Source organism: Dromiciops gliroides, chromosome 4, assembly GCF_019393635.1.
Source record: "Dromiciops gliroides isolate mDroGli1 chromosome 4, mDroGli1.pri, whole genome shotgun sequence".
In the NCBI taxonomy this organism is placed as follows: domain Eukaryota; kingdom Metazoa; phylum Chordata; class Mammalia; order Microbiotheria; family Microbiotheriidae; genus Dromiciops; species Dromiciops gliroides.
Window position 1 is genome coordinate 239,731,296 of NC_057864.1, and position 131,769 is coordinate 239,863,064.

At 40.7% G+C, this 131,769-nt stretch overlaps 5 protein-coding genes and 1 pseudogene across 8 annotated transcripts; 3 read left to right on the plus strand and 3 right to left on the minus strand.

Annotated features, from left to right (window-relative positions):
* The first annotated feature begins 34,734 nt into the window (after window positions 1–34,734).
* On the plus strand, window positions 34,735–40,682 carry RNF39 (ring finger protein 39). Its single transcript, XM_044002495.1, has 4 exons — window positions 34,735–35,598; window positions 37,762–37,784; window positions 38,093–38,184; window positions 39,413–40,682. Exons 1-4 carry the CDS (start codon window positions 35,230–35,232, stop codon window positions 39,988–39,990), a joined length of 1,062 nt encoding a protein of 353 aa, XP_043858430.1. The 5' UTR covers window positions 34,735–35,229; the 3' UTR covers window positions 39,991–40,682.
* Window positions 40,683–40,798: 116 nt separating this feature from the next.
* Window positions 40,799–44,050, minus strand: PPP1R11 (protein phosphatase 1 regulatory inhibitor subunit 11). 2 transcript variants are annotated; one of them, XM_044002497.1, is made up of 3 exons: window positions 43,774–44,050; window positions 42,739–42,847; window positions 40,799–42,105 (listed from the first exon to the last, which is right to left on the minus strand). In XM_044002497.1, the coding sequence occupies exons 1-3, from the start codon at window positions 43,855–43,857 to the stop codon at window positions 41,903–41,905; spliced, it is 396 nt and encodes a 131-aa protein (XP_043858432.1). In that variant the 5' UTR covers window positions 43,858–44,050; the 3' UTR covers window positions 40,799–41,902. The 2 variants fall into 2 exon arrangements, with proteins under 2 accessions (XP_043858432.1, XP_043858433.1); XM_044002498.1 differs by having other exon boundaries at window positions 43,789–44,044.
* A 5,391-nt stretch (window positions 44,051–49,441) lies between these two features.
* On the minus strand, window positions 49,442–52,662 carry POLR1H (RNA polymerase I subunit H). 3 transcript variants are annotated; one of them, XM_044002501.1, is made up of 6 exons: window positions 52,564–52,662; window positions 52,243–52,387; window positions 51,909–52,012; window positions 50,909–51,018; window positions 50,417–50,484; window positions 49,442–49,671 (listed from the first exon to the last, which is right to left on the minus strand). In XM_044002501.1, exons 2-5 carry the CDS (start codon window positions 52,376–52,378, stop codon window positions 50,460–50,462), a joined length of 375 nt encoding a protein of 124 aa, XP_043858436.1. In that variant the 5' UTR covers window positions 52,379–52,387; window positions 52,564–52,662; the 3' UTR covers window positions 49,442–49,671; window positions 50,417–50,459. The 3 variants fall into 3 exon arrangements, with proteins under 3 accessions (XP_043858436.1, XP_043858437.1, XP_043858435.1); XM_044002502.1 differs by having other exon boundaries at window positions 49,442–49,655; window positions 52,524–52,658; XM_044002500.1 differs by having other exon boundaries at window positions 52,524–52,658.
* A 4,372-nt stretch (window positions 52,663–57,034) lies between these two features.
* LOC122754932 lies at window positions 57,035–66,117 on the plus strand. The gene is made up of 6 exons (XM_044003361.1): window positions 57,035–57,267; window positions 58,939–59,014; window positions 59,549–59,743; window positions 59,945–60,238; window positions 65,493–65,563; window positions 66,078–66,117. The coding sequence occupies exons 1-6, from the start codon at window positions 57,035–57,037 to the stop codon at window positions 66,115–66,117; spliced, it is 909 nt and encodes a 302-aa protein (XP_043859296.1).
* Window positions 66,118–77,082: 10,965 nt separating this feature from the next.
* MOG (myelin oligodendrocyte glycoprotein) lies at window positions 77,083–105,449 on the minus strand. Its single transcript, XM_044002496.1, has 8 exons — window positions 105,255–105,449; window positions 103,913–104,260; window positions 88,535–88,648; window positions 87,380–87,400; window positions 86,690–86,710; window positions 84,691–84,807; window positions 84,119–84,139; window positions 77,083–81,712 (listed from the first exon to the last, which is right to left on the minus strand). The coding sequence occupies exons 1-8, from the start codon at window positions 105,334–105,336 to the stop codon at window positions 81,699–81,701; spliced, it is 738 nt and encodes a 245-aa protein (XP_043858431.1). The 5' UTR covers window positions 105,337–105,449; the 3' UTR covers window positions 77,083–81,698.
* Window positions 105,450–128,641: 23,192 nt separating this feature from the next.
* LOC122754933 lies at window positions 128,642–129,299 on the plus strand (annotated as a pseudogene).
* Window positions 129,300–131,769: the final 2,470 nt, after the last annotated feature.

The following is a 131,769-nucleotide window of genomic DNA, read 5'->3' on the forward strand; positions in this document are numbered from 1 at the left end:
CTCCCCAAAGAGATCATAAAAGAGGGAAAAGAACTCACATGTACAAAAATATTTATAGCTGCTCTTTTTGTAGTGGCAAGGAATTGGAAATTGAGGGGATGCCCATCAATTGGGGAATGACTGAATAAGTTGTGGTATATGAATATATATATATGAATATAATGGAATTGTAATGTGCTGTAAGAAACAATGAGCAGGAGGAGTTCAGAGAAAACTGTAAGTACTTGCATGAACTGATGATGAGTGAGATCAGCAGATCCAGAAGAACATTATACACAGTATCATCAACATTATGTGTTGATCAACTGTGATTGACTATATTCTTCTCACCAATCCAACGGTACAAGAAAGTTCCAAAGGACTCATGATAGAAAAGGGTCTCCAAATCCAAGAAAAAAAAAAGAAACTGTGGAATATGGATACTGATTGGACCATACCAAAAAATCACTAAAATAGATAAACTGTTGGTTAATATTAATATGATTAAAAAAGAGAGAAGAAAACCAAATTACTAGTACCAAAAATGAAAAGAGAGATTATAGCACTAAAGAAGATGAAATCAAAGCAAATATTAGGTGTTATTTTGTCCAATTATATGCTAATAAATTTGACAACTTAAGAGAAATGGAAGAATATTTACAAAAATACAAACTGCCTAGATTAGCAGAAAAGGAAATAAAATATCTGAATAGACTTATTTTAGAAAAAGAAATTGAACAGGCCATAAATGAGTCCCCTAAGAAAAAAGCACCAGGAGAAGGTGGAGCCAAAATGGCAAAGGAAAGGTAGTGACTCACCTGAGCTCTTCCTAAGACCCCTCCAAATACCTTAAAATAATACCATAATTCCTGGGGCAACAGAATTCACAAAAGGACAGGGTGAAATAATTTTTCAGCCAAAGACAACTTAATAGGTCAACAGGAAAGGTCTGTCACACCTGGGTGAGAGTGGAGTGCGGGTCCAGTGCATGCTGCACCAGTGCAGTCCCAGCCAGTGTAGACTCAGCCCCAAAAACCAAGAGCAGTCCTTAGGAGCCACTGAATCAGCAGTGACAGTGACTGCTTCTGAAACTCTTAGACCACAGATGGTAAGGGGGTAGAACAATTGGCCAGAAGGAGATTACAGGCATCTCTTTGCTAGCACTGAGGTAGGACTCTGTTGCTTTGCCCATACTTGGATCCAGGTCACAGTCCTGGGTGGCAGTCCCAGGGTGGGGAGGAGCACTAGCACACCAGAGCTTTTGGCCACAGTACAGTGGGGACTCTCCTCACAGTTCCAGGGCAGAAATCAGGCTTGTGGTCACTCACAGACCAGAGCACAGGCCAGGAGAGTAGTAAATACACCTCTTCTTAGATCATACGATCTTGGAAGAACTGAAAACTTACAGGTCCCTAGAAGTATCTCTGAAAATGGCTGCACAAACCCCCTGAAGTTTGGAACAGTGTACCTTCCAACCTGGAAGCAGAGCCCTACTTTAACAAAGAGTTAAAAGTCAAGAAATAAGCTAGGGAAATGAGCATATTGATAGAAAAAGAAATTCTGACCATATAAAGTTACTATGGTGGCAAGGAAGATCAAAACACACCCTAAGAAGAAGATAACAAAGCCTCTAAGAAAAATATGAATTGGTTTCAGGCCATGGAAGGGCTCAAAAAGGACTTTGAAAATAAAGTAAGAGAGGTAGAGGAAAAAATGGGAAGAGAAATAAGAACGATTCAAGAAAATTATGGGAAAAAAGGTCAACAGCTTGATAAAGGAGACACAAAGAAATACTTAAGAAAATCACACCTTAAAATCTCCTTTTAAAGTACTATATAAATGTAGTTTAGTATTTAAAAAACCTGGACTTACATGAGCTGATACAAAGTGAAATGTACTGTATACAAAATAACAGAAATTTAAATAAGATGATCTGCTCTGAATGGCTTATTTATTTTCAGCAATGCAATGATCCAAGACAACTCTGAAGGACTTATGAAAAATACAATCCACCTACAGAGAAAGAACTGATGGTATCTGAATACGGATGGAGGTAAGTTTTGTGGTTCCTTTTTCTAAAGTTTTTTGTCTGCTATGTTTTGCATGACTGTACATGTATATTTATATTGAATTGCTTGAGTTTTTAAGGGGAGATAGGGAGGAAGGAAGAGAATTTGGAACACAAAGTCAATCGACGTTACAATTTGTTTTTACATGTAAGGTGGGGGGCAGCTAGGTGGCACAGTGGATAGAGCACTGGCCCTGGAGTCAGGAGTACCTGAGTTCAAATCCAGCCTCAGACACTTAACACTTACTAGCTGTGTGACCCTGGGCAAGTCACTTAACCCCAATTGCCTCACTAAAAAACAAACAAACAAAAAAACCATGTAAGGCGGGGAAAATTCTAAACAAATGAATAAATAAATAAAGTAAAAATTAAAAAAAAACACCTTAAAAGCAAAGCAAAGGAAAGAACACCTTAAAAACAGACTAGGCCAAATGGTAAAAGTGGTACAAAAAGCCAATGAGGAAAAGACTTCCTTGAAAAGCCAATTAGCCAAATGGAAAAGGAGGTACAAAAGCTCACTGAAGAAAATAACTCCTTAAAAATTAGTCTTGAGCAAATGGAAGCTAATGACTTTATGAAAAAAAAAAAGCACGAGGATCAGATGGATTTATAAGTGAATTCTATCAAACATTTAAAGACCAACTAATTCCAATATTAAATAAATTGTTTGGAATAATAGGAAAAGAAAGGGTCCTCCCAAACTCCTTTTATGAAGCATATATGATATTGATATCTAAACCAGGAAAAGTAAAAACAGAGAAAGAAAATTATAAATCAATTTCATTAATAAATATGGATGCAAAAATCCTAAATAAAATACTAGCTAAAAGATTATAGCAATATATTATAAGGATAATACATTATGATTAAGTGGGTTTCATACCAGGAATGCAGGGATGGTTTAACATAAGGAAAACTATTAACATAATTGATTATATAAATAATAAAAGAAATAAAAATCATATGATAATATTAGTAGATGCAGTGAAAGCATTTGATAAAGTACAACACTCATTTCTATTAAAAATACTTGAAAGTATAGGCATAAATGGACTTTTCCTCAAAGTGATATGAAGGATTTACCTAAAACCATCAACAAGCATTATCTGTAATGGGGATAAGCTAGAAACCTTCCCAGTAAAATCAGGTGTGGAACAAGGATGCCCACCGTCACCAGTATTATTTAATATTATATTGAAAATCCTAGCAATAGCAATAAGAGAATAGAAAGAAATAGAAGGAATCAGAATAGGGAATGAGGTAATAACATTGTTTCTTTTTGCAGATGATATGATGATATACTTGGAAAATCCTAAAGACTCAACTAACAAGTTAATTGAAATAATTAATAATTTCAGCAAAGTAGCAGGATATAAAGTAAACCCCCATAAATAATCAGCATTCCTATATATCACCAACAGGATCCTGCAGGAAGAGATAGCTCAAGATACCCCATTTAAAATAACTCTAGACAGTATAAAATACCTGGGAATATACCTACCAAAAGAAATCTAGTATCTATATGAATAAACCCATAAAAACTTTGTATGCAAATAAAATCGGGTTTAAATAAGTGGAAAAATAGTAATTGTTCATGGGTAGGCAGGACCAGCATAATAAAAATGACAATTTTACACAAATTAATCTATATATTCAATGCTTTCCCAAATAGATTGCCAAAAGAATATTTTACTGAGCTAGAAAAAATAATAACAAAATTCATTTGGAAGAACAAAAGGTCAAGAATATCAAAGGAACTAATGGAAAAAATGTAGTGTAAGGAGGTTTAGTAATACCAGATCTTAAACCATATTATAAGGCAGTAATTATCATAATATCTGGTACTGGTTAAGAAATAGAAAAGTAGATCAGTGGAACAAAGTAGGCATACAATATAGCAGCAAATGAATATAGTAACCTGGTGTTCGACAAGTGTAAAGACCTAAGTTTTGGGGATAAGAATTAATTTTTTGGTAAAAATTGTTGGGAAAACTGGAAAGCAGTCTGGCAGAAATTGGGCATAGACCAATATCTTACACCATTTACCAAGATAAGGTCAAAATGAATACATGACCTTCATATAAAGGGAGATATTACAAGCAAATTTGAAGAACAGGTAACAAATTACCTATCAGAGTTATGGGTAGGTGAGGAATTTATGAACAAACAAGAGATAGAGGGAAATGTAAGATGCAAAATGTATAATTTTTATTACATTAAATTAAAAAGCTTTCATACAAATAAAACAAATGTATCCAAGATGAGAATGAAAGCAGAAAACTGGGGACAAAATTTTATAGACTTCCTCAGATAAAGGTCTCATATCTCAAATGTATAAAGAACTTTGCCAAATCTATAGGAATGTGAGTCATTCCCCAATTGAAAAATGGTCAAAGGGTATGAACAGGCAATTTTCCAATGAAGAACTCAAAACAATTTATAGCCATATGAAAAAATCTTCTAAATCACTATTGACTAGAGAAATGTAAATTAAAACAAACTTGAGATATCATTTTACACCTATCAGATTGGCTAAAATGATAGAAGTGGAAAGTGACAAATGTTGGAGGGGATGTGGAAGAAATGGGATCTTGATTCATTTTTGGTGGATCTGTGAATTGATCCAACCATTTTGGAGAGAGATCTGGAATTAGGCCCAAAGACTTATTCAATTGCCTATACCCTTTGACCCAACAATACTACTCTTAGATCTGTTTCCCAAGATGGGTAGGGGAAAAAAGAAAAGAAGCTACATGTTTTAAACTATTTATAGCAGCCCTCTTTGTGGTGGCAAAGAACTGGAAATTTTAGGGATGCCCATAAATTGGGGAATGGCTAAACAAATTGTGGTATATATTCATGATGGAATATTATTCTGCTATAAGAAATGATGAGCTCAATGATTTTTAGAAAAGCATAGACAGACCTCCATGAAATAATGAAGAGCGAAATGAATAGAACCAGAATAGTATTGGTTGTCCCCCACCCCCCACCCCGGGGCAATGAGGGTTAAGTGACTTGCCCAAAGTCACACAGCTAGTAAGTGTCAAGTGTCTGAGGTTGGATTTGAACTCAGGTCCTCCTGAATCCAGGGTCAGTGGTCTATCCACTGTGCCACCTAGCTGCCCCCAACAGTATTGTTTTAAGAACAATTTGAGCAACCATGACTATTATAAACACTCAAATTTATTACAAAGATGCTATGAAGGAAGCCACTGTTCAAATCCAGAAAAAGAACTGACATATATATGTCTAATGGTAGCCATCTTAAAGTTTGGGGTGGGGGCAGGGAAGGAAAAATAATAAAGTTACATGATAACTGTTGTATATTTGAAAGGAATAACAAGTTATACATAATGGATCTGCAATTTCAGGTGCAATCCTGTTTTTTCTGTCCTTTGTTATGGAAATGCTTATTTTGTTTCTTAAATTCAGCATAAAACAAATAGAATTAAATTTGGAAAACAACATGCCACATCAATAGAAAGTTGTAGAGGTATAGTAAAAGATATAAACAAATAGAATGGATAATCCAGAGCCAACAACTTGGTGAGGTGGGTGATGAAAGTAGTAAATTCAATTTTACATGTGGATTAACTGAGGCTAAAAGAGATGAAACCTAAGATCACCACTACTATACTGACAAACAAAGCCAGAATTTGAATCCAGGTTCTCTGACTCCCAGTTCAGAGCATTTTGTCCCACACTGTGGATCATCTATAAAGCTTTGGCAATAGATCAAATTGCCATGGATGAGAGTGAAGAGAGGGACTATCAAAATCAGTGCCTTAGGGAATGCCTAGACCCAGGGAGCAAGAGCAAAACTGTCTAAGAAGTTAAGGAAAAAGTACTTGGGAGAGAAAAAGGACATCACCAGGAATATACTACATAGAGGTCAATTGGGAGAAGTATTTTAATTTGGTAATCAAGAGGACATTGTTGTCTTTGGATGCAGTTGTTTTGTTAGTGTGATAATGATAGAAGCCTTACTAAGAGGCTTAGGAGTGGGTGGTGAGGATATGGAGGCAACAAATGTATGTAGATAAAATGAGATAATGATCGTAAAGCAGTAGGCAAGTGCTATATAAATGTTAAATTATTGTTGTTGTTATTATTATAGTATTTATCGTTTTTACAACCCCTACCTTCATTTTGGGGGACTTCAATAAATACATTGCTGTCCCCTCAAAGGCTCTGGATCCCCCTTGAAATGAACTTCCTGAAAGTGCTTCCTTTCTGCTCATTGGCGTTAGCTGTGAAATTGTACCCAAAGAGCTTTTTCTTTGTGCCAGTCATGTAAGGCACCACATCATCATCTTTCACTTTTTTCTGGGCTGCTTGGGATCTTCAGACCACACCTGGTCAAGAAAAATCCTTCCACCTTCACCAAGAAGTCCTTTCCTTATTCTTCAGTGTTCCCTCCAAATGGAAATGTTCCAGGCTCCTCTCCCTCCTCCTCACCAATCCCATTGTCTTTTCCTTAAGTAAGAGTTGAGCTGGAGCAGTAGCTACAGAATAGGAGGAAGATCAATTCCTCTCTCATCTCCCTCTTTCAGCAACCCTGTTCTGTGACTCTTCCCCTGGACTACTTTCCCCCAGGTGGGGTTGCAGGTATGGGTTGACAAAAGACTGAGAGGGACAAGTTGCTAGGAATATTGTCTCCAGACTAAAGGTGGGAACAAACCACCATTCCCAGATGTTAGTATCCAGGAAAACCCTCATAATCCCCTGTTGTAGTTACAATTCTGGCTAGATTACCTGGTTCTCTTTTGAGGCTACAGGTTCACAAGACGCCCATTTTTTCCTATTTATTATTCTCTACTGCCTCCTTATGGTTCTTTTAAGTCACAACTGAGTCCATGAACCTACTGTGAACAATACACTGGGCTATGGGATCATAGATTTGCAGCCAGAATTAACCTCAGAATTTGCCTAGTCCCACCCCTTCATTTTACATTTAAGGAAACTGAGACTTGGAGAGGCAAGTTGCCCAAGATCACACAGGAAAGAGAGCTGGAATTCAAATCCAGGTCCTCTGACTCTAAATTCAGTATTTGGCTCCATTATGTTACTCCCACACAACTTCTGCTCCCTTTAGCATCCTTCTTATCCCCACCCCCAAAGCCAAACATGAGGAGATGAATTGGCATGCTGTAAGAGGAGCTCTGAAATGACAGAAAAGTCAGAATCCCAGAACTCAGAAAAGGGGGGGGGGGAGCAAGATTAGAGAGTTCTGTCCTTCCCCTACTCTCCTCCCTATTCTGTCTTTAGTTCTATCTCTAGCCTCTAGCATTTATCTGTCTCCATATTGGAGAATTATTCTGGTCTTAAAATTCCTTCTTATAGATGAATCCTAATATTCTTTGCTATAAGTCATATATAGTTTTTGGAGTAGGCAAATAAGAATCTAGTCTTCTAATTCCCATTCTGAATAATGGAGAGAATAGAGAGGAAGGAGGACTGAAATGACAATTAGCTATTAAGTGCCTTCTCTGTGCCCAGCCCTATGCTAAATGTGGAGGATACAAACATGAGAAAGAAAGGCAGTACCTGTCCTCAAAAAGCTTATAATCTAATTGGGTAATTACTCTGTGTGGGGGGATGGTAGAGTCCACTCCAAGGAGTGTAGCTCAGTGGAAAATAAAGAGCTGTTTGCCCAAGTGCCCTCTTTAAATGGATGCTTTGGGAGGGATTTTTCCTTGCATCCCTCTAATCAGTGGATACTGCTGAGGATAATGATGTACCAAAGAGAAAGTCTTGCTCCAAAAGTCCTATTAACTTAAGGCTCACCACTGTTATATTGACAAAAAGAATCAGGATTTGAACCCAGGATCTCTGATTCCCAGTTTAGGGCATTATGTCCCACATTGGGGATCATCTATAAATAAGAGATAATTAAAGTCACGGCAATGGATCCAGTTATCACGGGAGAGAACTTTACGGTTCATGCAATCCTTTCCTTGGAACACCCCACTTGTAGGTGGTGCCAGTATTATTAATCTCACTTTACTAGTGGGAAAACTGGAGGTGAGAGAGGTTAAATAATCTACTCAGTGATCAGAGCTATCATCTGGATGCAAGTCTTCTAATTCTAAGGCCAGTTTTCGTCCCATTCTACTGTCCTGCTTTTGAAAGAGGGTAGAAGGTCCCAGGAAAGGGAGCAGCTAGTCTCAGTCTCACTATGAATTCATAGTGAGTGAATTTTATCACACTTTGGGAAAAATCTCTTGGAAGAGAGTCAGTGTGGAGGGGAAGAGGAAGAGTGAAGGGAAAATGGGTTTCTGCCACAGCAAGAAAGACCAGATTTAGCTAGGATCATAGGAAGCCCTCTCCTGCCCCAGTAATATTAGCTTCACTAGTGAAGTAGGGGTATTGTCTGTAATGATCCTGTCTTGTCTCTTTTCCTTCTCCCTACGCCTTACTCTACAGCTTCTGTGACTTTGGACCTTGTGTAACCCTGGGATTTGCACTCCCCAGAATTCCCAGATCTCCAGATGTTTCCAAGGCTAAGGATGAACCCAAATACTTGCATCCATTCCACTGTGCCCTAGGCTGCCCTGGCATCTCAGCTGGAAGGTGGAGATGAAGGGGTCCAGTAATGACCTGGATATGACCTTAGAATCCCCACCAGGGGTTCCTGAACCTCATTCCTGAGTCAGGCTTCTTGGGACTCTGGGTATTGGGTTCTGAGTTCTGGCCTTTCACAGAACTCTCCCACAGCTCTGAGTGTGACGGCCATCTGCTTGGATCACAGGACTGGCAAGGTCATCTTTTACAATGGCAACACTGGCAGTCATATCTATACTTTCCTAGCGCCCTTTCCCAGTCAGGTTTCCTCCTTTTTACATCTCCTTTGTCCTGGAACTGAGCACATGCTAAAACCGTGAGAGAAACCCTGCTGCTCAGTCAAATCAAAGAGCTCCCCATTGGGATAATTTCTGAATGTTGTAGCTCTCGGGCTTGAAGCTAGACTACAGCATTAACTTTGTTCTACCCTCTAGGCCTCCTAGGCTTAGGCTAGACAGAGTCCAGCTCTCCTCCCTTCCCCACCTCCAGGATTTTTTTTTTTTCATGGCTCCTACTTTGTTCAGACAAAGCCTCTGAAGCTCAGCAAACCTCATGTGTGCTCACTTCTCTGGGGGATTTCCGGGGGCTACAATAAGGATAGAGGTTATCTTTCTATGCAAACATTTGTGTATACTTTCCACATTCCCTGATATTTTTCTTTATTGGGTTTTCTGTTTTCTAACTCCTGATACCTGGAGCCTAGTTCAGTCTGAGCCTGAGAGAGACAAACCCAGCTGTTCTCTGATTATCCCTACCACTCTAGGATTCTTTGGGAATTCCTGTTAGAACTAAGGATTCCTTTCCAGGCCACATTTTCCCATTTTTCTAGCTCTTAAATTTCAGGATTCAGTTCACTTAAAGATCCCTTGTATAAAACCATTTTGAAGATGCAGCAGCTGGTGGAATGGAAGTTTGATGTTTATGAGAATGATTGGGAAGTCCTTAAAGAATGGAACCAGCTAGGGGGATGGGCACAAGGATGTAAAGGGATGGAGGGAGTGAGATATTCATTGGAAGATATTACCCCTTTTCTGGGTCCTGCAACTCAAACACGAAGTTCATCCTAGGCCCAGAAAGGTGTCCCCTTCCACATTACCCTCAAAAATCTGTCTTGTATGGAGCAACTAGGTGGTGCAGTGGATAAAGCACTGGTCCTGGATTCAGGAGAACCTGAATTTAAATCTGGCTTCAGACACTTGACATGTACTTACTAGCTGTGTGACCCTGGGCAAGTCACTTAACCCCTATTACCCCACAAAAAAAAAAAATCTGTTGTATTGTGATCAAGCATGATTCATCAAAGTCATCCCCTAAAAAGGACAGCCCTTATTTCCAGGATTATCATGAGGATTTAGGGCAGTGTTTTAGGGAAGAGGAAGAACACAGGGACAAAAGAATACATGAGGGCCTGGAGGCTAGGAACTGAACAAGAAAATTCAGAGGAGGGGCTAGGCCCAAGGAGCATGTGCCTGATTTACAAAAAGATTCCAGGCTTCTTAACATTTTACTCACTGCCCTGGGGCAAACGTGTGAGTCTGGCTGAAGTGTGTGAAGGGGATAGAGAGGAAGCTCCAAAAGTTTTTACAGCAGCTTGTTAGTGTTCAGAGATTTTCAGATAAAAGGTGAAGTTCAGAGGCCAACTCATGGGCAGCCCAGCACGTGTCACTCCCATGGAAGGGCAGGACCAGCAGAGGGCTGAGGTGTTGAAGAGCAGGAATGTGCCAACACCCCAGAGCAGAGATTCCAGGAGTCAAGAGTCACACCCTGGCCTAGCTCCCCCTTCCAGTTCCTCCAGTCGACAGTTTGACGCCAACTTACATAAGGTTTCAGGCTGAACAGATAAGCTCATCAACTCCAACATTTAGCACAGTGCTTGGCACGTAGTAGGTGCTTAATAAGTGTTCATTGATTGGCTGGGGAAAGGGGTAAAGAAGACTTGGGTATCTCTGAAATTTCTTTCTCATCTACACACCCCATTTGGAACCTCCATCCCCTCCCCTAGCCTTATCCGCAAAGAAATGTGTGTGTGTGTGGGGGGGGAACCTCACAACTAAGTCCTCTATTAGAGGTATTTGGATAGAAAGCCTTTGAGTCAGGAAAATCCAGGTTCAAGTTCTGCCTCTGAAAACATACTGGCTGTGTCACCTTGGGCAACCACTTAATTCAACTCATTATCTTTATTTCCAAACCCTCCCCTCTTCCTTTTTTTGGGGGGGGGAGAGGGGCAGGGCAATGAGGGTTAAGTGACTTGTCCAGGGTCACACAGCTAGTAAGTGTCAAGTGTCTGGTGTCTGAGGTCGGATTTGAACTCAGGTCCTCCTGAATCCAGGGTGGGTGCTTTATTACACCACCTAGCTGCCATCTAGCTGCCCCCTCCCCTCTTTCTAATTTCCTTATTAACTGTAGGGGGTACCACCATCCTCCCAGTTACTCAGTCAAATCCTGACATTTTCACCTTCCAAACAACTCTCTCACCCATCCCTTTCTAGCCTCTGATACTCTGCCACCTTGATGCAGGCCATCATTTCCTCTTGCCTGGACTATTGCAATAACTTGCTGGTTGGTCTCCCTACCTCAAGTCTCTCTCTTCTTTAGTTCATTATCCATTCAACTATCAAACTGTTCTACCTAAAGCTCGAATCCAACTATGTCACCTCTTATTCATTCAAGTCCAGAGATTCCCTATTACTTCTTTTTTTTTTTTTCTAAGAACTTATTTACTTTTTTTTTTTTTTTTTTTTTTTTTTTTTTTTTACATTATGAGATAGTTTATTTTTTCCGTTACATGTAAAGATAGTTCTCAACTTTTGTTTATACATGCTTTACAATTTCAGATTTTTCTCCCTCCCTCCCTCCCCTCCCTCCCCCCTCCCCTAGACAGCAGGTAATCTGATATAGGTTATATCTATATATATCTATACATATAGATATATATATACACACACATATATATACACATAATAACATTAATCCTATTTCTGCATTAATCCTGTTACAAGAGAAAGAATCAGAGCAGTGATGCAAAACCTCAAAATAGAAAAAAAAAAACAACAGCACCCAAAACAAAAGAAATAATATGGTTCAATCAGCATCTATACTCCACAGTTCTTTCTTTCTTTTTTTTCTTGGATTTGGAGATCCTCTTCTATCATGAGTTCCCTGGAACTCTTCTGTACCATTGCATTGGTGAGAAGAATATAGTCCATCACAGTAGGTCAACACTCAATGTTGATGATACTGTGTACAATGTTCTTCTGGTTCTGCTCATCTCACTCATCATCAGCTCACGTAAGACCCTCCAGGTTTCTCTGAACTCTTCCTGCTCATCATTTCTTACAGCACAATAGTATTCCATTGTATTCATATACCACAACTTGTCCAGCCATTCCCCAATTGATGGGCACCCCCTCAACTTCCAATTCCTTGCTACCACGTAAAGAGCAGCTATAAATATTTTTGTACATGTGGGTCCCTTTCCCCCTTCCATGATTTCTTTGGGCAAAAGACCTAAAAGTGGGATTGCTGGGTCAAAGGGTATGCACAGCTTTATCGCCCTTTGGGCACCCTATTACTTCTAAGATCAAATAGAAAGTCTTCTGTTTGGATTTTAAAGCCTTTTGTATCCTGACTTCATCTTTCTTTTCCAGTGCTTTAATACCATACACCAAATTCAGAGCATTTTCACTAGCTGCCCTCTATGGACACTATTCTTTCTCATCTTTGCCTCCCAGCTTCCCAGGTTTCCTTTGAGTCTCAATTCAAGTCCCAACTTCTACAGGAAGCCCTTCTTAGTCCTCCTTAATCTTACCTCCTTCTCTCTGAGACTCCTCCAATTTAGTCTGAATATACTTGCTTGCATTGTTGCCTTTCCCATAGACTCTGAGTTCCTTCAGAGCATGGACGACTCTGCCTTTCTATATATCCTCCTTCCCTTCCACTTAGCAGAATGCCTATCACATAGTAGGCACTTAATAAATGCTTGTTGACTTAAATGAAGGACTTGGATAATCTGTAAGGTCTCTTCTAGTTCTACATATGTGATTCTTATAAAACTTTAAATCATTCCTGACTACCTTTCCCCTAAAGGGCTGCCTTGTAGAACAAAAGATTAAACTAAGATTATTGGAAGGTTTTCCAACAATGAAAAGGGTTAGGATGGGCAGGATGTTCCTGCTTTCTTACATATTGATGGAACTAAAAGAGATCTTTGGAAATCATCTCATCCAGCATCATTATTTTGCAAGTGAGGAAACCAAACCCCAAAGAGTGGTTTGACTTTTTTTTTTGGGGGGGGGGGCAGTTAAGTGACTTGCCCAGGGTCACACAACTAGCAAGTGTCAAATGTCTGAGGCCAGATTTGAACTCAGGTCCTCCTGAATCCAGGGCCAGTGCTTTATCCACTGCACAATCTAGCTGCTCCCCCCAAAGAGTGGATAAATGCTTTGTCCAAAGTCATACAGCTAGCTAATGCGGTAGCCAAGGTTAAACTCATCAGGCTCTTTATTCCTAGCGTTTTCTGTTTTTATTTTAAAACAATATAGTTATTCTTCAGCTTCTTCCTTTAGTCTTCTCCCTTCCCCAAAAGATGGAAGCTTGAGAGAAGTGGGAAAAATGGATTAGAAAGAAGAGACAAGTGAAAGGAATTAAGAGGATGAAAGAGGAAGGGCACAGAGAGGGGTTGGAGACAGAGAATGGAATTATCAGAGAAAGGGGATATGAGACCCTAGGATGGAGGGAAGAGTGGGGGGTGGGGTACAGATTATCAAGAGAAGAGAGGTGACTTTCAAGAAGAATGGGAAGTTGAGGAACTAGGAGAAATGATAGAATTTTGGGGCTCTCTAAAAGGGGAAAATAATAGTGATATTTTTCAAGGGGGCATCAGTACACTCCATGAACAAGGATGGGGTGAGGATAGGGCAGAACTCTCCCCATTTCAAAAGCTCTGAGCCAAGAGATTCTTTGGTACCCTTGTCCTCTGCTCCTGGACTTATGTGAAGTCCACTGAAGCGCTCTACTCAGCTCAGTAGCCTCTTCCTCCATGACAGTCCTAAATAAGGAAACTCATGCCCCAGGATTTCCTTGACAACTAACTACCCATGAGGTGGAATGATTATAAAAAGAAGACAATAGAAATAGCTCGTATCTAGATAGCACATTAATGTTTGCAAAGTACGCTTCCCCACAAAAACCCTGTGAATTAGTTTGTAAAGTAATATTAGCCCTTACTTTACTGAGACACAGAGAAACTAAGTAAACCATTTTTTCAGGGTCACACATTATTAGAATAAGAATCAAAGGCTGGGGGGCAGCTAGGTGGCGCAGTGGATAAAGCACCGGCCCTGGATTCAGGAGTACCTGAGTTCACATCCGGCCTCAGACACTTGACACTCACTAGCTGTGTGACCCTGGGCAAGTCACTTAACCCCCATTGCCCTGCAAAAAAAAAAAAAAAAAAAGAATCAAAGGCTGGAAGGCAGGTTGCAGGTCACTCCTCTCTATCCTGCCTCCTCAACTGCTCTCCTTTCTCAAATGTTCCCATTTCCCCTGTATTCCCCACCCACTCTTTATTTTTTAATCCCTACCACACTGCACCTTGTATTCTATTCAATCATGTAGATGCCATGTACTCATATTCCCATATTACACTGTAATATCCTCAAGGGCAGGAAGAATTTCATTTTCATCTTTGTCTCCTCCCTAGAAACTAGTACAGTGCTTTGCCCATAGTAGGCATGTAATAAATGTTTGCTGAATCCTGAACTCTTCTTGGTTCAGCTCATATGACTGGGAAGTCCCTAGGATCTTGGAGATGGGTCTACATTGATGAGATTGCGCTGGGGTTGCCATAAAGACCAAAGTTACCTTTAGGGCTGAGCTCAGGCTATCATTTTCCCTCAGCTTCAGTCTCCTAATATCCCTCAGAGTCCCTTGGGGAGAAGATTTAGGAGTTTGTTTTCCTGGTAGACTGTATTTATGTTTGTCCTCTCCATGTCATGTTGTTGTTTCAACAGTGACTCCCATCCATACCCCTTTGTGCCCTGGAGGGTACCTATTACATTCAAATTTTTATTTGTTTGGGGACACTTAATGAGGCTCTCCTCCTAGGAGCAGTGGGGTCAGACAGGTTGGGCTCCCTGAACCCCAAGGGCCTCATTGTCCTGGGGCCCAGGAAAAACTGTTTACTTAGTCTCCCTGTGTCTTGGTAAAGTGAGGGCTAATCCACTCTTGGCTGTGACATCACTCTTGCCTCCAGTTTCTGGGATTCAGTGACTCATTTCAGAACATCAACAGGATGTACAGAGAGTTAAAGTATCTTAACTGGAATGCTTTCCAGAGTTGTGGAGCTCTCTCTGCTTACTCTTCTCAGTATTTAAATTTTTAAAAAAGTTATTGTTCTCCCACTCCCTGTGCTTCTTTTACTCCTACTGCTTACAGTGGCTTTCCTTATCCTCCCCCATTTTTATTCTAATCCCACTGCTTTCTAAAGACTTTATTGTCCCTATTCAACATACTTTCACTCTACTCCCAGCTCCACTGAATTCTTTTTCCCCCTTCTTTAAGTGACTTGTCCAGGGTCATACAGGTAGTAGTAAGTGTCAAATGTCTGAGGTCAAATTTGAATTCAGGTCCTCCTGAATCCAGGGCTGGTGCTTTATCCACTGTGCCACCTAGCTGCCCCAGAACTCTTAAAAATCTGTCTTCGATTTCCAGTTTCTTTGTAGCTTTCTCTTACTTCTATTTAACGCCTTGAAAACCCTCACAATTTGATAAAAAGCCCAAAGCACAGCAGCTATTAACCTCTTACATTGCCTCATGATCATTTCATCCTTCAAAAAGTGGAAGTAAACAAGGAGGAAATCATTGTGGGTGGAAATGATGGGAACTTGAGAGGGAAGTGACTGTTCCCTCCTAGAATTTGTGATAGAGGAAAATTGGGCAAACTCTGACACGTACCCAGATTTGGGGAGAACAGATTTCAAAGAATTCAGAGAAAGAATGGATAGGATGTCATGAACTAAAATTCTGTAGAAGTCAGCTAAGGAGGGGCAGCTAGGTGGCACAGTGGACAAAGCCCTGGAAACACTTGACATTAGCTGTGTGACCCTGGACAAGTCACTTAACCCTCATTGCTCTGCAAAAAAAAAAAAAAAAGAAGCCAGCTAAGGAGGGATAGAAAAATTTCAAGAATGAAATTCTAAAGGCACAAAAGGAAACAATTCCATTGAGGAGGAAAAAATGATATTTGTCTGAAGAGACCAATGCGGATACCTAGAAAAACTCTAACCAATTAAAATTTTACTTTAAAAAATAATTTTTGTGTGCATTTATATTTGCCTTGATTTCCTCATCTGTAAAATGATGAAGTTGAACTAGATTATCTTTAAGATCCATTATAGCTTTAGGATTCTATAATTCTGCTATTGCCTCACTCCCCTTCTTCACAAATTTTATGCACATCTCTACCTTCTTCAATACCTGTTACTACTTTGTATCCTCCCTGCTCCTCCACCTAGTTACCCAGTCCCTTTCCGATGATACTTCCAAATTGCTTTCCAGAATGGTTGGATCATTTCTCAGCTCCACCAACAGCATATTTGTGTGCCTATACTGACGTTATTTTTTTTCAATCTCAAAAGTATTTTATTATTTTCCTGTTACATGTAAAGATAGTTTTCAACATTTATAAGATTTTGAGTTCCAAATTTTTCTCCTTCCCTCCCTTCCCCCCTCCCCAAGACAGACAGCAATCTGATATAGGTTATATATGTACAATCACATTAAAACTATTTCTGCATTAGTCATGTTGTGAAAGAAGAATCAAAACAAAAGGGAAGAACCTCAAGAAAGTAAAAGAAAAACAAAAACAAAGTAGAAACAGTATGGTTCAATCTGCATCCGGATTCCACTGTTCTTTTTTCTGGATGTGGAGAGCATTTTCCATTGTGAGTCCTTTGGAATTTCCTGACATTATTTTTATAGGACTGTGCCATATCCTTCTATTAATCCTGTTACCTGCCCTTGCTTCTATACACATCTTTTAAAAATCTAATTTGGTTTTGAAAGCCTTAATGACTCTGGTCAATGCAATGATTAAACCATGACTCCAGAAGACTGAAGATAAAATACTTCCTTAAGGAGGACTCACACCCTACCAGAGAGGTGATGAATACATACACACACACACACACACACACACACACACACACACACACACACACACACACATGCATGCATGTGTGCATACATACATATATACATACAGGGTTTTATTCTTTGTTTTTGTTGTTGTTATTCATTGTGTATGTGGTTGGGGGGTGGGAGAAGAAAGGAGTTATGGGTCCTTCACATTCATTACTTCCTCACAACCTTCGTCAAAAATTTTGGCAGCTACTTTATTCTCCATCACCTCCCAAACTACATTCTGATCAATCCTCCCTATACATACCACTCCTGCTTTAGACCTGAGGAGAGGAGCTAGATCAGGGGAGGGGTGTGGATGCTTCTCCCTCAGCCTCAGTTTCAAAGACGCTCACAAAGGTGCTTAGAGATCATTAGATAAAAAAGTAAGAGATGCCACACACTCTGGGTGGGGAGAGTCTTGGTTCAGAGGAGCCATAAATTCCCTGGCACCACTCAGATGTCTCTGCTGCCCTCTGCTTCAAGAGATGCAGGGCAGGGTAGGGTAGGTGGGTGTGGCAGAGAGGAACTGGAAGGATTATGTGGTTCCAGAGGATGCTGGAGGGAGAGGCTGCCAGGACTAATTGCCAAGCTGAGTGCCAGCAGCATGCCATCGATATTTGAGTGACAAGTCACGAGAGGAGAGGAAGGAAGCAAGGAAGGGAAGGAGGAGCAAATCATTCCCTAGAAAAGTCAGGCTCATATGATACAACTGTGCCCTTATTTAGACACTCTCTGGGGGTTTCACTCATCACTCAATCTGTGCCTCACTTTCTGTCTCTCATGATCATTCTTGATGACTCTGTCTCTCTTGGCCTCTTTGTCTTTATCTTTCCCTCTCTGCCTCTTCTCTCTTCAGTCATTCCATGTTTCTTCCTTTGCTTTTATCTCTGTTCTATTCTGTCTTTCTCTATCCCAGCTGTCAGTCAGCCAATAAACATCTAAAGCATCTATTATGTGGGGGAACTCTACTAAATGCTGACACAAAGAAAGGAAAAGAATCTGTTTTAAAGGGTTTACAGTCTAAAGAGGAAGACAACGTTCAAATAACTATGTATAAATAAGCTATCAAAGGACAAATTGGAAATAATGACCAGAAATAAGGCACTAGAAGTAAAGTAAAAGGTGAGATTTTAGCTGGGCCTTGAAGGAAGCCAGGAATGCTAGAAAATGGATGGGAAGGGAGAGCATTATAATGGGAAGGCTGGCTCACTGACCCCAGTTTGGCTGAGATCCTCAACAACTCTCCATCTCCCACATTTTGTCTTACCTTTTCATTTTTCCTCTATATTTTTTAACGTTAAAAGGTAAGGGCAAAGGGCAGCTAGGTGGCACAGTGGATAGAACACAAGCCCTGGAGTCAGGAGGATCTGAGTTCAAATCCGGCCTCAGACACTTGACACTTACTAGCTATGTGACCCTGGGCAAGTCACAACCCCAATTGCCTCACTAAAAAAAAAAGAAGAAAAAAAAAGAAAAGGTAAGGGTGGGGGCAGCTAGGTGGCACAGTGGATGAAGCATGGGCCCTGGATTCAGGAGGATCTTAGTTCAAGTCCAGCCTCAGACACATGACACTAGCAGTGTGACCCTGGGGGAGTCACTTAACCCTGATTGCCCCCCCCAAAAAAAAGAAAAGAAAAAGAAAAAAAAGAAAAGGTAAGGGTGAAAGAAAGGGGCCAGCAGCCACTCATCCTGGGCTACATGGGGAAGCTAGCTGGTACAGTGGATAGTGCATTGAACTTGAAGAGATAAAGACCTAAGCTCAACTTTGACCTCAGATACCTTACTAGCTATGACCCTGGGCAAGTCACTTAATTACTCTCAGCCTCAGTTTTCTTATCTGTAAAATGGAGATAATAATAGCACCTACCTCCCAGGATTGTTGTGAGGGTAAAATGAAATAATAATTGTAAAAGGCTTAGCACAGTGCCTGACACTTAGTTCGTGCTATATAAATGTTAGCTATTATTATTATCATTGAAATTGTGCTTTGTAAATCTTAAAGCACTATAAAATGCTAATTATTATTAGAGTACTGGGTTGGTCATCAGCTTTGTAGGTTCAAGAACTCCATTAACTCATGATATCCACACAAGATTTACTGAAATGGCGGTGCTAAGTGGACAGAATATTCATATTACAGAGAGACAGAGGCAGCATGGCATAGCATAACCTCTCATAGATAATGTATGACTTTCCCTGTGTGACCCAGGGAAAGCCATTTAACTTCTTGGTGCCTGTAGGCAACTCTCTAAATCTTTAATTTTCAAAGAAATTGCCTACCTTCATTGGTATAGGGAGTTTCTTCATCTGGAAATTCTTTGTATCAGTGAAATAAGAAGTCCAGTCCCTATTCTCCAGAGCATATTCTTTCTGTGCTGCAGGTGGTTAGAAGGCGTTTTGGTTAGTCTAGAGTTAGAACAAAGTGATTATAGAACTGAAATCTAAATCATAGAATATTTGAAAGAGCTCTTGGAGATCATTTTGAATCTCCTCATTTTATTAAAACAGAGACCCAAAGAAGTTAATGACTTACCCAATATCATAAATTAAGTAGCAGGGCTGAGATTTGATCCCATGTCTTTAGACTCCAAATTCAGATCTCTTTCTTCTATACTATGAGTCAGATGATTTGACTCCATACTGCCACTGGGCCAAAAACTGTATCATTGACATTTGGTGGGATGAAATGTATGACTAGAATATGGCTGTGGATGGGCATACTTAATTCAAAAGAAATAGGATAAATAAAAGGGAGCCTAGCAGCAGGATAGCATTGTGTATTTTAAAAAGATATTTAGGAAACAGAACACAAGCCCAGCACAGAGGGATTTTATAGTAATAATGTTTAATCACATGGAAATCTTCTAGAGCTTTCTCTGCCAAAAGCAGAGTATTTAATAAATTCTTTGATTTGTTTTAATGAGAATTCTGTCTGTTCTTCAAAAGAAGGAGAAACCAGCAAGGGAAATTTAATTCTGCAATTATTTCTGCTCAACAGCAGGAAGAAATGGTTGCTAGGCAACCTTAGAGGAAGAGATGATTTCCTCTTAGAGTCTGTGATAGAAAAGGCCAGGAAAATCATAGTCTGATAAATCCCCAAGGTTTGGAAAGAACAAATTTCAAAGGTTTCAGAGGAAAGATAGGTAGGATTCGTAGACAAAATTTCTCTAGAGAGAGTCAGTTGAGGAAGGATTGGAAATTTTCAAAAATGAAATTCTAAATATACAAAGGGAAACAATTCCAAAGGGGAGGAAAAATGGAATTGTCTTAAGAGATAATTGAAACAATAAAAGACAAACTGTATTGGTATGGGGATGGAACTAACCAACCAATTTAGACATTTTAAAAGATACATACAAAAAATGAACACAAGGGTAGAGCTTAACTATAAGAGCATGGCATAGTCATAAAAAAATCAGAGACCAGGCTCTGACTGAGCTCAGATAAGAACAATGAAAAAGTGTCTAGGTTTTTTTTTTGTTGGTGAAAAGAAGATCAAAGAAAGGATAGGATCTTTGCTTGAGGTGGATGGAATTATAATAGCTGATAGAAGGCAGACCTGGCTCACTTACATGGACCCTGGACAATTCACATAACCACTTAGCCTCAATTTCCTTTCTGTAGGGTGGGGATAATAAGAACATCTATCTTACAGGATTGCTGTGAGGATCAAATGTGATAACATATTTAAAATGTTCTATAAATCTTAAAGCATTAAGTAAATGTGAGTTATTATTATTTTGCTTCTATCATTCTCTACCAAGGAGAATGACCTTTGCATTGTAAATAACAAGAAAGGATAGTGGGGAGTTTATATCCAATAAGGAACATAAGGAAATTGTAAGAAAACAACTATTTAGTTGACCTTGATGAATTTCAATCACCAGGCCTAAGTGAACTACATCCTCCTTTCTAAAAGAACCAGTGAAAGTGACCTAGCACTGAGCCTGCCCCTCCCCCCACTCCCTTTGCAGTATTCTTACACCTTAATCCCCCAAATATACTCTTCAATTCAGTGACGTGGGCCTCCTGGCTGTTCCATGAGCAGGACACTCCATTTCCCCTCTCTGTCTATTTTCTCTGTGTCTCCCATGCCTGGGATGCTCTCCCTTCTTTGCTCCAACTACTAACTTCCCTGGCTTCCTTTGAGTCCTAACTAAAATCCCACCTTCTACAGGAAGCCTTGTCTCCCCTATTAGATTGTAAGCCCCTTATGAAAAAAAATGTTCTAAATCACCATTGATTAGAAAAATGAAAATTAAAACAACTATGAGGTACCACCTCACACCTATCAGATTTGCTAATATGACAGAAAAGGAAAATAATAAATGTTGGAGAAGCTGTGGAAAAATTGGTGGAATTGTGTTGGTGGAGTTGTGAGCTGATCCAACTATTCTGGAGAACAATTTGGAACTATGCCCAAAGGGCTATAGGACTGTTCATACCCTTTGACCTAGCAATACCACTACTAGGTCTGTATCCCAAAGAGATCATAGAAAAGGGAAAAGGACCCACATGTACAAAAATATTTATAGCATCTCTCTTTGTGGTGGCAAAGCATTGGAAATCAAGGGAATACCCACCAATTGGGGAGTGGCTGAACAAGTTGTGGTATATGAATATAATGGAATACTATTATGCTGTAAGGAATAAATGAGAAGGCAGATTTAAGAAAAACTTGGTGGGGCAGTTAGGTGGCACAGTAGATAAAGCACTGGCTTTGGATTCAGGAGTACCTGAGTTCAAATCCAGCCTCAGACACTTAACAGTTACTAGCTGTGTGACCCTGGGCAAGTCACTTGACCCTCATTGCCCCTCCAAAAACAAACAAAAAAAGAAAAACTTGGAAAGACTTAAGGGGACTGATGCTGAGTGAGATGAGCAGAACCAGGAAAACATTGTACACAGTAACAGCAACATTGTATGATGATCAACTGTGATAGACTTGGCTCTTCTCAGTGGTTTAATGATTCAAGAAAATTCTAAAGAACTCATGATGGAAAATGTCTTGGGGAGGGGGGAGGGAAGGGAGGGAAGGGAGAAAAATTTGGAACTAAAAATCTTGTGAAAACAAATGTTGAAAACTATCTTTACATGTAACTGGAAAATAATAAAATACTTTTATGATTAAAAAAAAAAGATTGTGGGGCAGCTAGGTGGCACAGTGGATAGAGCACTGGCCCTGGAGTCAGGAGTACCTGAGTTCAAATCCAGTCTCAGACACTTAACACTAACTAGCTGTGTGACCCTGGGCAAGTCACTTAACCCCAATTGCCTCACTTAAAAAAAAAAAAAGATTGTAAGCCCCTTGAGAGCTGGGACTGTCTTTTGACTCTCTGTTTATACCCCAGAATTTTAGCACAGTATCTGGCACTTAGTAGATGCTAAATAAATATTTATTGATGATTGATTGATTGATTCCTGAGCTGTTGTCAGTGATATTTGGAAGCTTTTGAAGAATGGGAGAGGTACAGCAGGACTGGAAAAGGGCAAATGTCCTAGTTTTCAAAAAAAGGAAGAGAATAGTCTCCCAATTATAGGCCAGTGAGCCTGGGGAAACTTTAGAACAGATTACTAAATAGATGTTTAGTGAATGTCCAGAAAGGGAAGTGGGGATTAAAAATGAGCCATCTTAGCTTCATTAAGAACAAGGCATGTTAGACTAATTTCTATTTCCCTTTGTAACAGGATTACTAAAAGAATAGATCAGAGGTATGCTATGGACATAGTTTTAACTAGATGTTCACAAAGCATTAGGTAAAGTATCTTAATAGTATTCTTGTGGAAGAGCTGGTGATGTGGACTTGATGATAATACACAAATAATTAAATGGATGCGGAACTGGTTGAAGGGACAAGTACAATGATTAGTTAATAGTTTCATGTCAGCTTGATAAAAGATCTTCTAAGGAATGCTTCAGCTACTTGAAAAAAGGCATAGATACCAATGCTTAGCAAACTTTTAGATGACTAACCTAATGCTGGGAGGAGCCAAGAACATCGTGGATGGAAGTAAGGATATCCAAAGACCTTGACACCCTAGAGTACTGTGCTCAATCTAAGAAGATGAAATTCAATAGGGATATGTATAAAGTCTTACATTTGGATTCAAATCATCATCATAAGTTCAAAATGGGAGAGTCATGGTTGAACAAAAGTCTTCTGAGAAAAATCTAGGTTGGTTTGTTTGTTTTCAGCAGACTGCAAGCTCAATATGAGATGGCAGTGTGATGTCACAGCCAAAAAAAGGTACTGGAATCTTGGGATGTATTAAGAGAAGTCTGGTGTCCAGGTATGGAGAGACAATATTTTCACTGTCCTTTGTCCTCACCAGACCACATCTAGAATATTGTGTTCCTTTCTGGGTGTCACAATTTAGGAAAGACATGGATAAGCTTGTCCAGAATGGTGGCAACCAAGATGGTGAAGAGTTGTGAGTCCATGCCCTATGGGGTCTGGTTGAAGAAACCTGGGATATTGAAATTGGAAAAGAGAAGATGAAAGTAGAACATGATTCAAGTGTTCAAAGGACTGTTGTGTGGAAGAGGGCTTAGATTTAAATTTGGTCACAGGACTTAATGAGTTCTATCCTTATCTCTGGTCTTCCCACCCAAAGCAGACAGGGAACTCTGCTTCTGGATCTTCTAGAATCATAGGATTTAGAGTTGGAAGTTAAGTATCTCAGAGGTCTCTTCTTTTACAGGTAATAAAACTGAGGCCCAGAGCAGAAAAGTGACTTGCAAAAGGTCACGCAGGGAATAGAAAAGGCTCTTTCCACTAATAAATAATAGCCAACATTAACACAGAGCTTTATAGCTTACAAAATACTTTATAAACATTATTTCACTTGCTCCTACCCTTAAGCCTGCTGTCTCCAAGCTGCTCAGAGCATATTATCCATATTGTTCTAGCTTTGTATCACTTTCTGGCTCGCTCTTTTCTTGATGTGATTTGGCATTTTTCAATATCTCTACTTTGCTTTCAGTCTTTCCCCTCAAGTTTATATTAGTTTAATGTGGAAATATGTTTTGTATGACTTTGTATGTATAATGGGTATTGTATCTTTTGACTTTTTCAAGGTGGAAGGAGGGAGAGAATTAAGAACTGAAAATAAAAATGAAAAAATCTACCCAAAAAAGTGTTTCCCTTTTTAAAAAAATCTTTATTAGTCTAAGGGACAATCAGAAGGACAAAAAAAAAAAAGACAGGAACAGGAACTGAGAAACACAGACCACAAACAAAAGGATGGAAAGAAACAGAAACTCCAAAGACAGAACAGTTTCTTGTACCTAGTGATCACTCAGTTTCAAATAAGTTAAAGAAAGGGGAACAGGTTGACCAACTTTCTCAATGCACTGTTTCTCCTTTGTCCCACTATACAGGGAAGGGTTTGGCAAAAACTGGAGATAAACGAGGTCTGTATTAAGGAAAGTTAAAAAGGAAAAAGGCATTGGTGGTGATGGTGGAGAAGTAGAAGGAATGAGAATCAGAGGATCATAGAATCAGAGCTGGAAGGGATTGTGTAGCTTCACTTTACTGATGGGGAACCAAAGTTCAAACAAGTTAAGTAACTTGTCCAAGGTCACATAGATCTAGGATTTGAACACAGTTCCATTCTTTCCACTGCACCCTGATGCAGATAAGAAATAGGAAAGGAACATGACTCATTAATGAGTGAAATGTAGCCAGGAAGGTCAGGAAGAATAAATTGAACAGTAAGTCAGATCACCTCACCCTTTTCATCTTTTTCTGCATTCCACCTTAAATATTGTAAGCTACTTGAAAGCAGGGATGCCATTGCACTTCTCTGTATTCTCTACAGTGACTCCTTCAAAGTATTTTTCAATAGGTAGTAAACTAATCAATAATTTTTAAATTGAGTTGAATTACACTGAATTGAAAGGATCCTTTATGTCAGTTACCAAGCTCTTGCCTTTAGTGGGGTCATCAAGTGGACATGGACAAGTTAGTTAAGAATTAATTCTGTATCCTCCAAAGGATTTTAGAGGAAGTGTTCATTAAACGTATAAAAGAGGCAGATGGCAATGTTTATCAAAGACAGTGGGAAGCAGAGGGGGGGACAGCTGGAAGGCATGACTAATGAAGAAGGACTGACAGCATTACTGCCTCCATGCCTGGAATGCTTTCTTCCTTACCTTTGCCTCTAAGAGTCCCTGGCTTCCTTCAAAACCCGGCTACAATATCACCTTCTTTCTGAGGCCTTTCTTGTTTCCCCAAGATGCAAGGAAGGAAGGAAGGAAGGAAATGAGGAAGGAGGCATTTATTGAGCATCTACTATATGCCAGGCACTATGCCAAGCTCTCTACAAATATCTCATCTGATCCTCACAACAACCCTGGGAAGTGGCTGCTATTATTATCCCCATTTCACAGTTAAGGAAACTGAGGCAGACATAGGTTAAGTGACAAGTCTGTGGTCAGAAGACTGGTGTTTGAGGCTGGATTTCTCATGTTTTTCTGACTCTAGTCCCAGCCCACTGTGCCATCTAGCTGCCTATTTAGGCTACTCTAAGGTGACTTTCCACGTACTCTGGGTGTATCTTGTTACATCATTCATATACACTGTGATGTTTAAAATCTAATTGTGTGATCACCTTAAATTAGAAGTTTTAGTACCAGTCTTTGGACATTAAGCATTTATTAACGCATACCAGGTATTAGTAAAAAGAGAACATGTGGAGTTCACAAAGTTAAGGAAAGGCCTATCTAGCCTAGAGTTCCAGCCTGGTCTGGTTCTTCAAGTCCTCCACCACCAGCCTGCTTCAACTATGAACTGCCCCAGCAAACTGAGTGTGGAAGCTTTTTATAGGTCTGGAGCAGAGGTAGTCCTTACACACTGCTTTAAGCTGATTGGTTAGCGTCATTTAAACCCATTGATTCACTGGACTTGAAGGTGGTCTCCAGTTAAGTTCAAAGTCCTTAGCTTCTGAGAACAATATCTTCACCAGGTGTGGTTATAATCTAATTAACTTAAAGTGGGCTAATCAGCAAAGTCAATCACTCTCACTTAATTCAATCAGTTTAGATTAATCTCCAAGTGGGGCCTTTGAGTATCTGCCAAATCCCATTATTTTCTCACAACACACATAGATATATACACATACATACATGACATATACACACACACACATATATATATAAGATACATGTGTGTATACATATTTTTCTTCATATTCTCACAGTTGAGGCACCTGGAATGTAGTAAGTAATTGATTAACAAATGCTTGTTGATTGACTGGTAGGAGGAAAGGGTCACAGCCCAAGTAGCGTAGGAGAGATTCAAGAGGGCTGTTACGTAAAAGGGTTATGTTTGAAGTAAGTAGGGAATGTTTGAAAGAAGGTGGGAAATTTGCCAATGGGATAAGAAAGAATTGGAAGGAAGGAGAGTCACAGGGAAGCAATGGAAAGGAAAGTGTTAAGCAAATTGTTTCCACTGAGGAGGGATTCAAAGGAGAGGGATGAAGTATCTATTTAATTGGGAGAATGAATGGAGGAACCCATAAGAATTTTAAGGAGAATCCAGGTGAGGCTGGTTTGGAGGTAGGAGAGAATATGGTCCTGGTCCTGCCACTTACTATTTGTGTGAACATGGGCAAAGTTCTTTACTAATCTGCCCTTTATTTTCCTCACATGTGAACTCACACAGCTTGTTCCTTACCTTTTGAGATTGTTCTAATGAATGTGCTTTGTAAAACCCAATGTTGTTTAGAAATCCATTACTATTGTTAAAGGAGAAGGAAGGGAACAAGAAAATAGCCATCATGAGAGGAATTTGGCCTACTTCCTTACATTCATATGTTCATAGATCTAGAACTAGAGATGACCTTAGAGGCTGTGTGGTCCAATTCCTTTGTTTTACACATGAAGACACTGAAATCCGGAGAGGTTAAATAATTTGCCCAAGGTCATTCAAGTAGCAAGCATTATAGGTGGGATTTGAAGCCTGAACAAATTCTGTGTTTTTTCTACTGCATTATGAAAATTTTATTCCCCAGACTCCTTTTCCCCCCTGCCTTTGCCCTAATGGCCCTAAATTTGTAAACCAGGGCTTTTCTCTTCTTCTCCATCATACCTCATTCCTCTCTTCCTTGACATTGTAGGTCCAGTTCATTTCCTCCATAGAGAATTCTTGGAAAACTTTGCATTCTCTCTCTCTCTCTCTCTCTCTCTCTCTCTCCCTTATTCCCTCCCTGTTTCACTCAGTGCACCTTCATAATATGGTGATCATAGATTTCAGATGATGACATACGTGTATACTTTGTCACTCTTATCAGGCTACTTGAGGATGAGAATGACTGTCCTGTAATCAGACTCCTAAATACCTAGCTATACCTCTTTGTAGGCTCAATAAAACTTGTTGACTGGTTTGAAGGAGGGATGAAGGCGTCACAGAAATGACTGACATTTAGAGTTTGAAAAGGGAGTGGCATCAGGTGGGAAGATGGGAAGGGTGAGGAAAAAGCAACGGCATTAAGGAGGGATTGGAAAGGGAAAAGGAATTAGAAGGGAGAGGCATTAGAAGGGGTTTGTTACTCAACTATATCATGGCTAGCTCTCTGGATTTCTATTCTCTCATTTCACAGAAACACAAAGTATCAGATTTGGAAGAGATCTTAGACATTATCCTTTTGAGCTGCCTTCATTTGCAGGGGAGGAGACTGGGGCCCAGTGAGGGGAAGAGACTTGCCAATGTCACACAGTTAATGGCAGAGTTAAGAACCCAGGTCTCCCAACTCCTGGCCTTGAGCTCTTTTCACCACAGTGAAATCCTGCTGGGGTTTTAGCCAGTCTTCTAGCAAAATCCACAGAGGATTGTGGATGAAAGGTGCCTTTCAAGTGGAAAACTATTCTATACTTTTAAAAAAAATCTTTTTTTTGAGATCTCCTTCTTAGTTTCTTATTCCTAAAAAGAAAGTGGTGGGTCATTAGAAAAAGCTATCTCTATTTATATACTAAAGCTTTTCCTAGAGCAAGGGTTTCCCAAACATCTGGGAAACCAAAGAGTTATCACAAGGGGCTTTGCCATTAAATAAGCAAGTGTAACTTGTGTAGACAATCTGTATGACACATATCCAACTACAGTTTTTCAAATGTATGCTAATGCCTTTGGTATTGATAAAATACAAATTCATTTGAAAGTGGGGAAAAAAGGGAGCAGCTAGGTGGTGCAGTGGATAGAGCACCGACCCTGGAGTCAGGAGGACCTGAGTTCAAATCCAGCCTCAGACACTTGACACTAGCTGTGTGACCCTGGGCAAGTCACTTAACCCCAATTGCCTCACCAAAAAAAGAAAGAAAGATAGAAGAAATAAAGTGGGGAAAAAACCTAACTGGTGGGTAGAAGGAGGCAGCTGATGTTGAAGAGGAGATAGTTGGCAGAGGTAGGAACCAGATTCCACAAATTAGAGCAAGGAAAGTAAAATCAATCCCCAAAAACCAATTTCACTCTTCCTCTTCTACCCGGTAGTATGAACCCAATGAGGATTGGAAAAGATAATATAGGATTAGGTATTAATAATGGAAAGGGAGGGGATGAGACCTAGAATTGAAACATTATAGAAAGAGTGTCTCTCCCAAAATGCTTTGCTTCCTATGTCACTTCCCTGACACAATGAAGTAGGAATTAACAACAGGCAATAAAGAAAAAGGTAATGAACCAGTAGCTAGCAAATAGCAGATAGACTGTGAGTACCTCCGCTTAGATTGGCAGCAACTTGAAGGCTAGGAACTCAGTTTATACTCTTTGGGGGGGGGCGGGTACCCACAATGTTTTGTTCACTAAATACCTGGTTTTTGGAGAAGCATTAGGTTCTGACATTTCACAGAATAACATCTTGGAGTTGGAAGCTACCTCATAGACCTTCTAGTCCAATCTGTACCTGAATATAATTCCATGAAGTTGAAACCACTAGGCCATGAACTGATTGATAGCTAACACTGGAGAGCCTTCTCTGGACAATTCCCAATTTGTCAATGCCCTTCCTAAAACATGGCCCTCGGAAAGGAACACAATGATCCTGATGTGGTTTAAACAGGTCAGATGGTACAGTGGGATTGTGACTGCCCTAATCCCAGACACTGTACATCGACCACGAAACCAAATCAGCTGTTTGGCTGCCATATCACATCACTGACTTATTCCAAATGTATTCTTTGCTAACAGGCCTAGATTTTTTTCCACCCATAGGAACTACTGTCTAGCTCTACTTCTCCCATCTTGTATTTGTCAAGTTGATTTTTTTTATTCTTTTTTTTTTTTTTTTAGTGAGGCAATTGGGGTTAAGTGACTTGCCCAGGGTCACACAGCCAGTAAGTGTTAAGTGTCTCAGGCCGGATTTGAACTCAGGTACTCCTGACTCCAGGGCCGGTGCTCTATCCACTGTGCCACCTAGCTGCCCCTGTCAAGTTGATTTTTAAAAATCAAATTGTAAGTCTTTAAAGATCTAGTCCCTCTCACTCTGCTCCCCACCTCCAATTACTTAGAAGGGTAGAGATTTGAATTGGGAGTGGAGATGGTAAGGAGAGACTCATCTAGAATAAAGAAGTGTCACATGCAAGGTCAGAGAGGAAAAGAATCTGAGGACATCTTGTTAGGGGTGGTTGCTGACTCTGTTTACCCTATTCCATGAAGAGGTGCAAAAGGTCAAAGGTTTCTGAGAGAGCACTGAGTTTCATGCCTCAGGATGAGCCAAGCTCCCAAATTGACCTAGATTCCTAGTCCATTCCTCATGATGTGAGGATTAAGTCCAGAGTCCCTTGAAAGTGTCTATCTCTTCATCTAGTTAATTGAGCAATGAGTGAGTGTCCACACTCCTTTGCCTGCTCCAAAGAGAAGGGAATTAAAATGAAATCAAATTATTTCCTAGAATTCCTGGATTTGATGTCAGTCAGCCAATTTACCTCTTACTATGTGTCAGGCACTGTTCTAAGGGCTGGAGAACAAGGAAAAGCAAAAACAGGGTCCCCACCCTTACAAAACTCACATTCTAATGGAGGAGACAATATGAAAACAATTAAGTGCGTGCAAGATATGTACTGTATAAATGGAAGGCCATCTCAGAGGCAAGGCTGTAGCATTGGGGATGGGGTGGGGAGACTGGGAGAGGCCTTTGGCAGGTAAGGTGATTGTGTGAGAGGAGAAAATAGGACATACATGGGAGATGTTGTGAAGGTAGAAGGGACAAGAATTGGCAACAAATTAGAGTTGTGAGATAAATGAGAGTGTGGAATCAAGGATGACACTGCCTGGGTGACTGGGTGAATTGTTAGGATGAGAAGAAAGATCTGTGTGGGGGGCTGGAAAAGCAGCAAGTTTACAGCCTAGTTTGGTAGATGTTTTTTGTTTTGTTTTGTTTGTTGTTTTTTTTTTTTCAGGGCAATGAGAGTCAAGTGATTTGCCCAGGGTCACAGAGCTAGTAAGTGTCAAGTGTCTGAGGTCAGATTTGAACTCAGGTCCTCCTGAATTTAGGGCTGGTGCTTTATCTACTGTGACACCTAGCTTCCCCCTTGGTAGATGTTTTTTTGGGGTTTTTTTGTTTTTTTTTTTAGTGAGGCAGTTGGAGTTAAGTGACTTGCCCAGGGTCACACAGCTAGTAAGTGTTAAGTGTCTGAGGCCGAATTTGAACTCAGGTACTCCTGACTCCAGGGCCGGTGCTCTATCCACTGTGCCACCTAGCTGTCCCTTGGTAGATGTTTTAAATGTGTTTATTATGAATTGTTCTATGATTATTATGCACTGCTTATCTATTCTATGCTAAGAGTTAATTCTGCACACAGTCCAAGTATAGATGTTACCTCTGTGGATGGCCAATTCCATTATGCCAAGGAGAGTAACTAGTAGCCATTGAAATAAAACAAATTAAAAAGAAAGAAATGGGGTTTCACCAGCGTGTAGTGAACTAGAAAAAATATAAGTAACTTTTGATTGAGTAGATTCATAAATTCCCATACATGTTTAACAATTCATGATGCTTCACAAAAAGTAGAGGTAAGGAAAAGAAAGTTGCTAACTCTCTAGTAACCAGAGAGAGCATAGTAGTTACTCAGCCCTTGCCCAGTTAATCAGCGGGACATAGGAAACTGTCAGGGTGAACTCAGGACTTTTCTGTGAACTATAAAAACAGCTACTATTTACATAGAGCTTTAAGGTTCACAAAGTGCTTTACATCTATTATTTCATTTGATCCTTACAATAACCCTTGAGGTAGGGCCAATTATTATCCCCATTTTGCAGATGAGGAGACTAAGTCTGAGAAATCAAGTAACTGGCTTATGGTCACACAGCTAGTCAGTGTCTGAGGCAGGATTCAAAGTTCATGTCTCCCTAAATCCAAGTTCACCATTCTATCCATAATCCTACCTAAGCTGCCTAATGGCCATCAACCACTTGATATTGAGGGGAAAATTATCTCTTTTTAGAAGCAATGACCACGTGCAAAGGGGGAAACAAAACCACTCTCTCCCTATGCCAATGAAGAGAGAGTGCCAATCAGAGATGGCAAATGCAAATGGATGGGTGGAATTATGTGGCTTTTCCATGAACCCTAGGCAAACACATATCATCCTAGTCCTGAAAGCCTTTGGGAGGGGAGTGTTTTAGTGAATTAGAAGAATGAAGAATGAAGAAATGTGGAGGAAAAAAGAGAAAAGAATAAAGAGAATTATAGAAAAGGGGAAGAGAAAGAAAGACCAAGACATGGGTAAACAAAGACAGAAGGAGACGATGAAACAGAAACGGAGGACCAAAATAGAGACTAGAGAAAATGATTGTTAATTCATCCCTTTCAGAATAAACTTCTGTGGCTATACTTCTATTTCCATAGCTTAAAGGACATACTAATTCCTGCAACAGTTGCTTATAGACCTTGATAAGTATGTGTATTTTTATTATGATCTTTGGGTGTCTCCTCTGCTTGGATCTGTGTGGAGCCTCCCTTGCCCAGAGCTGTGCCTGCAGTGGTACCTAATAAAAGTGCTGGGACTCAATAAAGGTTTATTGTTGTTATTGTTGTTGTTGTATTGTCCTTATTGACAATAAAAGTAATGACAGTCTCTCTCTATGTGCATTTTATTTGTGTAATTCTCTATCCATGAATATCTTTAAGTGTCTGGCTCTATGAGGGTAATCAAGCATATTTTGTCAGTGTTATCTGTATGAGTTTGTATGTGTGTCTGTCCTTGATCATAGCTGCATGCAACTGTGTAATTATTTATTTATAAACCCTAGAAGGTAACCAGAAAGAGGGACTGAGCAAGAGAAGCAAAGAAATGGAGAGAAAGAGAGAATATGAAGGCAGAGAGACGGGAAGGGAGAGAACCTGAAAGACAGATTGACAGAGCCAGAAAGAAACAAGAGGAGAGAGGCAGAGGAGCACCCAAGGGGATGGAGATAAAGGTAGAGACATGAGAAGAAAGAAAAGTGACAAGAAAACATAAGTGGAAACAGAATGGGAGGTAGTGAAAAGTCAAGTAGAAATGTACAAACAAAGGAGACAGCTAGCCAGAGAGATCCCCAAAGATCAGAAACTTGGAAAGCTAAATGGGTGATCTGGAAGGTCCCATACTAGAATTCTGTTGCCTCTGGACAGAGGGGGACTCTGGATTGGTGAGATTTCAGTTAATTAATGGGGGTTCATGAACTAACTTATGGAGGGATGGTGAGTGAAATCTTCCCTGGAGGCCAAAAGTCAAAAAGGATCCTGGAAAGACAGTAGAATGAGTGCTCAATTTGGAATTGGAGAACCTATATTCAAATCCTGACTGTCACTATTGGTGTGATCATGGACAAATCATTTAACCTCTCTAGGCTTAGTCTCCATCTTTGAAAAGAGAAGACTGGGCTAGATCCTAGCTTCTTAAACTGTGGGTTGAGATCCCATATGGGGTTGAGTAACAATGTGAGGGTTGTAAAAAATTTGGCAACAGTAAAAGGTTCTGTATAGCCATTTTATTTTATTTATTTATTTATTTTTTGGTGTGAAAAAAGTTTATTGTGGGGAAAAAAGGAAAGGATGGAGGGCAAAGGAAAGTGCTGGATGTGTGAGGCCCACAGCCCCCCTCTTAAGAACTGGAGCAGGCTGAGCGGAGGCGGGGGGGGGGGGGTGCCTGAAGGGCTCTCGACGCTGCCTGGAAGGTCTGCACTGCCCAGGGTCTGGGGCAGGTGGAGAGCAGGTTGGCTTCAGTCAGCAGGGCTGCATCCTCCCAGGAGCTGGAACCATCACTGGTCTCCTGATCTGGCCCCTCTTCATTAAGAGGCTGAACTTGTATAGCCATTTTATATATACTGATATGTCCTGTGTTGCATAAAAATTTCTTGGGTGAATATAAGGGTACATGAGTGGAAAAAAGTTTAAGAAGTCCTGGGCTAGATGACTTTTAATTTTCCTTCTAGCTCTAAATCTATGATCCCAGGTTTCTGATATGGTTTGGGAAACTTTAATCAGCTGGTGTAGAAAGTCCTAAGAAATCCCTCAGGTAATGAGTTCAAATACCACCTCTATTACTTGCTAACTGGGTGACCTCAGGCATGTCACTTAACTCCCATGTGCCTCAGTTTCCTTATCTGTAAATGGTAAACCATTCCAGTATCTTTGTCTAGAAAACCCCAAATGGGATCATGAAGAGTCAGATACTACTGAAAAACAACTGAACAAAAAAAAATGAAGGGGTTGGACTAGACAGCCTTTGAGGTACTTCTAGATCTATGCTATGAACAGAAACAAAAGGAGTAACTAGGAGAAGAGGAGTGGAACATTTATCGGGTTTGGACATAGAGGGCCTGGGTTCAAATCCCATAGAATTGGTGCAGTTAGCAAGAACCTTGGAGTTACAGTCAGAACATATGGAACCCAATCATGAATCTGCCACTTACTACTTTTTGATGTTGAACAAGTCACTTAAACTCTCTGGGCCAAAGCTTCCTCATCTGTAAAACAAGAGGATTGTTCTAGATGAATTTTTTTAAGTGAGGTAATTGGGGTTAAGTGACTTGCCCAAGGTCACACAGCTAGTAAGTGTTAAGTGTCTGAGGCCGGATTTGAACTCAGGTACTCCTGACTCCAGGGCCAGTGCTCTATCCACTGCGCCATCTAGCTGCCCCTGTTCTAGATGATTTTTAAGGTTCTCTCTACGTCTAAATTTATGACCTGCAAAATGAAGAGGTTGGATCTCCAAGATCTCTGTTATTCTAAATCCTATGAACCTATGAACTGGGAGATGAAGTAAAGAAGTCATTCATTCATTCAACATTTATTGAGTACTGTATACTTGGGGCAGTGCTAGGGCTGTGGATGCTTAAAAGATGAGTAAAATGTGGTCCTTACCTTCAAGAATCATATAGACTTGTCTTGTACACAGCACAGAAATAATTATAGGAGTATTAACAAATACCTAAGACAATATAAGCACAGTTCCATGAGAGTTTAGAGGAAGGAGAGAGATCTCTTCTAATTGGAGGGATCAGAGAAGACTTAATGGAGGATGAGGAATCTGAGCAGTCTTGAATGATGTGCAGGGTTTGGAAAAGTGGGGATGCAATGAAAAGAGCAATCTGAGCAATGGGGATTTTGCCAGTAAACTAAAAGAAAGTGAACAAGTGAGAGAGAACCTTAGCATGGCCAAGATGAAGGTAGCATGAAAGACATACTCCCTCCTACTCATGAGCCAGACTATCTTTGAGGCCAGGGAAAGTGTGGATAATGGAGATACAGAACTGGGAGTTAGAGCTACAGATATGCATAGACATAAACAGAGACAGAATGAGGCACACAGATCCTCTGGCCTCTTCCAGAAACCAGCCTCCTGACCCCCCCCCCTTCAGCCCCCAGTTGAAGGCGTGCCAGACACCTGGAATGACTCATGCCTTGGAGATGCTGGTGCAAATGCCAAGAGTGCACCCGGGCACTATGCCTACCCTTCATTGGGCAGATGGTAGTGGTGGGAAGAAGGTAGAGGCATGGAGACCACTGGGTTGGTGGTGGGCACCAAAGGGGCCCAGGGTTACTTCGCTCTGTTCTAGCTCCATAGTGCCCTCTAGTGTCTTTTTCTTTTGCCCCGGGGACCCAGGTGTCCTATCCTCTCCTCCCCCTTCCCCTTGGGAAGCGGGAGAACCAGATGGGCTGTTGCGCAAGGTCTCTGCCTGCTGTTTACGTCCCGCGGGGGCCTCCTCCCTCTCTATAAAGCCTGTGCGGAGCGGGGGAGACGCGGAAAGACAGAAACTGAGGCTGTCGAAGACAGGAGGACGAACTAAAAGAGATCCAGAACGGAGGGAAAGAGAAGCCCAGAAGTTAAGGAGGCAGAGGAGAACTAGACAGAGCTAGTATTGCAGTGGGGTAGGGAGAAAGAGAAACCGTAAGGGAACCCAGTGTGGGGGGTCGAAAGAGCATCAGGTGTCCACCTGATCTTGCCCCATCTCCCCATGGAAGTTTCCGAATTGGGTCCCGGGCTGGTGGAGCGTTTGGAACAGCTGTCGACTTGCCCGCTGTGTGGGGGCCCCTTCCAGGACCCCGTGCTTCTAGCGTGCGAGCACAGTTTCTGTCGCGAGTGCCTGGCCCGCCGCTGGGGCGCCCCTCCAGGGCCGGGTGACACTGACACTGCGCCTCCCACCGTTTGTCCGTGCTGCGGTCTCCCATGCCCTCGCCGCAGCCTGAGGTCGAACGTGCGCCTGGCAGTGGAGGTGAGGATCAGTCGAGGGCTGCGGGAGAAGCTGGCAGAGCCCGGGGCTCGGACCGGAAGGCGCCGTGGGGGACGCATCCCAACTATGGGGTGTCAGGATCCCCACGGAGAGGTGAGGACATGTCCCAGGAAAGATGGGCGGGCTGGTAGGAGCTAGGGACGAAGGTTCAAGTTGAAGGGAATTGGATACTGGGAGGCTGTGTGTATGCCTGGATCTGGGGGCGGGAGTGGTGGAGGAGGTTGATTTACTTGGCTTCCGAGGGAAATCTGGCGGGGGGGGGGGGGGGAGTGAGGAATGGGGTAGAGTAAGAGACAGGTTGGAAAGTCGTTTGAAACACACTATGGTGTGCTAAAAGTTGGAGATGAGAGGGAAGGGTGGAGTCGAACTTTAGGAGAGGAGGATTTTGAGGAAGGGAAAGGAAAGGTAGACTTCAGAGGGAGACCTGGCATGAGGGACAGTGGACTGCCTGGGCCCTTAAATGGAGGAAAAGGTCAGAAAGTGAAAAAGGTGCTGGGTCCAGCATTTGGGGCCTGAGAGGCAGATGGGACTTGATCTAGGAAGGTGAAGTGGAAAATGAGAGGTGGGGGCACTTAAGATACTTGGGCCCTGAGAAGGGATTTGGGAGCATGGGGGAAAGCAGGGAGTTAGACAGGCTCTAGGATGGACTATGGGATGTTCTGAAGAGGGCTGGCATCCATGAGAGAATGCTTGGAACTGCATACCTGGATTGGAGTTAGAAAACTGGTTGTTGTTGTTCTGTTCCTCCTTGAGTCCTAGGTGAGGATTGGGGGAGGGAAGAGGGTGAGAGGAGGTGAAACCAAGGCTAAGGGCAGCAATCTGGTTGTACGTATTCTTTGGTTTTTGTCTTTAATCCAGGCTACTTGGTTCTAGGCCCCCCATTCCCCATGAGGACCCAGGTAACCTGGCCCTTGGCGTCCTTCCCTTCCTGGGACACTGAGGTGTCTAGAATCTCTTGCAACCCTAGCCACTTCCGCCCTTTGAAGCTCTCTGAGACCTAATTAGTCTTGTGGCAATTAACATAACAAGGCTAATTGCCTCCTCCTCACCCCCATTCCACCTAGGCTCCAGCCAAGACTGGTCCACACCCTCCCCAACAGCAAAAGACCCCTGATGGAGGAACCTTGGGGCACCTTCTCCTGGTTTCTCAGACTCCCCAATAAACTATGTGCCTCAGTTTCCTTAGCCTCTGTTGGAGGCCACACCCCAGGTCTAAATGCCTCTCCAGGTTGTTGGGGAGTCCCAAAGTTTGGAGAGGCTAATAAACACTATTAGGGTTTTATGGTGAGAGGAGAAGCAGCTTTTATTAGAGAGCCCAGGAAAGGGGTGGGGGGAGGAGGTAGGGGAATAATGCAGCATGAACAAAAAATTCTTCTATAAGCAAAGAGACTTATAATACCTCTCTCTAGCAGCAAAGTTTGGGGAAGTGTTTGTTGAGGACAAGTTCTGGAGGATATGGGCATAATATGGTGAAGGAGCAAGGAAGAAAGGAGGCTAGGTAGGATGAAGGAAATGAGAATGTAAAAGGTTTGGTGAGTGGGGAGACAGATATATTGAGGGGAAGAGGAGGGGATGGTACCTTTAGAGTTAGAAGAGACTTTGGAAGTCATCTGGACCAAATCTTTCATTTTACAAATAGGAAACTTCATCCCAGAGATGTTAAAGATGACTTGCCCTGGGTCACATCGGTAGTGGCAGAGATGGAATTCAAACTTTCTACCATACTATGCTGGGGAGTATTGAGAAGGGGAATCCCTATGAGGATTGGAATGGGAAATCTCTAGAATCTAGCTCCTTAATCTGTGGGGTACAACCCCATATGGGGTCTCATAACTGAATGTGGGGGCTGCGAATAATTTGGCAACAGTAAAAGGTTATGTATACCTATTTTATATACCCTGGCATCAAGTAAAAATTTCTCTGGTGAGAAGGGGTCACAAGTGGAAAAAGTTAAGAAGCCCTGCTCAAGAACAGGAGTTCTTTACCTTGGTTCACAGCCTGGATAGCTTTTAAGGGGTCCATGAAAGTGAGTAAAAATGTGCATCTTTATTTTTTTTAACCTTTAACTGAAATTTAGTATTTTCTTCAATTATTTAAAAACATTTTTTTTTTCTGGGAAGGGGTCCATAGGTTGAAACAAAAAAGGTTAAGAACACCTGCCATAGAGAGTTCCTCCAAGGAGGAATTAGGGGTAGGACTTGAAGGTTTATCAAAGCCTGGAGCTCACCTCTATTTTCTCTTTTATTCCACCCCTAGGATGTGAGGAAGACGTGGAGAAGGTGAGTTCAACCCTGGATGTCCCTCTTTCCCTACCAAGAGTTTCTACTCCTGAAATCAAATGAGATAATATATGAAAAGTACTTCTCAAATCTTATCTAGATATAACAGCAGCTATTATTATTCAGCCTCACCTATGATGGTCTTCCCTCCCACCCCTACTTCTTTCCCCATAAGAATCAATCCTGAAGCAACGAGTTCACATATGCTATACCTTCTTCCCAATTACTAGTAGCAGGACATTTAAATCTTCAGATGGAGGGTTAATGGGGGGTTTATGTAATGTCTACAATAACTACATCTTTCCCAGACTTGATGCCACAAAGCCCAAACCAGAGGAATCAGATGAGGACATCCCAGAAGATTATCCTATTGTCAAAAACATGCTCCACAGACTCACAGGTGAGTTGGGAAATGGGAAGAGGGAGCCTAAACAAAGACTGGGGAGGTTCCTCAATCAGGAAGTCCTTACTGATGTCTAACCTCAGTTTCTATTTTCCCCTTACCTAGGTCCCTCTCCTTTTTCACACCCCACCCTCCTTTCCCCTAAGCTCATATTCCTAAGATCCCACTCCCTCTCCTTTATTCTACACCACTATTTTACCTTCTTAGAAGGTAGTGCTACCAAGGAAGGCCACACCTGTATTTTGGTCTGATATTTCCCTTGTTGCAGGTACCCAGAGAAAGATTCTTCATTTCTCTGGGTCTCTGACTCCAGCCATCAGAGTCTTCCTTCCTCCTTTCTCCAGTGGTCAAGGTCCCTCCTCATAGCTGTCCTCTGGCTCTCCTGCAAGCTCCTTTTCTCTCACTACAATCTTTCTGAATATGCAGCACAGTGATTGTTTATTCTTGTTTTCTTGGGTAATGCCACCTCCCCACTCCACTTCAGAGCTAGGTCCATCCACCCCATTGTATTTTAGTGGGTGGGTGGGCTGGTTTCTCAAGATACCTCAGATTCCTCCCCACCCCTCATTCCCGGTCCTTCCCTCAAGCTCCTCCACCTGGTATCAATCGCCTTCACTTGGTTTCCACCTTCTCTGTCCTGCTGGCCCGGCTCCCTCAGCCCCACCCAGATTTAGTTGAAGCTATTTTCCCCACCCTTTTCTGGGAGCCTCCTCCCGCCTTCCCTGAACCAACTCATTTCCAACCCGAGCCTCTGTTCTCTGCTCTGTTATGTCCACGGTGCCCCAAACCACACTCCAAACACAACCATCATTCTCAGCCCCCATCCCTTTTCCTCTTCACCCTGTCTGGTATCTGTCTTCAATAATTCAACTGCCCTTTGGTTTTCCATCTCTTTCCCATAGCTCCCTCAGTATCTCCCTGGCTGGCTTCGAATCTCTCATTCTGGATTCCCCATATTCACCTTCCTCAGCTCTACTAAACTCATGTTTTCCCTTCAAACCTTTTATCTCCTTTCAATTCCTACCCTTCATTTCTACTTTCTCAGATAGGCTCCTTTCACCCTGGGTAGCAGAAAGCACACTAGATTTGGAATAAATGGACCTGGAGTTCTAGGCCCACTTTGTCATCTGTCAAATGAGGGTTGGTTTATGTGATCTCTAAGGGCCCTTCTAAATCTTAAAATCCTTCTCATTCATCTTCCCTTGTTTCCCAATCCACCACCCAGCCGACTTGACTCTGGACCCTAGCACTGCACACCGCCGCCTCCTTGTGTCCCCCGATGGTCGAAGCGTCTGTCTAGCCCCACCTGGCACACCTGTGCCACCAGACGGACCAGCTCGCTTTGACCAGCTCCCTGCTGTGTTGGGCGCGCAAGGCTTCAGAGCTGGCCGGCATTGCTGGGAGGTAGAGACAGCCGGCCGAACCTCCTCCGGGGAGTCCTCGGGTGAAGAAGACGATGGAGAGAGCTGCTATGCTGTCGGTGCTGCTGGAGAATCTGTGCGGCGCAAAGGCCGCGTGGGGCTATGCCCCGCGGGGGCTGTGTGGGCTGTGGAAGGCCGTGGGGGCAGATTATGGGCACTGACAGCCCCAGAGCCTACGCCCCTAGGGGGAGGAAGGCCCCCGCCACGGAGAATTCGAGTGGACTTGGACTGGGAAAGAGGCCGAGTGGCTTTCTATGATGGCCTTTCCCTTGACCTGCTGTTCGCTTTCCAGGCATCCGGGTCCCTTGGGGAGCGTGTCTTTCCATTGCTCTGCACCCGAGATCCTCGGACCCCACTTCGCATAGTACCAGCTGAGGGCTGAGCCCTCCACTTTGTATTCTTACTAAAGGATTCTGCACTCCTCAGTAACAACTTTGGAAGACGCTAGCCTTCATGGATTCGTGTGGCTTACTCCCAAGAAATTCTCAATTCCCACCCCACCCCAACCCCCCATTTCAAATCCAGTTTGTACACCTGGATGTGGAAACTCAAGACCCAATTCCTCCCAGATCTTAAAGCTGCCCATTCTAGAGGTCTAATATGCTACATTCCTAGGATAAAAGTACTTTCTAAATAAACCTAGAAACCTACTTTCTTCCCACATCCCTGTAGCCCCCTCTAACTCCACCCACAACTCCCATAATCAGGAATGTTCCTTTACTCAATTACTATTTGCCTCCCACTAAGCCTCACCCAGCTAAGAGAAAACTGCCTTCTCTGGAGTTCCCCAAAACCTTTCAGAGGCCTTCCATTCCCCTTCCTAGAAAGGAAGCATGAAAGGTACTGACTGTTCTCCCCAACTGTTTTCAGGACCCTTTTCCTGAGGTGGGCTATTACTTGTCTTCTTTTTCTGATGAGTAACTACTACCTTGCAGTAACCTGTAAGGTCTTTCTACCATCTACATTTCTGATTTTACCATCTAAGCATAAAGCCCTTTTACTCAGGGCCTCCCTTTTCTCTGAGGTCTGGCTCAATGCTATGCAAGCCCTCTCCTACATTTTTCCCGCCTCCCATTCAGTATGGGGTACGTGGTGCTACCTCTCCCCATTTTGGGGGTTCTGGGCACAGCCCAAACTAACCCTCTTGTAAATACTCCCTTTAGTATATAATTGGCCCCACAGGTAACACATTCTGTGATGTTGGGTTATTTATTTTGAGAGCCTGTGGCAATAAATGAAATCTCAGTGAAGATGTGGAGTTGGCTGACCTTTGCAGATAAGAGGAAGAACACAGGAATCGAGTGGAGGGAGCCTATTAGTTGGTAGTGCTCTTCTGGGCTTATTTGGGAGCAGGGTTAGGTAGCAGGAATACCAACCTCTCTGATCCCTTTTCATCCCCTCCTAGGGTTTCCTCATTACCATATTGGATTCAACCTCTGCAATAGGAAAACCAGAAAACTGAGGGAATCAAACCCAGGCAACCAGAATTTCAGCTTCCTTTGCCAAAAGCCTTAGAAAGGACAGGAAAATTGGGAGAGACTGCCCTTCTCCCTTCAATTCCTTCTGAGGACATTGTGGGGAGTAGTAGTTGAGAAGGATGGGGAGTAGGAACCCTCTGATGTCAGCCTCTTTGGAAGGGTAGACAGCCTACTGATAAGAGTTTAAGACATAATCTGAATCCCTTCCCAGCTGATGACTAAGAATTAAGATTGTATAATACTTTGAAGTAGGTGCTTAAAGCCAGGATTAGAGTACAGCTTGGCAGCAGGGCAATTGGCCACTAAGGGGAGTGAACACCTGGGTCTTGGCTGGGACAGAGGCCTGGCAGTGAAAGCTGGGGTTATAATGAAGCCCACTCTTGAGTGTGCTAGAGATTCAGAGGACAGAGAATTGAGGGCTGGGAAGATTTGAACCCTAGGAAAGGGAATTTGGCAGTGAGAACAGAGGGCTGGGTAAGAATGGGGCTGGAGACTAGGATAAAAGATGCCTGGGTCCCTGAGAACAGGGATGGTATGGAGGAAGAGGAATGACAGCTGAGGGAACTAGATGCCTGGGTCCCTCAAGGGTAGAAGGAGCCCGGAAGCCTGGGTTCTGGTATAGCAGCAAAGTCAGGACTCCAGGATTTTTGCCTGCCCTCCCCTCCCCATTCCCTCCAGCAGGTAGAGGAGAGGCAAGGTGAGGGGATGGGAAGGGGGCGTGGGGGAGGCATCAGACTATGGGGCTTAATCCCCAAGTAGTGACACAGACACACTCAGGTCCAGATAAATGGAGGGACAAGGAAAGGAGATTGAATCTCAGTGCTGCATGGGCCCAGGTGGGGGTTGGGAGGGGTTAGGGAGGTGGGAAAGAGTGGTTGGAGGAGGGCCAGTGGCAGCACGACGCTGTCCCTTTCGGTGGCCCCGAACACAGTGAGTGTGACCACAGCCTTCATCATCTTCATCATCGCTCTCTGTGGAGCTCTCACCAAAGGCCCGAGGCTTTTCGTAGATACAGCAACCTAGAATGAGTGGGGAGGGTGTGGCAGAAAGAGAAGAATTCAGCTTCTCAACTCAACTCCTCTCTTACTCCACTCCTCCCCTGAGACCAAGCAGAATATTTCCCTTTACTGTATAATTTACGCATTTAAAACATGCTGTGATGATGGGTTATTTATTATGAGCCTGTGGCAATAAATTAAATCTCCATGAAGAGGTAGAATTGGTTGACCTTTGCAGACCAGTGGGAGAACAGAGGTGACAGAAGACACTGTACTCTCAGGAACTGAGTGGAAGGACCCACTTCTACTAGCAACCTCCTGTACCCTTGCAGAATACCATTCTTTGAAGTTCTCATTTCTCTCCTAAAATCCAGGCGTCTAGACACTTATCTTCTGGCTCTCCTCTCAGAGCATTTAGGTTTCTTCTACTACCCACCCTCCCAGAGTGGAAACACACTATGCCCCAATCCTTTCTCTCCTCCATCTCATCGAAGGACCTAGGCATTCACTGTGCCCTGAACATCACTGAACACTAGCAGGATCTGACATATGTAAGACTGGGGGAGAGGGATTTGGGTCTCACATTTAGAGGGTATGAGTGCTTTGGGGGCAAGTTAGAAGTTGTAAACATCATGTAGGGAGGTGGTTACTCACATTTTGATGAACGGCGTCCTAAATGTTCGTTGTCCACAGTATCACTCGACCATTCCACCTTCTTGTCTGGCTTTCGTTTCCGAAGTTTAATAGTTAGGCTACGGTTTTCCTGGGGGGTGGGAAGACAGGGACAAAGAGGTTAAGGTAGAGTGATGAATTTTTCCCAGTTAGTCTATTACTTCTTGAGATTCTTATCACTCTCTTTTGGGGGTTTCTAGTCAGTTTCTCCTTGCCCCACCATAATGCAGTTCACAGCATAAACACTGTACTATATATTCTAGAGGGCTAGGGGATAAGAGTACACTCTGGGTCTAATAGGAAAATGTTTCTTCGGGGATAATCTCTGGAATTTGGAGAATTACCTAATCAACGAAGAGGAAACAAGTATTCCCCTCCACATGTTCCCTGTCCCCTCAGTCTAATCATACATTCTAATAATTATTATTAATATTGAAAGTAATGTTTCTAGACTCCAATGACATTTAAAGTTTTCTACAGAATCCTACTTGATTTCTCATGGATAATCTCTCCATCACCCTTATCTCCTTCCAACCCCCTTTCTTTCCATCTCTCTACCTTTATGTTTCCACCTAAATCAATGAGTGGATGCTGGGTGAGGGAGGGGATATGGCTGAAAGCTCTTTTCTCTTACCCTTAAACCCGGTCTTGACCATCCTATTCTCTTAATTTCCTTCTCTAGTCTAGCATTCACTATATCTCATCCTAAATCCAATCTCACCAACCTCTAGCCTCAAGGCATTCTTTTCCATTAATCTCCTAAATTGCCAAACACCTCATCTCCCGATCCTGACACCCCATCCAGTACTTTTCCCATCCCCTGAAACTCCATGACGTATTCCTCCCAAATCTGCTCCCCACCGCTGCTGACCCTTCCCCTGAGGCCTCCCGAACTCGAGCACAGCCTTTCTCCATCCTTTCCCTTCCGGCATCCTTTCCTTCCCCCTCCCTCCTCGCATCCTTTCCCTCCCCCTCTCCTCCGTCATGCTCTCCCTGTCTACGCTATGTTCTCCACACCCCTGTCCTCCTCACGGGTTCGGTTGTCACGGTAACCGATGTCTCGGTGACGGTCTCGCTCAGCCCAGCCGTGGCCTCGGCCATGGCGGGGGCTGAGGGTGGGAAAGGGACGTCGGGGGAGGCGTTATCTTCCTTTCCCTGGCTCTCTGGGTGAGTATATGTCTCCGGTGTCGAGGGAAGTAAGAGTCAGGGTCGAGTTGTTGTTGCTCCTCTTTGGTCTCGACTTCCCCGCCCCCCGAGGACAAGCAGCCCACCCCCACTTCCGGCACTTGGCTTCCGGGTATGACGTTTCTCCACACCCGGCTTGTCCTACCACCAATCGTAAACGGCTAAAGGCGCAGGCGCCTCAGAACTACTTCCTCTGTAATCGGCGAGTGAGCCAAGGCCACTTGGTCCAGCGCCTAGGAACGCTTGGGTACGGCCGCTGAGCGCAGGAGGCTGCGCAACTAACTACTGTAAGGACTGTTGCGCAAGCGTAACAGAGAAACTAGCATGGTGTGGAGGAATGTGGCTTTGCACATGCGCTAGCTGCTCTCTAACCTGACGTGCAGCTGGCAAGAGAAAGGGTCTCTCTGCACTTGAGGTACTGAGAAGTCTTAGGTACTCCCATCAAATCAAACCCTTCCTCATCCAATTATCGGAATCGAGGCAGGAGGAAATTGGTGAGAGTGTGATGGTCGATTAAGAGCCAGAAACTTGGGTATTTGTCCAGGCTCTGTCAACTACGTTCTGGAGCGCGCCACTTCTCTAAGATGCTGATTCTTGACCAGTAAATTGGTCCTACCTCCCATCCTAGATCATGCAGTTTGAGAATGGATGTAGTTAATATGTCCCCCAAAACTCGTTGAAATGCCTAAAGTCCTTTAAAAAATCACCAATGATTACAATGGTTGACATAGTCAATCTCAAAGTATCTTCATCCCGGCAACAAATACTGGTAATAAAAAAAAATCTGCAATTATTTTCCTAGTAATTTTTTAAAGCTTTTTTCATGGTCATTACTTCTACTCTGGCAGCACTCTCCTCCCTTTGAAATGGTGACACTGTAGTGTCTCCTATACACTGCTCATACCTTTTCAATCTTCAGTCTCGAGTTACCTACACTGTCTTTCCTACTTGACTGTTGTTGAAAGCCAACAAAGGATGTCACATTCCATATCTGTTATTTCAACTGAGTGGGTTCTCATTGCTGAACTGCAAATACCTTACTTTTCCCTAATAGATTCCCTCTATTATATTCCCCACATGGACTATTTCATTCTTTCATTAAGAGTGCAATAACACTCCTCTCCTCTCTCAGCAAAGTACTTTAACTGTGCTTTACTGTTTTGTTTTGTTTTTTTAGTGAGGCAATTGGGGTCAAGTGACTTGCTCAGGGTCAAGAAGCTAGTAGGTGTTAAGTGTCTGAGGAACAATTTGAACTCAGATCCTCCTGAGTCCAGGGCCCATGCTCTATCCACTGAGCCACCTAGCTGCCCCTGTGCTTTACTGTTAAATTGACATTCATGTGTGGGACAATTATGGATTTGAGTCGGATTAAACTCTGAGGATGGAGTATGAAGGATACCTAACCCCGCACCCCCCCCCCCCAATAGCTGGCCTCTTGCTTCACCTAAAAGTTAATTGCTTGTCAAATTCTCACTGTCTCCTTTAAGTTTTATTGTTGAGATAATGGACTTGGGACAGTTCTGTAAACTTTGGGGATGGGGTCTGGGAGATATCCAGTCTGCCAGTAAGTTTTATTACTTGTCACAGTTCTACCAATTAGCACTATTTACTTTACTTTTGCTTAGTTCCCACATGCCAGCTACACCTTAGTTTATGGCCTGTAATAAAAAAACTCCCCTCTCACATGTCAGAATCCCAGTCCTTGTAATGATAAATTGCAGTCAGATAAGGGAGTGATTTCTGCCTCCCTCTTTCTTTGACATTCCTCAGACTTGTACCTCTTCCCCTTTTCCCCTTTGTTCTTGGACAAGTCTCCATACATGGATCATGAGCTGGGTACACACCTTGGATGAGACAGGATTGGATGTTAGATTGTGAGCTCATCCACCCTAGGTGTACATGGGGACAGTCCTTTTCAAGATTACTATAAAAACCTAGAGGATTGGGCATATCTTTGCAAGACTTCAATGTGTAATTGGGTTTTGCCCGTCCTCATGAGGATGTAATAAATCTGTCTCTGCTTGACTTGGTGGCCTCCTCGAGTTATTTGGATAAACTGAAGCAGTTTGTCCCAAACATTCATTGTGTCAAATTTTTTTTTCTCCAAGTTCTTCACCTCGTATCTCATTATTTTGGTTCCTCCTTTCCTCCTTCGGCACTCCTTTATTCTGGTATCAGAGGAAAAAGGTGGTCCTCCTCATCAAGGCTAACTCCTTCAACTTGTGCCCTTGATCTATCTCACCTCTTGCCATCTCTTCAAGTTTTCCCCATCAATTGTCCCCTTTCTAATTTTCAGTCTTTATGTACCAGCTCCTTCCCTGATTTGCCCAGATTTGCTATTCCCTCAAGCTTATCAATTATGTATACAGGGTGTTCCAAAAGTGAGTGCACTTTTAAGCTAATAAAATTTAATATGCAATACCTTTAAATTGCACTAAGACTTTTGGGACACTATATGTATATGTATTCCTTTTTACTCCAAACTCTCAGAAAGGAAATCGATCTACATTTTCCCCATTGCAACCATTTAATCCTTTGCAATTCAGTTTCTAAATTCATCAATCAATTTAAACTGCTTCTCCTAAAGGTTACTAATGATTTCTTTTGTTTGTTTTTAGCGAGGCAATTGGGGTTAAGTGACTTGCCCAGGGTCACACAGCTAGTAGGTGTTAAGTGTCTGAGGCCGCATTTGAACTCAGGTACTCCTGACTCCAGGGCTGGTGCTCTACCTAGCTGCCCCTACTAATGATTTCTTGAGTTCGCTTTTTTCTTTTTTTTTGTGAGGCAATTGGAGTTAAGTGACTTGCCCAGGGTCACACAGCTAGTGTTAAGTGTCTGAGGCTGGAATTGAACTCAGGTCGTCCTGACTCCAGCACCTGTGCTCTATCCACTGCACCACCTAGCTGCCCCCTACTAATGATTTCTTAATCTTTAAATTCAGGAACTTTTTCTCAGTCATCTTTTTATTGGCTTTGTTGAAGCATGATACTGATACCCCCCCCCCCCAAATATTCCTGGGCACTCTTTGGATTTTCATGACACTACTTTTATAGTTCTCTTCTAGTCTGAACTTTCCTTCTCAGTTTCCTTAAATGGGTTAATTCATTTTAAACCTTTTATGTGTGGATGTAACCTAGAACTGCCTTGATTTCATCAACTTCCATGGGTTTAATGATCTATGGGGTTTAAGCCATCTATGCAGATGATTTAAAAATGAAAATACTTAGGCCTTATCTTTTTTTTTTTCTTTCTGGGGCAATGAGGGTTAAGTGACTTGCCCAGGGTCACACAGCTAGTTGTGTCAAGTGTCTGAGACCAGATTCGAACTCTGGTCCTCCTGAACCAAAGGCCAGTGCTTTATCCACTGCTCCAACTAGCTGCCTCCTAGGCCTTATCTTTTTTTTTTTTTTTTGGTGAGGCAATTGGGGTTAAGTGACTTGCCCAGGGTCACACAGCTAGTAAGTGTTAAGTGTCTGAGGCTGGATTTGAACTCAGTCCTCCTGACTCCAGGGCTGCTCTATCCACTGTGCCACCTAGCTGCCCCTAGGTCTTATCTTTTACATGAGATCCAGTTTTGTCTCATAAATTTAGCCTCAGCATGTCTAAAACAGAACTCCTTCCTTTTAAACTTCTTTCCTATTTTTGTTGATGTTGCTATTGATCAGTCATGTCCAACTCCTTGTGACCCCATTTGGGGTTTTCTTGGCAAAGAAATGCTTTGCCATTTCCTTTTCCAGCTCATTTTACGGATGAAGAAACTGAGGCAAATAGGGTTAAGTGACTTGCCCAGGGTCACACAGCTATTTTTTGAGGCCAGATTCAGACTTGTCTTCCCAACTCCAGGTCAGCATCTACTGCGCCATCCAGCTGCCACTTTTATTGATAGAATTACCATAAATGATGCTCCCCTCTCTTCACCTTTACCTCTAGCTTCAAGGTTTCATTCACCTAAATCTACCTATATCCTGTTCAAACCTTTTTGCCGACCTCTAATCATCAACTGCCTTTCAGACATCTCAAACTGGGTATCTAGTAGACATCTTACATTTGACATGTACAAAACAGAACTCATTATCTAAACCCTAACCCCTGCTTACTTTCCTTATCACTTTAGTGGGAAATATCCTCCTGATCTCAAAAGCTGAAAACCTAGGACTTTTACCCACCAAGGCCTGTCAATTTCACCACTGCAACAGCTCTCAAATATACCCTTTGTTTTTCTTCCGACATTGCCAGCCCTCTAGTGCAGGTCCTCATCACCTCACATCTAGCCTACTGCAATAGCCTACCTGCCTTCTCTCCCTACCCCAAGCCATACCTTAAGTGTAGGTCCAACCATGTCACTCCAGTACTCGATAAACTCTACTTGGTGTTCAAAGCCCTTGATAGCCTAGTCTCTTCCTACCTTTACAGTCTTACACTTTACTCTTATTCTTTGGTCTGGTGACACTTGCTCTTCCATGAACAAGACAGTTCCATCTCTTGGCTCCAGGAATTGACTCCCCCATTCCTGGAATGTTTGTTTTTCCATCTACTGGCTACTTTTAAGTCTTAGCTAAAATCTCATCTTCTACAGGAAGCCTTTACCAACTCCTCTTAATTCTAGTGCCTTCCCTCTATACTTCTTATTTATCCCAAATAAGGCTTGTTTGTATACATTTGCTGACTTCCTCCATTAGAAGATCAGCTCTTTGAGGGGAGTGTCTTTTGCCTTTTTCTAGCCTCAGTGCTCAGCAGTGTCTGGCACATAGGAAGTACTTAATAAGCTTGTGAATTTAGATGAATGAGTACTCATCACTAGATGACCAAATGTCCCAAAGGTGTTTCACGTTGCCTTCGAACACAGAATAAAACTAATTCTGCTAATTTCTTTATTTACTTTTCCCAAGAAAGCAAGTGTACCATACTTCTAATTTTGTTTTCTGATTAAACTTAAAATGAATGTAAAGGCCGATACAGTTCTTCTAGTAATATGTTCACTTGTTGGTCACTAGGAACTCTTTGAGTTCCTTTCTCTCCGTTCTGTCACTCTACCACTCTGACAATGCAGGAAGGGGCCACTGTCACAGTGAGAGCCATTTCATATAGCTAATATGGTTTTGGTGGTCAAGTGACTCATCGCCAAAAAGTAAGTCTATTAGGAATAAGCCTCTGTGTTTTTGGAACTATGTTAGTCCTTGAAAAGCAGACATCTGTTTCTGGGATTGTATTTGAAGCCTTTGCAGCAGAGTAGAACCTGCCAGAGCTTGCACTTCATAGTTTTTAAGAACCCAGGTGTCACCTCTGTACAATGATCAAGTATAACATAATGGAACTTTGTGAAGAATGCCTATTGTCCAAGCTATGATATACCTTTGGATAGACAACCCATAGAACTTGTTATATCTCTGTGTATATACATACATACATATATATATATATATATATACACACACACATCTAGGGACCCTAAAAATGCATAACGAGCTAAATTTAAAATAGAAAATAGGAAGAACTGGACTGACTTTGGGAAATTGCATAGTTCCTTTTAATGGACCCCTAAGTTTTTCTCAGAAACAAGGCCCATCCTTTTACTTTCAAGTCTTCGGTGATGTAGTATGGTTGTAAGGAACAGAATCATATAAGTCTTTGAAGCTGAGGATCATTCAAAGTGCAACTGTGCAGCCTTCAAGAACCCAGGTCACTTCTATATCATCAGCCACCGCAGCAGGACTCTGTGGAGGAAGAATGCTGAAACACACCATAAATGAAGAATTATGTGGGAGAAGTGGTTATGACATCAAAGAGTATGTCCAGAATGAAGTAAACTAGTTATCACACAGATAGACAACCAATGAACAAACAGCCTGTGTGCTCCACCAGTAGCCACACAATAGCCAAGAGCATGCAAGAAAGGGCCCCATGAGAGGATTAATAAAAGTAAATACAAATGAATCACATGGGCTGGGCAGGGATGGGTTGCAATCTTCACTACTGCAGCACCTAAATTGATGAGAATGAATATCCCTTTGAAGATATTTATGTTGCATGCACATTACAACTTATTTGATCCTCCCAATAATTGTGAGGTGGTATATATGTTATCCCCATTTCTCTGATGAGGAAACCAAGAATTAGAAAGGTTAAGTAATTTGTCCATGGTCACACAGCTAGTGAATGCCAAAGCCAGAATACAAACTCATGGCATTCCTGACTCTGGGTCCATTTCTCTTTCTCCTACAATGGCACACAGTAATAATACTAAGTAGTATTATTACCTCAAGGACTCCACCATCCTTCACTACCTTGCTCCCCCCTTCCTGGGATCTTGCCCACAAAAATTTGAACTAAAAACATACTAGAGGTTTACAGAAAACACATACCTTTAATCACATATAAGATGAAAAAACAAGCTAGGGTAGTGAAATAGTAACAGATACGGTCTAAGGTGTCAGATAAGGAGTTCTAGGGACACAGCATTTAACTAGAGACCTACCTTTCAAATAGAAGGGGCTGAAGTCCAACAGGATAGATAGAGATCAAGAGTCTTCTTTCTCTTGGAAACTAAAGAGAATGGATTGTTAGGTAAGATCAAGAGAAGTCACACATCTTTCCCATCTAATGTATTTTTTCAGAAAAGACTGTTCAACTCATTTGTTAAAGGATGACTATTATCAAACTTGACTAGTGTTGAATGTGCTTATTTATAATCAGTTTTCTCATTCAAGTGTTGAGAGTACCTTGTGAAGTAGATATTAAGATGAGGAATCTCAAGCCAAGAGAAGTTAAATGACATATCTAGGGCCACAAAGCTAGTAAGCATCAGAGTCAAGAGATTTCAGTTCAGGTCTTTATGAATCCCAAGCAGAGAATACAATCTGCCATGACACACTGGGCTAGGGCTTTGACTGGATCCAGGTGTGGGATTCATGTTATAACACCCCAGGAAGAGGTTAGAAGAGAAGGAAAGAAGGAAATCTTTGCTCACCGGCAGTTAGTGCAGGTATAGAAAACAGTCTGTCCTTCATCAGCTGAGCGCATCTGCCGGGTATGATATGCCATTCCCTCATGTCCACAGTTGGAACATCGCCTGTCAATCTGAGAAATTAGTGGATTAGGAGGAACTCATTAGCTCCCTGCTCAAAAACTTTCAAAGGGTTCCTTCCTTAGTATTTATAGGATTTAATACCAACTTCTTAGCTATCTCCAATTTAGCTTATCTTATACTATTCCCTTGCTTGTGCTCTACAGTCAGACGAAATGGACTACTAACTGGCTGTTTCCTGATTTCGTCTTGCTCTTTTGTACCTTCTTCATGCCTAACTGCAGGTTATTGTCTATATCTAAAATGTATTATTAATTTATACCTACCTGAAATTCTTCTCTCCTTTAAGATTTAATGTGGAACAGTAGAAAAACCACTGAATTTGGATCTGGGATCAAATCCCAAACTGCCCAACTCAATAGTTGTTTGTTTCTAGGCAAATTACAATCTGCCTGGGCCACAATTTTCTCTTGATTGAATGAAGTCAGACTGGATAATCCCTAAGGTTCCTTCCATCCCTGCCAGCCTAGGAAGTACAACTCCTCTATGAAACTTCCCTTCGGCTGAAATTGGTCTCTGTCTCCTCAAATTTTTTTTGTTGCATTTTGCACGAATTAGCCTTCTTTACCAATCTACTTTGCCTTGCAGTATAAAGAAAAGAATAAATCTTTGTTGAATTTGCTGGCTCGATTCATATGGTTTTGTTTGTTTTTTGTTTCTTTTTTAGTGAGGCAATTAGGGTTAAGTGACTTGCCCAGGGTCACACAGCTAGTAAGTGTCAAGTGTCCAAGGCCGGATTTGAACTCAGGTCCTCCTGACTCCAGGGCCGGTGCTCTATCCACTGCGCCACCTAGCCGTCCCTCGATTCATATGTTAAGACTTCAAGATCTAACTCCCCCATGGACCCATGTATCTAACACGGAATGCCTCTCACTCAACTCACCACTGGCCCCTGGAACTCGGGCCCGTCTTCCTCTGACACCATTAAAGCTGTTGTTCCCAATTTGTGGAACACGACTGATGTCTCCACCACCTTCCCCTCGAACTCTGTAAAGGAAGCAGTGGGGGAGGTATGCTCGTTACCCAGGCACAAGGTGGGATCCTGCACCGCTCCCCTTCCCCAACTCTGTCCCTGGGGCCCCACACCCTTGTTAATGATTAACTTCAGGACTTGCCTCTGGTTACCGGATTGTCTCTGAGGTGCACCCCCCTCCCCCCAACCTTCCTGCACCGAGAATCCGAACTCGTCAATGTCTCTTATTCAAGAGAGTTCTTACCCCGCACGTCTATGGAGAAGCTACACCTGGGGCAAGTCACTGTGTCCAGAGTTCCAGGGAGAGGTAAAATTGAGCCGCATTCTGGGCAGAAATCCGAGTCCGAATGGAAGCTGGTGGAGGCTGGAGGGGGGTCCATGGCGAAGAGCTGGGAGGAAGAAAGTAATATGTGGGCATTCACTTCTCCCCGCTGAACCTCGGGGCCGGGGAATCCCCTGCCTCCCTCCGCCCGTGACTCTGCCTCCTAAAGCCCTCCCGCATCTTTCCCCGACAACAGTTCTCACTCTGTTTCCCGCGATTTCGGCTCCAAAGACAAACACGCACCGGCAAACCCAGGATCGGAGTGGAAGCGAGAGGGGTCAGGAAGTTAGAGCATGCAAAAGCATAGGGGCGGGGCTTCAGGAGAGGCTGTAGCGTCACAGTGAAAACACGTAAACTTCTCCAGAATCCTGGCCCGTCGCGAGATTTTAGCGTCAGCCGTAGCTCGCCTTACGTCAGAAGATCTTCCTCTACAGTTGTTTTCTAGGCCTTTGCAGACTTTTTTCCTCTACTCCAGGTGTCCCAGGCTGTCCAGATATAATCATCACGAAGTCGCTGCAGCACTGTGACTTTAAGGACAAACCCCGAAGCCTTTGTCTACAGCTGCAGTTGCGTGCAGTAAACAGTAAAGAGACCCAGGGTCTTCCATATTGGTGCTGGAGCTGAGCACGCTGGGCGTTGTAGGGTTTTTTTGCCCCTTCTCCCTTCCTAGTTGGAGGGGTGGGCAGTAGTGTCAGAACCATTCAGAGAGGGGAGAAAGTATCCAGCAGAAGATTGTCAGTAGTTTTACATGAGAGGCACAGACAGGCAGATACAGAAAAGATAGAAAGACAGACGAAGAGATCAAAAAGAATGAGTACTGAGAGAAGTAATCAGATTTAAGCGATCAGTTTTGGTTGAGTAACAAGACAGGTCGAGAACCTAGATTCTAAGGCGGTGGTGCCTCCCCAGACAGAGGGAGGCTTGAAAGAGATGGACTTACCTACTTGTCCTGAGCTTATTCTTCCCTACTGAGAAAGTGTAGATCGGAGGGGTGGAGTGGGTTACCCACTGGCAGCACTACCTGTTGAGGGTCATCTGGTAGGGCCTGGAAATAATATGGGGGATGGGGAATTTTGCCTTAGTAGCTGCTTCGAGTGGTAGGTTGGGGGAAATTATAACCACTTTGGGCCACCCCCTCAATTGGCCAGGTTGGATGTGACTTAACATTCCACCCAAGGACTCAGTCACTCAGGACGTCATTCCTTGGTCCCCCAAGAGGCCCCAGTCCTCGCTTTGGATAAGATTACTCTACAGGAGCAGTATGATATAATGGAAGGCTGCGGACTTGGAGTAAGGAGATTTGGTTTTAAATTCAAACCTAAAAAACTTACTGGCTGTCAAGTGTAGCACCTTTCTTGAAGAAGATACTATGCTTACCCTATATGGTGGTACAACATTATATTTATGTCCCTTGTCAACCATATATGGTATAGTGGAAAGAGCATTTGTCTTTGGAATCAGAAGATCTGGGTTTAAGTCTGGCCTTTGATAGACTGAAGGTCATAACTTTCTTCTGGAGAAAGAAATGGCAAACCACTCCATTATTTTTACCAAGAAAATCCCAAATATGGTCATGAAGAATTCTAAACAACAACAAAAACTTTCTTCGATCTGTTTCCTCAACTATAAAATGAGGTTAGACTAGAGGTTCCCAGCTCTAGGGCAGTGAATCTGTGACTCGATTTGGGCTTTATTCTCTACCTTCTCCCCAAAAAACTCTTGAGTACACTAAGATGTGGATTTCTTGATGTCCTTCTCTGGACTGATTTTTATGGGCCAGAAGGTTTATGCTACTTCTTCAGGCAAAGTAATAATGATATCTGAACTGTTCTGTACTTAGTAGTATAAAGTTAAGTTCCTTAACTTTCCTGGGAATTAGTTTTGCTTTCTGTAGAAATAGAAGGCCATGGATAAATAGTCCTATAAATACTTCCTATAAGATGGAAGACTTTAAATAGTGACTGGATACCTTGACAGGTATGGATAATTTCTGTTCAGGTACAGGTTGAAGTAGATGACCTCTTTGCACCTTTCCAAATAGGAGTCTTGGAAGGGTTGGACAAAGCAGGGGGAGATAAAATCCTGTTTCTGGGAGGTCGGAGCAGTGTAGTGCTGGAAGAAGTCATTGTCATGAGATGATAGAGTGTTTATTAAAGTATCTGCTGAATGCATGGCAGATGGTTTTGGTTCAAATTAAAATTTGCAGATATACAAAGAAGTGATGTATTTGATTGGGATGCAGAAGAATGTAGAAATGTTCCAAGAAAATTGGTTACAATGAACTCTATCACTATTTGCTTTATAGCTTTAAAGTGGAGCCCTTTAGTGATGGGAATTTATCTTAGATTACTCAATATAAAAAGAGTAGGAGGAAATCAGAACCCAGAGCTAAGCATAATTTCACCTCTTACCCTGACCTCAGACTTTCATTTTTATAGAGAAAATACCAGAATCAAAGGAAGAATGAGGATTTCTCTGAGAAGATATGGTGTTTCTATTCATTAGAAATTTGGGAAGGATAGGTGATTTAGGTATACAAGGGCAGCATCATTCTTAGAGATCCCTGTGGTTTAACTAAGGATATAGTGAGTTATAACAATATCTGTGAGATTCCAGTTAGGTCATGTGTAGTGTTAGTGGAATCCATTCTGACTACCAAACCTATTGATTCATCAGCAAGCATTTATTTAATACTTTGCTTTTGTAAGTATAATTTGTGTCGATTAGTTGTTTTTCAATTGTGTCTGACTCTTAGTGGAATCTCACACATATTGTTACAATTCACTACATTCTCAGCTAACTACAAGGATCTTCACAAGTGATGCTGCCCATGTAAGTGTAATAATATGTACCAAATGCTTATTTGGGGGAAGCTAGGTGGTATAGTAAATAGAACCCTGGACTTGGAATCAGGAAGAACCATCTTCCTGAGTTCAAATCTGACCTCAGACACTAGCTGTGTGACCCTGGGCAAGTCACCTAACCCTGTTTGCCTCAGTTTTCTCTACTGTAAAATGAACTGGAGAAGGAAATGGCAAACCACTCCAGTGTCTTTGCCAAGAAAACCCCAGATGAGGTCACAGAGTCAGACACAACTGAAAAATGACCAAGCAACAGCAACAACAATGCTTATATAACAAATGTAAGCATTTATTAACTATACTTAAATATGCCAGGCATATGCTAAGAACCGGTGGTTACAAATAACATGCAAAAAATGATCTGTGGCCTCAAGGAACTTACATTCCAATGGGGGAGACAACATGTATATTAAATAGGCACTTTTAGAATAGAGGGTAGCCTTTGGGGGGAAGATACTAGCAACTGTGAGGGTGCCAAGAAAGGCCTCCTGCAGAAGGTAGCACTTGAAGTAAGTCTTGAAGCTAGGGAGTCTAAGGTGTGGAAGTGAGAAGGTCATGGAGGACAGTCAATACAAAGGTGAGGAGATAGGAGCTAGAACTTGAATGTAGATTGTAGAGTGTGTGGAGGGGAGTATTATTGTATGAAAATTGCGGCAGACATAACTTATGTTGGAATGAAATGAAGCACTCATAGATCCTTAGAAAATCACTTAACAAAATGTTTACTTAGCCATATCATAGAAAGGTTATTCAACAAGGACACTCCAGCATTTTAGCTTACATAGATCAGGTATTCCCTCATCTCCATGTGGTCGCCAAGGCAGAATGTAGTAGCGATTGTATAGTCATAGGTTTTAGGACACCCATTGAAGGGCCCTGACTGTACATAGGTGGATGACTAGGAAGCCACATCAATATAGCCAAAGCCTACTGCAAGAGAAGCACAGCTTGAATGTCCTTGACCCCATCAAGTTCTTGGGACAATTTTGTTGCCTTTTAAGGAAAAACTAGCCTAACCTATGTTGTAGAGGAGGGGAGAATGCTGATAGGTACTGATCTTATCACAGCTGGAAAGCTAGGAAGAGGCCAGGTTGTGAAGGACTTTAAATGCCAAATTGAGCTTATATTTGCCTAGAGATAATGGAAAACTATTGGTGTTTATTGGGTGTGTGTGTGTGGTGGGGTAGGACAGATGACATTGTGAAACTTACACTTTAGGGAATCATTTTATGTCAAGAATAGATTAGAGTTGGGACAGCTAGATGGCACAGTGGATAGAGCACCAGCCCTGGAGTCAGGAGTACCTGAGTTCAAATCCGGCCTCAGACACTTAACACTTACCAGCTGTGTGACCCTCGGCAAGTCACTTAACCCCAATTGCCTCACTAAAAAAAAAAAAAAAGAATAGATTAGAGTAGGGAGAGACTTAAGGCATAGAGTGCAATTAAAAGGCTGTATATTGCAGTAGAACAGGGAAGTGATGAGGACTCGAGCTAGGTTTCTGACTGTGTTACTGGAGAAATGTCTAGCAGGATATCAATTTTGCTTTATCTAAATCATTTGAATCTTAAACATGCAACCTCATGTAACCTTAGACTAGGCCAGTGATGACATAGAGCAATGTTTGTGACCTTCCCTTGTGTTGCCATCAACCTGCTCTATAAATAAACCCGTGTCAACAGCAACTTCTCATCCTAAGGGATGTCAGCTGATAATTCAGAGTATTAGGGACTGGAATTCTGGAGAGTAACTCTCTTGAATGATGATTGAGAGCAAGATTAGGAAATGGAGAGGTTGGTAATGAAAACTTTAGAGAGCAGATTGGAACAAAGAAGAAGAATCAGAGTACAAAGATGTTGTATCTGCAGATCGAGGCCCAGAGAGCAAAGGCTAAGAGGCTACAGAAAGAGAAAGAGCTAAGATATCCAGAGATAAGAAATGTACCAGAAAAGAAGGGAAGATCTAAGAGTGCTGGATATAGTGTGGAAATATGGGATAGTAGAATACCAGAAGAGAAGCCAGGCTCTTCCCTATCCAGTTCTACAGTGCCAGACTCAGAATGGGTAAAGCTAAGTCCTCAAGAGAAGTAAGCATAATTTTGGATTGTTCCATTTTAGAAGAAATCAGGGGGTAAATTTTTCCATATTCTTCACCTCAGAAATGGCAGCAATATCTCTACATTGGGAAAAACCATCATGTTCTCTTTATGTGTGTATGTGTATATATATACTCACACACACATGCATACACATACACGTATACATATACATATATAGAGACATAGAATATATATGTATTCAATATCTATGTGTGTATCCCCTACCCACTAATACTAATTATATATATGCTATATAAATAAATTATATATAACTATATAGATATCATCTGTCTACATATATCTATAGATATAGCTCTATAACTATATATGTATATATGCTATATAAATTAACTATATAGTTATATAGACATATTTATCTATAGATATCTATCTATAGATCTATCTATAGTTTATCATCCATCTATCCATCTATCTATCTACCTATGTACCTATTTACCTATCTACCTAATTATTGTGAGGGGGCCAAGGAAGTCCTCCTGCAGAAGGTGGCACTTAAAAGTCTTGAAGCCATGGAGTCTAAAAGGTGTGGAAGTGAGGAAGTCATGGAAGTCAGTCCCTAACACACACACACACACACACACACACACACACACACACACACACACACACACACACACACACACACATGCGCGCGCGCACGAAATTTAGCAGATATTCAAAGGCCCCACCTGGAGATTAATCTAAACTGATTGAATTAAGTGAGAGTGACTGACTGCTGATTAGCCTAGTTCAAGTTAACTAGATTGTAAGCACACCTGGCTAGCCCTTAAGAAGGTATTTGAACTTAACTCAAGGCCACCTTCAAGTTCAGTGAACCAATGGATTTGTATGACACTAACCAATAAGCTTGAAGCAGTGTGTAAGGACCTCCTATGCTCTGGACCTATAAAAAGCTTCCACACTCAGTTTGAGGAGAGTTTGTGGTTGCCAAACTCTGTGATGTTTAAAATTTAAATGTGTGGTTACCTCAAATTAGAAGCTTTAGCACCAGTCTTTGGCCATTAAGCATTTATTAAAGCATATCAGTTATTCACGTGGAATTCAGAAAGTTAAGAAAAATCCTATCTAGCCTAGAGTTCCAGCCTGGTCTGGTTCTTCCTCAAGTCCTCTGCCATGAGTCTGCTTCAACCATGAACTCCCCAGACTAAGTGTGGAAGCTTTTTATAGGTCCAGAGCATAGGAGGTCCTTACACACTGCTTCAAGCTGATTGGTTAGTATCATCCAAATCCATTGGTTCACTGGACTTGAAGGTGGTCTCTAGTTAAGTTCAAATACCTTCTTAAGGGCTAGCCAGGTGTGCTTACAATCTAGTTAACTTGAACCAGGCTAATCAGCAGTCAATCACTCTCACTTAATTCAATCAGTTTAGATTAATCTCCAGGGGGCCTTTGAGTATCTGCTAAATCCCATTATTTTATCACAACACACGCATACACACATATCCATATACATAACACACACATATATATTAGTGGGTAGGGGGAAAACACCTTGCTTAAAAAATACCCTTTAGGGTTATGAACATTAGATTTCTTGGCCCAGATGTAGCCAAACTTCGTGATAGAATTTATTCATTATCTGAGTGATAGAAATAAATTTCCTAGGTTCTAATACTTATGTCTTTTTTCATTGTCTAGATTATCCTGGGCAAAAAGTACCCAAGACCCTCGTATTGCCCTAGGTCATCAGTCCCCACTAGAAAAAAAAATTGTGGTAAGTTAACTAGCATAGCACTGTGCCATAGAGAGCTATGTAACTTCAGTTAGCAAGTTTCTGTGCTAGCAGAATTTCCCAGATATTTCTATAGGTTGTAAAACAAATTATTAATATTTATAAGCAAAGCACTTTATAAATATTATCTTATTTGGTCCTCATGAGCCACAACCATCTGGGAAGTAGGTGATATTATTATCCTCATTTTATAGATGAGACAAATTAGTTATTTGTCCAGGGTCACACAGTTAGTGATAGTTAAGTGTTAGAGGTAGAATTTGAACTTAGGTCAAAATATTGGGTAGAACACTCTCAAAAATAATATTCATGGTATATATATTTCTTGATTTTTTGGCAATGGGGCTTCAAAATGTATACATTTGGCAGTGCAAGTAGACTAATCCTAATTGCTATTTTTACCAAATGTAGAGAAAGCCAGTCAGTACTACTTTTTCTCTGATGGAGTCTTCACTGTCTTCCCTTGTGTACAACAGTGTAGAAAAATGAAAAAAAAAAATCACTTCATTTTGACAGAGTTTAGGTGGTCTACATACTCCAGCAGCAAGAAATCTGTTAGCTCAAAGACATAAAGAAGAACATGAGGTACTCTCTAAAGAAAAGGCTATGTCTTTTGACTATCGACTTGCTAAAGCAGAGAATTACTACTACACAAGAATAATGGAAATGATGGAAGAACAGAATGAATTTAAGAAGCCCAGAATAGAGCCAGTGACAACACCAAAAAGCCAGAAAGACTCAGAGGCTGAAGAATGGGACTATTTAGTATCAGAGAGAGAGTTAAAACAAATAGAAAGCCATATACGCAGAGCAGAACAGGCCAGATGTATTAAAGATACAAAATGTAAATCATTCCCCCAAATCCCAAACAAAACATATTTCCCCCAAATCCTGGTACCTGAAAATAAAAAGGATGGTGTTCAGAAGACCCCATCCATGAGAAAGCAAATAAGAGAGTGGGACCGGAGGCAGCAAATGAAAGAACATCTAGAACGTATGATTCGAGGTAGAGAATTTAATGAGGAAAGGAACAAGGAAAGACTTTCTGTAAGAATCCCAAGTCATCCTCCTCCATTTCAAAAGCGTATAAAGAAAAAGAACCATAAAAGATTCGGATGGAACACAGCTTATCCTCTTCTCCAACCTCAAGATGCAAGTCCGATTGAAGTGGATGTCCTTGTAGAAGAATCACCAGAAAAAAAAGATGTGAGGAAAATTAAAAAACGGGTTCGTAGAACATTTTTGACTATTCCTTCACTTTTGAGGAGTCACTTAGAAAAAATGAAACATTATTAAAATTCTATTATTTTTGTGACAAAGGTCATAACCTCTTAGATGAACCTATTTATTTTTATTGTTATTATTATGAAAGCTATTCTGTGGTTGCTATTGTTATTATTAAAGCTGTTCTATGGTTATTTATCAAATATAGTATCTAGTGTAACCCTTAAAGGCAGGGACTGTCTCGTATATCCATTGCCTGTACAGTGCTGGGGCAGTGATAGTGGGTGCTTAATAAATACTTTTTGACTATGACTAGTAATTTTGGTTTTCTTCTCTCTTAAAATAATCAATTTATTACCAGTTTTTATTGGTCATTTAAAAAACTAGGCCTTTTGTTTTCATTTATATCCTTTGTTTTTTTTTTTTTGTATTTTCTGATTTTGTATTTATTTGGGATTTTAAAGATAGTTTTTAACTGGGAGATGGTAATTTAGTTCATTTAGAATAGGTTATATTTTTACAAATGAGAGTAATAGAATTTCTCATAAATAGCCCAATGTCAGGCAAAAAAATTAGAAGCCATAATGAATTTCCAAAGGGGGAAAATTCCTTATTCAGAAGGATTTAATAAAAATACCTATGCTACACAAACTTTTTACAAAAACAGAGAAAGGAAAGGCATCTTACCAAATCCCAAAGTTTTTCCATGGGGCAAGCAAATCACTGCTACGGAAATGAAGGAAAAATAAAGTAGAGAAAGAAAGCTACAACTTACTCATAGATGTAAGGAGCTCTTTGCATGATTTATAGATAATAGATATCATATTGCTTGCCTTCTCAAGGGGTAGAAGAGGGGGGAAGAGAATTTAGAAGTCAAAATTTTAAAAAATGAACATTGACTTTTTTATGTGTAATTGGGAAATATTTTATGAAATAAAATATTTTTTTAAAAATAATAAGCATAACCTTTAAATCTCTTAAAGAAAAATCCCTAGTGGGTCAGCAGGACCTTTTTAATTTTGTATTTGGATCCATTATTATAATGGTGTGTTCTATCAATATTCTATATTGCAGATAATCAATGTAAATCACTTTGTAAACCTTAAAGTACTATATCTATATCTATCTATATATATTAGCTACTGTTATTCTTCTTCTTTTTTTTGGGCAGGGCAATGAGGGTTAAGTGACTTGCCCAAGGGTCACACAACTGGTAAGTGTCAAGTGTCTGAGGCCAGATTTAAACTCATGTCCTCCTGAATCTAGGGCCGGTGCTTTATCCACTGTACCACCTAGCTGCCTCAGAGCTACTATTATTCTCACCCTTCTTTTGATCAGTTCTTCCACTGTCTACAAGTTATATCAACTCCCAATGGGAAATAATGTTAGTGAATGTAGGCAGACTCTTAGAAAGCTTCCATTGTTTTGCTTTAGAAACAATGTCAGCAAAATCAAATTGACAAGTATTTTATATTAAGGGTTTATTATATATGCCAAGCACTGTACCTTGAATAATTTTGTTTTATTAGATAAGATGCTTCTTGACCTTCATTTCCTCATATGTAAAATCAGTAGACCAAACTAAATGACTTCAAAGATATCTTCCAACTATTATAAATCCATGATCATCTTTATTCATATTAAGAAAATGTCCTTTCATTCTATACTTTGTTTTTGTGGGGCAATGAGGGTTAAGTGACTTGCCCAGGGTCACACAGCTAGTAAGTGTCAAGTGTTTGAGGCCACATTTGAACTCAGGTCCTCCTGAATCCAGGGTTGGTGCTTTATCCACTGTACCACCTAGCTGCCCCCCCTCATTTTATACTTTTTAATGTTTTTAATGTAAATGTGTAATACTTTTCTGGGCTTATTGTTATAATAATGACTTTAACTTTTAGGTTTTATTATACTGTCAATCTGGTCTTATATAGTCTTGGTAACACTGAATAATTTTTAGATACACACATAATGTTGTAACTTTATTCCTGAGGTCTAATGGTGGAGACAACATGCAAACAATTATGTACAAACAAACTATATACATGATAAATTGGAAATAATCAACAGAGTGAAGCACTAGAATTAAGGTAGGTCAGGAAAGGTTTCCTATAGAAAATGGGATTTTAGCTGAAGCTTGAAGGAAGTCAGGAATATAAGGAGGTAGAACATTTCTGTAATGGGGGACAGTCAGCCAGTGAAGATGCATGGGGTTGGAAGATGGAGTTTCTCATTTGAGGACCAGGAATGAAGCTACTGTCACTAGATCACAGTGGATCCATTATGTGGGGACAAGGCTGCATGCATGCGAGTGCGTGCCTGAAGATGTGTGTGAAGGTGTGAGGAGAAGATTGGAGGTGGGGTACTTCTTAAACATAAGACAGTTAACTTGTCAGACTACAGTAGCCAATTCACTGCTGCAGAAGGAAAGCTGAATTGCATGTTCATTTGAATAATGCAGTTTGTTCTAAAGTTTAATATTTTTCCTGGATTATCTTTATTAGGAGTACGCAAGGATACTGTAAAGAGACTATCTTTATCTACAACAGCAGATTTATACCATCCCAATTCATCTTGGCTCAGGCTTCTTTCACTCTCAGAATCCTTATTGAGTACCTGCTTTATATGTAGTAAGTATGTGTGGAGAGCACTGTTAGTCAACCAAGGTAGATCACAATAAATAAGATATGGTTTCTCCAGAAGATCAATTTATGCAAGAACAATAATATTTTAATGATACATAACTTTGAAAAAACTCTCTAATCAATGCAATTGACCAACCAAGATTTCAGAGGGCCAATGATGAATGAAGCATGCTGACATTCTGACGGGGGGCAGAATTCCGACTCAGTGCAGAATGAAACCGGTTTTTTTTTTGGACATGGCCAATGTAGGAATTTGTTTTGCTTGACATACATATTAGTTATAAGGGTTTTCTTTTTCCAATGGGTAAAAAGGTGGAAAGGGAGAAAAAATAGATTTTTGTTAACTGAAAAATATGTAGTAAAAAATTATGTTTCCTTCCTTGAAGGAGTTTAATTAAAATGAGACTACATTTTCCTGACTAGACATCATCTGACCTGAGGCAGAGGTCAAGGAAGGGTGGGTGGGATGTGGCAGAGGTGGCAGGTGTGATTAGAGGCAGCAGCCACTTAGAGAAAGAACTTAGAGAAATCTATAGTTGTCAAATTATCAAAGAGCACTGAGAGGGAAAGATGAGTTAGAGATTTGATGGCAGGTTGTCAGACAGGTAGGGAGAATCTAGGAAGCTACTAGGAAGGAGGAGGTGATATGATTTCTCAGTTCACTTCTAGGTCTAAAATTCTGTTACTATATAAGGTGGCAGGCATGGGCTAGAACAGTGGATATCAGAGGGTTGGTAGGTAGTATCTGGAGAAGAGATGATTCCCGTAGCACCTGGAATGTGGAGAATACGGTTGAGGGGGACAATAAAGAGGAAAGAAGAAATCAGAGACCTTTGGGATCAAGCTGAGAAAAGGAGTAGATGTTAGCAATGGATACCTTGATGGTTTATGGTTAATAATAAAGTTTGTTTGTTTGTTTTTTGCTGGGCAATGAGGGTTAAGTGACTTGCCCAGGGTCACACAGCTAGTAAGTGTCAAGTGTCCAAGGCCGGATTTGAACTCAGGTCCTCCTGAATCCAGGGACAGTGCTTTACTCACTGCACCACCTAGCTGCCCCGTTAATAATAAAGTAAAATAATTTATATCATGAAAGGTAACTACTACATTCTCCCATAAATGGTCCCCTGGAACCTAGAAAGAAAGCTGGGCTAAATTGGTGGTTGGACAAAAGGTACAGCATGGATTAAACTTGTCCTTGTGGATAAACCATTACTGCTTCATTTCTACCTCTGAAGAAGAAATTGTAAAAACATCCTTTGACATGTTTTTCTTTTTGCAAATGTTAGGCATGGCGAATTTCTGTGAAGGGAGAGAAAGAACAAAACAGTCTACATATTTCTCATTCTTCATTTTATTGTGTTTTTACTCATTTGTTTTAAATCTAAATTTTTGGTGGTCCTGTATTTGATAAACATCACCAGACACATTTCTGTAAACACAGAAAACAAAATAGATTGTACATTAAGTCATGAATCTATTATGTGCAGCTTGCTTTTAAAAAAAATTATGAATCCAATATGTTGGTTTCAAAGCTGTCTTGCTTGTTGCTATAGCAACCTATTTTTGCATACTTGGAGCCAAAAGGGAAAAAATTATGCAAAGCATATTAAAACAAGAGATGGTTCAGTTCAGTTCGAAACACTTATTAGGTGCCTTCTAGGTGCAAAGCAAGAGTTCTAGGCCTCTTGAAAGTGATAGTAACAAGTGATTACTATCTTCTAGGAGTATGATAAAAAGGATAGGGTAAGGGTGCAATCGACAAAAGCAGGCACATTTACACAAATGGACTTAACTAACTGAATGTAAGTTTCAGAATTGGAGGTTTCTGTGGTAAGTAGCCACAGCAAGTGTAGGCCAGAGCTGAAAAGATTTATTTTTATCACTCCAGCCTCAATTCTCTTTCTTCTCAGGTCCCCGAGACCCTTGGCAATCTAGCATCCCACCTCTCTAGTCTTCTTACATAACTCCTCTATAACGCAGTTCTCTCCATATTTCTCTGCCTTCATATTAGATTTACAGAGCACTTATATATCACAACAGCTTTCTGAAGCAGCATAAATATTCCCATTTACAGATGCAGAATTGAAGTGACTTGTCCACGTCAACCAGCTAGGTGGTGCAGTGGATAGAGTGCTGGACCTGGAGTTTGGAAGACCTGGATTCAAATCCAACCCCGGCCAAGTCACTTAACCTCCGCCTGATTTGGAGTGGGGATAATAATAGCACCTACATCCCAGGCATTTTACAAACCTTAAAACACGTTCCAGGTCTAAGATGCAAGAGCTGCTGATGAGTTCTCAGTACCTTACCAAGATCAACCCCATCTCACTTTAGCTCAGTTCTTCCTCTCCAGTTTAGCTGCAGTACCCTTCACATCCTGTCACTCGCCTTCCCTCGACAACCTCGGCTCCCTGACCTCACTGACTCCGGCCTACTCAGGCCCTCTCCTCATTCATTATTCCTGAATCTGTAAACTGACCTTCTTCAGGCAAGGCCTTGACCGACCCCATTTAATTCCAGCACTTTCTTGTTTTAGGACTGGCTTCGGGTGCCACCCTGTAGGGGCCGAGCCTCCTTTCCATTGTCTCACAAAGGTGTTTGTCGAGGCTAGCACTGGGCCGGCGTCCCGCCTCCTGGTGCCTGTGGTCTTGCTTTCTTTAGTCCGGTGAAAATAACTGAGGGGAAAGGGGGCAGGGGCGGGGGTGGGATGTAGGTAAGGGGGTGGGGCATTGGCTGAGCTTCTGAAACGAGGGGAGCAGTTGATCAGTGGTGGTGCTCCGACGTCGGGGCGGGAGGTGTAGGGTCATGCAGTTCTGGGGAAGCCTCTCTGGCCCTACAGGAAAGGGGGATGCACTGCTGTCCTTTGGGACTCCTTGGTGAAGAGGAGCTGCTGAACTGTGGGTCGTGGAGGGGGAGGCCGTCAGTGATTTTGGTGAAGGTTGGGGAGGAAAGAGGGAAAAAGGGTATTGGGGTAATGGAGTGGAAAACGTGGGGAAGGGATTGGGGTTTGCCCGTTCCTCCCCCCACCCCCAAGATATTCTCGGGGTACTGCTGACTTTGGAGAGAACGAGCTAGAGAGATACAGAGACAACTGAAGCCAGAGGGATCTAGTGTCCCAGTTTCTGGGCCATCAAAACACACTCTGATTATGACACCCTCTTACTCCCACACACTCACAGATTCCCGCAGTCCTGCGTGTCATACAAGCTGGTGGTATGAGGGTGAGCAGAATAGGATGGAAAACTGTAACTCAGAAACATACATCAGCTGAAGCATAATAGATTCTGCTCCAACCCTTACCTTCCTCTATGTGTTCCTCTCCTTCAAGTATGTTTCATGTAAACAACATATTGTTGTATTCTGTTTTTTAATCCATTCTATCTGCTTCCTTTTACTGGTGAGGTCATCCCATTCACATTCAGAATTTTAATTATTAACTGTATTCCTTCCATTCTCCTTTTTGAACTCTTCCACTGCATCCCCAATGTCAGGATCCCCATGCTAAGACCACCTCTTTTTACCCCTCTTTTTTTTTTTTTACCTATTAGGACACACCCTGTTTTCCAGACCTACGGTCCAGCGAGCAAGCTTTGCCCCAAGCTTGGCATAACAAGAGTCCTTTGTGCTCACCCTCTGGATAAACTCTGCCATAGCAAAATTCCAGGATTTTTTTGTACCAGCACTAGGTGGTCGCTGCACCTGCAGGACCTGTGTTCCTCCAGTCATGAAGTCCTGCTGTGAATCAAACTTGTCTCATTGTTGCTGTTACCCTTCATTGTCAGGGCTCCAGCTTACTGCAGAGCCACCAGTATATGTATTGAGATTTGCTCACACTAAAGCAAGCTTCCTACTAGAAGAGGCCTCAGCACATATGTCTAGTTTCCTTCCTCTATGGAATAAAGAAAGCTTTTTGCTTATGACCAATATTGGCCCTATTTTTATTTTGTTTTTATTTTATTTCTTAGAGTTAACTGTGACTGTGATAAGCTGTGTGAACTCTGATATTTTATTTTATTTTTTGAGTTGGCAGGGGTTGCCTAATGTCTGTGACTTTTTGGTTATTTGTATTCAACATATAGCACAGTGCCTGGTGCATAGTAGGTGGTAAATAAATAATGATCTTTGAATTGAATCTAGCCCAGCACCTTTTCCCTACAGCTAAAGGGACATGCTTAATTTTGCATAGATAGCAAGTAATGGAATTGGGATTTGAATATATGTTCTATGCCTTCTTGCCATTTTATCACACTACTGATGGGTGATGGAGGGAATTACTCCTATCCCACTCTTTTCCTAGGGAGGATCTCATTTTGTGGTAAAATGTGGGCAATGACTACTGTCCTAAACCTTGTGAAGAGGTCTTTTCTTGAGCTAAACTACCAAGGGTTAAAACTTTGCTACAGAGAGTGCAACTCTGATAGGCTGACCACATGTTCAAATGCCAAATGAAGTTTGCCTTAAAAGGGAACTCATGCGAAGCAGGTGTTCACATAGTGGTCAGAAGAAATGATACAAGGACACTCTCAACGTCTCTCTGAAGAACTCTGGAATTGATTACATGACGTGGGAGAGACTGGCAAGGGACTGCCCAGCATAGCATGCCTGCATCAAAGAAGGCGCTATGCTCCATGAGTGAATCAGAATTGTAGTAGCTCAAAAGAAATGTGAGAAGCACAAATTTAGAGATGTTAGAAACACAGTTAACAGCTCGAATAATGTTGCACAGCTCAAGTGTTGTTAGCAGCTTAAAGAATCCAAGCAGGCAGCAGAGGGTGGGTGAAGGAGTCTTTATTCATCTTCAAAGATGGGCACTCTTCTGACTGTGCCAGAGAATGCACTGAAGTGAGGTCCTGTACTGTTACTAAGAGTCCCTCTTGACCAATCACAGTACAGTTCTCATTTACATACAGCATTATAGAAACAACCAATCACAGCATATAGTACCAACCTCCCATATATGGTAACTGTAAGGACCAATCAGATTGTATCAGTCAACCAATCAGACTGCCCTGTTAACAACCAATCAGATCGTACCAGTCAACCAATCAGACTGCCCTGTTAACAACCAATCAGATCGTACCAGTCAACCAATCAGACTGCCCTGTTAACAACCAATCAGATTGTGATACTAGGCCTTAACCTTATTCTGGGCAAGAATGTCCCCATTCCTCACTAGAACAGTGCTGTTTGAACATACATAAACATACATAACTTGTCAAGAAACAAAACTTAAGTTGGGGTTTGAACATCGGGGTCACATGGAGATCACCTCTGGTGCCTCAAGGTGAACTCCCAGCTTAGTTCAGCTCCCACAAAGTGCAGGCCCCGTTCTAGACCCTGCTTAGGCATAAGGTTCAGGGGCCTTGTCTCCTCAGAGTCTTGTGTGCTAGGTGGCCCCCTTCTGGGAAGCTCGGGCAACAAAGTTATGGGGCTTGAAACTAAACCCATTCACTATCTTTAGGGCTCTGAGAAGAGTCCAAATAGGGTCTTTTCTCTCAAGAGACATCTCCACTCCTTATATTCATGTGAACTATCTGTGCTCATCCTGTGGTAGAACCTTCTGAGCTCATCTTGGTCTGATCACCCATAGTCATATGCACTGTACCTTGACTCCAACACAGTGATGTCTCTTTTAGAACGTCACTGCACCCAAGGACCTTCTGATTTTAATGAGGAAAAAATGTTTTCTTGCTCCTGAGAGGAGCTCCCATTTCATTGTAGGAAATGGTCTCTGTTCTCAGCTAGCTTCTGGACTGATGTGAGTGAAGATTCCTCTTCACTTCTTCCTTCTTCTCTATTTCCATCTCCAAGTCCTGGATTTATCAGACTTCTTTTTTATTGAGTTATTTCAGTCACATCTGACTCTTCATGACCCCATTTGGGGTTTTTTGGCAAAGATACTGGAATGGTTGAATTTCCTTCTCCAGCTCATTTTACAGATGAGGAAACTCAGGCCAGTAAGTGTTTGAGGTCATATTTGAACTCAGGAAAATCAATCTTCCTAACTCTAGGCCCAATACTCTATCCACTGGGTTACCTAACTGCCTGCTTCAGCCTGTAGCTTGATTTTTTTTTATCCTTGTGTAATTTATTTGGGGCCTTCAGAGAAATCATGGTATAATGGGACAAGAACTGAATGAAGCGTCTGGAAACTTTGTAGCTCTGACACTTATTTATTCCCTGCATGGCCTTGGTCAAGTCACTGCTCTCTCTTGTCCTCAGTTTTCCCATTTGGAAGTTGTCTTCTAACTCTAATATTCTGGAATTCAGTGGTTTTTTTCTGGAGCAGATTTCTCCAGTGCGATAAATCACTTCTGTCCTTCTTTCCAGGTACTGAAATGAAAAATGAGACCAACACAGGGGCATCTGTAGAAGCAGGTGATAGGGGTCAGACCCTACCACAGCCACCCTTGACACTGTCCACTCCAGCCTTACCAAAGATCAAGGAGCAAGGGGCCTGAGATGTCTCACATTTGCTGTAACTGTGGCAAAGAGTTTCAGCTGGAGCTCCAACCTCATCAAATACCAGCAGACACACACTGGGAAGAAGCCTAATAGCTGTAGTGAGTGTGGTAAGCATTTCAGGTATAGCTCAAGCTGGGCACAGCACCAGAAACCCACACAGGTGAGCAGCCCCACTGGCATATTATCTGTGGCAAACACTTTAACCAGACTTGGTCCACCATCAGTGCATTCATTCACATAGGTGAATAGCCCTATACCTGCCCCCAAGGTGGAAAGGATGTCACTCAGCAGAATACCACCCTAGGCACCAGTGAACACACACAGGTAAAGAATCCTGCAAATGCCACAAGTGTAGCAAAACCTTTGGCCAATGCTCTGTTCCAAACTGCCACCATAAGACCCGACAGATGAGAAACTGCTGCTGTGGTAAGGGCTTCATTTAACACTCAATTCTGGTGAACCACCAGTGAACACACAAGTGAACAACTCCATGCCTATGCAACCTTTGGAAAGAGCTTTGGTCAGAAAACAGGCCTGGCTACCCAGGAAATCCACACAGGTGAAAAGCCCTATGCTCTGTAGTGACTGGCAAGAGCTTCCAACAAAGTACTGGACCCATCATGCATCAGCAGGAGGAGGCAAAGTGGTCATGATGGCTGCCAACATTGGGCCCAGACTAAAGGATAATAGTGTCACAGAAGCTCAGGAGGTCTTTTCTTCCATTCCCTCCCAGAGTGGGGATAGTGGAGTCTTTTGGAAAAGGACAGATTGGGTTGGCTATAGGGCTATTTCCCCACACAATGCCTCACTCTTTCATTCTTCTAGATCTTAGGAAATAAAATTGGCCTAGGCTTAATGCTTCTCCTTCAGGAGGCCTTTTGTCCTCTCTATACCAGCTCCAGTCCCATAAGAACCTTGCACCAATATGATTCATTGAGAGGGATTGCTAGCTCTCATACCATCCTCTATTAGTACATATGCTCCTTGGGAACAGGAATTTTGAGTAGGGGTTTCTGCTGATGAGCATAGCATTGTGGGATAATACTCTGAGTCCTGATGGGAGGGGGCCCAGATAGTTCCTTTATCTAGGCAGCTATGTGGTACAATGGATAGTATTAGACATGGAGTCAGGAAGAGCTGAATTCAAGTCTGACCTCAATCATTTATTGGCTATGTAACCCCGGGCAAATCACTTTTGGTTGCTTCGATTTCCTCATCTGTAAAATGGGGATAACAATTGCACCTACCTCCCAGGGTTGGTATAAATATAAAATGAGACTATATTTACAAAGTGCATGGCAAACCTTAAAGTGCTATGTATAAATGCTAACTTATTATCTTTACTTCTTTTGGTACTTTATTCACCTTTCCCCCTTCAGTTCAGTAAAATGAGTCCAGGAATCCTTCCTTCTATCCTGCCTCTTCCTCCCCTCTTTCAGTATCAGAGCCCAAGTTGTGGCAAGATGTTGGCAGTTCAGGGGGCAGCTAGGTGGTGCAGTGGATGAAGCACTGGCCCTGGATTCAGGAGGACCTGAGTTCAAATGTGGCCTCTGACACTTGACACTTACTAGCTGTGTGACCTTGGGCAAGTCACTTAACCCTCATTGCCCTGCCTAAAAAAAAATTAAGATGTTGGCAGTCCAGAGGAAAAACATTCCTTTTGAAGAAGTTAGGGAGAAAGCTCATAAAAGGCCCTCCTTTTTTCATGGTTTGTCCTAAGGGGCAGATGGGAGGCATAGACTGGACACAGATTTTTCTCTTTCTATGTGAGGTATGGGTTACTTCTGCCTCCTTAGCCCAGGGCAATCCTATCTTGTTCTGTAACTTTATACAGATTATCATTTCTCTGGGCCATAGTTTCTCTAACTATAAAATGGGGAAATTAATTCCTGTCATCTTTCTTAGGGTGTACTCTGAAGATGAAATGAAAGAATAGGGATGAAATCACTCAGAAAAAGACCTGTTAAAACCAGCCAAGTTATTCTTCCAAGTTCCCACAATTATAGGTCTGTTCTTTGACTCTGAATCATGGGAAACATGCCTGTCCTGGAAAAGCTGTTTCAAACCTGCCACCAAATGTGTGGCTCTGCCTATTCTCTGAAGCTGCCCCCAAATCCCAGACTTTAAGGGATTAACAATTGAATTAACTCCGGAGCAACGGAGAGCATTTTAAATGATTATTTGCCAAACAGATTTTTTCTTCTAGGACCATGAATCAGAGATAATCATCTTTGTAGCAGTTTTAACCTCATATTTAACATTCCCTGTTGCACTTCCCACAGTGAAAAATAATAGACATTCCCTTCTATGGGAAAATGGCTCTGTTGGGAGTAGAGGCCAAAGTCACAGTGGAGTGTTACAGATGAGCAAACAGGCTTAGAGTTAAGTGTCTTGCATGAGGTGAATAAGTAGCAGAACAAAGAGAGAGAAGCTTGGTACTCTGAGTGTGGCACTGTCTGGTTTTCCACCTCTATATCTGCTTCCTTTGGCTTCATCTCATCTGTCAGTTTCCTCATCTGTGAAATGGGGATAATAACAGCACCTACCTCATAGTGTTGTTGTGAGGATCAAATGAGATATTTATAAGTGCTTTACACAGTACCTGCTGACGTAATAGGTACCACATAAATGCTATTTTTAGCTGGAGAGACCAGACAAATATATAGAGAAGTAAAAATATACAGTAGAATATGCCAACTTCCAAGTACATGATATATGTATTACAAATGCTATAGGATTTAGAAGGAAGAGAGAAGGGAAGGTGAGATGGTCAGTGGGGAAAAGTCTCACTGAGCAGATGGAATTTGAGATGGACTTTGAAGGCTGTGTAAACATGGGTCAGTCCCTTACAGAGTTTGTCCTATCTGCCTCACAGAATGTTGAGGAAAGCGCTTTGCAAACAAGTGAATATATCTGTGAGTCATTGTTGTTTTGAGTTGGGCTCAAGCAAGTGGAGAAAGAGAATAGGAGATGTACTGTGAAGTGTCCCCCTCCCCCCAATACTTTTTGACACCTTATCTTACACCATATGTCTCCATATTTTGTTGCATAATAATAGTGTATGTTTATATAGTGCTTGTAGGTTTGCATAGTGTTTTCCCCACGGCATCCCATTTTATAGATGAGGAAACTGATTTTAAGTGGTGTATCCAGGGTTATATAGCTAGTAAATATCAAAGCTAGAACCCAGCTTTATTTGTATTTAATCTAGACTTTTTTTGGGTTCCTTTGTATCTGTTTTTGTCTATGTCTTAGTCTCTCTTCTGGGCTTCAGTTTCTTCCCAGTCTTAATTACTTTTTTCATCTTGAAACCAAGACACACTGTGGAGATTAAGTATAAGTCATCATCACGAATTCCAACTAGCTGGTTGCCTAGGCAACCTCTCTTCTCTAAAAGATCCAAGATCACATGGGAGAGTATCAAAAGGGTTGTCATAGTAACCACTGGCCACCTTCGCTATGCCCTTCCTAAGTGGTTTGCTATTTGCAATCAAGTGTTGCCAGGCAACTATGCTGTTTTTACTCTCTCTCACCTCATGCTTCCCCCACCTCCCCAATTCCCCTCTATAGTTTAATCGTGTCAGTTTGACCTTGAGACTGAAAGCTTTTGGTGGCCCTTACAGTAAGAGATCCCTCGAGTTGATTGTATGGAAGGGTCAATGGGAGGGGGGAAGCTAGAGGTAGGCCACCACAGTGCTGGGATAAGAATGTCAAATTCATCATAGCCACTCCAGCCAGGGGGGCTGTTTGCCATTTGGGTAATACAAGGCACCTTCCCACTATAGGGGTGGCCCAGTTGTTAAATTTAGTTTCCTTTTACAAATGTTGATGAGCCACACCCTGGTAATATAACACTAAAATGAAATGGAGTAGAGCTATGGTTAAGGAATTTGTTTATATTCTGCTGTGTGGAGGACAAGTACACAAGCATCATTAAAGTTAGAATATGACGGTTAAGAGAGAATAACAAATTGCTATTATGACTATTTGAAAAATGAAAGTCACTGTACCCTGTTTGCCTCAATTCCCTCATCTATAAAATGAGCTGGAGAAGGAAATGGCAAAGCATTCAAGTGTCTTTGCCAAGAAGACCCTAAAAGGGCCATGACTAAAATGACAACAACAGCAACAATTTGCTTTAAGGAGGTGGTGGGGAAGGTGTCTCAGAACATGTTGTACCTAAACCAGCCCTTGAAGGAAGAGAAACATTCCAGCAAAATGAACTGGTTTTTCAAGCTAATCTCATCAGATCCTCTATTTCACCGATCAGGAAGTTACTTGCTTGGACAGGAAAAAAAATTGCACCTTTATTTTCCCTAACTTCTAACTGAAATGTGGCAATCTTTTCAGTTATGAATGTAAGCAACAAACATACCAGACTGCTAAGGAGTGTATGGCACAAAGCAGGTTAAGAACCAACCCCTGGTGTAAAGGGAGGCATCTAGTCAGGGGTGGGGTGGAATATAGTTCTTGGGAAGTGACAGTGAGGTTTAAAAACAATTGTTTAAACATTTAAAGAAAGACTAAGTATAGCACTTTAGGTGTCCCCTACACAGCTGAACTTAAAATTCTTACAAGCACCTGAGCCTCTCTTTCATCAGATACCCAGAGCAAGGTGATGATCCCATACATTTTAGTATTCACCTAGTATAGAACTCCATGACAGGTTAGTGTGCATACAAATAGATACATGAGACAGTCCCTGCTCTCAAAGAATTTTTAAGTCTAATATGGGCTGCATCACATATTGGAGGAGAGTGGTCCTCAGGGAAAGGAGCCTTGGGAAACGAAGTCATAGGGTTTGTGAATAGAGCCAGGAGCGTGGGAAATGCTGATTTGATCATTGTTCCTTAAGAAAGAGGGGTTTTCTTTTTTGTTTCTTCCTATTCTGCTCTTTACCACAGTATGCCCTTTTCTCCTTGGATCCCTCCTCTGATTATACAATGTAATCTTTTGATTTGGGAGACCTTTTCTCTCCTTTTATGTCATTCTTCCCATGCTTCTCTTTCTGCCTCCCTCTCAGTCTATTTTCTCTTCATTCATTCTCTCTTGAAAAGCCTTTCTCATTTGGGAACCTTTTCCCTCCTTTTATGTTACTCTTCTCTTCCCACGATTCATTCATTTTCCCCCTGTCTCTCCTAGTCTATTTGTCTTTATACCCTCATTTTGTCTCTTACAAAGTCTTTCTTAAAGGATGTTTCCTATCTTTTTCTCCTCTCCTATTTGTCTTTTTCTTTGACTACAGGGTATTTTTGTTTTCTGTATTACCCTCCTACATACTGCAGTGATTTCTCTTGTTGTTCTAAGAACCCTTGACATTTCAGGCGGTGGCAGTTTACCCAGGAGGAATTGAGGGAGTCTCTCATCTAAAGCAGGAGGAATTCTTAACCTTTTCTGTGCCTTGGACCGGTTAGGCAGTCTGGTGAGACCTATGGACCCCTTCTCAGCAGGGTTTTTAAATGAATAAAACACATAGGATTCCAAAGAAAACCAATTATATTATTATTACTATTAAGTATGCATTATCATTAACTATTATTAAAATATGTATATTTTTAGTTCATGGACTCCAAGTTAAGAATCCTTGTTCAACAGGATTGTTATGTGGTAGATATATGGGAACCTGGCATCTTTTGGTGAAATGACTGAATCTCCCAAGAGGAAGTTCTTTATGATTTCGAAATGCCCAGTTTCCATGGATGGCTAGAATATCTTTCCTCTACTTTTGTCCTTTGCTCTGTCGCCCACAAAATGATCCAGGTGTCAATGATTTAAAGGGTGTAGGAAAAGAAAAAAATCGTAACCTTTATGTAAGCAAGAATGCTACTTTAGCCTGTTTGACATTGACTCAAAATATGAAAATTGGCTTATGGTGTCATTCCCCCCAGAAAATAGCTGACAAGAAAAAATATAAGCAGAAATCAAATTTCTAGAACCAAGGATGGGAAAGCTTTTTGTTTAGTGTGGATGGTACAGGCTCAGGACTCCATCTGCCGGTCTTTCTTCCTACCTCCCACTGCTATGCTATTCTAGCCTTAACCAGAAATGATAGTCTGGATAGAACAAAAAGAGGCTGTGTGATACAGACTTGTTCCAATGTTTTATCCCTCAGATGGTGAAAAAACAATATTTCCCATGTCCGATCATAATGATATGGGGAAACCGATAGGAGAAAGCACGTGGGTCCTTAGGATTCCTCTGTAAAGAATTACACTCTCGCACAAGACCTAATCAGGAATAAGAGAACAGGTTTATTGGGGTACAAGAGAAACCGGCCAGGAGGAAGGTTTTGCCAGAACAAAACGCTTTCCCCCAACTGACTTGTGGGGTGCCATTTTATAGGGTTTAGATGGGGGGTGGGTAAGAGTCTCTTATTGGGTGAGGGGCTGGTGGTCTTCCCGAGTTGCGCTGTGGTAGGAAGAATCCCTCGTGAGAGATCTGGTGGTGGGTGTCAACTTTGTCCTGATGGGTCTAAGCAGTCTGCTGATGGGCGGTTCCAGGTGGTCTTCTCCTGGATTACCTCATCCAGATGCTTAGGAGGACTGGAATGTGGGGTGATGGTCCTGGAGCATGCTCAGTTCAATCTGTGCCGCTTATCTCCGTTAGGTGGGTGTGTGTGTCCTTGATTGTGTTCAAGGAGAGGCCTACTTGATTTCAAGGGAAAACCCCTGAGGTTTCAAGGAAAAGGTTCCTTGAACCCCCCAGAGAATTGTTGGGGTGACCGGGGCCCATAATCCTCCCATGACAATAACATCTCTTAAATCCATTTCTTCTTGCTTGGTTTTTCATAGATAATCAAGAACAACTTCTTGGCATTTTCCTTGTAAACACCTTTAAATTTTAACATATTCTGTGGGTCTTTCTTCAGTCTGACTATCCCTACTTTCTCTTGCTTCTCCTTTTAGGACTTATTTTTATCATCTGGATCCTAGCATTTAGAGCTGGAAGGAATCTTAGAGATTCTATACCTTTAACATTCTCATTTTCTAGATGAGCAATCTGAAACCTAAGAGATCTGAAATGTGAGGTCACACAGTTAAAAAAAAAAAGTCTCAGAGCTTGGAATCCAAGTCTTCCAACTCTGAAGCTGGATGTTCTCCAACTATTGTGAAGACAAAATCTCCTTCCATGATACTTATATGCCCCTAGTTAATACAGGCCCCGGGAGTCAGGAATCTTCCTGAGTTCAAATCTGGCCTCAGACACTTAATAGTTGTGTGCCCTTGGCAAGTCACTTAGCCTCAGTTTCCTCATCTGTAAAATGAGCTGAAGAAGGAAATGGCAAACCACTCTACCATCTTCGCCAGGAAAACTCCAAATGTATTTATGAAGAACTGGACATAAAGAGTTGAAAACAACTGAACAACAATAGAGAGTCCTTCTCCTTTTCCTAATCCTAATCACCTGGGGAAAGTGGGAATGGCAATAGACCTCAATAGGGCTGAGGGCAACTTGGAATAACTCTTAATGTCTTGTTCATTTTCTTTGAATAATTAAATGTGCATGGCTACATTGTGGATTGTCCATGAAAGAAGAAGGAGGAGGAGGAGAGAGGAGGAGGGGGTAGAGAAGAAGAAAAGAAAGAGGAGGAGGAGGAGGAGGAGTAAACATCGAGGTTTGTGAATGAGAAGGAAAGATCTCAAAAGTAACAATGGAGACTCATAATCATTGATGATTTTCTTTTCTTTTATTTAATTTGGAGCACATTTTTATCATACTCCGAGACCTCTATTGAACCAAGACCAGTGAGCTTTCCCTCAATGATTAATTATTAAACTGACAACCTGCTTTTCTATAGTCTTGTAGAAAGCAGGCCCATGAGCCATGTATAGGGTGCTGTTGCCTGAGCAACATCTTAAGGGTCATTCAGGAAAACCCACCAAGTGTATATAATGATAATAATAGTAATAATAACTAGCATTTACATAGTACTTACTATGTGCCAAGCATGATGCTAAGTGCTTTACAAATAAGTTATTCAATCCTCACAACAACCCTGGGAAGTAAGTATGTTATTTACCATTTTGTAATTGAAGAAACTGAGGGAGAAGATGGTATTGCTCAGAGTCCCACAGTTATAAGTATCTGAGGCAAGATTTGAACTCATATCTTCCTGACTCCAGGCTCAGCACTCTATCCACTGTGCCACTTAGCTGTTTAGGTATATCCTGCCTGTGCCCACTATTGTACTTAGGAAGTATTAAGTCGTTCATCAAGCATAGTGCAAAACTAGGTTCATTCAGCAGCAAGGACAACTCAGGTCAGACCTAAGTGTAACCTGCTTTTAGAGCAGAGAGATTTGAGGGAGAAGCCTGACTACTGGACAGAAAATAATCTTGACTCACTTTTGGAAAAAAGATATGTGGATAGAAGGAGTAAAAAGCCAGAGGCCTGAAAATGGAGCAAGCAGGAAGGAGACAGTGGCTTGGGAGGTGAATGAGATTTCTGGTAGGAGGCACAGGGCTGGAGCATTTCAGGGGCACTCGCTGAGAGATGAATCAGAAGGGCCTATCAGAAGGTATACATTAATCCTGCGCTGAGATCACAGTACACTCTGTAGTCAAGACTGGCAGTGCCAGTAATTTGTAGCTCAGGGGAGGTGAGATCCAGCCACCTGAAACTCATCAGGTGACTTCTTCCACCTCCTTGTAAAGCTGTTTATCCATACTTCAGTGAGTGTAAAAACTGGTTTAATCCTTATCTGTTATTTTCCATTTAGATGCTGGATGGCCAGAAGAAATACTAATCCATGTGTAGTTTATTTAAGACATTAAAACAAAGGATTAGATAAAGAACATTCCTTATTCTAGGGAGATGGAAAGTTTGGGTTGGACTGAACCTGTGGGCTTGGGAGCTAATTTTAGACAGCAGTATTGGCCTGTTAGGAGGCCAGATCTCCCTGCATCATTTGAGTTTCAGGTTCATGTACCTTTAGATTATAAACTGGCAAAAACAGCAGCCAGCAAAATCATATATGAATTCTGAATTTGTTTGCCAGGCTTATAGCAGGTCAATAATATTCTCCCATTTTGTTCTAAATTAGTTCCTAATTTCTGAGTGTAAACCAAACTTGACATCTCCCTGGAATAAGAAATGTTCTTTCTTAGCATTTCTGCTGGCCAACAGAGTTTTATAGTAGGTAAATGAAATCAAAATTTAAAGTAACAGATAAGATGAATGAGCTTGCACTTTCTTCTAGCTAGGAAAAGTGGCCTTGGTAGGATGTGGAAGGTCACTGGATCAGCCCTTGGCTGGTATGCATCACCCCAAGCTGTGGATGCCTGGGGCTTCAGCTTTACCTCTTGCAATTGCAGCAAAGGATTAGTGAAGGCTCTCTGATAGCCTCTCAGCTTTTTTCTCAGAAGTTGGCCCTGTCCTGCCCCAGCACTATGTTTGTAATCCATGATTACATTTCTCTCTCCAGCTTCTGAGTCTTCTTGCTTTCTCAGCTCTTGTCTCCAGCTCATCTTTTTTTTTCACTTGGGAGTCAAGGTCTATCCAGTGGTCAGTCCCCTTTCCCAAGTCTCTCTACTCCAAAGGCAGCTCTCATCAGGAAGAATACTGTGTCAATAAAGAGCAAGGATTCCTGGCACTAAGTGTCAAGGGACACTGTGGGATCTCTGTGCTTCTAAAGGATTACTAGAACATCTGGTTTGAATAAGTTGGGTGAAGGCCTCTCTGGTGATTTCTAAAGCTTGTGTTTCAACAATATTGGTTATCCAGTATTTGTTGCACTAAAAAAAAAAGTAGGTGTTTGATGAGATTCATAGAAAGCAGAAGACATACATTTCTTAATCTTAAAAAATCACACATCCCTGTTTGGGGAAGGAAGAAACATGTGAAAACTGAAAAGTTGTCACACGGTAGCTGAGAGGTACAAGATGAAAGATGGCCAAACTGATTTTGTAAGACAAAGAAAATACTTATTGATTGGTGGATGGATGGGATGGTTGAAAATATGGGGAGATCTCTTGAAAGTGAGTTTGGAACTATGCTTAAAATATAGACTTGGGCACTGACCTAAGAGTGCATAACATACCCAAGGCATGGGAGTAGGAATAATGAATTATGGCATGGGAAGCAGGTTGGCTTGGCTAGAGTGGAGAGTTTATGTTGGGAGTGTTATTACATGGCATCTTGTAATGATTATCCTTACCTTTCACTCCTCTATAGGAACCAAAAGTAAGTATCTGGAATTTCAAATATATGCCCTGATATGGGAAGATGAGAGGGACTGCTGACTCTGTTCTTGGGAAGGGTAGAGCCAGAGACCACTTCCCATTCAGTAGGCTCTCATGCCCAGAATCCCACCTCCCTCCCCTCACAGAAGAGCCCTTACACCTCTCCATCTGTGTCAAGTGCTTCAGTGGCCATTGGCACTTTGATAGCCACTGGAAGGCACATTCAGATGAGTGGCTCCATGTCTGCTCCCAGTGTGAGATGTCATCCTGGTATGCCTCAGATCTCAATTGCCATGAATGTACACATCTCAGAAAAAATCCTGCCATCTTCTGTGTGATAAGGCTGAATTCATCCTGTCAGGTTCACTCCTGCACCCATACTCACAACTGTTCTCAGTGTGGTAAAGATTTCTAGGACATGTCAGAGCTAAAGAGACATCACTAGGTGAGGCACACACCTGGTACCCTTAAGCTTCTAGCCCATTGATCTTTTTCTTCCACCCAACTATCCTAACAGAGTTTTAGCCAGAGCTCATATCTGTGGTCACAGGGGGGGGCGGTGCAATAAGGGACAAATCCACTGCTACTCCCAGAACAGGGACTTTAGCTTCTCAGAGCTTATTTAACACCAAAGGACATGCTGAGAGAAAAAGATATTGCTGCCCCATCTGGGTCTTTGCTTTGACAAGAAGGAAGACCTCATCAACTATTAGAAGGATCATAAGGACTTGAGGTGGGTGGGAAAGAATATCTCAGTTTCTGCCATGGGTAACTTGGGATGAGTGCCTTAAATTTTTTTTTGTTCTTTTCCCTTGATATACACGGAGAGAATATCAGTTTCCTTGCTATGGTCTGTGGACAAATGGGATGAAGTGTATGTGTGGAGAAAAAGTGAAGGGAATACAGTTAAAAGCAAATAGGAGGGGACTAAGGAAAGGCAAGCAGTAGACTCATAAGTAAGTGGCCTTTTCTGTCCAAGGTATTGATACTTTTTTTTTTTTTTTATGAGAATGTCTGTCTGATCAGCATGGATCTTCTTTGACTTCTGTGATGTGATAAAGGACAGTGTTTGGATGAAGGAGGGGAAGGGAAACAGACACACAAAGGAAGAAGGAACAGGGTGAGTGAAAGGGGATGGTATTATTATTAATCAGCACCTAGCACAGTTCTTTTACATGTGGTAGTCATTCAATAAATATAGTGTTTAAATAAATAAGAGATTGATAAAGGAGAAGGATGAAAGATGAGGAGGCAGGGAGAAAGAAGACTAGATAGAGGATAGGATACATATGGAAAGAGGAGGTATAGAAAAGAAGAGAAACAGAACTCAGCCACTTTTAATCCCCAAGCACCCTGATTTATCATTAATCTGCTACTGTCTGCTACTTAAAGCCTAGGATTCTTGAGATGACTTCCCATCTATATGATCTCCCAGTTCTTATCTGAGACTCTCCCATATGTACTCCTCAGGACCCAGCAGCTGCCTCACCTTCTAGGTCTCCGAGGTTACTTCCCTTTTCCCCCATTACACACAGGCCCTAGTTCTTTGAACAAAGAAATGAATGTTCATTTAAATTTAATTGGGCCCCTAATTTGCATGTGATCCCATAGGAATTTCTGCTTAGGGATGAGGCCTGGGTCACTCCTTGAAGCAGAGTTGATATCTCTGCTCTTGTGATGCTGGTATCTTCCAGGGGAATAAAGAGTGGATCATGGTATCTATCCATCTCTGAGGGTTAAAGATGGAGTGGTAAAATGGCAGTCAAGTTGGTGTGGAGGGTCAAGAAGAGGACAGAGAAGGGGGATGGTAAATGAAGGAAGAGCAAAGAAAATAAAGGAAGTGATAGAAATGGAAAGAAAAAGGAAACTTCAGAAAGAAATAAAGTAGAGATGGATAGAGCAAAAGAAGAGGAGTTAGGAGAACAGAGAACAGAAAGAAGAAAGAATCCTTCCTGTATTGGGCCAAGGTCCAGAAAGGACCCTGCAAGTGTCATGTTGAATGTCTTCTCTCCTCAGCAAGTTGGTGAGGAATCCTGAGGGAGAAGAGTGCTGGAGAGCGCATGTCTCTTGTAGACCAGCCATTGACCTGCCCTCCAGTGAAGAATCAAGGTGGTCAGCCTCTTCACTGTTGCTTCAAGGGAAGGCCAACATCACTCAAAAAGGGTATTCTGAAAGAAGAAGAAAAAGTCTTTTGGACATCCTGCACTGGATGTCCCATGGGCATTGTATAAATTAGGAATTTATCTCTCCCCTCAAATCCTCCCCTCTTCCTAACCTCCCTATCATTATAGAGGGGTACCACCATCTTCCCAGTCACCCAGGCTCACAACCTAGGTATTATTCTCAATTCCTCACTTGCATTCACATGTCAAATGTTGTTCAGTCTTGTCATTACTACTTTTATGACACCTTTTGTAGAAGTCTCTTTCTCCACTTATGTGACCACCAACCTGGTGAAGCCCTCAGCACCTAATGCCCTGTCCCAAGTCTCTCCTCACTGAAGTCCATTCCCCACTTAGATGTCAAAATGATCTTCTTAAGGTGCAGGCCTCACCATGTCATTTCCTTGCCATTCCCTTCACTTACTCAATAAACTCCAGTGGCTTCTTAACCTCAAGGATCGAATATAAAATCCTTTGGCTTTTAAAACCTTTCACAACCTGGCTCTTTCCTATCTTTCTATTCTTCTCTATATTCTCCTCCATATACTCTATGATACAACAACATTGGCCTTGTTGCCCCTCAAGCATGACACTCTATTTTCCATCTCATTACCTTTTCACTGGCTGTCCCCCATGTCTGGAATTCTCTCCCTCCTTACCTCTCCCTCCTGACTTCTCTCAGCTCAAATGTTGCCTTCCTCAAGAGGTCTTTCCTATCATGACCCCTGCCCCTTCTCCCTGAGATTACATTCCATCTTTTCTGTATATATCTTGTATTTATAAAGTCGTTTGCGTGTCGTCTCCTCATTAGAATGTGAGTTCCTTGAGGGCAGAGACCATATATTTGCTTTCTTTGGCTTTCTAGTGCTCAACACAGTACCTCACATAAATAATGCTATAAATCAAATAAATGCTATAATAAATCAAATAGCAATTATATAAATATACATACAAACAAATAAGTGAGTAAATAAATAAATAATGCAATACATTAAAAACAATGAATGATTGTTGACTGACTCTTTTTCAGTGGCATTGGTCACAGAACCAGAGAGGACTCTGCATGTTGTGTCCATCTCCCTACCTATGGGAGGACTGCTCCAACCTAGAATAGGATCTCTTTTCTAATCAGCTAATTGTTTTTAGGACTCCCTTGTCCTTCTGGCTCCCTCCTTCCCTTTTGACCTGAGTCAGGAAATTTGTAAAAATTTAGTAATTTGTGGATGGTGCAGAAGTGAAAAATTAGCATTTTAGATCTATAAGAGACCTTAGCTAGTAATACCTTAGGTTTCTATAGCACTTAAGGAAAAGTTCATTGAGGTTATGTGACTTATACAAAGACACACACCTAGTTATGTATGTAAAGTGTGTAGTACATAAAGCATGTAGGTAAAGAAAGCAACCAATTGTTTTTCCAAGGGATTATTACCATGAAGAGGGTGGTAATCAGCTGTTGCTCATCTCTAATGAGAAGTATGCTTACTATCTACATGATTTTGGTTGTCACTTAACCTCTATGGGCCTCAGTTTTCTCATCTACAAAATGATAAATTTGGACTAGATAGTTTCTAAGGTCTCTTCCAGCTCTAAATATTTGATCCAATGATCCTATATTGAATGAAATTTGCTACTAATACAAAAAGAGACCACAGTAATAATTTCCTAAGGCATAGAATTAAGGGAAAGGGAGGCTGAGGCATCCCCTTCCCTAGAAAGGCCTTCACAGGTGAAAGACTCCTCAATCCTTCCTGGGCTAGAGGAGGAGTCATTTAAAATGAAGGCAAGGGGTATAATATTCACCATAAATTAATATAAAAATCAGAAAGGTGTCTGCAGATTGAACACTGGACACAGAATGAGGAAGATGAACTGAGTTCATGTCCTTTATCAGATGCTTACTAGTCATGTGACCCTGGCCAAGTTACTTAATTTCTCTCAGCTTCAGTTTCCTTATCTGGAAAATGGGGATAATAATAGCACCTACCTCACAGTATTATTGTTAGGATCAAATGAGATAATATCTGTTAAATTCTTTGTAAATCTTTTTTTTTTGGTGGGGGGGGGGCAATGAGGGTTAAGTTACTTGCCCAGGGTCACATAGCTAGTAAGTGTCAAGTGTCTAAGGCCGGATTTGAATTCAGGTCCTCCTGAATCCAGGGCCGTTGCTTTATCCACTGCACCACAGCTGCCCAAATTCTTTGTAAATCTTAAAGCATTATGTAAACGTTATCTATTATTAAACAAATAATCACTATTTGGCAAGACTATACTAGGAAAATCCCTGTTATGGATATTAGGACTTCCTGGGGAACCTCATGCTTCAGGAGAATAAAATGGAGGAAAGATGTGGATGGGGAAATGTAAAGTTAAAACCCATTGAGACATATGGATGAGAGGAAACATGGAACTTACTTAGCTCTTCGAGGAATTGTCCTAAAACAGAAAGAGAAACAAACAGGTCATTGTCAAATTTCCTGACCAGGTAATCCCTAGCCTGGGCTGACTGCCCCAAAAGCCTCCCTCTCTTTTTTCTTTTTGGAATAGTTAGAGATCAAACCTTGCTATCTTTTCACTTAAGAAGCTAGAAATGTTTGTCCTTTTATTTTGATAAGTATCTCCCAGGACCCTTAGGGAATCTGTGTGTGTGTGTGTGTGTGTGTGTGTGTGTGTGTGTGTGTGTGTGTGTGTGTGTATGTGTATGTATGTGTATAACCAATATTCTTTAATCTTGGCCCCAAGTCCCAGTTTCCCTCTGTACCTCATTTTTAAATTTAAATTTAAATTTTTTTTTGGTGAGGCCATTGGGGTTAAGTGACTTGCCCAGGGTCACACAGCTAGTAAGTGTGTAAAGTGTCTGAAGCTGGATTTGAACTCAGGTCCTCCTGAATCCAGGGCCGGTGCTCTATCCACCTAGCTGCCCCTTGTACCTCATTTTAAAGAGACTATTTTTGATCGCCACTGAGTTCCCCACTTTGACAGTCTACCTGCCAATCTTCGGTGTAGCCAGTTGTAACAGATGATCATGGCAATGAAGGGTCCCAAAACTGGCACTATCACAAAAAGTGTTATCTTCCAGCAGGGCACTCTCAGGAAATGGGGATCTGAATATAGAATCACAGGATCAGAATGACAGAATTTCAGTGAGGAAAGAGACCTTGGAAGCCATTTTACCAGCTAAACAACAGTCCCCTGTTAACCCCACCTTAACTCCTCTCCCTCCACCAAAAAAAGGAGTTATCCAAACTTTGTATGGAGGGATTCAACTGAGACAGGACCAAAACCTTCTCTGGCAATCCATTCCACATTTGGATAGCTCTTACTTCTAAGCATGATCATAATAACCATATCAAATGTAAATCTTCCCCCAACCCCTGCCTATTTATCAAAATCCTACCCATCCTTCCAGGTTTAGCTCAGGTACAGCTTCCTCCAATTTTTCTTTCATCTACTCCGCCCCCGGTTGTTTCTATCCTCTGAATTCAGAATCATAGAATATTAGCATAAGAAAGGATCTTAGCAACTATCAATCCAGACAAAAGGTCTACATTCCCTGCTCATGAACAGCATTGAGACCTGCAAAACTCCCCCAAACCAGATTCAAATGTAATTGAGTGTTGTTGCTATTCAGTCACATCCCCATTTGGGGTTTTCTTTGCAAAGATCCTAGAGTGGTTTGCCATTTCCTTCTCCAGCTCATTTGACAGATGAGGAAACTTATGAAGCAAACAGGATTAAGTGACTTGCCCAGGGTCATACAGATAGGAGGTATCAGAGGCAAATTTGAATTCAGGTAGATGGGTCTTCCTGACTTCAGGCCTAGCATTCTAACTACTGTACTAACAACAAACTCCCTGCGGATGAATAGCATTTGGATCTGTAAAATCCCCCAAACCAATTTGCATGTAATTGGGCAATGTTTAACAAAATAAATAAAAATATAATACAACATAGATAATGTTAATTTTTGGTTTTCTAAGTCAGCTCTGTTTGAGTTTGACATCACTCATTTACACCCCTTCCTTTGGCACATATTAGGAGTTTAATAAATGTTTATTGAGTGATTGATTGATTTGGGAGATGAAACTGAGACCAAAGGGATAGAATGATTTGTCCATGGTCATAGTCAGTAAGTGAAAGAACCAGGATAGGCTATAGACCCAGGTCTCCTGATTCCAAGCCCAGTAATGAACACGTCACAGGATGACTTACTCTTAATGTGACCTTAGGGAGTCTTCTTCAATATGGTTCCTTTGCTCCAGCCTTCCTTAAGCCTTGCTACCTGCCTTGAGTTTGTTCACCTAATGTGGTCTTCCCCTCTATTGTTTCTCTGCTGACCAAAATCCCATACTTCTTGTTATGGTTCAAGATTTTCCTCCTCCAAAAAGCCTTCCTTAACTAAGCCTGTTACATTTGGATCTCTCTCTTATCCCACTCTACAGTCTTTACTACGTTATAGGGAGCTGGTTTATTTTGATTTACAGAATTTTATACTACATCATTGGTGTGGAGTAGCCATATGTACATCCCTTCTTTATATCTCACCTGCCCCCATCCCAGTGGCCAATGTAGTGCTGGATGTACAAAATGATATACATACCTTTTGAATGAAATGGTGTAGGGAAATAACTATGTTTTTATTCCCATTTCCTATCCCCAAGCCCCTTGCATTTATTGTGTGCCAGGGGCCCTTTCTCTCTGGCAATTGATTTTATTATTATTTTTTTTAGTGAGGCAATTGGGGTTAAGTGACTTGCCCAGGGTCACACAGCTAGTAAGTGTTAAGTGTCTGAGGCCGGATTTGAACTCAGGTACTCCTGAATCCAGGGCCGGTGCTTTATCCACTGCGCCACCTAGCCGCCCCGATCTCTCTCTGGCAATTGAAACAGGAAGATGAGGCATGACTGGTGAAACACAATTTTAACGAAAGGATGGGGGGAGTGGTGGAGAGAGAGACAGAGAGAGACAGAGACAGAGAGAACTTACCAAAAGTTCGGTGGAGATTCTCTGAAACACAAAAGGGAATAAAAGATATTAGTTTAAGCTTGGTGGACACTAGACCTGGACTGCTTCTCTCTCTTTTCAGGGAATCAGTTTTCTTTCAATTGTTCCTGGAATTATTCAGTTTTGAGAGGGAGGAGGTAAATAGGGAGAGAATGAGAGGGAGGATCCCCTTCTTTGGAGATAGAGTACAGGGAAATAATGCTTTCTCTAAAGGGAGGGAACTGGATGAGATCTCTTGTAAGATCATTGAGAGTCTTTTAAAAATTGAATTTTCCAAGCTAAAAGAATTTAAAACTAAAAGGAACTTTAGCAATAATCTAATCCAACTCTTTCATTTTGCAAATGGGGAAATTGAGGCCCAGAGAGGCTAAGTGATTTTCCAAAGTTGAAAAGCTGGAATAAGAACTTAGGTCTTTTTACTCTAAATTAAGTGCTCTTTCCACTACTCCAAAATGTGTTGGCAAACTCAGGGCTTTGGAGGTGGGTCAGAGAGACTGGGACTAAAACCATTTCAACATTCACCAGGGCATCTATACCAGCAGAAATCAAAGTCTAGCCCCACCTCCTTCATCCCCTGCCCACTGGGATTGAAACTGACCGTTTCTGAGACTGATGGGAGATTTCCAGCTTCACCCAGGGTACTACATTGAGATAGGGATGCACAGAACTTACCAATCTCTGCTTGGAGTTTGCCTAAAATACAGAGACAGAGACATATGTTGATTCCTGCTTTGCTATGACTGAATCCAAGACCCCTTCTTCTCCCCAATATTCCTGTATTTTTGCTCACGCTCTTCCTCTACTATCTGGGAACCCCCTTCATTTGACCTATATTATTCCTCCTCTCCTTCACACCTTGGATTTATGAATCCTGGGATTGACTCTAAATCCATTTTGACTGGGCTTTCACTTTGGCCCCAATCCCAGACACTTGATGCTCAGAGCTCAGGCATTATTTTGCACTTGTATTGATTAATATGTGGTCCTATAAATCTTCAGTTGTTTCATGTCTTTCTGAGTATAATGTGAGCTACTATTTCAGGTTGCAAATGACCCAAAGGCAGGGAACAGGTAGAAGCAGACTACCTGGTAGCAGACCAGGTAGAAGCATGATTTCAGGGGCACAAAAACATACTGTTTCACTTTCCTCTCCCTCTGACTAAGGCCTGAAAACCTACATTTTTGTACTGGAGCTGGCTCAAACTGGAGAAAGCCTATTGTGAAATTTTCAGTGTGAGCATTTACGCCTCTGAAATTGACAAAACCAAAAAATTGGGGCTTGATTTGTTGTTTTCTTGGTTGTCTAGACTTAAGAAAGTGGTAGAGAAAATATAAATAATGCAAATTAAGCTTAAAAGCAGGTCCATCATAAATTTTTGAGAGCTCATAGTTAGATATTCATAAGCACACTCCTGCCTTTTAGCTTCAGTTTGACTCCATTAAAAAAATATTTGCGCAGAACACAGTGGGAGATTCCAATATGAGTAAGGTATATTAACAGGCAGAAGGTAGAATGGGAAGGCAGTAGATTAGGAGTCAGGTAGGGAGGAAGGCACTACTTAGCTGGTGAAGAGACTTCAGAATTTGAAGGCTGGGATTATGAAAAAGCAAACTTTGCTTACTTCACAATTTTGCCAAGGTCAGGAACCATATCTTTTTCTTGTGTGTCACTGTATGGTGCTCAGTAGTTTTGTATATAGGGGGTACACAGGAAATACTTGACCAACCAAGTTCTAATGACCATTCCTTTGCAGAGTAAAATATGTATTGTTTTCAGCTTACTGACTCCTACATTGCTCATTCTTGGTCTATTGTGTACTACAATACCTCTCAGTCTGTGCTGCATGTAGAGAAAACCAAGGCCAATGGTGATTTGCAGGATGAGAATGGGCAGGACAGCAATCAGAACCAGCACTCCAGGGTTAATCCAATAAAATGGATCTGAAATGGGGAACAGTTACTGAAGGTTAGTTTCCTGGCAATCTAGTCTAACTTCCCTAATCTGCTATGATGGTCAGAAGAGATTTTGAGAGATCATCTCCCTTATATTCCTGCCTTCTGGGGGGAAATGGTTAAATCTAGAGGGCCCTTTAGAAATCATCTGGTCCAACTATCTCATTTTACAAATGCAGAAACTGGGTGAAGTTACTGGTCTAGGTTTACATAGTTAATACATTCAAGAGATGGGATTTAAATCCCTATGCTATTTCAGAACTCCAAATCTTGAGTTTTGTTAACAGTGTTACCATTTTGCTTAAAACTGTCCACTCAGTTGGGAATTTGTTGGAGAAGGTAAGCCCAGAACTTATCTCAATCACCATTTCCAGTATCTAACTAACCCTTACTTTCAAAATATTCCTTGATGCCAGAGCTGAAAATGGCCTTGAGCCCTGTTCAATTGACAGTAATTTATATTATATATTTATATTTATTTATATCTATTTATATTATCTAATTATATAATTTTCATCCATTTTCTTCCTTTATTAATTATTACATAGATTTCTCCTGGTATCTTTCCCCTTTACCCCTCTCATAGAGCCATCCCTTATAACTAAAACTTTTAAAAATATATATAGGGGGTGGCTAGGTGGTGCAGTGGATAAAGCACTGGCCCTGGATTCAGGAGGACCTGAGTTCAAATCCAGCCTCAGACACTTGACACTTATTAGCTGTGTGACCCTGGGCAAGTCACTTAACCCCCATTGCCCCTATATATATATATATGAAGAGAAAAAATTCAGCTAAACTAATACCTGCATTAAAAAAATCATGACATTATATTCAATATTCCATACCTGGATTCCCACTTCTGCCAAATGATGTTTTTAAAAAAGTTAATTCTTATTTGCTTACAATCAGGTCATAACTAAGTCCAGAATGGCCAGTGTCCCTGCTCAAAAGTGAAAATAGTTTTCAGCTATCATTCCAGTTTACATTCAACTTAGAGTCTTTAAATTTGTAATTACAGGCACATAATTACAACTACTACTAATAATGCCATATCCACATAGTGAATATATATCATATGGTTATCTTTCAGGGACTCAACACAAGTGCCTGAGGCTGGAGTAAGATGTTACACATCTATAGTGTTTCAATCGAAACACTCTCACATCATTAGCTCATCTGACTCTTTCACTGAGTGGAGTAAGTAGGGAATGTATGGCCTCCTTTTCATAGATAAAGAAAAAGTCCAGAGAAGTTAAGTGATTTGCCCAAGATCAAATGGCTAGTTAGTGTTAAAACTACTACTAGAACTGAGATTTTGTTCTTTCTATTATTGAAATTTCATACAGTAGCGGGCAGAGTAAATCATTCTAGATAGCCACTAAAGGAGCTCATCTAAATTGTCAGTCAAGTACCATTTATTAAGCACCTATTATGTACCAAGCAATGTGCTAATTTCTGGGAGATACAAAGAAAGGAAAAAAAAAACACCACGTGGTCCCTGCCCTCTGGAAACTTACAGTCTAACAGGAGATGTACAGAACTATGTCCAAACAAGATATATACATACAGGACACATTGGAGATAATCAACAACAGGAAGGCACTAGAATTAAGAGGGACCAGAATGGCTTCCTGTAAATGATGGGAATTTAGCTGGGACTTAAAAGAAGCCAGGGAAGCCAGAAGAAATTTTTTTCATGTCTAAGGAAACCATAGGACACTTGGACATATCATCTTGTAGTTTCACTGATGAAAATAAACAAAAAGGACACATTTAATCGGAAGTATTTGTAAAGTGCTTAGTACAGTGCCTGGCACATAATATAGGTCCTTAATAAACATTTGTTCACTCCCCCGCCATGAAGACACTTGCTGATTTTGTACCAACTTCTGTTGCACAGCATGAAGAGCTAGAGAAATTCTCCTCCTTGTAGCTGACATTTAAATAGCACTTTGAGGTTTGCAAAGTACTTTATAGACATTACACACTTAACCAAAGTTCTCCAAATCAAGTCAGCATATGCTTTTACACTCAGCAACTTAAATGTAAAGATACAAGGGAGGATGGTGAAAAATTGTTCAAAAATATGCCTCGGTTTTAAAGAAAAGGCTTGTGTAGTACTCAGGAGCCTCAAGCTTATGTATCATATATGCTTTCTTACAAAAGAGAATCAGGGGGCAGCTAGATGGTGCAGTGGATAAAGCACTGGCCCTGGATTCAGGAGTACCTGGGTTCAGATCCGGCCTTAAACACTTAACACTTACTAGCTGTATGACCTTGGGCAAGTCACTTAACCCCAATTGCCTCACCAAAAAAGAGAGAGAGAGAATCAGAAGGTGATGTACACAGGGAGCACTTGAATACTATTTTTTTTTTTAAAACCCTAGGGGTTTATTTAGACTGCAATTTTAGTGAGTCAACATTATGATATGGCTATCAAAAAAACTAGTATGATTTGAGGTTGCACTCACAGAGACAGCTTCTTGGAATGAGATGATAATTCCATTGTACTCTGCTTTGGTCAAACCATATCCAGAACACCATGCAGAGTTTTTGGTGTTGTGTTTGAGGAAAGGCATCGATAAACTGGAGAGTATCCAGAAGAGGGCAACCAGGATGGTGTGGGCCTTGGGTTCATTCCATATGAACATTGGCTGAAGGAAGTGGAGGTATGGAGCTAGAAAAGAGATCACTCATTTGGGGATGTGAAAGGATGTGTTCGAGTATTTGAAGGGTAATCATGTAGAAGAGGGATTAGCCTTATTTTGTTTGGTCCCAGAGAGAAGAACTAGAAGCAGTGGGTAGAAATTGCAAAGAGGCAAACTTAGATTTTATGTAAGGAAAAACTTCCTAACAATAAGATCAATCCAGAAGGCAAGTGGGCTGCCTCAGGAGGTAGTGAGTGGGTTCCTTCTCCTTGAGATCAAGCAGAGATTGGATAAATGCTTGTCAGGTAAGTTATAGTGGGAGCTCCTTTTTTTTTTCTTCTGTATAGGTTGGGCTACATGACCACTGAGATCTCTTCCAGTTGTGGATTTCTGTGATTACTGGTGAAATATGTTACCATTACAATACATGATCCTTTTTCTAGTACACTATCACTTTAAGATAATGTGCCATTTGATATAGAGTTGTTTAGAGATGGAAGAGAAGGAAATGAAGGAAGGAAATGAGGGAAATAAAGGAAAAGAGTTATGTCAACCATTAAAAGATTTAAGCCATTGCCACTGTTATAGAAAAACATTTTGATGTTTAAAAGAAGTAAGAAAATTTTTGTTTTATTAAAAAATGTGTAAGATTTGTAAAAAGAAACAGTTTTCAGATGGGATTTGAGTAATTTTGGTCAGAAAATATACTGCAGCATAAATATAAAAACTCAAGCCACTATATGAATGACATACAATAATATGTCATTTGCATGTGAACAGTGTGATGCTTTAAAGAAACAGAGAAATTATTCTTATCGAAAATGGACAGAGGTAAGTACAAAAAATACAGGTTCAAGAACACAAAGTGTAATGGATTTGTTGGACAATGTTAAAGACTTCCATCTGCAGGGGTTTCTAGTATCTCAACTCAGTCTCACTAGTATCTCAACCTCAATTTGCATCCAGTGGTTTAATTAGTACAGAAGGTAAAATTTAAAAAAAAATGAGAAATTACATATATTTGGAGATAGAAGTATTATTTTAAAAGGATCATCAATTTTACAGGGGAAATCTGGGGAATTGTTACTTTTAAATGAAAAGTGAGTTTCTGAGAATAAGGAGGGTTTTATTTAAGCCAGTGAAAGAACAGTAACCTGATATAGAAACCTGAGGAGAATAATGAAGCCACAGGAGGGCTGCATCATCAGAGCTCTGGCAGTTGGAAGCAGTCAGCTGACAGAAGGTTCCAACTGATTCTTTATTGGCAGGAGAGAGAATTGATTTCAATTGACCAGGAGCTTCAGGAACAGTTGCTTGGCAAGAGATCAAGCTTTTAGGAGGTGTTTATTGGACTCTGCTGCCACCTATGTTTTGAGAAAGAAAAGCTGAAGGGAAAAGACTTCAGCTACTTTGTATCCTGATTTATTTGCATTGATTAAACAGTCAACCCTAATTTTGCATGCTGCTTTGAGCTCTGTTCTGTTCAGAAGATAGAATATCTGTGTGAAGGAGCCCAGAGGTAGCCAGTCTGAAGAATTTAGTACTCTGGCTTAAAGGGAATTGCTACTCACATTCTAGTATACTAGAGGGTTTATTTAGCTGGAGGGTGGTGAAGACCCGCAGACAAGAAGTTAGCAAAAAAAAATTGTGGTTTGTTGTGCAGATGTTCCTGAAAAGATTAACTACACCAGTCTGAATTTCAGAATTGGGAGTTACCCCAAACACAAGGGTTTTCCTCTCTGACAGATTCCTGTGAATGTACTCATGCTTCCACATACAGACTAAGCATATTGGTGGGAGAACATGGTCAAGTTTTATATGCAGATTGTGATATAATTTTTATTATTTATGTGCTTAATTTTATACATTAATAATAATAAAAACTAGTATTTATATAGTGTTTTAAAATTTGCAAAGCACTTTGCATATGCTAACACAGATATGTAAGATATAATTTATTTTGCCTTTTTTCTAAGTAAATGGTTATGTTTGAGATTTAAAAGTGTATTGTTGTGAATGTCTAGTTGTATAAATAGAAAAAGCACATCAGTGGGAGTTCACAGTCTAGAGTTATGGATAGAGCCCTGGACCTGAAGTCAGGAAGATCTGAGTTCAAATTCATCCTCACAACAGCTGCATGACCTTGGGCAAGTTACTTTACTTCTGTTTAACAACAACAACAACAACATTTATAAAGCACTTTCTATGTGCCAGATAATGTGCTAAAAGCTTTACAAAATTATTATATTCTTTGATCCTCACAACAAACCTCGGAGGTAGGCACTATTATTATCCATATTTTACAGATGAGAAAACTGAGGCAAACAGAGGTTTGTAAAATGAGGAGAATATTAGACTTTACCTCCCAGAGTTGTCATGAGGATCAAATGAAGTAATATTTGTAAAGTGCTTAGCATAGTGCTTGGCAAATAGTAGGCACTTAATAACTGTTTGTTTCCTTCCAATATGGTTACTCCTAGGACCCTGAGAGAATTTGAGTGTTACCATGTGGTAACTCATGTCTATCTCTGGAAACAGCCCTGCCCAGGTGAAGGCAAATTGGAGTGAAGAGTGAAGCAGAAAGTGAGGAGGCATCAACAAACCTCATGCAAAGGTGGTTCTGAAGACCCTACACAATGTGGGTGGTTTTCTCATGGAAGGGGCAGCTAAGTGGTGCAGTGGTTAGAGCAACAGCCTAGAGTCAGGAAGACTCATCTTCCTGAGTTCAAATCTGACCTCAGACACTTACTGTGTGACCCTGAGCAAGTCACTTAATCCTATTTGCTTCAGTTTCCTCATCGGTAAAATGAGCCAGAGAAGGAAATGGCAAACTATTCCAGTATCTTTGCCAAGAAAACCCCAAATAGGGTCATGAAGAATTGGACCCAAATCTCATGTAATCCACTGATGCCATTGCTTTTACAAAATGTCATTCTATGAAAATACATGTTCCTTTTTCTGATTTGCTACCATGGTACAAATTGAGTTCTGGTGATCTTAGAAATTCCCAGCATAGCTGGTATGGGAATTCCAGCCAATTGAAGTATAATAATCATCTAATACAATCTACCCCATGTTGAAACTCAGTAATCTGGAAGAATCTAGAATTTAATACATAAGATTTTTGAGAATTGTTTTGGTCAGCCATTTCAGTCATGTCTGACTCTTCATAACCCTATTTAGGATTTTCTTGGCTTTTAATGCCTCTCAGATGCCTTCAATGAGAATGAAAACAGTATCAAGGTCAGCTACCATACTGATGGTTGATTATTTAAACTTGAAAAGACCACAAGTCAAGACTAAAGTGAAGGGAGAGTTGCTGCATGATTTTTTTGTTATCAGATGATTATGCACTCAATGCAGCCTCTGATGCTGAGATGTAACAAAGTATATATGTATTGATTCTCTGCTACTTTTGCCTATTTTGATGTAACCACACCAAGAAAATACAGGTTCTCTACCAGCTAGCAGCACACCATCCATATATAGAACCACTGGTTGCAGCAAATGGAAAAATTTTGAATACTGTGGATGTTAATTTACCTTGGCAGTATACTTACCAGGGATGTCCACATAGATGATGAGGTTTGATGTACTTATTGCCAGAGCTAGCTCAGTATTTGGGAGGCTCTGGAGGAAAGTGTGGGAGAGAAGAGGTATTAGGCTGCCTACCAAACTGAAGGTCCACAGAGCCATTGTGCTGACCTCATTGCTATATACCTCTAAAGCCTGAATAGTATACCAATGCCAGGAAACAGAATCACTTCCATTTGAATTGTCTTAGAAAGATTCTGAAGTTCAGCTGGCAAGACAAGGTCCTTTGTTGAGCTAAACTGTCAAGCATTCAAATTCTTCTGCAGAGAGCCTAACTCTGATGGGCTGGCCCCATTTTTCAAATGCCAAAGGTATGTTTGCCTAAAAGACTATTTCACAGAGAACTCATACAAGGTAGACGTTCACATAATGGTCAGAAGAAGTGACACTCTCAAGGTCTTCAGAACAAAATTGGAATTGAATGTATGACATGAGAGTGACTGGAAAGGAATCGTACAGTGTAGCATGCCTACATCAAAGAAGGCACCATGTTCTGAGTGAAGCTGAATTGTAGTAGCTCAAAAGAAACATGAGATGCTCAAATTTAGAGACATCTCCACTCCAAATGTTCATGTGAACTATCTGTGTCCATCCTGTAGTTGAGCCTTCTGAGCTCATCTTGGTCAGATCAGTCACAGTCAAACACACTGTACCTTGACTCCAACTTTTTGGTCCTTTTTGAGAATGAAGGACAACAACTTTTGGAGTGGTTTGCCATTTCCTTCTCTGGCTTAATTTACAGATGAGGAAATTGGGTCAACCAAATGACTTGCCCAGGGTCACCCAGCTAGTAAGTGTCTGAGAATACATCAGAACTCAGGAAGATGAGTCTTCCTGACTCCAGGCTTGGCACTCTATCTACTGTACCACCAAGGTTCCCTTTACATGAGATGAATACATAGTAGAGGTAACTATTCAAAAATACTTTGATTATACTTATTATTGATTATCAAGGAAGCTTAAAAGGGAAGATGCATGCTTTCCAAAGATGTTCATCATTGTCATAAAGGATGTCTTGTATCAGGTCTAAATGGAAGAGGAATTCTCTTTCTATACATAATGAAGTCTTTCACGTATTCTTATTTATGGATGGCTTAGTGAATAGAGTCCTGGGCCTGGAGTCAGGAAGATGAGTTCAAATTTGATCTCAGATACTTGCTAGCTGTGGAACCCTGGGCAAGTCACTTAATTTTTATCTGTCTCAGTTTCCTCAACTGTAAAATTGGAATAATGACCTTCCTCCCAGAACTGTTTTGAGGATCAAATGAAATAATGTGTATAAAGCACTTAGTACAGTGCCTAACACATAGTAGGCACTTAAATGCTTATTTCCTTTCGTCCTGGATGATGCCATGCTATTGAATTATGCTTCAAAACATTATAGGGCCTCTTCAGTAAGACACATGGCATTTCAAAAGAAATTATATTAATAACAAATGCTGAGGGGTTGTGGACAAACAGGTACTTTAATTCAGTGTTGGTGGAGCTGTGAACTGGTTCAGCCATTTTAGAACGTCATTTGGTACTATGCCTCAAAAGCTATTTAACTGTCCATACTCTTTGACCTAGCTATACTGCAACTAGGTCTATACCTTAGAGAAATTCAAGAAAGAGGAAAAAGGACTAATATATATATAACATATTTATAGTAGCTCTTTTTTGTACTGGCAAAGAATTGGAAACTGAAGGCATCATTTGGGGAATGGTTGAACAAGTTATGGTATGTGAGGATGATGGAATACTTGTGGTGTAAGAAATGATGAAGGGGATGGTTTCAGAAAAACCTAGGAAGATTTGTATGAAACTGATGTGAAGTGGGCAGAACCAGGAGAACCATTTATATAATATCAGCAATATTTTAAGGATAAACAACTTTGAAAGACTTAGGAACTCTGATCAACACAATGACCAACCACAATACCAAAGAATTCATGATGAAACATGCTATCCACCTCTAGATAAAGAGCTGATGGACTCAGAGTACAAGATTGAAGCATATTTCCTTTCCTTTCCTTTCCTTTCCTTTCCTTTCCTTTCCTTTCCTTTCCTTTCCTTTCCTTTCCTTTCCTTTCCTTTCCTTTCCTTTCCTTTCCTTTCCTCTCCTCTCCTCTCCTCTCCTCTCCTCTCCTCTCCTCTCCTCTCCTCTCCTCTCCTCTCCTCTCCTCTCCTCTCCTCTCCTCTCCTCTCCTCTCCTCTCCTCTCCTCTCCTCTCCTCTCCTCTCCTCTCCTCTCCTCTCCTCTCCTCTCCTCTCCTCTCCTCTCCTCTCCTCTCCTCCCCTTTCCTCTACTTTTCTCTCCTTTCCAACATAGGTAATATAAGAATTTGTTTTGTTTTATACATATTTATAATAGATTTTATTTCTCATCGATAGGTGTGAGAAGAGAAAGTGAGGGAGAGAAAATTCAGAACTAAAAATAAAATAAAATAAAAAATTTAAAAAAGAGATTGGCTTTACAATCCATATAGAAAAAAATTGATGAAAAATGCCTAATATTCTGATTATGGTTGGATATAGTAGACTAATCCACTAAATTCATATATCTATATGTGTGTATAGACATATACATGCACACATATCTATCATCTATCTATCCATCTATCTATGTATCTATCTATCTATGTATCTATCTATCTAATCTGTCAGGTACCATAGAGTTGAAGAAAAAACTGAATAGGAAAAAAAATTTTCACTGGATTGCAGGTGTGTAATTTATGATTCCCAACTAATGCCTGCTCCAAAGACCCATTTTTTCAACTCAAATGTTCTCCCAGTGATAATGTATGTTGGAAAATATTGGAACAACACAATTTGCAAACAATAAAAATTCTGACTCAAGGGCCAATGGGGAGACATTGTGAGTAGCAAGTAGCATTTAGCATATTTATAATGATAAACTACCCCCAAGAAGTGGTATAAGAGATATCACTGAGGAAATGTGTAATCTGAAAAGGACGTGCCCTAGTCAAGTGACAACAGTAGAAGAAATTGTCTAGTTAATTGTTCCACTGGTATTCATAAAATACAAAAAATCTAGAAGAATTTATCTGCAATGTTGTGTAGGGTCCCTTGGAGGATTTAAGGTGGGGATATTCATAGATAAGAATAGCATTGGATGAGAGGGCATGGCTAAGATTAGCTCTCACTGAGGGAGGGAATACTTGCTTCATGAGATCTCAGGTACCTTAAGATACTGAGGAAGGAAACAATTTCTCTCCCTTCAACTCAAGTTTCTTTTATTGTTTCCAAGAAGAGATACAACTCTTATGTTGAAGTTTTCACTGACAATTGGTTGTGACACTGTGACCTTGGCTCATTCACTTCACCTTTCTGTGACCTAATTTCTTCAAAAGTCAAATGGATGTAATGTTTACTGCAAGCTCCTCACAGATTTGTTTGAAAAGTCAAAAGAAGATGAAGACTATGAATGTATAATGTGTTACATGTGTAACAAGTAGTTGAATGATCAACCTAAATCCATAATGCTGGATTAGGGGTCAGAGGATGTTGGCTCAAATCTTAGCTGTCTCTTACTACCCTCTATCACCAAGGGCAAGTCATTGAACTGCTTTGGTCCTCAGTTTCCTCATCTGTAAAATTAGCAGGTTGGAATATATAGTCTCCATGGTCTCTTCCAGCACTAAATGGATGATCCTAGCAAGGCATTTATTATTAGTTAGAAGCTCTTTTATTTTATGTAGCCCTTTGTTAAGAATCCAGAACTGTCTCTGTTCTTAATTTGGCATGCAGCCTAGAGCACAATGGGGGAGCCTTTTAAAACCAAAATAATGAGCAACCTTCCTGTAGGCAGAGAGAACAGAGGAGAGGAATTGAGCAAGCAGCTGGAAAAGCTTGACATTTCTTCACAGTATGGTGTCTTTTCAAACTCACCTGTACAGAACACATTTAAAAAGAAGGTCCTTTTTTATGTTTCTATTTCCATATCTCCAAAGGAGCACATAGAAATAGTGCTTTGTTGGTCTGGGTACAGTGGATTCTTTACCACAAACAATCGCTTCAACAGAATTCAATCAACATTTATTAAGGGCCTACTCCATGCCTGTATAACCAATGCTCCCTCTGGTCACTCTATACAGCAGTCACTCTTTCTATACAAAAGTACTTGATTGTGCAATGCTTTGCACTGTATGTGGGGAGGAGAGAAGAGGAGGCTGTTATTGTAGTTCAAGTTCTCATTACTCTTTTGTTCTGTCCTGGAACAGCATTTACCTTTCAATTCCTCTCACTCCTCTCCAAATCATCTGGATTACCCAGCAGGTAGGACAGAATAACCCACCTACACTCTCAAGCCTAGACTAGACTAATAATGAGTATTTACATAGTGTTTTAAAATTTACAATGTATGTTACATATTGGGCCCTAACAACAACTCTCTGGAGGTGCTATCATTGTAATCATTTTACAGTTGAGAAAAACAAAGCTGAGAGAGGTTAAATGACTTGTCTAGGGATTCACAGGCAATAAGTGACTGAGGCTGTATTTTAAATTCAATGTCTTCCAGATTCCAAATCCAGTTTACTATCTTTAAAGTTACCTATCTACTTTGAAACAAAATACAGCACACCAAATAATCCAGGGGATACTTCTCACTCAGGCTGTGGGAATGATAAGAAACAGAATATTGGACTTGGGAAAAACATGAGTTGCAGCCACTCAACTATCTTTCATCTAGATATACCCACCCTCCCAGGTGCAGACATAAATACCAACTGACTAGCACCACCTGTGTTGGGAATTCTAGTCCCTCTAAAAAAGATGGAGAAGATAACAAGGAGGACCCCAAAAAGAGTTTCCAAGGTTGTCAACTAAACTCAACTCTGCAAAAGGTGAAACTATGCCACCTGCACCCCCCCCAAAAAAAAAGCAGCAGAGAAGGATACATCTGAGGACAAAAAGTCTAAAAGTCTAAAAAGGGAGCAAAAACCAAACCAAAGTGACTAAGAAAATAAAATGAGTTGCCTGCTAAAAATAGAGAAAAGTAAAAAATAAAGAGGATCCAGGTCCTGATTCAATGGGGGGGGGGCCAAATCTGAATGAAATCTTACACCATTTTTTTCTGTGTTCTTTTATTTAGTACAAGTAGATATGACTATGTCATTTCCCCTACACAATAAACTAGGATAAAATATAAAACCTTCTGTTTGGCTTTCAAAACCTAACCCAAATCTACCTTTCTAGTTTCATTATATTCATTGCTCCTCTTCTCATGCTTTATGGTCTAGCCAAACTGGTGGTCTTGCCATTCCTCACACAAAATCTTTTATCTTCCATCTTTTCACAGTCTCTCCTTACCTCTGCCTCATGGAATCACTTCCTTCAACCCTCATCTCAAGTGCCAACCTTCTGCATGAAGCCTTCCCTGATGCAACTGCTAGTGCCTTTCTTCCCTTTCTACACTTGCTTGTATTAATTTGTAAATACATATGTGCATATACACTGTCTCCCTCAATATAAGGTAAGCTCCTTGAGGGCAAGAATTGTTTCATTTTTGTTTTTGGATGCCCATTGTCTAACAGTGCTTGGCATACAGTAGACCTCTAATAATGTTTGCACAAGTCAGAGGCAATATTTTATTTTTTAAATTTTAAATAAAAAAAAAATTGAGGGGCGGCTAGGTGGCGCAGTGGATAGAGCACAGGCCCTGGAGTCAGGAGTACCTGAGTTCAAATCTGGCCTCAGACACTTAACACTTACTAGCTGTGTGACCCTGGGCAAGTCACTTAACCTCAATTGCCTTACTTTAAAAAAAATAGAGGCATTTGGGGTTAAGTGACTTGCCCAGGGTCACACAGCTAGTGTCAAGTGTCTGGGGTCAAATTTGAATTCAGGTCCTCCTGACTCCAAGACTGGTGCTCTATCTACTGCGCCACCTAGCTGCCCTCATAGGCATATTTTTAGTAAAAAATTTATAAATGCAATTGTTTAGATAATTGTAGAAATATACTTTTAAGGAGGATGGAATTTCATTTCAACCTTCCCTCCTTTAAAATATATTCATATAAATGTAAATTCTCTTTAAATGGGGAGAAATAAGACACTGTTTATTTATTGTTTTGTATAACCAGAAGTTAATGTCACATCCATTAAGGGAAGCTTTGGCATTGACTTGACACTCCATAAATAGGTTTTATGTCATACTAAATGACAAAAAACACAGATTGCAGTTTAGAATGAACATGAATTTTAAATGTCTTAACATTTTAAGTACCTCTTCTCTGTGCCCATCTTGTCTTTCGGTAGAAGAGTTTTCCCTAAATAAAACCAGCCCCTGCAGAATTATGTGTTCACTTTAACTTGTTCTTTGTGCTCTTTTCTAAGAAAAATAACTGACATTTAAATATTGCTTTAAAGTTTGCAAAGCAATTTTTATATATTATCAATCAATTAATCCACAAACTCTTACTACTATGTGCCAGAAGTATGCTAAGGAGGGGGGGGAAGGCAAAAGAAATGCAAAAACCAGTCTTTATCCTCAAGGAACTAACAGTCTAATGGGGGAAGACAACATACAAACAACTATAGTTAAACAAATACATGTGGAATAAATTGGAAATAATAGAGAGAAGGCATTAGAATTAAGAGGGACTGAGGGACAGCTAGGTGGTGTAGTGGATAAAGCACTGGCCTTGGATTCAGGAGGACCTGAGTTCGAATCCAGCCTCAGACACTTGACACTAGCTGTGTGACCTTGGGCAAGTCACTTAACTTTCATTGCCCCACAAAAATAATTTTTAAAAAAAGGACTGGGAAAGGTTTCCTACATATGGAGGGATTTTAACTGAGACTTGAAGGAATCCAAGGGGCAGAGATGAGGAGGGAGAGTACTCCGGGCATGAGGGACACACAACATGTGAAAATGCCCAGAGTCAAGATATGAAGTGTTTAGGAATAGCGGAAGAAATGTCAGAAGATTATATGGGGGAGTAAAATGTAAAAAACTGTAAAGGTAAGGGGGGAATGGGAGTCAGGTTATGAAAGGCTTTAAAATCCAAACAGAGGACTTTATATTTGATCTTAGGAACCACTGGAGTTTATTGAATAGGGAAGGGGTGGTGGTGACATGGTGAAAGCTGCACTTTAGGAAGATTAATTTAAAAGCTGAGTGGAGGATAGACTGGGGTAGGGAGAGACTTGTAGCAGGGAGACCAACCAGAAGGCTATTGTGATCATCTATGAGGGTGAACCAGGGTGGTGGCAGTGTTGGAGGAGAGAAGGCAATATCTTCAAGAGATATCGTGAAGGTAGAATGGACAGGACTTGGCAACTGTTTGATTACAGGAGGGGACTGAGTGTGAAGAGTAGAAGATGACACCTAGGTTGTAAGTCTGGGAGGATAATGGTGCCTTTGAAAGTAATTGAGAAGTTAGGAAGAGGAGAGGGCTTGAGGGGGAAAGATAATGCATTTCATTCTGGACATATAGAGCAGACAACTAGTTGAGATGTTCAGTAGGCAGTCAGAGATGCAAGACTGGAAGAAAAGAGAGAGATTAGGGCTAGATGAGTAGATCTGAGAATCATGAGTATAGAGTTAATAATTGAATCCATGGAAGCTGATGAGATCACCAAATGAAATAGTATAGAGGGAAAAGAGAAAAAGGGCCCCGGACAGAGCCCTGTGGGACACCCACAATTAGCAAGTGTGACCTAGATGAAGATCTAAAGGAGACTGAGAAGGAGCAGATGGGGAGGAGGAAAACCAGGACAGAGGACAGTGTCACAAAAACCTAGACCGAAAAGAATATGAAGGATATCTCATTTGAGTTTCACAAAAGCTTTGTGAGAATGAGGAAATAGACTCGAAGAGTTAAGTGATCTGTACACTTACAGCTTGTAAGAGTTTGGATCTGAACCTTAGTCTTCTTCCATCTGAATTCAGCACTCTATCTACCGTTCCACAATGCCTTTACCTTGTAGCACCTTATACATTAGAAAAGATCTAGATCAGAGATTGAGTTAGAAGAGAACTCACATAGTCTAAACCCCAAAATTTACAGATGATGAAATTGGGGTACAGAGAGTTTTAGTCACTTGCCTAAGATCACACAGCTAGTAAGTAGTAGAGATGTGATTCAAACTCTGGTTTGAATCCCTATTTACACTAAATTATGGTACATCATCCTGCCCCTAAGTCTGCTATGCTAGATCACCTCTATTGATATTCACAAGAGTGTGGAAAACATTATCTTGTGTGGAGAAAATTTGATTAATACAAAGTCAGTGGTACTTTCTTTGTAGAAGACTTTACAGCTTATCTATATTCAAGATATTGGTAGTTGCTGTCCTTTTTGAAAGGATCAATTGTCTCTACGTTTAATCTTGAACAACAGTTTGAAAGAGGACTACATCTGCATGGTTTTTAGATTTTCCATAATAGGACTGGATATGTATAAGTTGTCTGTGTACAAACCAAACAAAAAAGTAAAATTTTGGTTAAAAAATAAGCATAAAATAAACGGTCCAGGGTCTGGGAAGGGGAAAGATATGGACATGACACCTTACTTTCCTTCTACTAGATTCAGCATTTCTTTTCATCTGTTAATTCCCTGTAGAGATACTGTATATTAGGTTTGTATTTGTCTATAGCTCCTACAGAATAGTAACATGAGTTCTAATAATGTTCCCAGTAAAATAAATCTCCACTAAAATAATTTGATTTTATATGGCATTTCTTGTGACAGAATTTGACCAGCACATGGATTGAAATCTTATGAATTCTCAGAATATTGGACATATTGATGTTCATTTACAAATTAGAACAAAAACACATTCCAAAAAAGACAGAAAATGAATGCTTGAATGATTTGTGACTTTGCTGTCTCTATTGATGTAAAAAATTGGAAACTGTATTTGCAATTATTTGTTGCTTTAAAATTTTTTTATTCCCTCACTGCTCGTCTTCTCCATTGTTCAACTATTACAGAAGGAATGAAATTTCAGAAGGAAGTGTTAGTTTCCCAAAATATATTACTTGATTTCAAATAATGCCTGACCTTCCACCTTCAGTTCCATTGCCGCCTCTTCTTGGTATGAGTGGTCTCGGAAGAAGCAGGTGTACCCTCCCTCGTCAGAGAATCTCACATGCCGGATCTTTAGGGCGACCTTCCCTTCTCCTATGGCCTCCTTCATCAGTGTTGTTCGTCCTCGGTACTCAGGTGCCTGCTCTCCATCTTGATCCTTCCCATTTCGGTAAAGGTGAACCACTCGAGAAAAGGGAGGCCGATACCAGCCCACCTCCATTCCTGTTGCATTCTTACCAGGTGAAAGGCGGCATGGCAACTCAATCTCATCCCCTACCAAGGCCCGGATTGGGTGAGCTGGTCCTATCACTGTGAATTGTCCTGTTCAATGCATCAAGAAGATTAAATTAAAGAGGAGAGGGAAACCTAAGCATGGAACCTTATGCAACTGGTGCAGTCAGGGGAAGAAAGGACTTTAACCCTCTACTTTTGCGCTCTCTCCCTGTCTCTGTCTCTGTCTCTGTCTCTCTGTCTCTCTCTCCCTCTCCCTCCCTCTGTCCTTCTTCTCTCTCTCCCTCTCTCTCTTTCCAAGGCTGAAGTTGTCTTGTGCGCTCTTGGCATTTAATAGCTTTAGCTGTTTCAGAAACTAGAATGGCCCCCATTTTTTTTTTTTTTTTGCTTAACTCATTCAATTTAAGCTCCTTGGCTCAGCCTTGAACAGCCCTTCACCAGCTGTTCCCTCCCACCAAACAGCTCTCATCTTGATTCTCCAGCTCAGCCTCTCTATACAGTAGAGTAGCTTACCCAATCTGCTCCTCTTCTATGTCCCATTTCAACACCTAAGGCTTTGCTCAAGGAATCTTGCCCACTTTGGATGCCCTCCTCTATTGACTTATGTCCCCCCTCTCCTTCCAAACACACTTCAACATTTCTCTCATGCAGGAAGACATCCTAGTTTATTCCCATTCTGGTCTCTACTCTGCATCTTCCTTATAGATTCAGATTCACTATATTATTTGAATTTTAAAATAAAAGTTACTTTATTTCTCATTACTTATAAATCCTTTTACAGGTTTCTAATATTAGTTATTATAATATAACTAATATAGCTCAGTTAGATGATAAGCTTCCTAAAGGTAAAAACTGTGTCTATTAGACTGGGAGATTTTCTTCCCCTATACTTGGGGGTCAGGGGCCCTTCTTTTTTATCTCCCTACTGTGTCTAATAAAGGGTTTTGCTTTTTTTTTTTAAGCAACTTGTTGACTAGTTGAATAACTAGTGGAATGGAACGTTAACTCTCAAACATGATATAGAAATTGATCTCTTATCCCTAAAATTCTCCTTGGAGAGGAAGAAGGAGCAGATATCTCTTACCTGAGTAGCTGAAAGGAAGTTGGAGGAGGAGGAAGAAGGAAATGAGGTAGGCAGGCAAAGAGGATACTGGTAAATTCCACATCTCTATTGACACTGGAAACAGAGAACTATGATATAGGGAACTAAAAAGATGCAGAGTCTCAGACACATGTCCCTTCTGCCCACTGAGAGACCCTGAAGGGATGTTTTTAGAAGGCAGTGTCAACTGTAATTGCCCCCACCCACCCCCTCCCTTCCCACACTGCAGCTGTGCCTGTGGGATTGGTCCCACATTACCCTAGAACCAACACAAAAGAGCTACAGAAAGGAGGGAAGATGAGTACTTTCTCCTCCTCCCCATCAAAGGAATGGAGCAGACACTGACTGGTACTGGGCCCTCTGACTGTTGTCAGTGGCCTAGGCATCTCCTCTGCCAGATGAAATTTCTCTTCTCCTCTACCTTCCCTCTGGCCTGCTTAGGATGCTGTGAAAGTCTGATAAGCAATTACCTGGGAATCCCTACTGGATTTGACAAAGGTTTTCTATAACCTACAGAAATTAAAAAGGTTATCATGTTCACAATATCTCAGTAAATTAATCATCTAAAGTCTAAATTTCTCTTTCTGTCTTGGTAGGTGAGGTAGACAGTGAGGAGAAGGAAGGAGATGCATTCTTGGAGGCACTGGTGTATGTATTGTAGCCAGCTTGTAGTGGCTCAGGGGAGATGATTGTTAAATTTTCAGTGTGGGTATTTGTACCTCAGAAATTAGAGGCACAGATTGTACTAAAAATCAGGACTTGATAAATTGTTTTGTTGATTGTCTAGACTTTAAAAAATGATAGAAAAAACATTAATAATGTAGGCTCAGCTTAAAAAGTGTACTGTGAATATATATATGTATATATATGTATATATATATATATATATATACCTGAGAACTGATTGTTAAACACTTAACCTGCACACCCCTGCTGAGAGATATGTTAATATATACACTTTTTTGGAATTGTCCATTGGCAATGAGAGTGGGGTGGGGTGGGGAGGAGTAGGAGATTTCCTAGTAAACAATGGCAGAAAACTTTGGAACTTCTGTTTTGCATTCCTTTAGAGATCCCAAGAAGCATCTTGCTTCTCGTCTGCTTCCTTCATTTTTCCCATTCCCTTTTATTTTCTGTGGCTATAGAGGGTCAGCTGTACACCCAACATTGTGTGATTTGAAAGGCTCTGAGAAAACTTTATTGCTCCCTAAACTCTCTTCTACTTAGGTGTTACTGCATCTGAAATTCCACCATTTATTTTTTAGTCTTTTTCTGTCATCCCCTTTTAAGATGTAAAGATAGAGGGGCAGCTAGGTGGCACAGTGGATAGAGCACTGGCCCTGGATTCAGGAGGACCTGAGTTCAAATCCAGCCTCAGACATTTAACACTTACTAGCTGTGTGACCCTGGGCAAGTCACTTAACCCCAATTGCCGCTCCAAAAAAAAAAAAGATGTAAAGATAGAGGTATACCACATGGAGCTAATTCATGGTAGTAGCTTTTCACATTCACTCCCTTTCTGACTTGGAGGTAACTTTAAAGTCCAGGCAGCTTGAGACTGTAAGGGAGAATTACAGTATGTGCAATTAATTAAGTGGAGGAGAGTCTGAAAGGACTTCTGGGGGTGGGGAGAAGGACACAGAAGAGATGCTGAGGGACACACAGACACCCCTCACCTCTTTTGTAATTTTGCCTAGTTCTGTCTATGGTATAATTTCCTAAAAGCCAAGCTAGTTTTAATTAATGTAGTGGACTAGATCACAACAACCAGGGCAGATTTCCTCAAATCCTATCCCCCCCCCACCCAATCATTTCACATCTCAATAACCACAGTTAGCATTTCTATAGCACTTTATTTGTTTTCCTCACAACCCCCCAGTGAATTAGGTAATATCAATATTATTATCCCTATTTTGCATATGAGGACACTGAGACTCATTGCATTGAAGGAACCACAGATGGCAAAGCTCTTCCTACTATACCATATTGACTCTTAAGAATCTACAATAGCTCCCTTTTGTCCATTAGGTTCCAAGCAAACTCCTCAGCTAATGGTACTCTCTTCCATTTCTAGAATACTTTATAGAATGCAAAGTGCTTTCTTCACAATAACCCTTTGAGAGAAGTAATATGAATATCATTGTTCCTACTTTACAGATAGAGGAAATTGAGACCCAGAGAATGGAAGGCATTTGCTTAAGGCCACAAGACTAATAATATGTAAGATTAAGCATTGGAACCCAGGTCTTTCCATTCTCAGTTTAGCTCTTTTCCTCAAACTCTCTGCTGCCTATCAAGATCTCTCCACTAAGTGGCTCTTCCTATAGCTCTTCTGCTCATCTCTTACTATTATTTGATATGACCCATTCACTACAGCCACACTAACACAGTGCCTCATTACTTACAATGTATGCTCTCCTCTTCTTCATCAATCCTTGTCCCTCATTTCCTTCAAGGCTGCCTTGAGATTTAGCTGTTGGAGGAAACTTTCCCAGATTAATCCCATCACATTTTGGTTAGTTGTTTATTTTTCATATTTCTTAACACTTGTGTGCTCATTTTGTACTGTACTACTTTGTACTTGTTTGTACACATCACTTTGTACTTGTTTGTAGTATTTTTGTTTGACTATATTATTTTTATACTTGTTTATATTTTATTTTGTACTTATTCTCAAGTTATTGGAGTAAAATGTGTGTGTTTGTCCATTTCCTTCCCCTAATAAATTGTGAGTTCTTTCAATAATTTATTAGATTGTGAGCTTCTTGAGGGCAGGGATTGTCTTGTCTACTGTTCTCCACCCCACCCCTCCCCCTGGTAAAACTTAGCACAGTGCCTGGCACATAGTAGGACCTTAATAAATGCTTATTGACTGACTGGTAATATCTTAAATAAAACTTAGGTTTGTTTCATGTCTAGAATCTCTTCATATGAGAAAGATGCTGAGTGTACAATGTGGATCAGGGATAGGACAGCTGTTTATTTTCTGGACCATAAAAAAGATGCTTACACACACAGAAGACTCATTAATACACAGTGACAAATACTTAAAGCACAATACAAATATTGTAGATGTTTTAATTTTTGTCCATTTCAGTCCAAAGATCATTCTCCTTTGAAGAGCAATAATAAACAGAATAAGCTAAACATTTTTGCTTTCTCTCAGTCTCTAGTTATCTACTCCTGTGCTCTGCAGGCCCCAGATCATTTGGCCAGCCCCATAGCCACCACCCACAAATGAGTGTGGAAGATTTTCTCTGTGTTCTCTCTCAATGCTCTCTCATATGCCAGCCATGCAGGCTAGAGCTCAGCCTACTGGGAGAACTTGACAGCACCTCCATCCCCTGTTACCAGATTAACAACTGCAGAAGTACAGCTGTATATGGTAGTAGATGTAGTACATGGAGCCATGGAGAAACCAGGTGTTCCTCAGAAACTATGTCTTTATAGTTGGGGGACTATTGGGCTAGTGGAGGAGGCAGGCTTCTGAAGACCTTGAATACTATATTTCTGGCATATTCATCACTTGTTTGTGAAGGACAAGAGAGACCCAGGGAATTATTATTTTAGAATTGGATTTTTTTAAAACTAAGAATCCTTAGGCTTTCTTCTTCTTTGTTGTTGTTGTTGTTGTTTTGGTGTGGCAGTTGGGGTTAAGTGACTTGCCTAGGGTCACACAGCTAGTAAGTGTCAAGCATCTGAGACTGGATTTGAACTCAGGTCCTCCTGAATCCAGGGCCGGTGCTCTATCCACTGCACCAATTAGGTGCCCCAGGATTATTATTTTAAATATACTAATTCAATTTAGCAATAGAAGCCTTGTGTGCCTTACCCATCTTGTTAGAGGGATCATCTTGTCTTACCCAACTCATAATAGGCAACTCTGGGCAAAGGGTAATTATATGACCCTGCTTTATCTGTTCAGTAGTGACTTGGGCCCAATAATAGCTGAGCAATAGCTTTTTTTTTTTTAGGGAAGGGGCAAGGCAATGAGGGTTAAGTGACTTGCCCAGGGTCACACAGCTAGTTAAGTAGTTAAGTATCAAGTGTCCGAGGCCGGAGTTGAACTCAGGTCTTCCTGAATCCAGGGCCAGTGCTTTATCCACTGTGCCACCTAGCTGTCCTGAGCAATAGCTTTTTTTTTTTTTTGAGAGGCAGTTGGGGTTAAGTGACTTGCCCAGGGTCACACAGCTAGTTAAGTAGTTAAGTATCAAGTGTCCAAGGCCAGAGTTGAACTCAGGTCCTCCTGAATCCAGGGCCAGTGCTCTATCCACTGTGCCACCTAGCTGCCCCACCGAGCAATAGCTTTTTAAAAGAAACACAGTGAGTGGTCACTTGGGGGAACTGATATCTCCAAAAGCCTACTGGTCACTTATTCTGGCCAACCTTGGTGTCTGCAAAAGGCCCCACTCTGCCTGGCTTCTTAATGGTAAATTTTTATTGATTCCTTTTTATATCATTACAATTTCCCCCAATCTTCCTCCCCCTCCAAGGAAACTATACCTTGTAAGAAATAGTACTTTTTTAAACAAGAAAAGAAGAAAGGAAGAAAGAAAGAAAGAAAGAAAGAAAGAAAGAAAGAAAGAAAGAAAGAAAGAAAGAAAGAAAGAAAGAAAGAAAGAAAGAAAGAAAGAAAGAGAAAGAAAGGAAGACAAAGAAGAGGGAAAAAAACCTCAGGCTTGTGAGGCTGAAGGACTCTTGTTGCCATGGTGCTGCATTTTCCTGTAGAGCATTCCCAGAATCCTCATGAGCTGGCCGTCAATTGCTTTCTTATCCACCCCATGTTTTGGAAGCCACATTCAATGGCTCCCTCTGGGAGAGGGTGTTATCACTTTCTACTCACCTAATAGGTTGGTGGCTTCTCTGAATTCCCAGAGCAGCTATTTACCTTTACAGCAATATTTGAAACCACATCTGTCTTTACCTCCAGCTCAGATTTCACTGTGTTGATTAGCCCATTCCTGTATAGTTGCAGCAGAGGAGACTCATAACTAAAATCTGAAGCCATTCTGGTGGGGTTCCACACAAAAGATGGGATCTAATTGCCCTTAAGCCAAGTTGTGTCCCCATCTGGGGTTTTCCTGGCAGAGATACTAGAGTGATTTGCCAGTTCCTTCTCCAGCTCATTTTATAGATGAGGAAACTGAGGCAAACAAGATTAAGTGACTTGCTCAGGATCACACAGCTATTAAGTTTTTGAGGCCAGATTTGAACTAAGCAAGATGAGTCTTCTTGACTCTAGGCCTGGCATTCTAGTCACTGTACCACATTCCTGCCCATAATAATATCTAGCTTTCAGATTTACAAGCGCTGTATTTCTGTTATGTCATTTGGCCTGCATAACAACCCTTTGTGTTACTTGTGATAATTATGCCCATTTTACAGATGTGGAAACTGCAGCTAATAGAAATTGTGTCAGGTTCAGAGTCACAGAGGTAGCAAGGTAGAAATTTAACTCAGGCCTTCCTGACTTCAGGTTCAACACTCTTTCCACTTCACCATCTAGCTGTCTCTCCCTAAACAGCCAATTCTTTCATAATGAACCACTCCCCTCTCCCCCATCTTAGTGGTGGAAATTACTATCCTTCCAAAAGTAATAATAGGAAAGTCTGGGGCTTCCTCCTCCCCCTTCACTGGTGAGAATTCCCAAGTTTCTTTTTCATTTACTCTCTCATTCTTTAATATAATGGCTCTCATCTCAGCAGGATGCAGTGAAGCCCCTGGGTCAGAGACCTTACCATGGGTCACTCTCCACCTCTACCAGGAGAAATCCCTTCACTTTCACTGTTACCAGTTCCATAAGCTATCCCTTGTCCTTCATTGAAGGGTGCTTAAAATCAAGAAATCTGTCTCTCATTGTTGAACATGCTGGGCCAGTTCACTTTCAGTCATATGCTGTCAGTATGACTTCTGCAGGAAGATCAACAACTACCAGGGAATGCTGTGCTTGGATCTTTCTTTCTTTCTTTCTTTCTTTTTCTTTCTTTCTTTCTTTCTTTCTTTCTTTCTTTCTTTCTTTCTTTCTTTCTTTCTTTCTTTCTTTCTTTCTTTCTTTCTTTCTTTCTTTCTTTCTTTCTTTCTTTCTTTCTTCTTTTTGCAGGGCAATTGGGGTTAAGTGACTTGCCCAGGGTCACACAGCTAGTAAGTGTTAAGTGTCTGAGGCTGGATTTGAACTCAGATCCTCCTGAATCCAGGGTGAGTGCTCTATCCACTGCACCACCTAGCTGTCCCTGGATCTTTCTTTACTCTCTCTAACAGCCCCTTCCAGTGCCCACTGAGTAGTTCTGTGTTGTTGATATGAAAAGGACTATACTCTTAATTCCTTTGAGAGAACTCCCCATAATTTTGAATTATTGACTATATTGATTCAGCAGAACTAGGAAAACAAACAAAAACCAAGCATGGCTACTTGAGCACTCGACCCAGATTAAGATGTTTTTGTGTTCCATCACCAGTCTCAGGGCAAAGGTTAAGGGACACATCTGTCCCTCTACAACAAAAGGGAAATCCATTATTTAACTCAAGTGCATCAAAGAGACAATGCAGTGCAAATAGCAGCTTGGCCTTAGGAAACCAGCTAAATCATGGAGCAGAGATAATAGGGTTAAGGATTCCATAATCGTAGAAGTACTGAGTGGCTACAGATATTCCTGCAACTTCAGACTGGGGGAGGATTTATCTGGCTGTTGCTTTTGTGGTCAGGGATACTGAGGCACTGCAAACAGTATCTGGAAGGGGACTGCTGGTGGGCTGGGGATTGGGGTAGGTGCTGCTGGAATTGGGTGCTGTTGAAGGTATTCTAGATACTCCTGTGACTGTTCATGAAGCTATGGAAAGCTGTTTGTTCTCCATTCAGGGACTGGAGGGGGAGGTGTGTGTACTCTGGGGGTGCCCTACCCAGGACTATGGCTTGATTATGACTATGGGATGAGATCTCATAATCAGGGCAAAAGGCTGAAGTCAGTCTCATGGATTCAAAGAAGTCAGCTTCCTTCAACAGGGCTAAGGTTTTAGTTACTGTACCTGTGAAGCCAACATCTTTCACGAGGTTCACATTTGTCATCTTAGTTGAGGGCAATCTGGATCTATGTGGCCAAGGTAACTGGGTATCTGGATACTCTTTTCTAGACCTTGGTTGGATTCAGAAGATTTTTTTGAACAATGATTCAAAGTTCTATTCTCCCTGGTCTTGGAGCTGCTGAGGAAAATTCAGACCTTTTTCTTTCAGTTGTCTTGATTTCTTGGCTCTTTGGTTTTGAAACCAATTCTATATTCTAGACTGAGGGATATTAAAGCAATTAGCAAGTTCAATTCTGATGGAATACTTAGGGTGTGGGTTCTCTGAAATTTGCCAGGAAGAACATCCAGCTGAAATGTGTTAAATATAAGTGCATTTCTTCTCTGCCACCTTCTCCTCCACGCCCCCCTTTTTAACTGCTCATGAATGAGTCAGAGGTCAAAGCAGGTTGCAGTTTGGAAGGTATCAGGGTGATTAGCAAGTCTTTCTTGGCTTGAAAGGAAGGTAGAATCTGGGGGTATCTTCCTAATACTATTTGCTTGAGGTCTCATTCTGGTATGTTTTCTCCAGTATCAGTTAGTAATGAATAATTCCCCAGTATCCACTATGTACTAGGCACTGTGCTAAGCTCTGGATATTCAAAAAGAAGCAAAATTGACCAGTCCCTGCTTTCTGGGAGCTCATGATGTAATGGGGGAGACAAGCTATAGAAACAAGCTATATTCCGGATAAATAGGAAATACTTAAAAGAGGGAAGGCACTAGAATTAAAAGGAGTTGGGGAAAGCTTCCTGTAAAATATGGGATTTTAGTTGGGACTTGAAAGAAGCCAGGGAAGCCAGTAGGCAGAGATGAGGCAGGAGAGCATTTCAGGCTTGGGAGACCGTCAGATAAAACACCCAGAGTGGGCAGATGAAATATCTTGCTTGCAGAACAGCCATGAGGCCAGTGTCACTGGATCAAAGAGTACTAGGGAAGGAGTAAAGTCTGAGAGGACTGGAAAGGTAGAGGAGAGGGCTAGGTTATAAAGGCTTTGAATGCCAGAGGATTTTTTATTTGATCTTATAGACTGTAAAGAACCATTGGAGTACACAGAGTAGGGGAATGACATGATCAACTGATTAACATTAATTAGTTTTTACAAAGAGATAGTTAATGGGAAAATATAGATTCTCTTGTAAGAAATGTAAACATTTCTCCCTAATGGTCAGGGCACTCTATATCACCTTGGTCCCTGGGGAGAAGGTACTCAAACTTAAAGCAGTTGCTATAACATATTTGCCCTGACCAAATTTACTCCCAAATGCAGCATAGCCCATGGATGAATTGCTTGGCTGCCTTTAATCTAATGCTGTGCTGTGTCAAGTAGGTAGCTAAGGACTTCACTCCTTACCAGGACTAGCTGCCAGAGCATGTATTCTTTTTTTTTTTTTTTTTTAGTGAGGCAATTGGGGTTAAGTGACTTGCCTAGGGTCACACAGCTAGTAAGTGTTAAGTGTCTGAGGCCGGATTTGAACTCAGGTACTCCTGAATCCAGGGCCAGTGCTCTATCCACTGTGCCACCTAGCTGCCCCCCAGAGCATGTATTCTTGATATTGGAACTTGGCCAGTTTACTTTTCTGACCTCTTAAAGCTCACATGATCCTAACCTAGTCTAATCCATCTCCAATAGTTCTTTATCTAAGACCAGAAAGAATATGCACAACAGGGATCACTTTCAGATTCTAGAGGTAATCCCCATGCTGCCCAGGAATTTGAGCCATGAAGATCTTGGAGCCAGGATTGCAGGCAGCGTGGCAAAGGCTGGCATGGAAACCTTGAGAAGCCGGGGTGCTTGGGAGTCGAGCATGAGGAGGGTGTTTGGGCTTGGGACTGGGATTTTGTTCTAAGGGAATTGGGCTAAATCGGAAATGTAAGCCCTTTCCTCTCCCCAAAGACTGAAGTGTAAGGGTGGTAGTGATGGGGGTAGTGGTGGGATTATGTGTCACATATGTTGGGAGAGTATGTTTGCATATTTATAATTATACCTTTTGAAATAAATGTTCCAGTGATAACATATGCAACTAATGGCAATCCTTTTGACTAGTCCCCTGTTAAATTAGCCAGCATTTAACAATTTCCCATCCTTGACTAATCCACCTGAGTACATTTTGAATATGTTATCCCCAATCCATAATCATTCCAGGGAGGCATAAGCATTGTCCTTTTGAGCACATTTTTAGAGTTCTTTTATTTACAGCAGATTGCTGGCTATGTTTCTTTTAAAGATACTCTATTGCTTTACCTCATTTATTAAGCACCTACTATGTGTCAGTCACCTTGCTAAGCTCTGGGAACAAAGAAATGCAAAAAACTGGTCCCTGCTCTCCAGGAGCTCAGAGTCTAATGGGAAGACAACATATAGCAAATATTTACAAACAAGATATAGGCAGGATAAATTGGAGACAATCTTAGAGGGAAGGCACTGGCATTAAATGGGAAGTTGTTCAGTACTTTCAATTGTGTCTGACTCTTCATAACCCCATTTGTGGTTTCCTTTGCAGAGATACTGGAGCAGTTTGCCATTTCCTTCTCCAGCTCATTTTACAGATAATGAAATGGAGTCAAACAGGGTGAAATGATTTGCCCAGGGTCACACAGTTAGTAAGTGTCTGAAGGCAAATTTGAATTTGGAAATATGAGTATTCCTAACTCCTGGCCCAGTGCTCTATGCACTATACCACTCAGCTGTCCTAAATGGGAAGTACCAGGGAAGCTAGGTGGTGTAGTGGATAAAGCACTGGCCCTGGATTCAGGAGGACCTGAGTTCAAATCTGACCTCAGACACTTGACACTTGCTAGTTGTGTGACCCTGGGCAAGTCACTTAACCTTCATTGCCCTACGAAGTAAATAAATAACCTAAAATTTAAAAATAAAGAAAAATTGAGTTCTAGGGGTAACCCTAAAAGTTTGGGGAGTATCTTTCCTAACACAGGATCCTAAATGGGAAGAACCAGAGACCAAAGAAAGATAATTTTAGAAAACAAAAGCTGAGAAAAATCAAACACACTGAGAAACTCCACTCCCTTTGAAACATCCCATGCTGTAGCTTGAAAGAATAGGCCTTGCAGCAAGGGTTCTTAATCTGGAGTGCATAAACTCAAAATTAAAAAAAAAATAATAACTACTTCAAAATAATTGGTTTTCTGTATAATCCTGTGCATTAAAAAACATTCTGAGACACGGACTACTGAGTCTATCACACAAAAAGGTTAAGAACTGTAGTCCTAGGGGAAAACAGGGGAGGGCTTCCATCGTGTTCTGAGGCTGTGCAGTCTGCTTGCCATAGCAATGCTAAGAGGGCCTGAAACTGATAGTTTTGAAGCCAGAGAACTCAGGATTTACTCCAGAGTTCCCCCTGCTGGTTAGACCTGTATAGTGAGACAAAACTCTAATTTATCTTCATTGCAAATGTTTTCCAAAGGAACTTGTTTTGTAAGCATTTGTTTTGCATGCTTGCCTCATTTCTCCTCATGACAGAGGAATCTTGCGTTTGTTGACTGAGAAATTTTCTGGACTCTTCGGAATTCATTGTGGAGACCATTTTCCATTAATTAAACTTCTCTAAGGTACAATGCTTATTAATCAATAAATAAACATTTACTAAGCATCTACTATGTGTCAGGCAGTGTGCTAAGTGTTGGGGGATAAAAAAAAAGACAAGCAAAAGGCAGTTCCCACCTTTAAGGAGCTTACTGACTATCTAATGGGGGTAGAAAACAAATATATACAAAGTAAGCTGCATACAGGATAGATAGGAAATAATTGACAGGGGAAGGCATTGGAATTAAGAGGGGTTGGGGAAAGGTGGGATTTTAAGGAAAGCCAGGGAGGTCCGTAGTCTGAACAGAGGAGGAAGAACATTCCAGGCTTGGGGACAGCCAGAGAAAATAATGCTCAGAGAAAAGAGATGGAGTGTCAGGTTTGTGGGACAGCCAGGAGGCCAGTGTCACTGGATTGAAGAGTGCTTGTGAGATGGGAAGATGTAAGAAGACTGGAAAGAGGGCAGCTAGGTGGCTCAGTGGCTAGAGCACCGGCCCTGGAGTCAAGAGGACCTGAGTTCAAATCCGACCTCAGACACTTAACACTTACTAGCTGTGTGACCCTGGGCAAGTCACTTAACCCCGATTGCCTCACTTAAAAAAAAATGATGATCCAATTAATCAAAAACAAAAAACAAAAACAGAAGACTGGAAAGGCTAGGAAGGTGTTAGATTATAAAGGGCTTTGAATGCCAGACAGAGTATTTTGTATTTACTCCTAGAGGCAATTGGAAGCATTTGGGTTTTATTGGGTCCATACTCATGAGGAAGCCTGTGCTTTAGGAAAGTAACTTTAGTAGGTAGACCCACTAGCAGGCTATTGAAGTAATTCAGACATGAGGTGATGAGGGCCTACACTAGAGTGGTGACAGTGGTAGAGGAGAGAAGGAAGGGTATATCTAGTACTCTTGTTGACCTTTGCTGTAACTAGTCAATGACTTGACTACACAGAGGGAGCTAGTTTTGAAATGATTCTCCCATGTTGGTAATAAATTATTTTCCATTCATTCAAGATAAAGTCAACTGGTATTTGTAGCCATGTACCAGGTGAGTCAAACCACCACCACTTTAACTGTTATCACCCATTAGACCCTGATGAGGACAGCTCAGGACTTCAGTTGAACCCAAGAGTCATGGGAATAGCACTATTTCCAGCCCAGTGCCCTCAGCAACCCCTTGGGAGATAGATGTAGCTGCTCCTACAGGTGTAATAACCACAGTTACTGAAGACCCAGAAAGAAAAGTTCCTGCCATCACAACCCTTGCACTGTTAAATAGTTCAACATCAGAAACTGATATGGTTTTTTTTATCTTTGGAAATGACAGAAAAGACATTAGCATCTGTTCTGCCACGATACCCTAAGGATAATGGGATATTTCTAGCAGATTTATAGTTGAAACCTTCCATATATGTAGTCTCTCCTTTATCAGAATGTAACCTCCTTGAGAACAGGGACTGTCTTACTCATCTATTTATATCCCTAGAACTTAGCACAATTCTTTGTGTATAGTAAGCATTTAATAAATGCTTTATTCGTTTCCTCAAATGTCACCTTCTATAGGAGGTTTTTCCTGGTCTTCTTGGCAGGTAGAACCTTCCCCTCTAGATTACCTTCAACTTGTTCTATATGTATCTTGAGTGTATCTATTTCTGTAAATGTTTTATCCTCTATTAGAATATAAGCCCCATGGAGGGCAGAAGTTGTTTTTAGTTTTCTTTGTATTCCCAGCTCTTAAAATAAATGTGTGGTTTTTTTTTTGACAGACCGAATGATTTTGCTTGTGTTTATCGTAAGCACTGAAAGTTGAGATGATCAGGTATCCTGTAAAAATAATGTATCCTGTCTTCAGGCACACAATAAAACAAACAACCAATTCCTTTATTTACCTGAGGAAGAAGAACCTGTAAAGTATTTACTTATCCACTTAACTGTAATTTATTTTTTACCTTCTGGTTTTATTTATATCAGGAATGTCAGTATTGATACAATTCAATCCCTTTCATAATGTATCAACTTCTTAGTCATTGAAGAAGGATCTTAGAGAAGCAACAGGAAAATTAATGTTTGTAAATGGTCTCATGGTTGTTGAGTTACTGAAGAATTAAGATGGTTTAGAAAAATTCCCTCAACTCTGCCTTTGGTGAACCACTTAAATTCTGCACTAGTTTTGCTCCATTCATATAACTGATCTTCCCTTGCCTAGCCTCAGCCTTGGGTTATTCTCATCATTTGCTGTCTTCTCTCATATTCTTGTATTGTTGAATGATGCTGGAGAAAATAATGAAACCAGCTCCACTACAAATTAATATTATATAATCCCAACAGAACCCTCACTGCTGCAAGGCAATTTTTTTTACACCCCACACTTCCCCAAATAGATTCACTATTCTACTCACCATTGGTGATTGATTTTGGGGGAGAACACTCCAGAATGACGCCTCTAGCTAATGGCATTAAAGAAGAATCCTACTTCCCCTCAGGGGTATTCTAGGACCTTGAGAGAGATTAGCCTTGTCCTGTGGGACATGACTCATCCATACAAGTGGGCGTTAGGATAAAGGTTCCCAGTGATTATAAAGGCTATGTACATCATCTTTAATCTGTATCTCCAATTCTGTTAGAGCTATGGAACTACATCTCTAACTGCCTATTAGAACTACACATTTAAAAAATTAAATTTTATTTTATTTTTAAATGAAGATCTCTTTTCTTTCTCTCTCACCTCCTCTCCCCAGTCTCCATTGAGAAAGAAAAAAAAAAATAACCCTATTACAAATGTATAGTCAAGCAAAACAAATCCCTATACCACATTTTAAAAAAACACACAAACTTTCTCAATCTGCTCTCTAAGTCTGTAACCTTTATAGCAAGAGGTGGTCATCATGAAAGCCTCTGGAATTGTGGTCAATCATTATATTGATCAGAATTCTTAAGTCTTTCCAAATTGTTGTTACTGTTCATTTATGGCTTATTTTATTTCTTTTTCTAAGATTGTAGTTTCTCTGTTTCTTTTAATTAAGTCTATTTTTACTCTTCATTTGTCTTAGATTGTAATTGCAGCGCCCCCCCCCCTTTTTACTTCAGTGGGAACAAGATTTAAATTTTGCTTTAGCCCATTATTTTAATTCTATGTGCATCTTTCTGTTTCAAGGTGTGTGTGTGTGTGTGTGTGTGTGTGTGTGTGTGTGTGTGTGTGTGTGTGTGTAAATAACATATAATTGGATTCTGGTTTCCAATCCATTCTGCTATCCTTTTCTGTTTTGTGTGAATTTATCCCATTCACATTCCTAGTTATGACTGCTAATTGTATATTTTCCTCCATCTTATTCTCTTATATGTTTCCTTTACTTTGGTTCTTATCCCTTCTTTAAGAGTTTGTTTTGCTTAAGACTATTTCCTCTCTTAATCTTCTCTCTCTTTTATTTTCCTCTTCTCCTTATTCCCTTTCCCTCAAACTTCCCTGTTGGGGAAAATATATGTCTATACTCAGCTGTTTGTGTATATTCTTTTCTCTTTTGATCAGTTCAAATGAGAGTGAAGTTCATGTCACCACTTCATTTGTACAGACTTCCACTTGTACACACCAATTAAGTGAGCTAATTTTTCCTATCCTTCCTCTTTCCCCTTCCCCTGCATTGTATTTCTTTTCCCTCCCTTTCTATTTTTTTAAAGATCATGACAATGGGGAGGGGGAGTTCTTTGTCTAATAAGACTTTCTTTATGACCTTTAATGATGTTAGAATTCTGAGAAGATTATGTGTATCATCTTCCCATATAATACTTGTTCCTTTATTATACTTGTTTCATATCTTAAAATTGCTCATTCATGTTTATCTTTTTTTTTTTTTTTTTTTTGCTGGGCAATGAGGGTTAAGTGACTTGCCCAGGGTAACACAGCTAGTAAGTGTCAAGTGTCTGAGGCCTGATTTGAACTCAGGTACTCCTGAATCCAGGGCTGGTGCTTTATCCACTGTGACACCTAGCTGGCCCATGTTTATCTTTTTTATGTTTTTCTTGATTCTTATGTTTATATTACAAGGTTTCTATTCAGATCTGGTCTTTTTATCACGAAAGCCTGAGAATCCTTTTTTCACTAAAGATCTATTTTTCCCCTTGTAGGATTATACTCAGCTTTGCGGGATAAGTTATTCTTGGTTATAAGCCTATATCTTTTGTGTACTGGAATATAGTATTTAAAACCATCTGTTTCTTTATAGTGATGGCTGCTAAATCTTGTGTGATCCTCACTGTGGCTCCTTGGTACTTGAATTCTTTCTGGTTCCTTATATATTTTTCTTGACCTAGGAGCTTTGGATTTTATTTGGATATAATATTTCTGGAAGTTAAAATTTTTTTTGGGGGGGGGTTCTTTTGGGAAGTGACAGAGAGATTTTTTTCTATTTTGTTCCATGGCTCTAAGTGATTTAGATGGGTTTTGTTTATTGTTTGTTGTTGTTTATATGTCATATCTTGACATATAATGTCTATGTCTTTTTGGGAGAGGGGAGAGTCAAAGCTTTCAGATAGTCCAAAAATTATTAAATGATCTTTCCTCAATCTGTTTTCTAGTCTTTCATAGTCTTTGCTGTGGGATACCTATGAAATCTATTTTTCAATCTTTTGACTTTAATATTTCTTGTTGTCTTATGTAGTCATCTGTTTCTATTTTATCGATTCTAATTTTTGGGTAGTTTCCCCACCTTGGGTAAGGTTTTATACCTTTTTAATTCTCTTTCCAAATCTTTCTTCTACAACTCTCATTTCTTTTCCCAATTTTCCTTTAGCATTCTCATTTGTTTTTTAACATCATTTTTAAAAAGCTTTCTCTTTCTTTTTAAACTTTTGCTTCATCTTTTTCAGTAATTTTGGTTGGATTTGTGCAAAAGCTATATTTTTCTGTGAAATTTTCTTTATAAATTGTTTTAGAATATTTTTCTTCTCCTAGGTTTATATCTTGAGCATAATTATCACCATAATAGCTTTTTATGGTGGGCTGATTTTTTTTTCCTCATTATTTTAGCCTACTTTTTGACATTGGCCTTTATGTTAGTGCTTATGCTGTGCACTTTTATGGGGTGGGTGAGGAGATATTTCAGTTGAGCTTTTGTCCTCTTGGTTTCTTCTGCTGATTTCTTCTGGTGTATTATTCCAGGATCTCAGGGACAAATCATGCTGAGGACCTGTAAACTTTCAATACTCCCAAAACAATCTGATTGATTCCTGGTCTGAGCTTGGAAAAGTCCAAATCTATATTTGGGTCTATTTAACACTCCTGTTAACTCTTGTTGCCCCTTGCTGGAAGTTCCAGAGGATAAAAATAGAGAAACTCTAAAGGCTGAGAGTGGCAGAATTGTAAAGTTCTCTTTAGTGTAGGATTTTTGTGCTGGTTATTACACTACAGGTTTTAGACCTGGGCTATGGGCTGGAACTGAGATCTTTGCTTCACTCCTGGGATCAGAGTCACATAGTTACTCTTTGCTTTTGAACTTGTTCCTTGCTCAGTACACAGCCTAAGGCCTAAGATTGCTTTTTCCCCTAGATTATCATCCCTGGACATAGATTTGGTCCTCAATCTGCCATGGGTCTGTGACCTGGATCTAGGTAGTGAGCAATAGACTTGTCATTTGGCATCTGTTCCTCTATCCTTCACAGGGGTTCCCTAGTATGGATCTGGGAACTCTTCTTTTTTTTGGACATAGTCTTGGTTTTCTTTCAGTTCCTGTATACTGAAATACTCCATACCCCCCAAATCTCAGTCAAATCCCATTCCCAGTGTCCACAGATCTTTCCTTTTCTATCTCCCCATGCTAAACTGGACTAGAAAAAAATGATTCCTTTTGATTAAAAAAAAAGATTTCCTGATCAGAACTAGATTTGGTTCTCTAGATCTTTGTGAAAGAATCTTGGAGGAAAAGCTTGGCTATTCTTTATGTTACTCTGTCCATTCCCTGAACTATTTATTACCCTGTGTTACTTTCCTATACTATATTTTCACTTGGATGCCCCACCAGTAACTTAAAATCAAAATGTTGCAAACTTATAATTCTCTTTATTTTAGCTTTTGATTCAATTTGATTTTATTTTTGGTTCCAAATTCTTTTTCTCTTCTTTCCTCCTTCCCCACCTATTGAGAAGGCAAGAAAAACAAAATATATCACGAATATGCATAGTCATGCAAAACAAATTTCTGTTTTAAGGATGTCTAGAAAAAAATAAAAGAAAGTAAAGAAAATGTGTTTCAATTTGCACTCTGAGTCCATCAGCTCTCCATCTGGAGATTGAAAGCATGTTTCATTATGATTCCTCTGAAATTGTGGTGGGTCATTGTGTTAATCAAAGTTATTAATTCTCTCATAGTTGATTATCTTTACAATATTGCTATTATTGTAGAAATTGTTCTACTGGTCCCTTTCACTTCACTTTGCATCAGTTAATATGTCTTTTCAGATTTTTTCTGAAACCATCCCTTTCATCAGTTTGTACAGTACAATAGTATTCTATTCTTGAATGCACAAATAAAGCAGCCAAAGTTAGAAGGAAAGCAGGAAAATGGGGGAAAAGTTTTTACACAAATTTCTCTGATAATGGACACATTTCTCAAATATATCAAACTTATAAAAATAAAAGCCTTTCCTAAATTGTGTTTACTCCACAATTTATTGACCATAATTTTTTCAACCATTCCCCAGTTGGTGGGCATGCTTTCATTTTCCAATTCTTTGCCACCACAAAAAGAACTGCTATAAATATCTTTGTACAGCTAGCTCCTTTTCTTCTTTTTTTCCCTTTGGAAATACTAGTAGTAGTATTGCTTAGTCAAAGGGAATGCACAGTTTAATAGCTTTGTGGGCACAGTTCCAAATTATTCTCCAAAGTGGTTGGATCAGTTCACAACTCCAGTAACAGTGCATTAGTGTCCCAATTTTTCCACATCACCTCCAGTAACCTGTCATTTTCCTTTTTTGTCATGCTAACCAATCTGAGTTGTTTTAATTCATACTTCTCTAATCAATAGTGATTTAGACCATTTTTATAAGACTATTTATAGCTTTGCTTTATTCTTCTGAAAATTGCATGCTCATATCCTCAGGCCATTTATCAATTGAGATAATTGATATATTTGAGAAATGAGTCCTTTATCATAGAAATTTGCTGTAAAATATTTCCCCTCAGTTTCCTCCTTTCCTTCTAATTTTAGCTGCCTTATTTGTGCCTTTAAGGATTTGGATGTTCTGTCATTTGGTGCATTTATGTGTAGCATTGATATTACTTCATTGTTGTTTAGGGTACCATCTAGCAAAATGCAGTCTCCCTGATTATCTTTTTGTTTGTTTGTTTGTTTGTTTGTTTGAGGGGCAATGAGGGTTAAGTGACTTGCCCAGGGTCACAGCTAGTAAGTGTCAAGTGTTTGAAGCCGTATTTGAACTCAGGTCCTCCTGAATCCAGGGCTGGTGCTTTATCCTCTGTATCACCTAGCTGCCTTTCCCTGATTATCTTTTAATTAGGTACATTTTTGCTTTGTCTGAGATCATGATTGCTTACCCCGCCCCCCTTTTTTTACTTTAGTTGCAGCATAATGGATTCTGCTTTAGTTCCTTATTTTAACTGTGTGTGTGTGTCTTTCTCTGTTTCAAGCATGTTCTTATAAACAACATATTGTTAGATTAGGGTTTCTAATCCATTCTGCTATCTACTTCTGTTTTATGAATGAGTTCATCCCATTGACATTCACAATTATGATTATTAACCATGGATTTCCCTCCATCCCATTTTCTTCTGTTCATCCTTTTCTCTCTCTCTCTCTCTCTCTCTCTCTCTCTCTCTTTTAATCTTTTGTGAGGAAGAGCAGTGTTTTTTTTTGGGGGGGGGGACAGGGCAATGAGGGTTAAGTGACTTACCCAGGGTCACACAGTTAGTAATTGTCAAGTGTCTGAGACTGGATTTGAACTCAGGTCCTCCTGAATCCAGGGCTGGTGTTTTATCCACTGTACCACCTAGTTATCCCCCTTCTCTCTCTCTCTTTTACTGCGTCATTCCTCAGAAGTCTGTTTTGCTTCTGACCACTGTCTCCTTTAATCGGTCTTCCCTTATATTACCTCCTCTTTCTCTTAACCCCTTCCCCTCCTACTTTCCTGTTTTGTAAGACAGATTTTTATACTTAATTGAGTGAGTGTGTGTGCATGTGTATGTATGTATATTCTTCCATCTTTGAATCGATTCTGATGAGAGTGAGGTTCATGCATTGCCCCCCATTTCCTCTTCCACTGTAGAAGCTCTTTCTTGCATGGCTCTTTATAAGATACCTTTTTTCCATTCTTTTTCTCTCCTATTTCATTCCTCTTTCTCACTCATCCTTTTTTTTTAGATCATCCTAAGATTATTGACTCATTCCTATGCTTTCTGTCTATGTAGACCTAACTGCCCAAATAATGATAAAGTTCTTAGTAATTGCAAATATCATCTTCCCATGTAGGAATATAAGTAGTTTAACCTTATTGAATCCCTTGTGATTTTTCTTTCCTCTTTACCTTTTATGTTTCTCTTGAGTTTTCTGTTTGAAAGTAAAATTTTCTATCCAGCTCTGGTCTTTTCATCAGGAATACCCTAAAGTTTCGTTGAATATCTATTTTTTCCAAGGAAGGATTCTACTCAGTTTTGCTAGGTAGATTATTCTTGGTTGTTATCCTCACTCCTTTGACCTCCAGAATATATTTCAAACCTTCTGCTCCTTGAATATGGTAGCTACTAAATCTTGTGTTATCCTTACTTTGACTGTATGGTATTTGAATGGTTTCTTTTTGGTTACTTGACCTGGGAAATGTGGAATTTGGTTATAATATTCCTGGGAATTTTCATTTTTGGGTATTTTTCAAGAAGTGGTTGGGGGATTCTTTAAATTTCTATTTTACCTTCTGTTTCTGGGATGTTGGGTATAGTTTTTCTTGAAAGATGATAGGTAGGGTCTTTTAAAAAATTACAGCTTTCAAGTAGTCTAATACTTCTTAAATTATACATCTTGGATCTGTTTTCCAGTTCAGTTGTTTTTCCAATGAGATAGTTCACATTTTCTCCTATTTTTTTTCACTCTTTAGACTTTGTTTTATTACTTCTTGATGTTTCATGGAGCCATTAGCTTCCACTTGTCCAATTCTAATTTATTTTAATTTTTTAAGTGAGGCAATTGGGGTTAAGTGACTTGCCTAGGGTCACACAGCTAGTAAGTGTTAAGTGTCTGAGGCCGGATTTGAACTCAGGTACTCCTGACTCCAGGGCCAGTGCTCTATCCACTGTGCCACCTAGCTGCTCCCCAATTCTAATTTTTAAGGAATTATTTTCTTCAGTGGGTGATTGTACCACCTTTTCCATTTGGCCTATGTGGCTTTTTAGGAGTTATTTTTATCAGTGAAGTTTTGTCACTCTTTTACCATTTGGCCACTTCTGTTTTTTAAGGTGTTATTTTCTTCAGTATTCTCTCTCTCTCTCTCTGTTACCAAATTTGTTAATTATCTTTTCACAATAATCTTGCTCTCATTTATTTTCCCAATTTCCCTCTACCCTTCTTATTTGATTAAAATAATTCTTTTTGCTTTTCCATGAATTCTTGTTGGGCTTATGTTTCACTGACATTTAATTTTTTTCTTTGAGGCTTTGATTATAGCTATTTTGACCTAATTGCCTTCTTCTGAGTTTGTGTCTTGATCTTCCCTGTCACATAGTGGTTTTTTATGTTTAGGTTCTTTGTTTATTGTTTGTTATTTTTCCAACTTTATTTCTTACTTTGAACTTTGTGTTAAAATTGGGCTCTAGCAGGGCAGCTAGGTGGTGCAGTGGATAGAGCACTGGCCTTGGATTCAGAAGGACCTGAGTTCAAATCCAGCCTCAGACACTTGACACTTAACTAGCTGTGTGACCCTGGGCAAGTCACTTAACCCTCATTGCCCTGCAAACAAAACAAAACAAAACAAAAGAAATAAAATTGGGCTCTGTTCCTGGGGTGGGAAAAGGGTAAGGATACAACGTTCCAAGTTTCAGGCTTTTTCACACTGCTGTTTTCAGAGGTAGAACCAGGAGTTTGGAAGTTTTCAGTGCTTCCATGTGATACATGGAGAGGTATAGTCACTGTTCTCCTGGTTTGCTCTCTGATCTTTACACAGGAAGGGCCTTGATCTATTGTGACTCCTCTCTGCCCTGGAACTGAGATCTAGAAGTGTATATAAGCAATGGAGTTGCCAGTGCCCAGTTCTGCATCCTGTACTAGCAGAGGGGTTCCCTATAATTTCCTTCTGACCAGTTGCCCAATCTGCTTACCATCTCTGGCTTGAGAGCTTCTGATGTTGCTGCCTCCAAAGTCCACTAGTGGTGTTGCTGCTATGTGGATTCTGGGCCAGCTCCCACCCCAATGTTACAGTCCTCTTCTTCCAACTTCCTAAGTTGTCTTTGGCTGGAAAAAATGTGTCACTCTGATCTTTTGTTGGTTCTGTTGTTCTAGAATTTGATTTGACACATTATTTTAGAACTGTTGGAAGGGAAATGTTGGGAAATCTCAACTGTAATGCTTCCACTATTCTGCTATCTTGGTTTCCTCATTTGTTTGTTTGTTTGTTTGGTTTTTTTAGTGAGGCAATTGCAGTTAAGTGACTTGCCCAGGGTCACACAGCTAGTAAGTGTTAAGTGTCTGAGGCTGGATTTGAACTCAGGTACTCCTGACTCCAGGGCTGGTGCTCTATCCACTGTGCCACCTAGCTGCCCCCCTCATTTGGTTTTTAAACTTAAATTCCTTCTTTAACTCTTGTTTTAATTCTCCTAGAAATTTCTGTTGTATTTGTGTCTAAGCTGTATTTATTTTTGAGGTTTTGCTTATGTATTTTTCTTTTTCCTTAATATTTTGTTTTTCCCCTATTACATGTAAAATAATTTTTAATATTGAATCTTAAAATTTTTGAGTTCCAAATTCTCTTCTTTCCTCTCTTCTCTCCTTATTGAGAAGGCAAGAAATTTGATATGGCCTATACTTGTGCAGTCATACAAAACATATTTCCATATTCATCATGTGAAAAAAAACACAGACCAAAAAAAAACCCTAAGAAAAATAAATTTTTAAAAAAGTATGCTTCATTCTGCATTCAGGCTCCACCAGTTCTTTCTCTGGAGATAGATAGCATTTTTCATCAGAAGTCCTTTGGAACTGTCCTCGATCATTGTATTGCTGAGAATAGATTCAGCATTGATCATTGTATAATATTGTTGTTACTATGTACAATGTTCTCCTGGTTCTGCTCATTTCACTTTGCATCAGTTCATGTATGTTTTCTCAGGTTTTTCTTTGAGCATTATTTCTTATAGCACAATAGCATTCCATCACAATCATATACTACAACTTGTTCAGTCATTCCCCAATTGATAGGCATCTCCTCAATTTCCAATTTTTTTGCTACCACTAAAAGAGCTGCTATAAATATTTCTGTACATATAGGTCCCTTTTTAAAAATCTCTTTGGAATGCAGACCTAGTAGGGGTATTTCTTGATCAAGGGGTATACATTCTTTTATAGCCCTTTGGGTATAGTTCCAAATTGCTTTCCAGAATGGTTGGATTAGTTTAAAACTCTACTGTGTGTCATAAGTTTTCTATACCCCCTCCAACATTTGTCATTTTTTGGGTCATATTAGGCAGTCATATAGGTGTGGGGTGGTACCTCAGAGATGTTTTAGTGTTCAGTCCTCTAATAAATAGTGATTTAGAGCATTTTTTCATATGAGTATAGATAGCTTTTATTACTTCATCTAAAACTGCTTTTTCATATCCTTTGGCCATGTATCAATTGGGGAGTCTTATTTTTATAAATCTGACTCATGTATATATTTGAGAAATGAAGCCTTTATCAGAGAAATTTGCTGTAATTTTTTGTTATAATTATCATTTTCCTCCATCCTATTTCCCCTTGTTTCTACTATTCTCTCTCCTTTCACCTTGTCCATTCTCAAAAGTATTTTGTTTCTGACTACCACCTCCCCCAATCTACCCTCCCTTCTAGTATTCCCAACCCCCCCTCACCCATTCCCTCCCCCTACTACTTTCCTGTAGAATATGATAGATGTCTATTTTTAAATTTTTATTTATTTCTTTTGGTGAGGCAATTGGGGTTAAGTGACTTGCCCAGGGTCGCACAGCTAGTAAGTGTCAAGTGTCTGAGGCAGATTTGAACTCAGGTACTTCTGAATCCAGGGCTGGTGTTCTATCCACTGCACCACCTAGCTGCCCCGATAGATTTCTATATCTAACTGAGTGTGTATGTTATTCCCTCTTTGATCCAATTCTGATGAGAGTAAGGTTCAAGTGCTTCACCCCCATGCACTTCCTTTATATTTCTATCCCCTGTAAAAGCACCTTTTTATGTGAGATAATTTACCCTTTTCAACCTCTCCCTTTTCCCTTCTCTCAGTGCTTTCCTCTTTCTCACCTCTTAATTTTATTTTTACTGATATCATCCCATCATAGTCAATTCACAACTGTGTCCTCCATCTATGTATACTTCCTCTTATAGTGAAAAAGTCCTTAGGAGTTACAAGTATCATTTCCCCATTTAGGAATATAAACAGTTTAACCTTATTTAATCACTTATGATTTCTCTTTCCTGTTTACCTTTTTATCCTCCTCTTGAGTTTTATATTTGAAAGTCAAATTTTCAGTGGTTCCCACCTGGTAGAGTCAGTTTCCAACTGGAGAGTGGTGTGCCCACCCTGCACTGGGGCAGCTCTAGTGTCAGCCATGGCTAAAGACATCTTGGGTGATGCAGACCTGCACTTCAATGAGCTGAATAAGCTTTGAGTGTTGGACCCTGAGGTGACTCAGCAGACCATAGAACTGTAACGATTGGAAGGTCTTTGAGGGCAAGACCATGCATCTTTTCTTTGGCATCAGGAAGTGACATTTGCTTGTGGGAGGAAGAAGGGGGAGCCTGGCGCTCTGACTCAGGTTCTTTCCTGAGGACTCTGGTGGAGAAGGGAGCTAGAAATGTGCTCTCCATTTAATAGATAGATGAATCTAGGCCTTTTCCTCTCTCTTTACCAAATTCTTATTCTCCTTAATAAATGCTTAAAAGCCTAACGCTTGCTAAAGCTTATAATTTATTGGCGACCACTCATTAGATATTTTAGACAGACTAGCTAGAATTTTAGCCTTAACAGAACTCAAGGAGGAATGCAAAGACTTTGTGGACAAAATTGGCCAATTTCAGAAAATAATAGGTGGTTTAATTGAGCCTGTTGACCAACTTGCAAAAGAAGCTGAAAATGAGAAGATGAAGGCAATTGGAGCTCACAATTTGCTTAAATCCATAGGAAAACAAAGGGAGGCCCAACAACAGCAGCTCCAAGTTCTACTCTCTAAACCATCCTCTTCACAATCTTATCTTCTTTATGCATAGTGAGACAACTAGTTTTTGCATTTGCTAGAAAACAGTATAAAAGTAATATGTGTGTATGTGCGTGTGCGTGTGTGAGCATGTAATAAAGGCAGAAACATTTCCCAACGTCATCTGCACACAAATCAAGTAAGATCTTGGGATAGTAGATTTCATTGCCTTAACCTCTATACAACTCCTGTAGCAATTTTTTGACTAACACCTCTGAAATAGATTTTTGGAACAGAAGATTCCAATGAGAGATATAACAAAGGGTTAAAAGGAATTTAATCTTAAATCAGAATGTCATATGGGACCACAGACTTGTAATCAACACCAGGTATCAGTTAATAAAAAGAATGGACAATCATAGCTTCAGGTCATTCTGTAAGCTTTTGTTAGTTCTTCTTCTTGGATAAGTGTGGTGGCTTATGTTCTACTTTAAATCTAATCTAATCTACTGAAAATGCAGCATGTAGAACCAAAATATTCAAAACAAGTACTGATTTTTAAATTGAATGACACTAATACACAAATAAAATGGCCCCCCTTAGCCTTCATTTTTTACAAAGGTAACTGAGTAGGTCTGGATGGAGGTAGACTATATGGATATAGCAATTCCTATAATCTTTTCAGGAGTATCTGAGGTCCTGAGGCTGAATCCCATTACCTATCACACAAATGTACAGGAAATTACTGCCTACCCTAATTGGGGCAGTCTGGAATCAGAAGACCTGGCTTCGAATCTGGCCTCAGACACTTACTAGCTGTGTGATCATGGGCAAATTATTGACCCTTGTTTGCCTCAGTTTCTTCATCTGTAAAACAAGCTGGAGAAAAGAATGGCAAACCAGTCTAGTATCTTTGCCAAGAAAACCCCCAACAGGGTCACGAAGAGTTGGACATGACTGAAAAAGGCAATTGGGGTTAAGTGACTTGCCTAGGGTCACACAGCTAGTAAGTGTCAAGTGTCTCAGGCTGGATTTGAACTCAAGTCCTCCTGAATCCAGGGCCAGTTCTTTATCCACTGTGCCACCTAGCTGCCCCCCAGTATATCTTAATTAAAAGATTTGTAAGCTTCTTTTGTGAACAGATTGGTAACCACAAAACCAGAAAAAAATAAACTTGATGAAATCACTAGATAACATTTGGAGTAATACAGCATTTAAAGATATTAATTGCTCCAGACATGTGTTCCATATATATGTATATTTACATATACATACATACATATACACATATATGTATGTATGTGTTTTCTTGGTTACATGTTTTCTGCATGTGTCCCTTTGTTCACGGTAGTGTGATAACTTGTGGTATAGTTCATGTATTGTATGGGGATCTTTGTCTTGTTATTTGCTATGTTATTTCATTAAATGTTATTTTCTTTGAACTGTGTTTTTCCTGTTAGCTTACACCAAGTTAAAACATTGATGAGGACTCATGAACTATGGTTTAGAGAAGATGCTGATCCTTAGAGTGCCTTGAACTTAGGGTATTTTTTGTGGGTATCCACATGGGAGGGAGTAAGTACCCCAGGTGTTAACATTCCTCTGCTCAAAATCCTTTATTATCTACCTATTGCCTATTGAGTAGATGACAAACACTTAAAACACTTAAACACTTTAAAGTTTAAACTTTACAGCCCTATATTAATATCATTCGAGATCTATAGTTTGGCATTACCATATCTTTCCAGATCTGTCCAATACTATTTCCTGACACATACACTATATTCTAGTCAAATTCTGTTTCCTTAAAAAGGCTCACAGTTTTCCACTTTTTTGCCTTCACTCATATTGTTGCCTCATACTAGTCTCCCTTACTGTCTTTGCTTTAGAGGATCAAGGTTCCTGGTCCAAACCTTCATTTTACAGATGAGAAAACTGAAGGCCAGAGAGGTTATTGACTTGACTGAGAATACATAGCTAATTACCCACTGAACAATAATTCGAACCCAAGTTCTTTGACTCCAAATCTGGTATTCTCCTATTATTTGACACCTTCTAGGGGTTTCAATCAGTAGGAATCTTTTCTGTTACATCTCAGCATTTTGTCCACTATTATAATGAGTCACATTGTATTTAGTTGTTTGTGTATTGCTATGCTTCTTTCCCCTACTAGATTATAAACTCTCTTAGGGCATGGGCTATGCTTTACTTAAACTTTCTCTATCTCAGAGATTTACCCAGTGCTTTGAATGTCATAGATGTTTAACAAATGCATTTTGAGTGATTTTCCCCTAATTTTTTCTCCAATTTTCATTCAGTCACCAAATCATTAGTTCAGTTTTACTTTGTACCCAGAACTTTGTTAGACACTGTTGGAGTGACATTAAAAAAAGAAGTATAAGCATGGTCCCTAGTCACATGGCTCTTGCAATCTCTTTTTCCCAGTTTTGTGTTGTCTCCATTTATCTCAACATTTTTACCATTTCTCCTACCTCTCCCTCACCTTGCTTCAGGTGCTGAATCTCTTTCAGTTTCCTGCCCTG

What these genes read in the sequence shown, in the direction of transcription:
- RNF39 (XM_044002495.1), top strand. Translation starts at nt 35,230, where the DNA reads ATGGAAGTTTCCGAATTGGGTCCCGGGCTGGTGGAGCGTTTGGAACAG. An exon ending in GTCAGGATCCCCACGGAGAG is followed by an intron (nt 35,599 to 37,761) that starts GTGAGGACATGT and finishes TTCCACCCCTAG; the next exon opens with GATGTGAGGAAGACGTGGAG. An exon ending in GTGAGGAAGACGTGGAGAAG is followed by an intron (nt 37,785 to 38,092) that starts GTGAGTTCAACC and finishes CATCTTTCCCAG; the next exon opens with ACTTGATGCCACAAAGCCCA.
- PPP1R11 (XM_044002497.1), bottom strand. Translation starts at nt 43,857, where the DNA reads ATGGCCGAGGCCACGGCTGGGCTGAGCGAGACCGTCACCGAGACATCG. An exon ending in AACCCGTGAGGAGGACAGGG is followed by an intron (nt 42,848 to 43,773) that starts GTGTGGAGAACA and finishes CCCACCCCCCAG; the next exon opens with GAAAACCGTAGCCTAACTAT. An exon ending in AGGACGCCGTTCATCAAAAT is followed by an intron (nt 42,106 to 42,738) that starts GTGAGTAACCAC and finishes CACTCATTCTAG; the next exon opens with GTTGCTGTATCTACGAAAAG.
- POLR1H (XM_044002501.1), bottom strand. Translation starts at nt 52,378, where the DNA reads ATGGACCCCCCTCCAGCCTCCACCAGCTTCCATTCGGACTCGGATTTC. An exon ending in CCGAGTTCCAGGGGCCAGTG is followed by an intron (nt 51,019 to 51,908) that starts GTGAGTTGAGTG and finishes CTAATTTCTCAG; the next exon opens with ATTGACAGGCGATGTTCCAA. An exon ending in TATACCTGCACTAACTGCCG is followed by an intron (nt 50,485 to 50,908) that starts GTGAGCAAAGAT and finishes CATTCTCTTTAG; the next exon opens with TTTCCAAGAGAAAGAAGACT.
- LOC122754932 (XM_044003361.1), top strand. Translation starts at nt 57,035, where the DNA reads ATGTTGTATCTGCAGATCGAGGCCCAGAGAGCAAAGGCTAAGAGGCTA. An exon ending in CACTAGAAAAAAAAATTGTG is followed by an intron (nt 59,015 to 59,548) that starts GTAAGTTAACTA and finishes TCATTTTGACAG; the next exon opens with AGTTTAGGTGGTCTACATAC. An exon ending in AATCACCAGAAAAAAAAGAT is followed by an intron (nt 60,239 to 65,492) that starts GTGAGGAAAATT and finishes TGTCTCACAAAG; the next exon opens with GTGTTTGTCGAGGCTAGCAC.
- MOG (XM_044002496.1), bottom strand. Translation starts at nt 105,336, where the DNA reads ATGTGGAATTTACCAGTATCCTCTTTGCCTGCCTACCTCATTTCCTTC. An exon ending in ACTTCCTTTCAGCTACTCAG is followed by an intron (nt 104,261 to 105,254) that starts GTAAGAGATATC and finishes TGCATTGAACAG; the next exon opens with GACAATTCACAGTGATAGGA. An exon ending in CAAACTCCAAGCAGAGATTG is followed by an intron (nt 86,711 to 87,379) that starts GTAAGTTCTGTG and finishes TTTGTGTTTCAG; the next exon opens with AGAATCTCCACCGAACTTTT.